Source organism: Mesoplodon mirus (genome assembly GCF_964341445.2).
Source record: "Mesoplodon mirus genome assembly, chromosome: 11".
Lineage (NCBI taxonomy): Eukaryota > Metazoa > Chordata > Mammalia > Artiodactyla > Ziphiidae > Mesoplodon > Mesoplodon mirus.
This window is the reverse complement of record NC_138987.1, coordinates 67,619,847-67,764,025: the sequence shown is the minus strand read 5'-3', so window position 1 is coordinate 67,764,025 and position 144,179 is coordinate 67,619,847. Positions and strand designations below refer to the sequence as shown.

The window sequence follows — 144,179 nt, the reverse complement described above, 5'->3', positions numbered from 1 at the left end:
TTCCTATAGGAGGGCACATTTTTATTTTTAATGCCTACCCCCACCCACTCCAGGAGTCACACAGGGACTAGCATTCAGTAGGCATTTTTCATGTGGAATAAATAAGAACCATCAGGATACCTGGCTATCCAGATGTCCTCTGATGGGGTTAGAATCAGGATGAGGTTGCTTTAGGGCTCATGTCCTTGGGATTCCTTGGTGGGGATGGGAGTGGGGTGGTATGTGTGTGTACCCACTCCTTTTCACTCCTTAAGGAATTTTTAAGTCTCCAAGCCAACAAATTTTTCCCCAGGGAATAAACACTGAAATCTCTTGGTCTAGTCATAGGGTGGGGCTTTGGAAAAATTAGAGAGAGAACTCAGAGCCCCTAACTGTTCTTAGTAATTCTCAGTGGTCTCTGCACTCTGCCCTCAAAGATCTTCTTTGAGGAGTTATGATTTTATAATCTGACCATGAAAGGTTGTAAATGAGATTGTGTCATGATGCTACATATCCACCCAGAAGTGATGAGACCAGGGCTATCGGGAAATATGCATGAGATTAACACCCAAATGCTCACAGAGGAGTCTTGTAGAATTTGTATTCAGTCGCGGTGACAGAAAAAATAGGTTTTACATTTGCACACACACATTCTCACAAGACTAGTTGGTCTCTCAAACCTTATGGAGACAAGGAAACCAGGTGATACTTGAATTGTAAGGCCTGGGATTCTCGTGCTGCCTCCAGGTGGCCAACAGGGACTTGGATGTAAAGCAACTGTCAGACTGAAAGAATGTCTTCTACTGATTCAGTTCAGCCCCAAATTACTCAGGTGGGTTGTTTTTAATAACTACAGTGCTGAAATGACACTGAGAAAACAACTGTACCCACTGTAGGCTGATGGTCTCATCTTGGCAGTCACAGCTATTCCTTACCAAATCAGAGGAATCTCCATTTTTCCCATCTATTTACTATTTAGCTTGGACTTGTCAGATAGGTATGGTGTCCAATGTTTACTTCTTTTCTTGCCTTTTTAAAATCCTTTCTTTTCTAGAACTTGATAAATTTCATTCTCTTCCCCTTTAAAATTGCTTTGGGGTTCATTTTGGTTGGTGTGTGAAAGGAAGAAAGAGAGAGAGAGAACACTGACTCTCTGAGAACATTCAACCCAGTGTCACTGAGGCTGAGTGGATCCCTGGGACTGGCCGACTGGCATGTAGGTTCTGAGTTGACTCCAAGTTCAAGAAGCACCTGTGTTAGGCCAGAGGGAGGCACGTTCTCCCAAGGAGACTGCTGTGTGCTGGGGTGCATGGGAAGGGACAACACAGGAGTGGGATTGGGTTAGAAAGTCCTTTGTGATGTCCACTTATCCTTTAAGAAAACTCCACTAGTGTCACTCAGAAGGATTTTTCTTAACCGTTTTAAAATCAGAGAACTTCAATGATACTTTCTTTAAAACAAAAAAGTTTTCTCGGGCTTCCCTGGTGGCGCAGTGGTTGAGAGTCCGCCTGCCGATGCAGGGGACACGGGTTCGTGCCCCTGTCTGGGAAGATCCCACATGCCGTGGAGCGGCTGGGCCCGTGAGCCATGGCCACTGAGCCTGCGCGTCCGGAGCCTGTGCTCCACAACGGGAGATACCACAACAGTGAGAGGCCCGCGTACAGCAAAAAAAAAAAAAAAGTTTTCTCCACCCCTGTTCCCATCCACATACACAAACCTAAAGCAAGAATTACGGTGTAAACACACACACACACACACACACACTTTAATAAGATACCTTGGTAATGAAAGAGTTCCGGTATGTGGTTTTAGCAGTTATCTCTATACCCCAGCAACTGACATGATTCCAAATACATAGCAACAGTCCAATAAATGCATGTTGAATTAAATTGAAAAAAATTCCACCTGTGTAAGATATCAAACAAGGGACAAAGAGAACTTTAAATCTGTTCAATTTTCTTAATAAAAAAAAAATTGTGTTTGCTTCCAAATATCTCTTAAGAATTGAAGCCATGCTACAATTTGACAGAATCTTCAAGTAAATAAATGAGTGATTAATTGCCTTCTATTTGTGAGTCCAAAACTTAGGTATGTAAGTATACATTTGGAAACGCGATTTTCTTCTCTTGTATTCTTAAGGAAATATGCTATGCTTTTGAGAAATGAATGTATTTACTTTTATTCACATGTCAGTAGTTCTGCTTTCCACTTTTCACTCAGTTCTATTAAAAAGAGAAAAGATATCTTATTCTGCTTGCTCCAGCTGGTGTAAATCCCTTGTCCGATAAATTGTCTCTGCTGTAATTGCTGCCAGGCTGGCAGAGGGCACGGGGCATGAACTAGCTCTGTTGCTGTGGTCAAGGAAAGCAGCTTATGGAGATGAGCACCTACTGCATGGTGGGCCTGGACTGCTTTCCTCTTCTCCCAGCTTCTGCTCACCTGATACTCTGCCACGCAATGTGCTCATCTATGCCAGTCAGGGCTAAGATGAATGTGACCTTGAGTTAAGGCTCTTTCAATTATTTTCAAATATTCTTAGTCTCTTCATATGCAATGCAACTGATCAAAGTTCAATTTAAGAATAATCTTTGCCAACCGATTTCTATAGAAAATGATTTTTCTCTAAAATCCTCCATAAAATGCTGGCTGCCTGCCTTACGTGTTAGCCAAGGAATGGATTTTGTCTCTAATCTGAGTATTCTGGGTCTGCCTTCTTTGCTGCTGTGACCTGGACATGGGAAAGAAGAATCGGAGAAGAGTGCCTACAGAAGAGTTGTTTTCTGATTGGAGTCTGAGCTAAAACAGTTTTCCTTTTGTACATCTCATGGCCTGTGTCACACCATTAGACATTCTTCTGTGTCCCGTAGCTCAAGTACAATCACCACCTAACCCATTCTTAACCCAATAGCAAACAAGAAATAGTGTTGACAATTTTAGGAAGTCACACCTTGTCATCAGCCCACTGACCCTGCAAAGCATAGATACAAAATTGCTCTAGTGGTTTCTGTTACAGAAACCATGGGAGTTGTATTCAAAATATTTAACAATGCATGAGTTATAGGTACTGACCGTTCAGAACAGATACCTACAGTAATTAACTGGCATAGACTGACTGAATGTTGCTTATTGGAAATTGTTATTTTTTTGGAGAAATTTTTTCATTATTTTCCCCAATACTTATGGTACAATTAAAATTTGTCCTGTGTTGACAAAATAGTAGGACTGCATTGGCTCCAATGTAGGAAGCAGTGACCTACAGTGCATGTGACAAGAATAGCATAAGGGCCACCACCCTTTTCAGAGTATGTAACCCACTTGCCCATACTACATCCCTGCCTGCTATTTGCAGATGTCGCCAAAGCCACCACTGCCCTCAGGAATGCCAAGTAGCAGGAGTGGGCAATTTGCCATGCATCTTTGGATGATTGCCAATCCACAGCCCTGCCCGAAGCCTTCTGTTTTCAGCTTTCCCACCCAGACAGGCCATCTCTGTGGCCTTACTTGCTCAGAACAGTTTTCTCTTCTGATTTTGTTGGAAGTTTTTATGGAAGAAGCAAGGGATCATGGAGTAAGTGACTGATTTTTTTTTTTAAGTTTGAGAACTACCTCTCTAGGGGCACAGGATTCAGCGAAAGGATTCAAGGTTACCATAGGCAAAGTCGAGCTGCAATTTTACCTGCAAGTGATCCTGTCCTGACAAGGGGCCCTGGTTTGCTTTTCCAAATTATTCTGGTAAATCAAATCATGAGTGCAAATCATCCAGGCAAGGGAAGTTACTAACAACTGCTCATCATTTTCAGCAAAAGTTCTAAATCTATACTTAAGAGACTCTTCATCAGTTGTTCGGGAACCAGTGCCAACTGGTGTGTACAAATGACAATGAGGCAAGTCTTATTGGTCATTTAAGGAGGGGACCCAGTCATTTTAAGGCAAATGAGGGTGTCACTTGACCTGAACCTTCACTGCCTTTGTTAATTCCCCAAGCATCTGCTGAGTCCTCTGTGCACAAGGCAGCATGTGCGATGAATAATAAGACAGAGGGCTGGGCTTAAAGATACACAAAAAATCCTACCCCTTTCACTCACATCCTCAGAATAATTGCTTACTTTTCTCAGATGTGTTACCTATATAGATAGATATGCCCTGTGAGTGAGTAACTAGAGGAAAGGACCTAATAATCTTGGCATCTTCTGCCCACAGGGACTCACGGGAACCACTCTAACAAAGAAGCCAAGAGCCTCGTGGGGAGGAGGCCTTGGTTTGAATGCTCAGCTCTGCCACTTACTAGCTGCGGGTTTGTGTGCAAGTTATTTATCCTCATCTGTTAAAGAGGAAGAATATCCAGTGTTATACATGCTGTAAAAATTCTCTCACACTGTGCCATTCACATAGCAAATGTTCAGTATCAGTGCAACCCTCAGGATATGTAAACAAGTGGTAATGTGAAGTTAATACAGGAGACGCTCAGTTCACAAGGCATAAGTCCTCAAACAGGCCCTGTATTGTCTGAGGAGCCCACAAAAGGAGTTAGGGAGAAAGGTCTCACATCATTGGAGCGAGTGAGTACCATGGACCAGCCATCTTGGTCACTTCATTCCATTTCACCCTCACAACAGTCCTGTGAGTGAGGTGAAAATTGTCACCATTTTGCAAGTGAGGAAACTGAGGCTACTCAAAGTGGACCTGACCAAGGTCACACAGCAAGACAGGAGTCCAGCTTTATCTGACTCCAATGTGAGTGCTTTTTCCTCGAAGCCAACTGGCTCTCAAAGTTCGGTCTCAGATGAGCAGTATCAGCAGCACTTGGGAACTTGTTAGACATGCACATTGTCAGCCCCTCCGTCAACTCCAGAAGTGGGACCGAGGCATCTGTGTTTCAACAAGCCCTCCAGGTGATTCTGATGCATGCACAAGTTCCAGAACCACTGCTCTATGCCATGGGTTCCCTCTTCAATCAGGATCCAACTCTTTATCCTGTATTTAACATAAAGCATGGAAGAAAGCCCTTGGGCTCTGAATGTGAGCTTACACTGAATTCTTAGCAATGATGAATCAAGGTATCAAGCTCCTACTGTGTGCCAGACACTGAGAGAACAGTGGGGAACAAAACCAGCAAATCGTCCCCTCAAGGAGCATATGATCTGATTTCTCCCAGCACTGGACACCACTGACCTCTCCTAGAATCCCTGAACTCCCAAGGCAGGGGGACAAGTGAGGAATCCCCTGCTCTTCCAACCACCCATCACCAGCAGCCACCTACATTTAGAATGGGAATACCTATGACTCCTAAGCAGAGATGTTATCAGGAGAAACAAAGCAATTTACTCAAATTGCCCCTGGACCATACACAGCATATCCACGCAAAGTAGTGTAGCTGGCCAAATGAGCAAGGGTCAGAGAGAAGCCAGTCACGCTTGGAAAAACAGTCCCAAGCACCCACTGACCAGAAGCCCAAGACTTTGGAATCACACTGGCCATTAGGCTGTGTACCTATGGACCTCAGCGTGGGTCTGAAGAATCAAGTCTGCCAAGCCAGGACCCATGTCCATCAGTATTTCAGTACAATGTTTTTTGAGCTCTATGGGTGATGGATGCCAGAGTCATCACAAATCATCAGCCGCTCTGGCTAAAAGGCAAACACCCTGAATTTGCTCTTTATTGACTGCATAAGAACCATATTGCTTCCCACTGAAAATAAGTACTACTTGAACAATAAAAGAACCCCTAATGCATATTCCACCTGCTGCTAGCCAGGGCTTTGAAAGGCATTGCCTTCCCTGAATGATTCCAGCTGGTACTCTGCTTTGTGCTGGCTTTTACAGGTTGTAAGGACAGATATATAAGGTGTAGGTCAGTTTTTTAGAGAATGTAGAAGTCTTGCCCTCTCAACTCGACACATGCTTCTCTTTTCTTCCTCCCCTCCCTCCTGGAATTAATGGGGATCGAGATTGCTAAAGCATCTAATTAAAAGGTTTTAGATCATTCTGGCCTGTACACAGACTGACTAGAAAACTGACTTCATCTAAAAGAGGAGAATCAATATATGGGGGAAGGAAGGGAGATGTGTTTATAATATTTTTGTTTTCCTGACCCTTGTCTAACTCACAGGCAATTTCCAGAATAAAATTCTCACATGTTTTTCTTCCATCAAATGGAGAACTTGAATCAATATTAATGGCAGAGTTTTTGCTTATTTAAATTTCCCTCCCACCTCACAATGTGTCTACTACAAGTTTGTGTCATAAATCCCAGCATAAAATTCCCTGTTGCTTAACTTGCCCATAAACTTGGAGCATGTAGTCATGTTATATGATTCCTGACCTGAACATAAAGTTCCTGTAGTCTAGAGGCACCTTAAGGAGGAGCTAATATGTTCACCTGCTTGTTTTCCAGGCAATAAACCCAGAACAGGTGAAATGAGGAGGAAATTTTTAAAAGATCAAAAGACAGGTTCAAACGAATAAAAGTCATCTGGAAAGCCTCAGGGCTGCCAATCTCAAATACGAGACCGGGAGGAAGTTTAAGTGGAATTTCTAGTTTTCCCTTCTCTCCAACCTCAACTTTTCTTTAGAAGGAAGCTCATTGTCCAAGAGGTTGGGTCAGACACTGGCAAGAGAAAAAAAGATGAATTTCTTCTAAGCCCGTTGTTGAAAACCTCTTTCTTCTCTTCATTCGCCTGGCCTCCACCCCATTGCTTCAGTACGTGTTTAGCTGTCGCTAGCATTTTACATTGCAGAATGAGGTTGGGTTGTGAGGAAGGTATTTGCCGAGTTAGTATAAGGGGAGCGTTTAACTCTGGATTTCAAATTACTATGCAGACAACACTCTACTGCTGAAAAGAATTTGCTGAACAAGAAACAATTGCACAGGTAGGAGTATAAATTGGTACAGCCTTCAATACAATTTGGCAATATGTATCAAAATTCTTAAAATTATGAGCACTATTTGACCCAGTAATCCCACTTTTATTAATTCATCCTAAAGAGATAATTGTACAAAGGCAAGAAGCTATAAGGACAAGGATGTTCATTGGGGCATAGGAAAAGTTGGTAATAATCTAAATGCCCAGTAATGAGATTGGTTAAACAAATTCTCGTGTATTGAAAATTAAGAATATTATATAGGCATTAAAATGATGATGGAGATCAAAGGTTTTGACAAGGAAGAACATCTACTTATAGTAAGTTTTAAAAAAAGCAAGTTACAAGACAATGTATATAGTTATTATCTCTCTAAAATTATGTATACACATATATATGATTTATGAAATGTCTCCTATGAAATTCTTTTTAACAGACCACACATACTGAAGTTCAATAAATACAAATCAAGCAACTGTCAAGCAAAAATACCATTATGTTTTCTCTTCCAATTATAGTGAGGTAAAATCAACAAATATTTCCCATGAAGATTTGGGCCTTTAAAGCCTCTTCAATGTTGGGCTCATTATCCTCATGCTATTTTGGTCAAATGACATACATTCTTCTTCCACTTTGAAATGTTTTTCATTGAAAAAACAGGTTTTATTTGTGGGAATTGTTAGGAGCCCTGACATAAATAAAGACACACACATCAAGGACAGCTATTTCCACATAGTGTCAGAAAATATTTCATTGTAGTGGCTTCTCTTGATTGGAGGCCAAATCCTGAATTGGAATTGAGTAAAAAAGAAAAAAAAAAGAAAAAAAAAAGACTGACAAGTAATTTTCTCTAAAACAGATTTAGTACACATTTCTATGAAAGAGCTTTACACACATTTCCATTCTAATTAAAAACATAATTGGTCACATACGTCTTTATGCTAGGAATATTTTGGTAAAGGAGGTTCAAAGACTAGCAGTTACATCCATCTCTCAGAAGGCTAATTGTTCACTTTAAGGAGTAACAGAAAATTTTCAACAAACAACAGCAAAAGCAATTTGCGATATTCACTTTTGACATCTAATTCTCTGACTTAGGTGACTTGCTATAAAGGATGCCGTAAGCTGGAAATCAAAGACAAGATTCTTACTTTAGCCACTAGTGTAACCCTCAACCCTGGCTGCCCCATAAAATCACCACCCCACTAGCGATTCTGATTTAACATGTCTGGGTGGGAACTGGACATCAGGATTTTTAAAAATTTCTTAGGGACTGTAATATGTAACCATAATTTAGAAGACCTGTACCTTGATAATTGATTTCCTCCATTAGCAATTATTCAGGAGACTGAAATGGATGAAGTGTTACAGTCTGAAAGGGACTTAAAACATCATCTAGGGTCTTCCCTGGTGGCGCAGTGGTTGGGAGTCCGCCTGCCGATGCAGGGGACGTGGGTTCGTGCCCCGGTCTGGGAGGATCCCACATGCCGCGGAGTGGCTGGGCCCGTGAGCCATGGCCGCTGAGCCTGCGTGTCCGGAGCCTGTGCTCCACAACGGGAGAGGCCACAACAGTGAGAGGCCCGCGTAACGCAAAAAAAAAAAAACCAAAACATCATCTAAACCAACCCTTATTTTGGAGAGGGGGACACTGAGGTCTGACAAATTCCTTGTAACCGCTTCTTTATTTCCTTATTTTGGTGACAAATAGAGGAAATGAGACCAGGGGATCTCCTTCTTCCCCTCTCACATGCACTCAGTTCTCAACCATTTTTTGCCACATAAGCACAAAGTTCTACAGCCACCATCTCCCTATTCAGTGAGTGGGATTTTACATTCTTAATGAGGATTAAGACAAAAGTTACCATTTGATGAATGCTTTTGCTACATGGGGCATTGCCTCACCTCACCATAACTCTATAACATAGGTATTATTCTATTCCCAATTTTATAGATAAGGAAACTGAGCCTCAAATAACTTGCCCAAGGGTAGGCAGCTAGAAATGGTAGAACTGGGCTATGAACCTACATCTACTCAACTCCAAGGTGTTCTACCCTGAGCAAACCCACAGTGCAAAATCCTGATTGTTATTACTTTAGAGATGAGATCTCAGAAGAGCTGGCCCAAACATCTTCATTTCCTTAAGTGCTGCCAAGACAGCAGGAAGGGGAAGAACGGCAATTCAATGGGGAAATGAGAAAAATCAAGCTCTTGATACCAAGGGTAAAGGCTTTGCTGAACAAATACCATAAGCAAACTACATGGGCCTTTACTTGTAGAACAAAAGTACAGTTGGGGGCACTCAGCCTTCATGGGAAGAGCCTTTGCTGTGATCCCAAGCAAGCCACTCGAGCATGGCTAGGACTGATGTTCTTTGACGTGTGCTAAAGGTCTCACTTATCCATTTGCACATGCTCCTCAATCTTCTTGGAACTCCCTTCCCCTCCTCCTTCACCTGGCTCACTCCTGCTCATCTTTCAAGACTGCACCATCATTCAGGGTACCTGGGCCTCTCTGACCTCTGAAGGATGGATTACATAGTCCTCTTTTGTGCATCTATAACATCCAGTGACACTGCACTCAAAACACACAAGGTTGACCTGTCTGTCTGTTTTTCTGCCTGTCACCAAAACAGTGGTTCCTTGAGGTAAGGCCTGTGTAGACCAGTGCTTAGCCCATTCCCCAGCACAGAGCAAGCACTTAAGAAACAGGTGTGGAAGGAATACACAAATAAACAATAAATGTGTACTCCTTACACATAGGTGGATGGAATAAAGCATCCAAATGTATAGAACAGAAAATATGTTATAATTTGCACAGCTGGCATGAGAATCTTGGAAAGGGAAATAGTTTGGTCGGAAAAATAATTTTACCAAAGACTGGAGTACACAGTGAGACCCTCTCCTCTCTCCCCATTTTACCCCTCTTCCATGGTGCAATGGACTGAATGTTTATGTCCCTCACCAAGTTCATACGTTGCAACCTATTCCCTCAACACAATGGTATTTGGAGGTGGTGCCTGTGGGAGATGACTAGGTCATGAGGGTGGTGCCCTTATGAATGGGAGTAGTACCCTTATAATAGAGACCCCAAAGAGATCCCTCACCCCTTCTACCATGGGATGTTATAGCAAAAAGATGGCTCTTCATGAACCAGGAAGCAGTTCTCACCAGACACTGAATCTGCCAACAACTTAATCTTGGACTTGCCAGCTTCCAAAACTTTGAGAAATAAATGTCTGTTTCTTATAAGCCATCCAATCTATGGCACTTTGTTATAGCAGCCTGAACGGATTAATACACCTGGTTAGGTCCTATGTGTTGGCTAGAACCAAAGTTAATGAGAACTGGATTATTGTGTATTTAAAGAGGAATGCATTTTTGAAGTTTCACAGGCAATCCAGGAGGAAGGAGTGAAGAGGAGATGAGAGAAACAAGTGAGATGATGGAAGTCTACATACTATGCAACGTGGTAACTCCTATTGACACTCTGAAATTATTTTAAAAAACACTAAATTCATGGATTCTTAATGCAAGTGGTTTTAACATTTTATAGATTTAAAGTCTAGGCCAAGTTTCACATTGGAGTAGATGTGAAGTGAGATGGAGATAGCCCATCAGGACAAAAGAGCCAAATACAGTGATTCATCAGCTTCCTCTAATGGTCTCATCTGAAAATCAGAGCAGTGAATAAACTGCTGACTTAAGCACCGACAACACCAACACCCAGAAGGTGACAAGCAACAAAGCAGCTGCTGAAGTGAACCAACAAATGAGATGTGGCTACAGTTAACTACACCAGTACAAATATTAGGTTTACAGCTTATGTTATAGGTCCAATACAGTTAAATCTGGCCATTCAGATGCTCCAATGTACTATAATGCCCTGGGGCAGCCTAGCACTCACAACCAGGTCTTCCCCATTTCCTAAGTCACTGTGCCATCAAGATGGCCTTCGGACTTCCGGGTAAGATGGCAGAAGAGTAAGACGTGGAGATCACCTTCCTCCCCACGGATACACCAGAAATACAGCTACATGTGGAACAACTCCTACAGAACACCTACTGAACGCTGGCAGAAGACCCCAGACCTCCCAAAAGGCAAGAAACCCCCCACATACCTGGGTAGGGCAAAGCGGAGAGATCCCCGCACAGAGGATCGGTGCCGAGCGGCACTCACCAGCCCGAGAGGCTTGTCTGCTCGCCCGCCGGGGCGGGCGGCGCTGGAAGCTGAGGCTCGGGCTTCGGTCAGAGCGCAGGGAGAGGACTGGGGCTGGCGGCGAGAACTCAGCCTGAAGGGGACTAATGTGCCACAGCTAGCCAGGAGGGAGTCCGGGAAAACTCTGGAGCTGCCGAAGAGGCAAGAGACTTTTTCTTCCCTCTTGGTTTCCTGGTGCACGACGAGAGGGGATTAAGAGCGCTGCTTAAAGGGGCTCCACAGACGGGCGCGAGTCGCGACTTAAAGCGCGGAGCCCAGTGACGGGCGTGGGACGCTGGGGCTGCTGCTGCCGCCGCCAAGAAGCCTGTGTGCGAGCACAGGACACTATCCCCACCTCCCCTCCCAGGAGCCTGTGCAGCCCGCCACTGCCGGGGTCCCGGGATCCAGGGGCGGCTTCCCTGGGAGAACGCAAGGCGCGCCTCGGGCTGGTGCAACGTCACGCCGGCCTCTGCCGCTGCAGGCTCGCCCCGCACTCCGTGCCCCTCCCTCCTGCCCGGCCTGAGTGAGCCAGAGTCCCCGAAGAGGCTGCTCCTTTAACCCTGTCCTGTCTGAGCGAAGAACAGACGCCCTCCGGCGACCTACACGCAGAGGCGGGGCCAAATCCAAAGCTGAGACACAGGAGCTGTGAGAACAAAGAAGAGAAAGGGAAACCTCTCCCAGCAGCCTCAGAAGCAGCGGATTAAAGCTCCACAATCAACTTGATGTACCCTGCATCTGTGGAATACATGAATAGACAACAAATCATCCCAAATTGAGGAGCCAGGAGTCAGTGCTGTGCCTCTGAGGTGGGAGAGCCAACTTCAGGACACTGGTCCACAAGAGACCTCCCAGCTCCACATAATATCAAACGGCGAAAATCTTCCAGAGATCTCCATCTCAACACCAGCACCCAGCTTCACTCAACGACCAGCAAGCTACAGTGCTGGACACCCTATGCCAAACAACTAGCAAGACAGGAACACAATCCCACCCATTAGCAGAGAGGTGGCCTAAAATCATAAAAAGGCCGCAGACACCCCAAAACACACCACCAGATGTGGACCTGCCCACCAGAAAGACAAGATCCAGCCTCATCCACCAGAACACAGGCACTGGTCCCCTCCACCAGGAAGCCTACACAACCCACTAAACCAACCTTAGCCACTGGGGACAGACACCAAAAACAACAGGAACTACGAACCTGCAGCCTGCAAAAAGGAGACCCCAAACACAGTAACATAAGCAAAATGAGAAGACAGAAAAACGCACAGCAGGAGAAGGAGCAAGATAAAAACCCACCAGACCTAACAAATGAAGAGGTAATAGGCAGTCTACCTGAAAAAGAATTCAGAATAATGATGGTAAAGATGATCCAAGATTCTATTTCCAAGATCCAAAATCTTGGAAATAGAATAGACAAAATGCAAGAAACAGTTAACAAGGACCTAGAAGAACTGAAGATGAATCAAGCATTGATTAAAAACACAATACATGAAATAAAAAATACTCTAGATGGGATCAATAGCAGAATAACTGAGGCAGAACGGATAAGTGAGGTGGAAGATAAAATAGTGGAAATAACTGCTGCAGAGCAAAATAAAGAAAAAAGAATGAAAAGAACAGAGGACAGTCTCAGAGACCTCTGGGACAACATTAAACGCACCAACATTCGAATTATAGGGGTTCCAGAAGAAGAAGAGAAAAAGAAAGGGACTGAGAAAATATTTGAAGAGATTATAGTTGAAAACTTCCCTAATATGGGAAAGGAAATAGTGAATCAAGTCCAGGAGGCACAGAGAGTCCCATACAGAATAAATCCAAGGAGAAATACGCCAAGACACATATTAATCAAACTGTCAAAAATTAAACACAAAGAAATCATATTAAAAGCAGCAAGGCAAAAACAACAAATAACACACAAGGGAATCCCCATCAGGATAACAGCTGATCTCTCAGCAGAAACTCTACAAGCCAGAAGGGAGTGGCAGGACATAATTAAAGTGATGAAGGAGAAAAACCTGCAACCAAGATTACTCTACCCAGCAAGGATCTCATTCAGATATGATGGAGAAATTAAAACGTTTACAGACAAGCAAAAGCTGAGAGAGTTCAGCACCACCAAACCAGCTTTACAACAAATGCTAAAGGAACTTCTCTAGGCAAGAAACACAACAGAAGGAAAAGACCTACAATAATGAACCCAAAACAATTAAGAAAATGGGAATAGGAACACACATATCGATAATTACCTTAAATGTAAATGGACTAAATGCTCCCACCAAAAGACACAGATTGGCTGAATGGATACAAAAACAAGACCCATCTATATGCTGTCTACAAGAGACCCACTTCAGACCTAGAGACACATACAGACTGAAAGTAAGGGGATGGAAAAAGATATTCCATGCAAATGGAAACCAAAAGAAAGCTGGAGTAGCAATTCTCATATCAGACAAAATAGACTTTAAAATAAAGACTACTAGAAGAGACAAAGAAGGACACTACATAATGATCAAGGGATCGATCCAAGAAGAAGATATAACAATTGTAAATATTTATGCACCCAACATAGGAGCACCTCAATACATAAGGCAAATACTAACAGCCATAAAAGGAGAAATTGACAGTAACACAATCATAGTAGGGGACTTTAACACCCCACTTTCACCAATGGACAGATCATCCAAAATGAAAATAAATAAGGAAACACAAGCTTTAAATGATACATTAAACAAGATGGACTTAATTGATATTTATAGGACATTCCATCCAAAAACAACAGAATACACATTTTTCTCAAGTGCTCATGGAACATTCTCCAGGATAGATCATATCTTGGGTCACAAATCAAGCCTTGGTAAATTTAAGAAAATTGAAATTGTATCAAGTATCTTTTCTGACCACAATGCTATGAGACTAGATATCAATTACAGGAAAAGAGCTGTAAAAAATACAAACACATGGAGGCTAAACAATACACTACTTAATAATGAAGTGATCACTGAAGAAATCAAAGAGGAAATTAAAAAATACCTAGAAACAAATGACAATGGAGACACGACGACCCAAAACCTATGGGATGCAGCAAAAGCAGTTCTAAGAGGGAAGTTTATAGCAATACAATCCCACCTTAAGAAACAGGAAACATCTCGAATAAACAACCTAACCTTGCACCTAAAGCAATTAGAGAAAGAAGAACAAAAACATCCCAAAGTTAGCAGAAGGAAAGAAATCATAAAAATCAGATCAGAAATAAATGAAAAAGAAATGAAGGAAACGATAGCAAAGATCAATAAAACTAAAAGCTGGTTCTTTGAGAAGATAAACAAAATTGACAAACCATTAGCCAGATTCATCAAGAAAAAAAGGGAGAAGACTCAAATCAATAGAATTAGAAATGAAAAAGGAGAAGTAACAACTGACACTGCAGAAATACAAAAGATCATGAGAGATTACTATAAGCAACTCTATGCCAATAAAATGGACAACCTGGAAGAAATGGACAAATTCTTAGAAATGCACAACCTGCCAAGACTGAATCAGGAAGAAATAGAAAATATGAACAGACCAATCACAAGCACTGAAATTGAAACTGTGATTAAAAATCTTCCAACAAACAAAAGCCCAGGACCAGATGGCTTCACAGGCAAATTCTATCAAACATTTAGAGAAGAGCTAACACCTATCCTTCTCAAACTCTTCAAAAATATAGCAGAGGGAGGAACACTCCCAAACTCATTCTACGAGGCCACCATCACCTTGATACCAAAACCAGACAAGGATGTCACAAAGAAAGAAAACTACAGGCCAATATCACTGATGAACATAGATGCAAAAATCCTCAACAAAATACTAGCAAACAGAATCCAACAGCCCATTAAAAGGATCATACACCATGATCAAGTGGGGTTTATTCCAGGAATGCAAGGATTCTTCAATATACGCAAATCAATCAACGTGATACACCATATTAACAAATTGAAGGAGAAAAACCATATGATCATCTCAATAGATGCAGAGAAAGCTTTCGACAAAATTCAACACCCATTTATGATAAAAACCCTGCAGAAAGTAGGCATAGAGGGAACCTTCCTCAACATCATAAAGGCCATATATGACAAACCCACAGCCAGCATCGTCCTCAATGGTGAAAAACTGAAACCATTTCCACAAAGATCAGGAACAAGACAAGGTTGCCCACTCTCCCCACTCTTATTCAACATAGTTTTGGAAGGTTTAGCCACAGCAATCAGAGAAGAAAAGGAAATAAAAGGAATCCAAATCGGAAAAGAAGAAGTAAAGCTGTCACTGTTTGCAGATGACATGATACTATACATAGAGAATCCTAAAGATGCTACCAGAAAACTACTAGAGCTAATCAATGAATTTGGTAAAGTAGCAGGATACAAAATTAATGCACAGAAATCTCTGGCATTCCTATATACTAATGATGAAAAATCTGAAAGTGAAATCAAGGAAACACTCCCATTTACCATTGCAACAAAAAGAATAAAATATCTAGAAATAAACCTACCTAAGGAGACAAAAGACCTGTATGCAGAAAATTATAAGACACTGATGAAAGAAATTAAAGATGATACAAATAGATGGAGAGATGTACCATGTTCTTGGATTGGAAGAATCAACATTGTGAAAATGACTCTACTACCCAAAGCAATCTACAGATTCAATGCAATCCCTATCAAACTACCACTGGCATTTTTCACAGAACTAGAACAAAAAATTTCACAATTTGTATGGAAACACAAAAGACCCCGAATAGCCAAAGCAATCTTGAGAACGAAAAATGGAGCTGGAGGAATCAGGCTCCCTGACTTCAGACTATACTACAAAGCTACAGTGATCAAGACAGTATGGTACTGGCACAAAAACAGAAAGATAGATCAATGGAACAGGATAGAAAGCCCAGAGATAAACCCACGGACATATGGTCACCTTATCTTTGATAAAGGAGGCAGGAATGTACAGTGGAGAAAGGACAGTCTCTTCAATAAGTGGTGCTGGGAAAACTGGATAGGGACATGTAAAAGTATGAGATTAGATCACTCCCTAACACCATACACAAAAATAAGCTCAAAATGGATTAAAGACCTAAATGTAAGGCCAGACACTATCAAACTCTTAGAGGAAAACATAGGCAGAACACTCTATGACATAAATCACAGCAAGATCCTTTTTGACCCACCTCCTAGAGACATGGAAATAAAGACAAAAATAAACACATGGGACCTAATGAAACTTCAAAGCTTTTGCACAGCAAAGGAAACCATAAACAAGACCAAAAGACAACCCTCAGAATGGGAGAAAATATTTGCAAATGAAGCAACTGACAAAGGATTAATCTCCAAAATTTATAAGCAGCTCATGCAGCTCAATAACAAAAAAACAAACAACCCAATCCAAAAATGGGCAGAAGACCTAAATAGACATTTCTCCACAGAAGATATACAGACTGCCAACAAACACATGAAAGGATGCTCAACATCTTTGCTCATTAGAGAAATGCAAATCAAAACTACAATGAGATATCATCTCACACCAGTCAGAATGGCCATCATCAAAAAATCTAGAAACAATAAATGCTGGAGAGGGTGTGGAAAAAAGGGAACCCTCTTGCACTGCTGGTGGGAATGTAAACTGATACAGCCACTATGGAGAACGGTATGGAGGTTCCTTAAAAAACTACAAATAGAACTACCATATGACCCAGCAATCCCACTACTGGGCATATACCCTGAGAAAACCATAATTCAAAAAGAGACATGTACCAAAATGTTCATAGCAGCCCTATTCACAATAGCCCGGAGATGGAAACAACCTAAGTGTCCATCATCGAATGAATGGGTAAAGAAGATGTGGCACATATATACAATGGAATATTACTCAGCCATAAAAATAAATGAAATTGAGCTATTTGTAATGAGGTGGATGGACCTAGAGTCTGTCATACAGAGTGAAGTAAGTCAGAAAGAGAAAGACAAATACTGTATGCTGACACATATATATGGAAGTTAAGAAAAAAAAATGTCATGAAGAACATAGGGGTAAGACAGGAATAAAGACACAGACCTACTAGAGAATGGACTTGAGGATATGGGGGGGGAAGGGTAAGCTGTGACAAAGTGAAAGAGCGGCATGGACATATATACACTACCAAACGTAAGGTAGATAGCTAGTGGGAAGCAGCCGCACAGCACAGGGAGATCAGCTCGGTGCTTTGTGACCGCCTGGAGGGGTGGGATAGGGAGGGTGGGAGGGAGACGCAAAAGGGAGGGGATATGGGAACATATGTATATGTATAACTGATTAAATTTGTTATAAAGCAAAAAATTAAAAAAAATTAAAAAAAAAAAAAGATGGCCTTCGCTACCACATGGAACACAACAGTCCAAGTCCTTCTACACGGGTGACTACAAATGCCCACTGGTTGGAGGTGAGAAGAGGAAAGGCAGGACAGCTCAGACACGTCCTGCTATGCAGGATGGATTCAGAACTGGGGTGGGGTCCCAGACACAGGAAAATGAGAATGACTGTGGACAGTCAGGCAGCTACTGAACTCTGGCTAAAAAACCAGTTCTTTGAATAGATGACTAAGTAACATCTAAAATCTGCTATTCTTGGAAACTGCCTACTTCCCAGAGGTCTGCAACCTGACCACAACCAATACATAAAATCAATCGTGAGACCAGATGCCCTCCCTCTCCATTGACTCCTTAGGCCTATAATTAAATAATGAGGACAGAGGTATGAGCTATGTTAGACAGAGGGCTTAAAGAAATGAAATGTGGCAGCATTTATTTTCTAGAGAACAAATGCCTTGAAGCTAGTGCCTGATCATATTAATATTTCATTTTTATGTTTCTCTTGCAAATGATCCCCCGGCCCTTTCCTGTATCACAGAATTCTCAGGCTTCAGAAGTCATGCGTCAAAAAATGTTTTTAAATGCACATTCTTATAAAAACCTATTTCTCCTCTGCAAGAGGGGAGGGTTAAAACACCCAGCATCCAAAAAAAAAAAAATTACCAACAAGCCTTTAATTCGGCACATGTCCGTCCTATGATTTAAACTCATCAAACCACAGCCATCTCTGGATAAATTTAGAATCAGACATAACAAAAACAAGACATATAGAAGACTACTGGGGACAATCTTCAGAGAAGATAAAACATAATGTAATAATAAATGTATATAGAAACTGTGCAACTGTACATATACCTAGGGCAATCTATTAATGCAAATACTGGGAAGAGATATGGCATAAAAGTTGGATAATGTTTTCTTGAAACAAGGCAGTGTTTTCACAAAGCACCTTTCATCAAGCAATCGCACAGCTTCAGAAAGCACTGGAGAGAGAATGGGAAATACTCCCCAAATCCAATAAAGTTCACTTGTAGCACTAAAAATCGCCACCAAGAAATGGGACATTCAGGGACAGAATTTTGGATCAAACTACTATGTTATTATATCACTACTTAGAAATGGAAAACTCAGTTGTGCCTCTGAATGGTCTGCCTGTTCGTGAATTACTAAAAGGCTTTGAAAGAATACATGAAAACTTTCTTCTCAGATCCCCTCTCACTCGGATAAGGTGCTCTCTGTACTTTGCACTCAGATACACGTCCTTCCGATGCAGATTGTTCTGTCTAGAAATGCCTGTGCAAATGTACTTTCTGGCAAGGCACAGGATTACAGCGTTTACTTTCAGCTTAGCACAATAGTGATTTTTATATGGTGATAAGAATTTCCAGAAGTGGGTCTCAGGGGGAGACTTCGTGTTCTTGGTGGTGTTGACTTAAATTGCACACTCTTTGTGTTTTTCAAAAGCCAACTCTCATTCACCTGTAAATATGCTAGAAAGTGAGGTGACGTATTAGTGAAATCATGCCCCACCTCCTGGCTGATACTAACCAGTACACACTCTAAAAGAGCACAGCAAAAAGAGACCCTCAGGCTTGAGGAAATTAAGTGGTAGGAGACATTAGGATGCACGGAAGGATCCAGTCAACTATCTCTGGCCCCAGTCGGGGTTTTTTTGTTTTGTTTTGTTTTGTTTTGTTTTGTGGTACGCGGGCCTCTCACTGTTGTGGCCTCTCCCGCTGCGGAGCACAGGCTCCGGACGCGCAGGCTCAGTGGCCATGACTCACGGGCCCAGCCGCTCCGCAGCACGTGGGATCCTCCCGGACTGGGGCACAAACCCGTGTCCCCTTCATCGGCAGGCGGACTCTCAACCACTGCGCCACCAGGGAAGCCCAACCCCAGTCGGGTTTTGAAAGGAGCTGATAAAGGTAAGTTTTACCTCCCTTCTGGAATTAAGAAACTGAAAACTCCTTCTGGTCTTGGAGGTTTCTTTTGAACAGAGTTAGGAATTTAACCATGATCCAGGTCCCATCTGGGGTTACTGCCTCCAGGATCAAGTTCTTCTGTATCAGGAACACCATATAAATGTCTTCAGCACAACCTACCAGGCAGATGGAAATCAGAAGGCATCCACCACCTGTATCCTACATCCTCTTGTGTACACCTATCCCTTGGGTGGGACAGGTTGGGCAGCAACTCTGGACCCCGCATTTAAGGGGTGGGTGGGCAGGAAGCTTTGGGGCACTGCACCATATCCTCTTTTCTGAATATCACTAACATCCTTTGCAAATTTTTGGTCCCAGGAGGGCTTTGGAAAATGGTGACAGAGTGGACTCCTTTCGGGTGAGATTCTTCAGGGTGAACTCCACGCAGGTTTTGTTACTCCAAGCCCAGAACCCTCCTCCAAGGTATGACCCTGCTTTAGTCTATATTCCAGTGGCAGCTTCCTCTGGAGTCCTGGGAACCCAGAAGGAAGCTGTGGGAGACCCTGCCGTACCAGGGGGAATCTCTCCACCTCCAGGAATGGGTCTTGTGAGTCCTCGAGAGGGAGTGACACTCCAGAAATGCACAGGATATAGGTAAGTGTTTTGTCTTTCATGGGAAGCAGTTTTAATGTGTCCTCAGAGACTTTATCTCTGAACATATTTCTAAATCTAACATTAAACAAATTGATGCCTCAAGCCATCTACTACTTAGATTTATTTTTGTCCAGGGAGTCACTCTCAGTAGAATTCACCGGTGCCAATAATCAGTGAGCAACTGGATATAAGCCCAGGGATGAAAATGTTAGAGAAACTTTTATTCTGTGTCTTCCTCCTCCTCCCTTAGCTCTAGGCTCATTGAGGTTGTGTTTCTATAATGCAGGATGCTGCCTTTGATTTTTCTTTTGGAAACTGCAAATTAAAATTTTTGAGGGCCAGTGTAACTTCTTGGGAAGAACAAGAAAAAAAAGACAGAATCCCAGTGGTGCCAGAAAGGCCTGGGGGCACAAAAACCTCCAGGCCGGTATTGCCCAGAAGCTAAAAGAAATCATAATAAGACTTAGTGTCCTTTCATCTTCAAAGTCCTTCTAAATCATTCATCCTCACCATGCTACTGTAATCATGCGATTTGGCAGATGAAATAGACCTTTCATCTCTGGATCCCAAAGCCCTCTATAAATGCCAATTAATCCTTACAACTGGTCTGTGAGGCAATGGAATATCAGCTAACCTACTCGGTACAGAGAAAGGTTAAGAGATTTGGGTTGCTAAACTGCCTTGGACCCTTGGGTTTCCATTCACTCATTCTCCAACCAGAACACCCACTATAGTAGAGGCCCCTTCTAAGCTTTGGAGATAGTGGGAATGAGACAGGCAGCGACCTTTTCTCAAGGAATTTACATCCAGAGGAAATGAGGCATATAATCACCAAGAAGACAAATAATATTAGAGACAGTAAGTGGGGTGAGGTGACAGGAAATAAAAACCAATCACTGAAGACCAAAGGCTCATCCAGTTGCCACTGTAGGTGCATGGCAAGAACTTTATGCCAGGGCCTAGGACACTATAAGAATTTTGCAACTTAGAGAATGAAATTCTGCTTTGCTTCTATTCCCCTACAATTGACAGCAAAACACTTAAGTCAAAAAAAAAAGCCCAATCATTTGCCTTCAGGGTTGATGAGGAAGAGGCAAGCTCATGGTTTTGTGTTTCAAGGAGTCCAGGAATAGAGTGGGTGATGGCAGCTTCCCTGCCTGGGGCAGGGGACAAGGCTGGTCCCCAGAGGCAGCCTGCACCTGAGTGGTAACCCAGGGCATAACATTAGAAAGATCCCTGTGTCCCAACACAGACAGGCCACCTCATTTATTTCACTTGTCTATTTCATTCATTTTATACTTATTGAGTATCTATTATGTGTCATGTTCCAGGCTCACCTCTCCTCTTGGTGACCCCACCAGAACCCAGGCCAGCAATGACCCATCCCTCTAAGCTTTTTTAAAAACATATTATATTTTTCATCATTATTATGAAATGATTTTTAGCTCAGTAACAATGAAAAAGGGGGCAAATACAGATAAATGATTGGTAATTTTCAAAGTGAACTACTCAACACTGACTGTGTTTTCTTCCTTTTCTTTAACAGATTTTTTAGAGCAGTTTTAAGGTTACAAAAAAATTGATCAGAAAATAACAGAGTTCCCACATACTCACTTTTCTCCCTCTCTCTCTACCCTTGGTCACTCCTGGAAATGCGCCTGCCTGCTTCCATAAAGAACTAGAGAGACCACTAAGTGCATTAACCCCGTGCTTTTTCCATTCCTCCAACTGCACGAAAAACACTTAAATGTTGAAAGAACTCGGGTTACAGAAAATCTAGCTCTTGCTTTTCTGCCTCAGACTTTAGAGCCAGTTGCATCCAAATAAATGTCAATTCATGCTTCTTGGACCTAAGGTGGCATTACTACAGAAGCACACCTCAACAGCCCTCGCAGGGCTGTGGATTTCATCATAAACTACTTCTCCCCCATCCTGAGTTTGACTTAGTGAGATGGAAGAAGAGAAGGGGAGGACTGGCTCTCAGAGTTGGCCCTCCTGCAGTAGTCCCAGCAGTACCTAGAGGTCTGCAGGGATGGTGGACTCAAAAGTGTTTTCATTTATCTCAAAGCACATGAGAACACCCCAAGGCCCTTGGCAGCTCTGTAAAGAGGAATTCTTTAGTCCTGTGTTCTCTATCTTCCTATTGCTTCTCCAGGTCATTGTAGTTTCTTCTCTGAACATACCCAAGTGGGTTTAAATTCCAGCAAACTCATGTACTGTAATTCTGATTTAGCTAAAGGCAGCAGAGATTTTCCTCACTGCTATACATAGGGTGTTCACTTCTTTTTATTTCCACTGAATCGTGGAAATACCAGTGCAGAGTAAGCCCAAAAGTAGACAGTAGAAGGAAAAGGTGAATTTAAAGGCTGAGAAGATCCTCAAATTAAATACTTTTTCTCTATAAGTGAGGGTTCATGGAACAGATTCTCCTGAACTCACCTTTCTAAGAATACAGTGGTCAGCTCCAAGACCTTTAAGAAAATCAGCAACCATTTAGGCACTCCAGTAAGGTATTCATAGATCAGCTGAAAACACTGAAGGGTCCATCCTTAGACAGCATTTAATCCAGTCTCCTGAGGGACTTGCAGATGAAGCAATTAAGGCCCCAAACAGTGAAGGGGCCAAGCCTCTGTCAGTCACAGAGTCAGGATGAGCTAGAATCTGAATGTCCATACTCTTCCCAAGGTGATGAGCTACACTCATCACGCACAGATATTGGTCCCTACACACATATTTAAAATCTACTGTTTAGAGTTTAAGGTCACCTTAATCATCTACAGATGGAAAATGAAAAGGGATCCTTTGGTGAGCCAGATAAGGTCATGTCCAAAACCTCAAAACCAAGCTGGAGAGAAGATGGCACGGCCAGTCCCAGGAAACTGAGTGTGGCCCTTCCTCCCAGACACTTTCATGCACTCCAAGCAAAATCCTCAGTTGCACACATGTGGCCAGTGAGACAATGAGCTATTCAGCAGAGATCCTCAGGGCAACCAGTTGAGGTTAAAAAAAAAAAAACCTCAATGGCTGAGCAACTGAAGCTTTCTTCTATATTCTCTGGGCTTTCCCCATCCTGTTCTATCCACGGCTGAATTTAAATAATGGTGATAGCTACAATTTGTTGGGTGCAAGGGGCTGGACTACGTGATTTACTTTTTTTTTTTAACAGCTTTATTGGAGTATAATTGCTTTACAATGGTATGTTAGTGTCTGCTTTATAACAAAGTGAATCAGCTACGCATATACATATATCCCCATATCTCCTCCCTCTTGAGTCTCCCTCCCACCCTCCCTATCCCACCCCTCTAGGTGGTCACAAAGCACCGAGCTGATCTCCCTGTGCTATGCGGCAGTTTCCCACTGGCTAACTATTTTACATTTGGTAGTGTATATATGTCCATGCCACTCTCTCACTTCGTCCCAGCTTACCCTTTCCCCTCCCCGTGATTTTCTTACATCCTCAAAATTATCCCTATTTTTCTGATGAGATTGCTGAGTCTCAGCAAGATTGGTCCATTGGTCTCCCTCCAAAACCTGCTGCTGCCCTCCTGGCCATGCATTAGTCAACCAGGAGTCTGTGCTCTGTGTGCTCTCCAGGAGGGGAGGAGGAGCTGTTCAGACCCGTGGGACAGCAGGTCCAGAGGCTGAGGCAAGTGCATCTGTGGGTTTCCTGCCCCAGGCATGTGAGGAGAGGTGCCTGACCTCCTGGAATAAAGATTCACATTATACGACATCAGGATGGCCAGTCACAGCAGGAACACTGCAATTCCTGCTTGAGCTTCAAGTCCCAATATTAGATACTTTATACAATTGCTTCCGCCCCTCCCTATGACAGTCTCAGATGGGGCACTGTCCTGTCTCCTTCCCTGAAAAACCTCTTCTGCCACTGCCATTCCCTGGTGAGTAACTGGCCCCTGTTGATTCTGTGTTCATTGTACAGAAGTTGTCCTCTGCACAATCTCTTTGCTTCGTGGTGGCACAGTCAGGGGACGTCTTCGCAGCCACGTAACCTGAGGAACACTTCCGCTGCCCCAGTGAGTGCACTGCCCAGAGTCTGCACAGGAGAGTGTAAATCCACTCCTGTGCACGTAGGTTGTGTGTTGTGCTGTGGATGTGGTTGAAGAGATGTTGGTGCTTGAGTTGAGTCCGTGTCTCAAGGGATTTCACATAAATATTTCTCTAACTCTCATACATTTGTGATGGCCTCTAGGCTCTAAAGTCACAGCCCAGGTGACTGAGCTGGCCTCTGAATCAAATCAGCCTAGCTCACAGCTCATAATTAACCTCTACCAGATGCTGCCTCCTCTTTCTAGAACTTTCTCCTTCTTTCAGGTACTCCTGGGACTTTCCCACATAGGCCCGCCCATCTTCCCCATCCTTACCTGCCATGGTGTTTATTTAGTATAGCTAAGCTTTTCTCAAACTTGAGAAACATACAGAAAGAGTGATGAACTCATACCCCAGTTTAAGAGAAAGTTTAAAGCTGTCACTTTCTGTCATCACTAGTTACGAACCCAGAAGCAAATGTGGGCACTAAAATTAAATGGCAGTGCTTGGATATGAGGTGATCACAGATATGATCCAAAATTCCACTTTTTAAAATATGGAAACATTAAATATATTTAATATTCAAGCACTGAAATAAAGAAATAAAACTTTATAACTTCTCACTGCATCTCCTGGGAATTCATGGCTGCAGCTTCAGAAATACCTTCAGAGGTGAAGCTCACTTTCCCTTTCTCACAGGTGGGCCCAGAGAGGCCCCTGTGGACTCTGTGACAGGAAGTGCCATGTGTGTGTCTGTGTGTCTGTGTGTCTGTGTGTGTGTGTCTGTGTGTCTGTGTGTGTGCACGTGCATGCAGGAGGAGAGCAGGGATGTTTTGGCTGACATTTATTGAGTGCTGTCTTTGTACAAGCCTGGTTAAGCACATTGTATGTTTTATTTACTTAACCCTCCTCCCAAATCCTATGAGCTGGGTGCTGCTCTTAGCTCTGCTTTTCCTGATGAAAAAATGGAGACTGAGCGAGGTTAAATCATTTGACCCAGGTCACAATTGGTAAGCAGCGAAGCACTTGTCTAGGGTCAAAGCCGGAGCTCCTAACATGAACACCTCGGAGACTGGCTTGCTCGCTCGCTCTCTCTCCCTCTCTCTCCCTCTCTCTTCTTCTCTCTCTCTCTCATGAGAGGTGGCAGCACAGTCTGCCTTTGTCCTCCTCACTTTCTTTTGCCACTTCTAGCTGTCCCAGCACTGATTCTACAGAAAGCAGCTTCAGCTTTACTCACAGGGCTATGCCAGCATCAAGCACATGAAAAGTGCTTACGAAACACTTGTTGGTTTGTCATGGGGGGCAAAATGCTTTAAACGATGGGCTCTGTGTCTGTGTGTTCTTGTGTTTTTCAATGAACCTTATAGTTCTGGTCCCCATGTTATGAATAATTGAGTACTGGCTGGAGTAAATCCAAGCAAATTAACTTTCTATTATTGACAGCAGAGCTAGGAGACCAAAATCAGGACCACATCCCAATAGGTCCTCACACGCTTTCTCCTCCTCCCCTGGGACCAGCTAGTCTGTCAGTATCTTGAAGAGACAAAGCCCCTACATTTCTGTTATGAGGGTAAGTTTTGGGACAAAAATGATGAGGCCTCACTGGTGAGAGACATCCTTTCTGGTTTGGGGAGGGTGGGCTCCATGCCTGACTGTTGGGCTCTTTCCCTTGTCCTCCTTCAGGATTTCAAACAGGCAGGGAAGGACAGAGGGCTAGTGCCACTGTCTTCCTGAACAATAGCTTCAGCTCCCCACCTCTGTCACTAAGGCTCCCTGTGGAGAGACTTGATGGAAGCAGCATATGTTCAGACATGATTAAACCTGCTCACTCAAAGAGGCATTAAAGGCAGGAAATGAAAAAGAGATGAGCCATATTACTCTACCTTTGGGGCCCCAGGTAGTATATTTACGGTCACCATGAGGTAACAGCGTGGAAGGGCTCCAAAGATTGGCATGATCTAACCTGCAAGTCTATTTTCCTGCTTTCCGGTCTAGAAACCTCTCTTTGAGGGGGCTAAGTGCTGTCTGGGGCTAAATGTTTCCAGTCAGGGAACTTCTAACCTCTCTCTCGAGACACTCCTGAGTAAATTAGTGGGTCCAAGTCTTCTCTTTCATTTCACTTCATTGCCATTGCTTATGCTTTGGGTATCAAGCTAAATAAGTCTTCACTTTGGTGGGTTATACCTTTCAAGTATTTGCTGTCTGTTATCATGTTCCCTGAAGTCGTTTCTGGGTCCCAGCTCTGTGTTTTCGGGGTCTTTAAGTTCTCCTCATAAATCAGCTCCCCGCCATTTGCTTCATCATTTTTATTGCTTTTCTGTGAACTCTCTCCATCTGTCTACATATTTCTCATGCCGGGTGTCTAAATATAATTTGCCAGACTAAAAGCCATCTTTGGAAGGACCTCACAAATTAATCTCCTGTCCTGAATCCTTTCAAAGCGTCTTGGGTATAGTTCTAAATACCACTGACCTGTTTACCCCACAAATGCATAATAAATATCCCCTAGAACAACATGATAATGTTTGTCATGGGGGTGCATGTCACAAGACTTCCTTACAGGAGAGGCTATACACTTTCCTAGGGAAATTGTGCTATTTGTGGTTAAGGCTGGAGACCAGTCCACAAAATATAGCTAATCAAGTTTTTAAACTTTCATAAACCCCAGTGTGAGCAAAAGAGAGGTAAAAGAGGAACCCTTACAAACTGATAATGTTTGTGTGAATTGACATAACCTTACTGTAGGGTAATTCCGCAATGTGCATCCAAAATCTTTACAAAGTACACGCCCTTTGACCAAATGCTAAGCAATGAGGTTCCTTATAATAAGTTATCCTAAGAAAATAATTGAAAAGAGGACAAAGATGTATGTACAAGGAGGTTTATCCAAGTATTATTTATAGTATATATTATTTATAGTAGTAGGAAAATATTAGAAATACCTAAAATGTTTTAAAAACAGTGATTAGGTAACTATAACTGAAAAAAGGCACAAAGATGTAGATACAAGGATATTTAGCCCAGTATTATTTATAGTAGTGGGAAAAACTGGAAAAAGCCTAAAATTCCAATGTACAGTGATTGGTTAAATAAATGATTGTCCAGCTCCATATTTATTCACACAGAAAGATGCCTCCAGCACACTAAGCCAAAAGATCCTCTTACAAAGAAGGAATCATAGTGTGATCCCAATTTTATTTAGAAAAATTTCTACCTCTATGTTCCTGTAAACATAGCAAAAGGTCTGGAGAAAAATATTCTAAAGTATTCATAGTGGCTATCTCTAAGTGGTGGGCTGAGGGTGTATGATTCCATCCCAATGAGCCTGGTTACTTGTAAAATGAGCAAAAACAGTAAAGCTTTTTCTTTTACCTTTTAAAATTTCAATTATAACCTAATCGGGGTTTACTGAGCTTCTACTACATGCTAGGGCACAAAGATAAATCAGGTGGCTTTCCCTGCCTCAGGTAAATGTGCAGCTGCATGCAGTGCCATGAGGGCATGAGGAAGACTGGCCACACTGAGGAAGGGATCACAGTGGGGCCTGGGAGGATGGGAGAGGCTTTAGAGAGGAGGATATTTCAGTCAAACCTTAAAGGATGATCAGACAAAATAAAGAGGAGAATTCCAAGTCCAGGCAACAGAATCAGTCAAGCACCCAAAAACACACAGAGGGCAGCAAAGGGTCTCGCTTGGCTGGAGTGGCAGGTACTGGAAAGAGGTCTGGAAGAAAATAAGGCTGGAAATGTGGGCAGGGCCTTGAATGCACACTCAGCATTATCCGCTTAATCCTGTAAGCAGATAGAAGCTGTCAATTTTTAAGTTGGGGTCAAATGTGGACAGATGTGTGTTTTAGAAAGACAACTCTGGGGCAGCAAGGAGAATTGACTGGAGTAATAAGGCTGGAAACAGGCCAGTCCGAAAGCTATGACAATAATCTAAGTTAGAGCATTGAAGGGAGAGGGATGGACCAAAACAAAAGACATTTTTTCAGAGACAGAATCGAAAGAACTTGGTAGCTGAGCATAGATGTTGGAGCCTGACTGTTCAGGTTCAAACCCTGGTCCTACCACTTACTGGCTATGTGATCTTGGGCAAGTTACTTGACCTCTCTCTACCTTAGTTTCCTCATCTGCAAAAAATATGTGGGTAATAATAGTATCCATCTTAAAAGATTGTTATAAAAATTAAATTAGTAAATATATGTGACATGCATGTAAATGGTTCCTAGCATCTAGGAAGAGCTCATGTGTAGCTGTTCTTAAGCTTTAGCCCTTATTCAATAATAATTGCTAACATGTATGGAGGCTCAATTCTGAGCCTGCTGCTGAGCTCCATGCTTTACATACATTTTCTCTACCCACAATGGCAAGTGCTTTTAACAGAAGAGGAAACAGACTTGGAGACATATGTGATGTGACCAAGGTCACAGAGCTCTCCATGTCTGCAGAAAAGCTGGGTCTCCCCGAGCCTGTCTGGGGTCCAAACCTGGCTCTTTCCTCTAAACTTGCTTAGATTGCCAGGAGGTGAGGACGGGAAACAACTCAAGGAGGGCTCCATAATTTCTATTTAGGGAACTAGACAGATGGTGATGACATTGACCCAACCAAGAAAAAGAAAAGGAGGCTTTCAAGAATCCTAGAGAAAGAAGACCTCTTTCAAGGTATCTAGTTCAACCTACATTTATAATTTCAAATTTTCCAAATCTTGGGCTTTAGCCCTCTCTTCATAACATGCTGCCTCCTGAGTATCAAATCTACCTTTTAACTTAAAAAAATACTTCCTAACATATACACACTACTATATATAAAATAGATAACTAACAAGGACCTACTGTAGAGCACAGGGAACTATACTCAATATTTTGTAATAACCCATATTACAAAGGGAGGAGAATCTGAAAAAGATTCTTTTTCAGATATATATATATATATATATATATATATATATATATATATATATAACTGAATCACTGTGCTCTACACCTGAAACTAACACAACATTGTAAATCAGCTATACTTCAAAAAACAAAAAAAGTTCTATGGAAAAAATGAAAAAGAAATCCTTCCTTCCCGACATTCTGTTGGTCTTGAACTATCCCTTTAGTCTAAATATTGTTACGATTAATTGGTTATCTCTGGAGCACACAAGTATTTAATGCTTGTGTTTTTTATTATCTATAAAGTGATTAGTCAATGTATATGACTAGCATTTGGTTGATTTTCCCAGCAATCTATTAAAAATAACAAAAGAGGGACGTTCCTGGCAGTCTAGTGGTGAAGACTCCTCGCTTACACTGCAGTGGGTGCAGGTTCAATATCTGGTCGGGAAACTAAGATCCCACATGCCACGTGACACAGCCAAAAAAAAAAAAAATTAGAAGAACAAAGCAAACAGTTGCTTTAAAATCGGGTTCAATCAGACTCTCACTAAGGAAACACCCAGCTTAGAGTTGGCAAGAACATGTGCCCAGCACTGAGCTAGGCATCGCCACAGTCTCCTGCAACCCCATCCCAGCCTCTTCCTCACCACACCCTCACACACATCCAGTTTTCATCATCGTGCCATTAAGCTGTGAACCAAGTGTTGATAAGTTCTCTTCGGTGCCATTGTAAAAGACCGAATCACGGGCCTCCCTGGTGGCGCAGTGGTTGAGAGTCCGCCTGCCGATGCAGGGGATACGGGTTCGTGCCCCGGTCTGGGAGGATCCCATATGCCGCGGAGCGGCTGGGCCCGTGAGCCATGGCCGCTGGGCCTGCGCATCCGGAGCCTGTGCTCCGCAACGGGAGAGGCCACAACAGTGAGAGGCCCGCATACCGCAAAAAAAAAAAAAAAAAAAAAGACCGAATCACATCTGAAGTTCTCACCCACTTTCCAGATTCCTGGCTCTAAGACAGAGAAGAGTTGATTAAATTCCAGATGCCAAGATGCAAGCATCATCAAACAGAAGGATGATTCCCTGTTGAGAGGCAGTATTTCTCTCCCTGCAGGTGACCCGAGAAAGCAAGGATATTCTTTTTGTGGACACTGGCTCACACCTTGTGGGGCTCTGGTTCTTTGCACAGGCTACCAAAAGCCTTTTGCATTCTAAGTCCATGGTTTACCTGCAGAACATTTTGCTGACCTGCCTCCCAAATAAAGGTCTTCACCCTCATCAAAGTAAACACCTACATTCTGAAGCAGCCCAAAAGGATAAAAATGGAGAAACCACTAGAATCCATATTGTTGCACTCTCCTCCAAATGTAGATTCACATACACACACATACACACACACACTTACACATACAACATTTGGAACCAAAGAAATGATCTAGAAATGCCAGAAGGGCATTTTCTTGAATTAAAGGAAGACCAACGTCTGCAGGTAGAAAGAACTCAAAAGTGCCAGGAAAGGACAACAATGTGAATGTTCTTAACATCACAGAACTGTACGCTGAAAAATGATTAAAATGGTAAATTGTATGTGATGTGTATTTCACCACAATAATAATTTTTAAAAAGTACCAGGGAAAAATGTACGTAAAGTTGATCCTGATTATATAGAATAGGCAGATAACACATATAATTCATCTGCATATGCATAGGAAATAAACTGGAAAATATTCTATAATATGAACAGGTCTTATCACTGGACGTTGACATTTCTGGGAATTATTTTCCTTTATTATAATTTCCTATACTTTTCAAATTTTGTACAATGAGTGTGTATTTCTTCTACAATCAGCAGAATGCAGTAAAAAAATAATATAATACTTCTCAAATCTTCCCCTTCTTCACCATAGCCTTTAGCAAGGCCCCCCTCCACCAATCAGGTTTCACAGGAACTATTTCCATAACTCCCTCACTAGTGAATAAGACCCTCTCCACTTTCACCTCTACACCACCACCAGACATAGAAAGAGTTCTTCAGAAGTAGAAGGCAGAGGAGACATGCCATGTAATACCACATAACATCTGCAGTAGTCATCCCCACCCTATTCCTGGTACTTACTCATCCCAAAGCCCCATTCCTCCCCTAAGCCTTGCCTTGTCCTTCAACTCCACTCTTTCCTCTTCCTTCTCTTTGGATGAGCATAAGGATGACGCTGGTTTGTAGGTATCAGGGATGGGGATGAAATAGAGGGGTGGGTTGGGTGAGGGTTATAGGGTAGTGACACCTCCAGAAGTCTCTATAGGAGGGGATTCAGGTAGAAATCTAGTTAAAATTGGGGAACTTGTATTCTATATTAATTTTGGATAACTTGGGGTAGGGTGATGCAGATTAGGGGTGTTGTAATAAAATAGTGTCTGCCCACCAAGCACAATGGTTTTAATTTGATTGTGTATTCCCTTGGGTGGTATGAATTAGGGTTGATGGAAATTATGGGGCATTCTAGTCCCATCAGGCCACCTCTGGTTTACCTCCACTTTAGCTTCCTGCTAACTCCTCATGACTCAGTCTCTCATCACTCAGTTCAAGCATCACTTTCTCTGGAGGTTATTCCCTGACACCCTAGTCTTGATCACATGCCCCTCTCCTGGACTCTCATAACACTTTGGGTAAACCTTGATCCAAGCCCTTACCACACTCCAGTCTGTTGCTTCTCTTGCCTACCCTCACTAGACTACAGCTCCTTCTTTCATTCTGCATCCTGAGCACCAAGCACTGTGCCTGACAAATGACAAGTGCTCAATAATTACTTTTTAACAAATAATCATATGAATGAGCAGAGAAGAATTAAAGCTATAGGTAATTCATCTCAAGAAAATATGCGATTACAGAGTGATAATTGGTCTGCTATTCTATACCTCCACAACCCTAATGATTAAGCCAAAAGAAACAGGCTTTTTGTATAGGAAGTTATAGTGAACTAGCATGTGAATCAAACAGTCACTGATGAATTAATGAACTAATGAATTCATCTAAAACAAGGCTCAGGACAAATCTTAAAACAAAATGAAACAAAAATGGATGACTATTTGATCCCCTAGAGCTGAAGGCAGATAACAGAGAGCAACAATACCATAGACTCAGAATCTAAGAAAGTCCAGGTAGGGATTTGCCAGTCCCAGTTAGGTGATAGTTATTTCAAGATAACTATCTTGAAATAGTTGTGGGAGCATCTGATATTCTTCTCCATGGACCTCTATAGCCTTGTCTTCCTTATCTTCCCACTCCAGAGCAGAAGGAAAGCCACTCTTATTTTTAGTTGCTTGCGACCAAACATAATTCGAATTAATACAGCTTCCTAAAGGAAATGAATCTTGAACAATGAACAAAGGTTGGCCAAAGCGCAGAAAAATAGATAGGATGTTTCAGAAAGACATACAGCATGAGCATAGGTATGGAGGTGTGAAACTGCATGGTGTGTGGAGAAGCAGACAGTAAGAACTCCAGTACACATTACAGGGCAGAGAAAAGCAGGACGTGAGGCTGGAAAACAGGTAGGAACTAAATCCAGGATAACACTGTATGCCACACCAGGGAGCCTAAATTTTTATCTTGACTATGGTGAGAAGCTATAAACAGTTTTTAGACAGGGGACTGATACAGTTGGATTAGCATCTAGAAAGATCACACTGGAAGTAGAGAAGGGAGCAAAGGGGAGAAAGCTGGAGGTGGATAAAGGGCTGCCACAATAGTCTAGACATCCACTGCCCTGAAATTTACCTCCACATTCAAAGCAATAGAAAATAAGTCCACCCCAAGAAGTCAGAGATAACAGGGAATTTTGGGTGGAGTAATTGTGAAAAATTCATGTAGCCAACTCCAGTCCTTTATTTGAAAGGACAGCAAGCATAGAACTGACTAGTATGGCTTAGCCCAAGTCAGCAGGTCTGCCTCTGACCCATGAAGCCAACAACTCAAAATAATTGGGGCTTCCCTGGTGGCGCAGTGGTTGAGAGTCCGCCTGCCGATGCAGGGGACATGGGTTCGTGCCCCAGTCTGGGAAGATCCCACATGCCGCGGAGTGGCTGGGCCCGTGAACCATGGCAGCTGAGTCTGCGTGTCCGGAGCCTGTGCTCCGCAACAGGAGAGGCCACAGCAGTGAGAGGCCCGCGTACCGCAAAAAAAATAAAAATAAAAAATAATAATAATAATAATTGATCCCTAGACTTTTGCCTCATTCTTGACTTATGTCCTGAATCAGTTCAACTTGGATCTGCCTTGGATCTGCCTTGGCCTTTGTTCTGGGGCTCCTGCCTCATTTCCTGCTTATGGTCTTATAGTTAGCTCTCAAAACTCATGCCCAATTCTCTGATACATCCTCTGGTCAGCCACTGCCGCATTTCTTTGCTCCCTTTGCAGCAAACTCCTCAAACCCTTCTCAGTACTGATTGTCTCCAAAACCTTTCCTTCCGTTCTATCTCAAACCCACCCACCACAGGCACTGAAATTTTTGTCAAGATCACCAAAGATATGCATATTGCTAAACACAATGATTGATTTTCGGTCCTCACCTTTGAATTATCAGATGCATTTGACCTCCTCCTCCTTCTTGATAAATGTTCTTCACCTTTAGTTTTGTCCTAGTTGCCTGACTGTCCCTTCTCAGTCTCCTGTGCTGTCTCCCTCTTCCACCTCACTCTTTATTTATTTATTTATTTTTTTTGTGGTACGCGGACCTCTCACTGTTGTGGCCTCTCCCGTTGCGGAGCACAGGTTCCGGACGCGCAGGCTCAGCGGCCATGGCTCACGGGCCCAGCCACTCCACGGCATGTGGGATCTTCCCAGACTGGGGCACGAACCCATGTCCCCTGCATCGGCAGGCGGACTCTCAACCACTGCGCCACCAGGGAAGCCCCCCACCTCACCTTTTAAATGTTGTGGGGTGTCCCAGGCTTGGTCCTCGGTCTTCTCTTTTCCATCTACACAACACTTTCTCAACTTGACACTACTGATGCTCAGAGCCAGATAACTCTTTGTGGTAGGGGGCCATCCTATGCACTGTAGGATATACAGCAGCGTCTCTGGCCTCTATCCACTAGATTCCAGTAGCAACCCTTCCCCCCAATTGTGACAATGAAAAATGTTTCCAAATATTCCCTGGGTGGAGTGGGGAATCACCTCTGGTTGAGAACCTAGGTCTATAGGAAATTCTCCTTTAGATATTTTAGTTTATTTTTTAAAGTGATATTTTTCTATTTATTTATTTTTTGGCTGCATTGGGTCTTCGTTGCTGTGCACGGGCTTTCTCTAGTTGCAGTGAGCGGGGTCTACTCTTCATTGCGGTGCACAGACTTCTCATTGCGGTGGCTTCTCTTGCTGCAGAGCACAGGCTCTAGGCGTGCGGGCTTCAGTAGTTGTTGCACATGGGCTCAGTAGTTGTGGCTCGTGGGCTCTAGAGTACAGGCTTGGTAATTGTGGCACATGAGCTTAGTTGCTCCAAGGCACATGGGATCTTCCCAGACCAGGGCTCGAACTCGTGTCCCCTGCATTGGCAGGCAGATTCTTAACGACTGCGCCACCAGGGAAGTCCCTCTTTTAAATATTTTAGACTTTAGTGATCTCTTCCAGTCTTTAGGCTTTAAATGCTATCTGTGTGCCAATGATTCCCAAATTTATATACCCAGTCCAGACCTCCCTCCTGAGCTCCAGACTATTCATTTTTGCGTTCAAATATTTCACTTCCATGTCTAATGCATATTGCAAACTCAATACACAGTCTTCCCATCTCAATTGAAGGTAATTCCATCCTTCCCCTTGTTCAGACTAAACATCTTGGATCCATCCTTGACTTCTCTCTTTTTTCCACACCCTGTATCCTGCCAAGAAATCCTATTAACTCCACCTTCAAAATACATCCAGCACCCAACCACTTCTCATCACCTCCACTGCTCCCCCCAATCCAGGTCACCATGATCTCACACCTGGGTCATTGCAAAGGCCTCCTAACTAGTCTCCCTGGTCACATCCTTGCACCCCTACTGTCTGTTCTCAGCAAAGCAGCCGGAATGAGTCTTTTAAAATATTAGGTCTGATCATTTCATCCCTTGCTTAGAACCCTCCACTGTCCTCTCACCTTACTCAGAGGAAACTCAAAGTCCTTACAAGTTCTTACGAGATCTGGCTGCTTGTTACCTCGCTGATCTTATAAACTGCTACCTTCAGTTATCACCATCTGAGATGAGAAAGCTGAGGGGAGCAGGTTTGGAAGGGACAACCAGGAGTTCACGTTTGGATGTTCTTAGACAAAGATGTTGTGTAGCAGTTGATCTATAAATCTGGAATTCGGAGGGATTCTTGACTGGAGGTATAAATTTGGGAATTGTTAGCACACGGATGGCATTTAAAGACATGAGCCTGGAGCAGATCACCAAGGAAGTAGATATAGATAAAGAAAACTGGGCTTCCCTGATGGCACAGTGGTTGAGAGTCTGCCTGCCGATGCAGGGGATGCGGGTTCGTGCCCCGGTCTGGGAAGATCCCACATGCCACGGAGCGGCTGGGCCCGTGAGCCATGGCCACTGAGCCTGCGCGTCCGGAGCCTGTGCTCTGCATTGGGAGAGGCCACGACAGTGAGAGGCCCGCGTACCGCAAAAAAAAAAAAAAAAGAGAACCAAGGACTGAGCCCCGGGGCACCCCAATATTAAATGAGTGGAAAGAAGGGGAGGAACCAGGAAAGGAGACGGAAAACAGCAATAAGTGAGGCAGGAGGGAAGCCAAGAGAGCATCGTGTCCTGCGAGCTAAGTGAAAACAGTCTATCAGTGAACTAGAATCTGTCAGTCAAAGGTTTCTTTCCAAACCTAGACTCATCTCAGGGACTTCTCTAGGAAATTATAGTCTACTTGCCTAACAAAATGCAGTGGGCAATGTAAATATTTCTTTCATCACTATGCTTAATTGCTCAATAAGTTATTACATACAGTTCTTACGGTTCAGAGTCTTGTCTCCATTTAATTTCCATCTGTTTTCCTATTTATGACAGTATCACAGTCTAATTAAATAAACTGAAAGCTTAGGTGTTACGTGAATAGGGCATATTTATGTAGAAATACCGAATCAACATGTATGAGTAACATCTGAAATTGCAACATTACCTAATTATTAATCGTGTCATTTATCAAAATGAGTAGCTAAGGACCAAAACTGGGAGAAAGGGCTGTTCCTAACTCTAAACTTCATCCTAACGAAACCCTCTAAACACAAAATGGCTAATATTTAATAGTCAATGTAGTATTTGTTCAGATAATATATTCATTAGTCAGTTAATTTCAAGGGTGTAGCCCAACACTTAGTGAGTGTTGGAACACTTAGGAACCACTTTGACTTGGTTATTTCTTCCAGCAATAGAGATGAGTACTGATCTGGCCAGTGTGGCATTAGTACCTTATGATAGCAAGGCACAAATGAAACGAGAATTAGAACTCAGGTCAATGTCTTTGCAAGAAAAGAGATGCCTGATGTCATTTCTAGATGGCTTCCTGGAAACATTTACTCCCCCGTAAAGTGGAGGCTGCCTGTTCTTAGCTTCTGATCACGCTTCGAAATCAGAAGCTCTTGTGGTTATACTAAAAAGGGCCTTCAAGGTCTTAAAATGTGAAATTAAGTAACCATTTGAAATTTTTTAAAGCACCGTTTTTACAACACAAGGATAAATCCCAAACCCAAGCTAGGTTTCATTCACATTCCTTGACGAATCAGACTTCATAAAAATAATTCAGGTCCTTCTAAAGTTCCTGTAGAGTAAACAAGCACAAACAGTCACGTTTTAGCAGTTAGGATGAAGTCAGAGCAGACCTACATTCTGAATCTGAGAATGGCACAGTCCTGGGAGGGTCAGCTATGCTAGATGAAAGAAAAGGTAGAATAGCTGTCACATCTCCTAGCCAAGTGACATGCACAACTGTGAGGCCCCCAGTACCCACTAGTTGAATGAGTGGATGAATAAAAACCTGGGTTTTAGTGAAAATGTCTATGAAAAAAAGTCCAGGATGGAAAAAACTGCCCTGACACAGATTCTGGGAAAAGAGCTCTGGGGAGTGAAATCCAACTCAAAATCAAATGATCCAGCATTGTTATAATACATAATAAGTTAATACAATCTTATTAGATGGAAGCTTTCAGATCAAGTGAAGTAATTGTCCCTATACTTGACATGAATTAGACCTCACCTGGAATGTTATGTTTCATTCCAGGAAAGACATAGTAAGAAGGACATTGGCAACCCCAGTATTCTCCAGAGGATGCCCTAGATTGCTTAGCACAGGGCCTTGGACCTAAAGCTGCTCAATAAGTAAGTACTGTATTACCCTGAGCTAATATTGTAGAGTCTGGAAATCACATGAGAAATGATTAAGGGAAGTCGAAAGGAGGTGGGCTTTATTTAGCTTAACACAATGCACTTTCTAACAGAGCTGCCCCACAATGAAACAAGACACCCAACAAAGTAAGGATCTTAGTATGGAGAGTATTTCAGCAGGTATTCCAGCTCATCTACCAGGGGTGCTACCAAAGAATCACTTGTACTAAGTGGGAGATTGAAATGAATGATTCCAAGAGCTCTTTCAGCTCTGGGGTCTCTGGAACAGAGGCCAGGGCCTACAGAGGGTATGGCCATGGCTGGTCTGCTCCCCTCCCCACCGTGAGCCTCCACTCTGCATCCTCTTCTTCAGAGAGGGATGCTGTTGGGCTCCAGGCTGCAACTTTACCCTTCGCACAGCCAAGGACAGCCGCCCTGTGGGGCATCTTGTTGTGACAGAGTCACCAGCACTGGACACTGGGTACTGCCCTAGGCCTAAATCGGCCATACCACTTGCTTTCCCTTGCCGTGCTTCACACTCTACTTGAAGCTGATTTTGAAGTCATTCTGCAAGAAATAATGATCTTTGGCTGGGAACTTTGTACCTGAGCTCTCCTTATTCAATAGCCAATTGTACATACTTAAAAAAATTAATAAGATGGTGGGCTTCCCTGGTGACGCAGTGGTTGAGAGTCCGCCTGCCGATGCAGGGGACGCGGGTTCGTGCCCCGGGCCAGGAAGATCCCACATGCCGCGGAGCGGCTGGGCCCGTGAGCCAGGGCCGCTGAGCCTGCGCGTCCGGGGCCTGTGCTCCGCAACGGGAGAGGCCACAGCAGTGAGAGGCCCGCGTACCGCAAAAAAAAAAAAAAAAAAATTAATAAGATGGGAGTATGGGGACGGGGCGGGGGCAGGTGCGCAGCAGTAGGAGCCATCCTGGTCCCTCCCTCACACAAACACCCTGAACGCTTTCGAGTAAAATTCCCAGCATATCACTAGACTCAAGCATCTGGCGATATTGCATGAGGCAACAGTGGCATCTAGTGGTTACATAAATTAGTCACACCCATGCTCAGTTGAAGCAAGAAAAAAACAACAAAAACCCAATCTTTCTCCTCCTCCCTTTGTACCTCTTACCCACCCAGACCTGCTGGGAAGTTAGTTGGAAAATAGAAAGTCAGTAAAACAGAGAATCATTAAAACGATGCATGAAGAGCTTCCTAAACACTTAATATAGCTAACTATACCTTCGTTTAGCCATTGATGTATAGCCAAGGTTTCTTTCCCAAAGGTAGGTCCACTAAGTCATCGCTATTCTATGTTGCATAAATCAAACATCATATATCATCTATAATATCCAGTTTTTGTTTATTTAAATAGTTGAGAATCTTAAGACACTTGTGAAATAAGATTCCCTCCACTGATTTTTGTGGGGGTTTTTCTCTTAGAGTTGTCTCTCATTACTTTTTTTTTTATAATCATGACCCTTCAATTCCAAAACTAACTTAAGAAGGGAGAGACACCGGGGTGGATTTCAGTATCTGGGGAGCTAGTTGCCCATGTGGCATCCCACACACCATGGGAGGCCAGCCCCTGTTCCAGTCGACCCTGACTCAGAGGTGGGGAGATCTTGTCAGTGTCCATAGTACACTTCTCCATTGCCTCCTAGATCTGCCTCTTTCATCATATCCAATTTTTAACTGGGGGGAGGGGCGCAAGAGGGCAGATGAAGGCACAGGCTTCTAGAAGCACTATCACTTCTGTTAGTTTAGGGTGTGAGAGCTGGAACCACACTCTGGGTTCAACTCAACTCTCTGCCACTTTCGAACTCTATGACCATGAGAAAGTTCCTTATCCTTTCTAAGCCCAGGTTCCTTCCTCATCTGTAACCTAAGAAGGAATACTAGTACCCGCTCTTCAGGTGGCTATGAGAGTTGAATGAGGTAATCCATGTTAGGCCCTTAACACAGAACCTGTCAAACAGGAAGCACTCAATAAATAATTATTGTTATCTTGTGTTTATCTCCTTTCACTATCCCGTGGATCAACAGTTCTCAAACTTTTTGGTCTTAGGATCCCTTTAACTTCTTAAAAATTTTAAATTCTTAAAAATTATAAGGACCCTAAAGAGCTTAAAGTTTATATATATATTTTGGTATTTACTGTATTATAAGTTAATTTGAAATCTTTGAATTCTTTTTTAAATGATAATAAATCCATTAACATAAATAACATTTTACAAAAAATAGCTTCATTTTCCAAAACAAAAATATTTGGTAAGAGAGTGGCATTGCTTTACACTTCTGCTAATTTCTTTCACGTCTGGTTATTAAGATAGCTGGTTACCCATATCTGCTTCTGCATTCAATCTGTTCTAATATCACACATCATGTAGCCTCTGAAAAACTCCTTGTACACCCATGAGAAAATGAGAGTGAAACAGACAAATAACGTCTCAGTGTTGTTATAAACATAGTTTTGACCTCAGGGACCCCATGAAAGGACCTCAGGGACCCACAGGGTTCCCAGACCACACTTTGAGGTTTGCAGTTGTAGCCCATAGCACCAGTCCAGATTTTCTGCTGTCAAGATCAGTATGGCAGGGGCTTCCCTGGTGGTGCAGTGGTTAAGAATCCACCTGCCAATGCAGGGGACACGGGTTCGAGCCCTGGTCCAGGAAGATCCCACATGCCGTGGAGCAACTAAGCCCATGTGCCACAACTACTGAGTCTGCGCTCTAGAGCCTGCGAGCCACAACTACTGAAGTCTGCGTGCCTAAAGCCCGTCCTCCACAACAGGAGAAGCCACCACAATGAGAAGCCCGCATACCACAACAAAGAGTAGCCCCCGCTCGCCACAACGAGAGAAAGCCTGTGCGCAGCAATGAAGGCCCAATGCAGCCAAAGATAAATTAATTAATTTTTTTAAAAAAAGATCAGTATGGCAGGATCACTGGTCACAAGTCAGCTCACTGTCAGAATCTGGGAGGATTTTTGTAGACTACAAGGCCAATGGACCTGGACATGAAAACACAATCACTGACACAGCCATGACCTTGCCCTGCTGAGAGGAGGCAGGAAGGCCTTTCATCCCAAGCCTAACTCATACCATCTGGTTCAGAAGCTCAGACCCAGGCCATGCAGAAGGCCAGATCCCCACTTCTCTACTGCACAGATGAAGCTGGGTTCTGACTACTAATATTATTACAGGAATCCATCCATTTCTCTGGGTTAAGATATGCAGTTGTTTTTTGTTATTTGTTTCTTGTTTGTGTTAGTTTTTTTTTTTTTGGAAGAGAGTGATTTCAAGGTAAGTAAGATATACACTTGGTATAATTCCTTTTTTAGAAAATATCTCTTTTAAAATCTGGAAATCCAGTGGTTGGGTGCGACCTAATCATTAATTTGTTATTTTTACATCATTACAGTTTGAATTGTTATTTGTGGCAAGCCTTTATACAAATTTTGATGCTGAGTGAGACCTTTTCAAAAGTGTTTTATTTATTCTTTCCTTTCCTGACCTTTCAAGCTACTTCAGTGTAACTACGAGGTGACATCATATTTACTATGTCCCTCTGTGATACCCAAAATCCCATATGAGGCAAACTCAAGCAATGGTTTATTCTCTGCACCCAGTGGGGATGGTTCCTCTCTGAGAGGCTTCCTTCCAGAGATTATCTCGAAGAGAGTTTTCAAAAGGAGGGCAGAACCAGGCTGGGACTGACTCTGGGTGCAGAGCTTACATTTCACCCTCCTCAAGGCTCTAAAACACAGGTTATCTCCCCCCACCCCAGCCCCACTAGTTGTAGAAACTTGAAAAGTTACCTTATCTGTCATCACCTTGAGCTGCTGATAGCAAAACCCAAATCAAAGGGGCTCAAGTGGAGAGGGATTTCTGAAGGAGATGCTCATTTACTGAAAGCACTTGCAGTGTTTCCACTCAGTTCAGGAGAGCTATGAAAATAAAAACAATACGATGTTTCAATTGTTGGCTGTGAGATTTTTAACATAGGAACATATTTGTATTACTATAAATAGGACACTAAGTGAAAATTTTCCGACTCTTAGGTGAAGCATATTCTAATCTCTAGATCTATCACCATCTCTGTCTCCTATATTATCTATCTTGTGCCTATTCCTATTTTTATGCCTATGTCTCTACCTTCACACATGTATCCCAGTAACTTTGCCTTTGCTGTTCCTTCTACCTGGGACATGTTTCCCCCAAACACCGACATGATCACCTGTGACAATGGAGTGGTCCACAACATGAGCCCTCTGACTGGCCTCCTGTGACTCCCTCCAGCTCCGCTGCCAATGGTACATTCCATGCAAATGGGGAGGGAAGGGACATACAGTGGTGTTCTGGTAATGGTACAATGGTACCGTTGTCATCCGTGAAAAAGACTGGGCCAGATCAGTGGTTTTCAAACTCTGCTCTCCAGAACCCCAAAGCCTCCACAGAGCAGCTTGGGGGTGACCTCAGGCAACAACAGGGGAAGCGAGTCAGGAGGGCTTTGGCCTCTCCACCTCTCAACCCCCAACCAGAGTAGCTCTGTTATTGCTCAGGAGATTTGCTTTGAATACAAGGTTCTGTTGTGGATCTGAAAGTCCAGAAATATAGCGTAAAACATACAGGAATTTAGGATGGGATAAAAATGGCATTTCAAATCAGTAAAGGGAAGATGAATTATTTAATAAATAATTCACTGGGTAACCATTTAGAAAAAAATGTTAAAAATCAGTTCACCAATATCAAAAACAAAGTGAAAATAAAGGCAAACAAAACTGGTCTTCTAGCACAGATGGATTAAGAAGCACTGATGCATTTAGATTTGTGACCTCAACATGACAGCCTTCTATACTTTGTATACTCCCTGTGCCTGATGGTTAAGGTGATTATTTCTGGAGATCTGAATGGCGGACTTGTTTGTGACAACACCTGAGATTTGCCCATATAGTGTAGGATCATGAAGGCTTTTCTTCCTCCTCAATGAGTCCATTGTCTAGCAATGGTTATGTGACTTCAAGAAGAAAGCACCTGGTTGAATTCATTAAAACACGAATTTAACGTCAAACAACTGAAGAATCTTACAGCTGGTTCCCTGGGAAGAAGTTTGTACACAGCTACCTGGTGCTAATCCTTTCTCACCTCTAGGGCGAGTGCCTCAGAAAGAACCAAACCAGTCCACACTGTGATCTTGGACTCCCAACCTCCAGAACTGGGAGAAAATTAAGTTCTAGTAGATAAGCCACCCAGTCTGTTATACTTTGTTAAGGTGGCCCCATACTGTAATACACTCAATATGCCCTAGATGTAGCCACATAGGAAGACTTTTATAATGAACTTGAATTTTGTCGTCAAAAAAAAAATGTTAAGAGGGAAACTAATGCATACCTTACACAAAAGAAAATACCAGTTGGATCAAAGATTTAAGCATGAATGGAGAGAGTGTGGAGAAAAGCGAACCCTCTTACCCTGTTTGTGGGAATATAAATTGGTACAGCCACTGTGGAGAACAGTACGGAGGTCCCTTAAAAAACTAAAAATAGAACTACCATATGACCCAGCAAACCCACTCCTGAGCATACATCCAGACAAAACTCTAACTGGAAAAGATACATGCACCCCAATGTTCATTGCACCACTAATTACAATAGCCAAGCAACCTAAATGGAAGCAACCAAAATGTCCATCAGGAGATGAATGGATAAAGAAGATGTGGTACATATATACAACGGAATATTACTCAGCCATAAAAAAGGAATGAAATAATGCCATTTGCAGCAACATGGATGAACCTAGAGATTATCATACTAAGTGAAGCAAGCCAAAGACAAATATTACATGATATCACTTACATGTGGAATCTAAAAAGTGATACAAATGAACTTATATACAAAACAGAAATAGACTCACAGACATAGAAAACAAACTTATGGTTACCAAAGGAGAAAGGAGTTGGAGAAAGATAAATTAGGAGTTTGGGATTAGCAGATACAAATTATTATATATAAAACAAACAATAAGGTCCTGTATAGCCTTGTACTATACAGCACAGGGAACTATGTTTAATATCCTGTAATAAAACATAATGGAAAAGAATATGAAAAATAATATGTATATTATATACACATACATACATATGTATAACTGAATCACTTTGCCGTATACCCAAAACTAACACAACGTTGTAAATAAACTACATTTCAATTTTCCAAAAAATATTTAAGCATGAAAACACAACATATAAAAGTAGAAGAAAAACATTAGAGAATTTTCAAAGAATTACAAAGATGTGGGGAAGCGCTTCCTAAATATCACACAAAACCCAGACACTATAAAATAAAAGGCTGATGAATTTGAAAAGATAAAAATTGTTTTAAAATATATATGTGTGTCAAAAAATTAGCATAATCATTAGAATTAGAAATGAAAAAGGAGAAGTAGCAACTGACACTGCAGAAATACAAAGGATCATGAGAGATTACTACAAACAACTATATGCCAAGAAAATGGACAATCTGGAAGAAATGGAAAAATTCTTAGAAAAGCACAATCTTCTGAGACTGAACCAGGAAGAAATAGAAAATATAAACAGAACAATCACAAGCACTGAAATTGAGAATGTGACTAAAAATCTTCCAACAAACAAAAATCCAAGACCAGATGGCTTCACAGGCGAATTCTATCAAACATTTAGAGAAGAGCTAACACCTATCCTTCTCAGACTCTTCCAAAATGTAGCAGGGGGAGGAACACTCCCAAACTCATTCTGCAAGGCCACCATCACCCTGATACCAAAACCAGACAAAGATGTCACAAAGGAAGAAAACTACAGGCCAATATCACTGATGAACATAGATGCAAAAACCCTCAACAAAATACTAGCAAACAGAATCCAAGAGCACATTACAAGGATCATAAACCATGATCAAGTGGGGTTTATCCCAGGATTGCAAGGATTCTTCAATATACACAAATCAATCAGTGTGGTAAGCCAGATTAACAAATTGAAGGAGAAAAACCATATGATCATCGCAATACATGCAGAAAAAGCTTCTGACAAAATTCGGCACCCATTTATGACAAAAACCCTCCAGAAAGTAGGCATAGAGGGAACTTACCTCAACATAATAAAGGCCATATATGACAAACCCAGAGCCAACATCGTCCTCAATGGTGAAAAGCTGCAACCATTTCTTCTAGGATCAGGAACAAGACAAGGTTGTCCACTCTCACCACTATTATTCAACATCGCTTTGGAAGTTTTAGCCACAGCAATCAGAGAAGAAAAAGAAATAAAAGGAATCCAAGGGCTTCCCTGGTGGCGCAGTGGTTGAGAGTCCGCCTGCCGATGCAGGGGACGCGGGTTCGTGCCCCGATCCCGGAAGATCCCACATGCCGCGGAGCGGCTGGGCCCGCGAGCCATGGCCGCGGAGCCTGTGTGTCCGGAGCCTGTGCTCCGCAACGGGAGAGGCCACGGCAGTGAGAGGCCCGCGTACAGCAAAAAAAATAAAAAATAAAAAATAAAAAATAAAATAAAAGGAATCCAAATCGGAAAAGAAGAAGTAAAGCTGTCACTGTTTGCAGATGACATGATACTATAAATAGAGAATCTTAAAGATGCTACCAGAAAACTACTAGAGCTAATCAAAGAATTTGGTAAAGTAGCAGGATACAAAATTAATGCACAGAAATCTCTTGCATTCCTATACACTAATGATGAAAAATCTGAAAGAGAAATTAAGGAAACACTCCCGTTTACCACTGCATCAAAAAGAATAAAATACCTAGGAATAAACCTACCTAAGGAGACAAAAGACCTGTATGCAGAAAACTATAAGACACAGATGAAAGAAATTAAAGATGATACAAACGGATGGAGAGATATACCATGTTCTTGCATTCGAAGAATCAACATTGTGAAAATGACTCTACTACCCAAAGCAATCTACAGATTCAATGCAATCCCTATCAAACTACCACTGGCATTTTTCACAGAACTAGAAAAAAAATTTCACAATTTGCATGGAAACACAAAAGACCCCGAATAGCCAAAGCAATCTTGAGAACGAAAAATGGAGCTGGAGGAATCAGGCTCCCTGACTTCAGACTATACTACAAAGCTACAGTAATCAAGACAGTATGGTACTGGCACAAAAACAGAAATATAGATCAACGGAAGAGGATAGAAAGCCCAGAGATAAACCCATGCACATATGGTCACCTTCTTTTTGATAAAGGAGGCAAGAATATACAATGGAGAAACGACAGCCTCTTCAGTAAGTGGTGCTGGGAAAACTGGACAGCTACATGTAAAAGAATGAAATTAGAACACTCCCTAACACCATACACAAAAATAAACTCAAAATGGATTAAAGACCTGAATGTAAGGCCAGACACTATCAAACTCTTAGAGGAAAACATAGGCAGAACACTCTATGACATAAATCACAGCAAGATCCTTTTTGACCCACCTCCTACATAAATGGAAATAAAAACAAAAATAAACAAATGGGACCTAATGAAACTTAAAAGCTTTTGCACAGGAAACGAAACCATAAACAAGATCAAAAGACCACCCTCAGAATGGGAGAATATATTTGCAAATGAAGCAACTGACAAAGAATTAATCTCCAAAATTTACAAGCAGCTCATGCAGCTCAATATCAAAAAACAAACAACCCAATCCAAAAAAGGGCAGAAGACCTAAATAGACATTTCTCCAAAGAAGATATACAGGTTGTCAACAAAGACATGAAAGGATGCTCAACATCACTAATCATTAGAAAAATGCAAATCAAAACTACAATGAGGTATCACCGCACACGAGTCAGAATGGCCATCATCAAAAAATCTACAAACAATAAATGCTGGAGAGGGTGTGGAGAAAAGGGAACCCTCTTGCGCTGTTGGTGGGAATGTAAATTGATACAGCCACTATGGAGAACAGTATGGAGGTTCCTTAAAAAACTAAAAATAGAGCTACCATATGACCCAGCAATCCCATTACTGGGCATATACCCTGAGAAAACCATAATTCAAAAAGACACATGCACCCCAATGTTCACTGCAGCACTATTTACAATAGCCAGGACATGGAAGCAACCTAAGTGTCCATCGACAGATGAATGGATAAAGAAGATGTGGCACATGTATACAATGGAATATTACTCAGCCATAAAAGGAAACGAAATTGAACTATTTGTAGTGAGGTGGATGGACCTAGACTCTGTCATATAGAGTGAAGTAAGTCAGAAAGACAAAAACAAATACCATATGCTAACATATATATATGGAATCCAAAAAAAAAATGGTTCTGAAGAACCTAGGGGCAGGACAGAAATAAAGACGTAGACGTAGAGAATGGACTTGAAGACACGAGGAAGGGGGAAGGGTAAGCTGGAACAAAGTGAGAGAGTGGCATGGACATATATACAGTACCAAATGTAAAACAGATAGCTAGTGGGAAGCAGCCACATAGCACTGGGAGATCAGCTCCGTGCTTTGTGACCACCTAGAGGGGTGGGATAGGGAGGGTGGGAGGGAGACACAAGATATGGGGATATATGTATATGTATAGCTGATTCACTTTGTTATAAAGCAGAAACCAACACACCATTGTAAAGCAATTATACTCCAATAAAGTTGTTAAAAAATAAAATAAAAACAAAGTAGCATAAACAAATTTAAAGATAATCAGCAATGAAAAAAATATCACAACTCATATTACAGACAAGGACATTTTTCTTAGTGTATAAAGAACTGGTATCAATAAGGATAAAAAAAATAGGAAAGAACAAAAATGAGCAACGTCTATGAACAAAGGACACATAAAGAATTTTTAAATAAATGTTAACTTCATGAATATTTTTTAAATGTACATTAACTACCTGATCAAAAGGTTTGGTAAGATACTGAATAACGTGAGGGTAGAAGGAATTGGGCATTTTCATACAGCACCAATGGAAGTCAAAATTTATATACAGAACATCTGTAGATAGTAATTTGGCAACTTTATCAAAATCTAAAATGCACATTGTTAACAGGTAATTCCATATCTAGGAATTTATCCTATACCAAAACTTGCTCGTTTGCAACATAACAACACATGTACAAGGATATGCATATTCCATATTGGAAGCAACCAAATTATCTAACAATGTACAAGAGGGCAAATCCACTGTGTAGAGTAAAATGAAATGCAGCAGTAAAAACAGACTGAGGTTGACACCTGCACTGTTATGGAATGACCTCCATGATACGTTAAGTATAAAAGAAAGGTTCGCGCTTCCCTGGTGGCCCAGTGGTTGAGAGTCCACCTGCCGATGCAGGAGACACGGGTTCGTGCCCCGGTGCGGGAAGATCCCACATGCCACGGAGCGGCTGGGCCCGTGAGCCATGACCGCTGAGCCTGCGCGTCCGGAGCCTGTGCTCCGCAATGGGAGAGGCCACAACAGTGAGAGGCCCGTGTACCCAAAAAAAAAAAAAAAGAAAGGTTCAAGACTTCCCTGGTGGCACAGTGGTTAAGAACCCGCCTGCCAATGCAGGGGACATGGGTTTGATCCCTGGTCCAGGAAGATCCCACATGCCATGGAGCAACTAAGCCCATGCACCACAACTACTAAGCCTGCGCTCTAGAGCCCACGAGCCACAAATACTGAGCCTGCACACCACAACTACTGAAGCCCGCACGCCTAGAGCTGGTGCTCCGCAACAAGAGAAGCCACCACAATGAGAAGCCCACGCACCACAAGGAAGAGTAGCCCCCACTCACCGCAACTAGAGAAAACCCGCGCACAGCAAGGAAGACGCAATGCAGCCATAATTAAATTTTTTTTTAAAGAAGGTTCAGAAGGTTATTATGCTGCTACTTATAAATATGTGTGTGTGAAAGTGCTTGAATATGCATAAAATCTTCCTGGAAGGGTATGCAAGAAAATAGTAGCAGTGGTTTCCAGTGGGTAGAGAAATTGGTTGGCTAAGAGACAAGGCATGGAGGGAGACCTAGTTTTTACCATGTGCTTTTTTGTACATTTTGAATTTTCACCATGTGCAAATATGTGCAAAGTGAAAGTTTAAATAATTTTGTAAATGTCCTGTTGCTTAAAGATATTGAAAACCACTGAGCTCCATGATCTCTAGGTCTGATATTTAGTAATTCCATTATTCCAATACACTTTTGTTAAATAATTCTATGATTCTGTGATTTGTTTCCCACTTAAAAAATGCACTAGAAACTCCAGTCCATAGTTCCACGTGCAAAAAAAAAAAAAATATTTAAGCTTTTCACCATCTGCTAGTTTGGTTGCATATACATATGTGGAGTTCATCAGGTGACAGTTATATGTAACCTGACTTTTCACAGACCTCAGCAAATTTTTCATCCAGGTAGGGTCCCTGTAACAGCAACAACTCAAACCACTGTTCTCACATACATCTTTTGAGGTAGGGCCTATAAAGTCTTCCTATCCTCTTAACAACACAGGGCAAGGTTTTCTTGAAATCCTGAAGAGGTGCTTCTCTTGTTTTCCCAAACAGGTGTGCTCCCCAGCGGGTGCTCCTACAACTCTGCTGGACGCCTCAGCTCCCCAAGAGGCCCACTCCCCTACCCAGCCCTGCTGCTTCCCGGCAGATGCCACCAGAGCTGCTCCAGAGCCTTCTCTGTCAGAGAGCTGCATGAGCACCTGAGGGAGGGAAGGGAAATGCCCTCCATTTCCATTATAGCCAGTGACAGCAATTCCAGAAATATGCTGCTTGGACTCCCAAATTTTGTGGAATTCGGTTAAAACAACCCTTCCATGTTTTGCATATAGTTTCTCTGCTCTCCACAGGACTCAGCTGTGAATGCAGATGGGGCTGGAACAATAGGTAAGATTGGTGGAAAATCGTTTCATACTCAGAATCACTTGTCCTTCTGCCACAAGGAGATACAAGGCCAAAGAAGATCCAAAGGCTGGAGGAAAGAACCCTCTTCGTAAAACAAGAACCACTCTCCCTGACTCTCACCAGCTTACCCTATCTATTATTATGATGGGGAGGACAGAGCCCCCCCAAAATAATAGAGCTCAAGAGAGGTTTGACTCACTAAACTAAACATATTAGCTACTTTTTACTGACTAAACTATTAGCTACTTTGTACTGACTGTACCACTATTTTGCCTTTTTAACCTGTAATCTTCATAAAATGCCTGTTCCAACTGACAGGTTTTTAATATGAATGATAGAAAACTCAACCAAACAGGCTAAAACCAAAAACTGGAATGTTGGCTGATGTAATAAATGGTGTAGAGAGATTAATTTAACTTCAGGTATGGCCTGATCCAGGGGTCATCTGATATGAAAAGGGCCTGGTTTCTGTTTCTGAGCTCTGCTTGTTCAGTGTTGACTCACTTCTTCAAGAAACTCTCCTCTCATGGGGAGATGTTACAAGATGGCTGCCAGCAGCAACTCCTGGGCTTTTTCCTTGAGGTTCAAATCCACTAAAAAACGAGCAAATCAGCTTCCCCAAGAGTTCAAAACAAGAGCCCAGGAATTGAGTTTCTTTGCCCATGTGCTTGACCATGAGTCAGACACCACAGCAGGGAAGAGGGAGAGTGTTGAATGGCTTAGCTTGGTCCCTGTGCTCCTGGGGCATCAACTTCACCAGACTACATGGAGAGAGTTAGAGGAGAACAAAGCTCTCCAGGGCATTGTTGCCAAAGGAAGGTAGTTAATTCTAGGCAGCAAAAATAGCAGAAGCCCACAACAAACCTTATGAGGTTGAAATTATTATCCTCCTTGTACAGATGTGGAGATAGAAGGTCCCAGATGTTAAGAAACTTACACATCATACTATTGGAAAGTGGCAGGGATTGGATCTGACCCCATTGATGTGTGTGATATGACTAAAAGGATGGGTGGGTGTTTCCCAGGCAGACTGGAGCAAGGAGGGTGCTCTAGGTAGAGGTTAATGAATACACAGTTACGAGGGTGTTGGGAGAGCAAGGAGCTTTCAGGGAATTTCAGGTTGCTGTATGCAAAGTTCTCAGACGGTGCAGATAGTGCAAGGCAAAGAGCTTAAGCTCTCGTGTCAGAGGGATCAGGACCCTGCTATTTACCATGAGGTAAACGTGGTCAAGGACATAACAAGTCACCCCACTTTTATCATCTCTAATACAGGAATAATATGCTTTGTGGGGTTCTTGGGAGGAATATGCCAACGAGATAACATATATAAAGGAGCTAGTATAGTGCCTAACAGATAGGATCTCAACAAATGGTTGATGTTATTCTGCTGATGATGATAGATTGCAGAAGGCAATGAATGGAAAAGATGGTGGGAAAATAAGCTGGAAAAATAACCACAGGCCAGATCAAACTAAGACAAGGGTTTTAGCCTTTATACTCCAGAAGATGGGAACCGATTGAAGGATTTTGTCCAGAGGAATGGTCTGATCAGTTTTTCATTTTAGAAGAATCACTCCGGCAGCAATATGTAGCCACGGCAACAGAGAGAGGTGGGGTAGGATGGGAGAGACTAGTTGAAGGACATTTAAAATAGGTTGACCAGTGGTTGTCAAATCTAGTTCAGTATCAAAATTTCTAGGGGAGGTTTTTTTGTTTTGTTGTTGCTTTATTTTGTTTTAATACAGATTTCTAAACTCTCCAGGGGTTGGGAGACACCTGGGTTGAAATATCAGCTAAGTCCCACCCAGAAAACTGTTGGCCCCTTAGGGAAATTGATCCACCTCCTTCCCAAGGATCAACATCACCTAAAGAAAAACTAGAAGTGTTACAGGAATGTATAAAAGGAATGCAAATATTAAGAAACAGTCAACTTTCTGGGTTTTTAACCTTAAAAAGAAGTCTCTTGAGGCCCCTGGGATGCAGGGTGTAGCAGTCAGATAAGGCTTACCGGTGCTGGAAGGAATGAAGAGAATTGGATAGAGAGTGACTTTGAAAAAGGTCAGTGGGTTTGATCAGAGCTGAGCACCAGGAAAGAAGTAGACTCAGATTCAGGACATAGGCAGCAAGGAAATTCCAACCCCAAGAGTCTATGGGTCCCCATTTGGTCCCCATTTAATTGAGCCCAGGCTGCCTTTGTGGAAGAGCTACACTGCACGGCTCTGCTTTAGCCATCATCCAGTAAGGGCTTCCCATCCGTAATTGTATCCTAGTGATTCTATGACTCCAGACTTCACTGAAACTTTCATCTGAACTGCCTCATGTGGATAAGAGATAACTGCCATTTCAATGGCCCAAACACTCATGGGCCATTGTACTTCCATCCTGTAGATCAAATAATTCATGTAACCATTACCCCTATTCTCAGATGTTTACATTGTTTATACTGTTTCCAAATTTCCTCTAGTAAATTTAACAATGCAGTGAAAATCTGCACATAAAACTTTCACTGCTATCACTTGCAACTCTAAAATATCTTAATATGCTTCGATGAAACCCTGTAATGGCTATTTTCTCAAGTTCAAAGATACCAAATCTCAAGCACCACTTCCTTCTCAAAGGATGCAATTAGGCATCATTTGATAAAGTTAAATATTTGTTGATTTTTTAAAAATCTCTTAGTGAGCAAATAAAAGGTACTTTCCTTAACCTGATAAAAGATACCTACCAGGAATCTCAGGAAACATCTGACTTAATGGTTTTCTTAAAAGTCAGGAATGAGATATGAATGCCCATTATCACTGCTTCTATCAATGATGGAGGTCCTAGGGAAAAAAAAGAAAGAAACGACTGCCTCATCCAGAGGTGTAGAGAAACAGGCATTCTGCTTGTATATATAGTAAGTTCAGTCTTCAAGGATGGCAATTTGGCGATACATATATATAAGTTTTAAAAATGCACATACTTTCTGACCCTGCAACTCCACCTGGATGAACATACCCTAAGAAACTTCTTAGGGCTGTGTACAAAGTTATAAGTATTAGGATGTTCTCTCCAGTACTACCTACAATCAAAAAATACCTGTTTGAGATACACATTACCATATATAAAATAGATAAACAACAAGGATTTACTGTACAGCACAGGGAGCTATATTCAATATCTCGTAATAATCTATAATGGAAAAGAATCCAAAAAATAATATATACATATATATAACCAAATTACTTTACTATATACCTGAAACTAACACAATATTGAAAATCAACTACACTTCAGTTAAAAAAAAAAAACACCTCGTGGACGAGACACTGGTTATGTGAATTCTGGCATAAACACATGATGAAATAATAGTTACTGAAAATGATACTGTAAAAGAGCATTTACTGGAAAGAAAGCTTAAACCAGTTTTCTCAATATACCTTTTTGTAGATAGTGGTGTGTATATACACGAACACACATAAAAAAACATAGTGGAGAGACCCATACCAGAATACCAATGATTCCTTGTGCTCTTTCTGTTTTCCAGATTTTCTTAACACATGTCATTTTTCTAATTAGGAAACTTATTTAAAATGCTGCCTCAAATGATGGCTGTAGGTAGCAAAAGAAAAGTGGCTCAGCAGCACTATTTACAATAGCCAGGACATGGAAGCAACCTAAGTGTCCATTGACAGATGAATGGATAAAGAAGATGTGGCACATATATACAATGGAATACTACTCAGACATAAAAAGAAACGAAATTGAGTTATTTGTAGTGAGGTGGATGGACTTAGAATCTGTCATATAGAGTGAAGTAAGTCAGAAAGAGAAAAACAAATACTGTATGCTAACACACATATATGGAATCTAAAAAAAAAAATGGTCTGAACAACCTAGGGGCAGGACAGGAATAAAGACGCAGACGTAGAGAATGGACTTGAGGACACGGGGAGGAGGAAGGGTATGCTGAGACAAAGTGACAGAGTGGCATGGACATATATACACTACCAAATGTAAAACCGCTAGCTGGTGAGAAGCAGCCGCATAGCACAGGGAGATCAGCTCAGTGCTTTGTGACCACCTAGAGGGGTGGGATAGGGAGGGTGGGAGGGAGGGAGACGCCAGAGGGAAGAGATATGGGGATTTATGTATATGTATAGCTGATTCACTTTGTTATACAGCAGAAAGTAACACACCATTGTAAAGCAATTATACTCCAATAAAGATGTTAAAAAAAAAAAAGTGGCTCAGAAAGAGTAAAGGGAGATTTTATGAGGGGAGATGGCAGGCTGTACACTTGACCACGACTCTCTGTTATCTAGAATCCATAAGACCAGGAAGCTAAATGGCATTCTTATTGTTCTATTTTATTAAAACAAAGAAAAAGGACAGATCCACAGGTTATTTTTATACACACACATACATTCACACACACATACACACATTCCTGAATAAACTCGTTTACTCATATTCGGGAACTCGCCATTCTGCCAAGTTCTTGGCAGGTCACAGGCCACCCAGCAACCCAGTGATTAGACCGGCGGAGATGGAGTTTATTGGGCTGTTCTCTTGGTTCACGTGATGAAGGTGGGGTAAAGTTGACAGGGTAAGGAAAGGGGGTGGGGAAAGTCACAACAGCGTTCTATGCAGGCGCTCAGATAAACAACGTCACAATAGCTACAACAATGAGAATCTTTATGCATATATCTTTGTAATCAGTACAGTTCTTCAGAACAAGAGAGACTGAAAAAGGGAATACAATATTCCAAACAGTTACAGCCCCATAGGTTGACATTACAAACTAGGTTTAAAGTATCTGGAGGCTTTTGTAAGAGAACTGAGGTGCAGACATCAGGAGTCGGCTCCAGCCTAAGTGCTGACGGGGTACAGACATATCTAAAAATGAAAAAACCACTACTTGGTAAGTACTTCTGGTGCTGGCATACAGTGTCCAATACAACGAAGATAAAAGTCCATACTGGTCTCTTCGTACATGCTGTGTGCTACAGGCTACTGCAGATCCTTTATTTTCTAAAGTAGGCAAAGCTCACAAGTTGACCGATACACATGGTGATTACATGGTACAATGCATGCACTTTAACAGGACAGAGTGCTTTAACAGGAATCTGTCAGGTTTTGAAACCCTGATGAGGTCATTTTTACCTCAAAGGACTATTATCCTTTCAGTAGTTTATTTATTCATTCAACAAATACTTATCCCAAACCGTGTGCCATCACTTCCATTCTTTTCTCAGGAAGACCAACCCCAGGAAACAGATACAGCATGTGCTACTAACCCTAAGACAGGTGGCAGACAGCGATGGCACAAGCCTAAGAACTGCAGTAAGTGCCCTCCACCCCCTTACCCACCTCCCCAAACCCAGACCCTCTGGGAGCTGGGAGCTGACTCAAGAGAGAAAAGAAAAATTCTCTATTCAAGTCAGACATCCCTCAAGGGGAACATGACTATTCTGACTCACTTGGGAAGGGGGAGGAGAAAAGAATACAAGGTGGAATGTAAAGTTCAGCAGATGGAAGAAAATAGTATCACTGGCTTAACTTTGGAAAATGCAGAGGGTCTCGTCCTGGGGGTGGTATGCAAAGTAATCCCGACTCTCCACCTACACCCTTCCCAAGACACAGGCTGTGGGAGTGGCTGCTTTTTAAGAAGCTGCATGCTAACTGCAGATGGCACAGAATTCTCCTGCAAGACCAAAACTGCAATAACATATTAGTCATGTTTTCCATCTTCAGTTCTTTGGAGGGTAAAAATACCACAAAAGGGATAACTCTTCTCATTGTATATATCATTCTTGTGTTTTCTGTGCAAAAAAGCCCACACAACAACATTCTCTATTTTATTATAAAAATTAGTGCCTCTCATAGTAGAAACTCTTTCTAAAACTATAGCTCTGGTTTCAGAATTAGCAATCCAATTAGCTCAAATGAATACTGACTGCATCATCAAAATGCCGGCAAGCCTAGCCGCGGTCTTCCAGGGAACGAGGATAAAAATGCCAAGTCTATCTTCTAATGTTGGCTGGAGAAGGGGTTTGAGGAGTGAGCCTTTTGTCCAGCCAAAATGACAGTTGCATGAAGCATTTTTTAAATGAACTACGTTTTCGGATAAGAAGGTCAAAGCTGGTTTTATGAAACGCCATCACAGGACTCTGTACCATCTGGAGAAAGGTCCTTTGAGTCAGGAGGGAGTGCAGGGAATAGCTTCCCAGTCTTGGTTTCTAGAACCTATGTAGCCAATGCACCTGGGTACAAGGAGCATAAAACCCACCTATTGCACGGGAGGCAATGTGGCTGAGTCACACTGAGTACCGGGAGTATTTACCTTGAGTATCTGAAGTACTCCTTCACCTCTGTGTGGCTCAGAGTTCCCATGTGCATGGTGGAAATAACAGGTGCTGTCTCTGGGGAGGAATGGGAGAGACAGCGCTAGACAGCACTGGGGCCTTCTCCAGGGAGAGGCAGTGGTCAAGTAAGAAAGTACTCAACAAAGTACTCCCACCCCAAAGAAAAGCACAAAATTCAAGTAACAGAGTTGCAGGTGCTATGTTCTGGCTTTTGAGCAGAGGCTTCTCGCATCTGCAGTGGAGAACTGGTAGGTAAATGAGCTGCATGGTGGAGGCCAGACAAGCTCTGTATAGAGCCCATTGGTCATCCCACCACTGAGGACCAAAACTCTCCTTAAGAGGTGAACATGAAGCTCGAGGAAAGCTCAGTGGAATCAGCAAGCTGTTGAGAGCAACTGCTTCATGCATAACCCATTTGTGTCCTCTTCATAAGATCTTCCAGCTGATGATCAAGCTACATTTCAACAGATAAAGGTTTTCTTCCTTTTGCAGGTAGAAATAGAAAGTGAAAGAAAGGCTATCTAGATTTTTCTCCTGCCCTTTAGCACAAGAATAAAAACCAGTTTTGAGACTGGCTGAAAGAAACTACTGAAGGAAAACTCACACATACAAACATTCCCCCCAGCAGGGCATGAAGAGGGAAATTGGGAAGTTCTTTGCAACTTACTTTCTTTTTACAGTTTCTGTTCTAACAAGCTAGTGTGTGCATGCTTGAGTGTTAATAACACCCAGAGAACTGGAAGGTTGGGTGGGGGGTTGTCACAGGCACCCTGAAGGCCCTCAGAACAGGAGGAAGGAAGAGGGGTTAACAGCCTAGATACAAAGTCTTTTCTAAACAGCTCACAATGAAAAGCTGGGAAAACTTCACACTTTAAAACCACAATATTTATTTTGCCATAAGAACCCACTGTATCGATGATCGCAAGACATCCCTATTCTAGCACCCATTGTAAAATGTCCAATTCCCATTTTTATGGACCGTTGCTCATCTCTGAACCCATCTCTTCATTTTCAATGGACAGCTGAGGCTCTCTTGGAGCCATCCGGCTGGAACCCTTCTGCCACCATGAAGAGGTGAATGTGAATACACAGTTGCTGAAAGATGTCACCGTTTCTTAGTACTACTGTTTCCACCGCTGGACTTGCTGAAGCTCCTGCTCATGTAAGGAAAGTGCACGGTTGGGGTTCTTTCTGTAGGACCATATAATCCCAAATTCCTGGCAGTGGCTGACTTCCGCAGTGGCTTGACGCTGGGAAAGGGGCTAAAGATGGGAGTTTTCGGGTGGCTGCCTTGGGGAGACTTGCCAGGGGCCTTGTTTCCTCCGGGTGCATCTGGCGGCTCCGGGAGGTGCTGCTGGCAGGGCAGGTGCACCTTGGGATCAGTTTCAGCAGCAGCAGCCCTTGGGTTCAGTTCCAAGGCTTCTAACTTCACCTGGACCACAGACACATTGGCATCAGCATCCCCAAAGAGCGGCTCTGGAGATTGCCCTTCGATGGTCCTCCCAGGGCCGCCGTCGGAGCTGCCACCTTCCCTTTGAGCTGCCCCCGCACAATCGGAGGAAAATGCCTGCACTGCCCCCAGACTGTGAGTCTTGCAGCCCTCATTCTGCTCGTCTATCAGCCCGACGGTGTCCCCACAGCCCAGCTGACTCTTGGTCCTCGCCGTGTTCTTTTTGTGGACCCGGATGTGAGTTCGCCATGGAGAATTGAGCTTGGTCCTAAGGTCTTCATAGGGCACAGGAGACATTTTGCCTCCTGTGTGACCAGGGATGTGGATGACAGCATTCTTGGCAGCTCTGTTTGACATTTTCATCTTCTTTCCTAAAAGAAGGTGGTTTATAACTGGAGAGTTGTTTACCTGAGATGGGAGAATGCTGGTCACTGGCCCTTTGTCTGAAAGAAATGTTGAAAGGTTGTGTGAAAGGTACCACAGAGAAAGACAGCCATCACAGAACAGGAGTCACACACAGGTTGTCCCCGGACCCTGCCCACATATTTCCCAGGTCTTGGCAGAGTCATGTAACTGAAGGCAGCAGAAACTGAATTCGATCCTAGAGCCTGGGGTACGGATTCCCTCCTCTTCAAAGAGGAGGAGACAAGGGGCTGAGGATACAAAAAGAAACAGACTCTGACCCCTTGTTACTAATTAGAGCCCAGCCTCCCTAGTGTTTTTTACAGAGAGCCTTGTGTCTGAGAAGCAACCTCGGAGGTCTTGTATCTAGGAAATCTTTGAAGATTTTTTTTTTTAAATAATAGGTCAGACACTATGACCATATAGATTACCAGCTGTCAGCTTCTGAGAGGTAGAAAAACAACACACTGCATATTATTGAGAGACAGCAGAATGAGAGAAGTGATAAGAAGGTGGTAAAAATGCAGTGACATCACAGCTATCCAGTGCCTGGCCCTAGTTCCACTCCTGTGTCCTCAATTGACTTTGAAAGCAAATTGAAAACAGGAAAGCACCGAAAGCTGTGTTCTCCTGGAAGGCACTGTTAACAGTATTACTGTCCTCATCCTGTGGCTATGACCAAGCCCCTGTTTTCCAATGAAGCTTCAACATTCATGGCCCCAGGGACGACAGCTGCAGGCAGAAGTATCAAGAGAAGACCCCGCCGTCTTTGTGTGAACAGCCTTCCTCCTGATATCTAGGTCACGTGGCTGAACTCCCGCCTGTGCTTCTCGACTGCTCCTATCTATCTACCTCTGGTCACAGTCCAATCTTCACTGAAATTTTGACACCTGTTTCCTCTTCACTCTATGTCCTCTTACCTACCACGGTTACTTTACTGCCTCGGTGACTGACCCAACCTCCACCTGCCCAGTTCCATCCTAAACCTCATCACTCGGATCTGCCTCATGTGAAAAGTATTTAACTCTCATATTCCTCTCTTTGACTCTTCCAGCTCTCAGACTCTCGATGTAACTATACCTGGTACTAAACCATAAAGATTTCCATTCCTTGATCCCTCAATCTTCTCATAACCTCTCACTGTCTCCTCGGCTCACTTACACCCCTACCCTGCTAGATGCACGGTGGATCCCTGGACCACACCTCACCAATAACCACACATCCAGGCATCCCTATGGCTTTATCACACATGCCTGGCAAAACTCCACTCTAGATCCACAGTTCACATTCTCCTTTCCAAAACAGGAGGTGCTAATCGCTGCTGGGGGGTGGGGATGCGGATGGGGAGAAATCACACAGCCAGGTGGATTGATATCCCTTAAATTCATAACTTCCTATTTCTGTTAGGTCCACAATGCCGCTGAACAAACTTTCTTTCCCTCTCGCATTGCTTCCGATGGCCGATCCAAATCTTCATTATTTTCTTTAAGCTCCCACCCAACCTTCAACTTACTCCCAAGCAAACAACTTTTCCTCCTATTTCTTCATAAAAACAGAAGCTATCAGGACTGAAAAGCCTTAACTTCCTGTCCTCCCTAACCTAGGAAGCTGGTACCTCAACCACCATCCTTATCACCTTCCTTTAAATCTCAGAAGCTGAGGACTTTTGCCTCTGGCTCAAATTCAATCTCTCCGCCTGTGCTGCTGGTCCTATCCTACACCACCTCCTCTAAAACCCCCGCTACTCAAAGTGCAATCTCCATCCAGCAGCAGTGGCATCGCCTGGAGGCTGATTGGAAATGCATAATCTCAGTCCCACCCACAGCTACTGAAGCAGATTCCTCATTTTGACACATCCCCAAGTGATGCGTATTCACACTAAAGTGTGAGAAACAATGCTCTCAAACTTTGCCCTTAAGCAGCGATCTCTCCGTAAAAATAACCACATAAACCCTGTTCTAGAGTAGGGGTCAGCAAACTTTTCCTGTAAAGGACCAGACTATAAATATTTTAGCCACTGTGGTGCAAAAGCAGTCATAGACAATATGTAGACAAATGGGCATGCCTGTGTTTCAATAAAACTTTATTTATAAAAACAGGCAGTGAGCAGAATTTGACCTACAGACCATAGTTTGCTGACCCCTGACTACAGTACAGACACTGGGCTGATTTAGTACCCAATGACAATTGTTCACCATTCCACCTAAAGCTTCTGAAAGTGGTTGGAAAAGAACTACATAAAGAATCAAGGGCTTCCCTGGTGGCGCAGTGGTTGAGAGTCTGCCTGACGATGCGGGGAACACGGGTTCGTGCCCCGGTCCGGAAGGATCCCACATGTCGCGGGGCGGATAGGTCCGTGAGCCATGGCCGCTGAGCCTGCACGTCCGGAGGCTATGCTCCGCAACGGGAGAGGCCACAACAGTGAGAGGCCCGAGTACCGCAAAAAAAAAAAAAAAGAAGAAGAATCAGAACATGGGGGCTTTAGCCCTGGCCTGATCACTCACTATAGTTATATAATCCTAGACAGTTGCTAAGCCTTCCTGAATTACCATTTCCTCATTTTTTAAAAGGATATAAGAATATCTGTCCTTGCCTTGCTCATAGATTTAAGGACAAATGAGGATATGTATGTGCCAATGTTTTGAAAATTAACGTGTTATAGTTGTTAGTTCCTTTTGTGATTGCTTTTTTAATGATTCAGGATAAAGTAAGAATCTTTAAGAAGTTGCCTACTGCTCCCCAACAAGTGAAAGGTAAATTCAGTTTTTATGCAAGATCAGTCACATGCTCACAAGCCTCTTAAAAACATGTCAAATTTATATCTTGGTTAATCCTGGATCGGCATCACTTTCATTAGGATATCATTTAAAATAAGACAAACCAATTCCCAAATCAGCATATATTAAACAACAAATCAGATTGTTCATTGGGATTTTGGGAATTTAAAGGAAAAAGAAGCTTGACAATCCTTGGAAAAGAGCATTTCCAACTGCAGTACAATTGTGTTCTTCTCAGCAGACTCCCAAGACACTGCTAACCCACAGTTAGCAGGCACAGTAACGGCTTTTTCCTTTTCCTCTGATCACAACATCTGTTATATTACTACCTAAATGACTGGTAGTAATATTATTTACCAGTATACAGATGACTAAATTCTACTCCCAAATGCCTGATATTTAGGAGGCAATAGCTCCAAAATGTCTCAAATCCAAGGAATGCATGGCTTTGCAACATTCTAATCATTTGTAAAGTCTTCTCCACAAGCATACAGAGTAAAGAAGTATTGAATACCATCAACTGCCTGGTCCTTGGGACCTTTCTCTTATTTAGAGCCTGATAAGATAAAATAAAAAGTGAGAAGATAAAGATGTTATTGTCTCCTGCCAGCTGTGTTGGTGGATGCTGAGCCAGAGTGAGCAGTAATTCTCAGGCCATCCTGGGAATACTCAGTCTTCCTTTCACAAGTTGACACGGAGCTGAAATTGACTCAAACAAAGAAGTACATTACCTGCCCTGATATACACCTGATGAACCTGCTGCTGCTGCTTCTTTTTAATCCGAGAATATTGCTGCTTCAGCGCGTTGATATCTGTGGTCATGCGTTCCATCATCATACTGTTAAAAGCTGCGTGGTATTCACTTCGGCAGGAATTGATCGCTCCTGGACTCAGCTCTGCAATGTTATTGGATCTCAGATTCTGGTCCCCATTTGGTTCTATATTCCAAGGAATAGAGAAAAGGAGACACTATCACAGGAGGAGAACAGGACTAACTGGGAATTGCTTACACTATATAACCTCGGGTAGTATCTTAACCTCCAGGAAATTCTGAACCACAAAAAACATGTACACTAGAATTTGTCCAGTACTTGTTTTTATTTGGTCCTGAAAAATATTTCTGCATTTTATTATTAGGCTAACTGTGAGTCTGAAATGAGCTGTGTGGGTTCATTGTTTGATTTTATTACCCCTTTGTTCATTATATGGACATAAGATCCGCTGTTTCCAGATAAAAATCACTGCCATTTTCTAAAATTCCCTTAGAAAAATATAACTCTAGCTGTCTAAAGTCAGGGTACAGATTTCCATATAACTACATGAGGATTTACAAGGTTCCATATAACTAACTGCATGAGGACTCACAACTATAAACTTGTAAATTTTACACTGTAGGGTTTAGTCAGTCATTAAAAGTGAGCTTTTCTTAAGTTAAAAACTGCAAGACATTCTATAAGATTATCAAGACTTTAGATCATGGTATCACTAGAAATGGAATGTTTTTATTCATTTAACAAGTATTTCCTGACTGTCTACTACGTGTGTTATGTCTGATGTGGTTTCTGCTCCTGTTAACACCAACAACTAGTAGATTTATCCCTTAAATAAATTTGAGATTACCTCCAAGAAACAGAAATAAGTACTGTGTGAAAATACACTCACATGCCACACAGGTAAACAGGGGATAAAATGAGGCTTTTCTAATACGATATGTAAAACTTGCCTGGGGACAAGCTTAAAAAAAAAGATTATAGGGGATTTCAAGTATCCTAACATCTGCTGAAAGTGTTATTCAGATAAAGACTGAACATCTGGTAAACTTCCTTTTTTATTGAAAATACTTCTCTAAGGAGAAGAAAATTAAAAGAGGACATCTAATCTAACTCAAGTAAAACCAATAAGAAAGACTAAGGATGAAATTTAGGAGAAAATGACCATGTCATCCCAGAGCCTATAATTGCACAGAAAGAATAACAGGGGGGAAAAATGGAACATAGACCCAGAGGACAGAAAGCAGATTCAAAAACGTTAGAGTTAAAATACTTATTGATCGCATGGCCAGAAACCAAAAGCTAAAATTCAGGCAACTAAAGAGGAGATAGAAACCATTACAAAACCAATAGAACTCTTGTTGAGTTCAGATTTTTTTGTCATTTAAAAAGATGACAGGGGGGTGCATACCAAGAACACACACACAAAATGACATGAATCAAACATTAAGCAAGTTAAAACTCAAAACAAGCTAAGGCTTGCAGAACATACTCAAAACTACCAGGACCAAAACAACAACAGCAAAACAAACAAACAAACAAAAAGGAAGCCTTCTAAGCAAGAGGAACAAAAACAAGAAAATAGCCCCATGACTTTGAGAACGCAGTATAAAGCTAGCAGATGGCAAAGAGAATGCAGAGGTGCCTGACATCTTTTGTTTCTGTACTCTTTCAGCAAGGAGAATGGTCTTCAAACTAGAATAAATGTCATAAAGGAAGAGCTGCCACCAAAGATAGGAAAGATCACAGTGGGGGAACCGCGAACTGCTTCAAAAGAGTTCATTACACGAATAATGTCCAACCTATTTTCTGCAAGAAAAAACAAACATAGCATGACATTCAATTCAGAGCACCACTTTTTAAGAGGGATACTATCAAACTTCAGGACATTTAGAGGTGAATTTATAGAACATTAAAAGTTCTGGAGGACATATCTTTGAGAAATTCTGAATTTGGACCATGAAGCCACTTTTGGGGGACGTGATGACTGTCCTCAAGATTCAAAGGAGACATCTAGCAGAAGAGGGAGCAGACTTGTTCTGTTTTGTTCTGAAGAGAAGAACTATTAATAGAACTAGTAAGTGGAGTTTATCTCTTCAAAACTAGAAACCCTGGGCTAAGCAGAGGAATTAGCAGAATGTCTTATGAGATAATGAGTTTCTGGTCACTGAAATTCAAGTAGAGGTACCATAATATTTTGGCTTTAGAGAGTATTTCTATAGTGGAAAAGAAGCCAGTCTATAATGAATTCAGTTTAACTCAAACAGAATGTAGTAAGCCTCTGTTATATGCCAGGCTTGGTGCTAAGGAACTGAGCACACAAAGTTAAATCAGACGAGTGGGAGGCAAAACGAATCATAAAGAAAAAGAAATATGTATTATGCGTGTAACACATAACAGAGAGAGCCTCCTAAATGATAAAGTAACAGAGAAGTTACTTTTAATAAAGACCTTTAATAGTGGTAATCAGTTCAGGAAACAACAGACATTTATAGGACACAATAATACTACCCTTGCTACAGTGAACCAACACATTGTGAGTATCTAATAGATGCCACCTCTTTACCTTTAACTTGCTTTTGGTACTTCTGCAGTTCAGGTGCCAGGAGCCCACTAAAAGGTCCGAGACACCCCACTGCATTAGCAATAGCATCTTCATCATCTGGGTCATTCTCTTCATCGCTGTCTCTGACCTTACCACGTCGTCTTGGAAAACATAAAAGAAAAAGGAATATTTTTTCAAAAAGTGGTATTATTTTTAAATAAGTAATATAGCCACATGACTTAAATGATATATATATATAAATTATATAAATTATTATAATTTCTATAACGTATTTATATTATATTTATATAATTATATATTATACTTATATAATTTATACATATATATATATATAAAGTCCATCTCCCATCCCTGGCCAACTTCTACCCTGTTCTTACCCCACTTAATCCCCACAGGTGACCACTGTTACTAGTTTCTGATGTATTCTTCAGCTTCCTTATCAGTTAAATAAGCAAATATGACTATACAGTCTTATTTTCTCCTCTTTTTCATAAGTATTAGCATGCTATATATAAGTACACTCTTCTGCACCTTGCTTTTATTCACCTAAAAAAAACCTCTCCATATTCACACAGAGCTTCCTCCTCATCCTTTTCTTAATGGCTGCACTGTACTGTATGTATACATTATTGTTTGTATGTATGTACTGTATTGTATGTATGTAGCCCATGTTATGGAACCAGGCTGCTAAATGATGCACACTCAAGTGTGCATTGAGGAATTAGCAGAATGTCTTATGAGATAATGAGTTTCTGGTCACTGAAATTCAAGTAGAGGTACCATAATATTTTGGCTTTAGAGAGTATTTCTATAGTGGAAAAGAAGCCAGTCTATAATGAATTCAGTTTAACTCAAACAGAATGTAGTAAGCCTCTGTTATATGCCAGGCTTGGTGCTAAGGAACTGAGCACACAAAGTTAAATCAGACGAGTGGGAGGTTTCCAATATTAAACTATTATAAACAACACTGCAATAAGTAACCTTATACATACTGTGTTTTGCATGTGTACAAATATATTTGTTGGATAATTCAGAAAGGTAGAATTGCTGGGTCAAAGGATATATGCAATAGTAATTTGGGAAAATACGGTCAAATTGCCTGCCCCAAATCCCATGGTAATTAACCTCTCATGAGCAAAGTGTAAGACTGCCTGTTTCCCTATAGCCTTATCAACAGAGAGCACATCAACCTTTTGAATTTTTGTCAACCTGATAGGTGAAAAAAACAGAATCTCAATCTTGCTTTAAGCTGCATTTCTCTTAGTCCAAGTGAAGTTGCCTTTTATGTAAACTGCCTATTCCCATACTTTCATCATTTTTCAGATGGTGGTCATTTTCTTATTGACTTCTAAGAACTTTATATATGAGAGGAATCAGTTACAAATATTTTTTCACAAATATTTTTGTGTCTGCTTATGGAGGTTTTCTTTTGCTCTGTTTTGGTTTTAGTTATGCAGAAAATTATTTTTAAAGTACTTAATTTTTTTTCCTTTATTGTTTTTTTTGAGCAGTTATTAAGGCCTTCCCAATTCCAAAGAACTAAAGACATCCTTCCACATTTTCTTCTGCTTATTATTTCAGTTTTTTCCATTTAACTGTCTCATCTCCATGGAGTTTATCCTGATGTATGGTGTAAAGTATGACTCTAACTTTATTTCTTTCCAGATTCTCATTGGCCCAGCACCATTTACTAAATAGTATATCTTTTCAGTGTTGATTTATGTTTTCATATATTAAATTCCTGTGTGTGTGTGTGTGTGTGTGTGTGTGTGTGTGTGTATTTGTCAATTTCTGGTCTCCACAGTATTTTAAACTAGCTCATCTGTCTACACTTTTTTGATTCTACCCTTTTTTAATTACTGAGATTTTTAATATTTGATATTTTTAAATAAGTTGTGGGGTTGCTAAATATCCCTTCAGTTTATGTTCCAACCTTCTTTGGAAAGTACACTTTCAAAAATCTCCCTCTTGAATTTAAATCAAAACCTTTGGGAAAGAGCTATTCAGAGTTTAAGCACCAAACTACTTCAAATGTATTTCTGGGGTTTAACAAATATTAATAACAAATTAAGGTATTAAGTCTTCCATCATGAAAACAAGAAGGAAAAAAAAGGACCTTACCCAGAAACTGAGGTGGGCTTAATTGTGGCTGGGAATGGTGTAATGTTGTAGGTGTACTTTTCCCTCAGCTCTGCCAACTGTGGAAAAGGGAATGGAGCCATAGAATACACAGTCTGGAAAACAAGAACAAAAATGCCAAGTCTGAAATGGTGGCCTTAAACAATTCTTATCAATCCTGCAAAGACATTAAAGTTCTATGATTTGGGTGTGAGGAGATAGATACTGCTCCTTACACAGCAGGTGGAGAGAATATACTTCAATATCATTTTAGAGAAAGACAAAAGCATACTGATAAAACAACAGTTAGTCCCCACATCAACCCAGCTGGGACTGGGCACTCCAACTGGTGAACATGGGTGGGCAAATGGGGACAGTCTGACGTTCTCTTGCTCATTTGATAGATGGGTTAATTCAGAAATTCACAGCTCCCTATTACTTCTTTCACAGTGAACCCATCAATCTTCTTCATGTGTACCACTCGTTTTTCAAACCTTTGCTTGATGATCGTTATAGGCATTAAATGTCAGCCTTCCGGCTACAGTTATGTCCAGGGGACAATCTTGTGATCGCCTGCAAGCTTTCTCCAAAGATACCACCTTTTCAAATGTCTGTGAATCAGTTCTAGGTGAAAATTGTTAACTGTTATTTTGAAAGAAAAAAAAGAAAGAAAGAAAAAAAGTGACAGGGTGTAAAGCACAGGCTGTTAAAAATCTATAAATAAAAATGGGAAAAGCACCTGTGCTTCCTCCAGGCTTTTAAGATTATATATCATTCTACCAGCAGGAGGAAAATCACCTTGTTTGTTCTGTTAATTTTATGAAAATTTAACTGCTCCAAACATATTTCTTCAGTCTTTCAGGTTCTTATTCACCAGAAAATGTATATGAATCACATTAACTTTCATTTCTTCCAGGAAGCCATTCAAATGTCCTGTAACACTTTTCTAGGACAATATTTTGAAGTGGTATTTTTCATTTCAACAGTACTGTTTTCCTGAAGGCTTAGGAGATGTCTAATATCTGCATAGGTAGGAAAAGGAGGGCTCTGAAAGGGGCTTCCTAGCATTGTAGCCTCACCCCACAGCTCAGAGCCACCACCGGGACAGAATTTCGATTCTAAACAGTCTGTACATCTGACTGTTGCCAAACTTCTAGGGTATCTGCTTATACCTTAGTGTAACATCCCAAGATTCCAAACAAGGAAGTGTTGACTAAAATTCCTTCCCTTTGATTCCCCATTGCTTATTATGCAAAGTTACACAGTTTATTGGGACCACAAAAGTCATCTCCAAGTCGTATTATCTCACACATACTTGATTACAGACAGTCTCTGACTTACAATGGTTCAACTTAAATGATTTTTCCACTTTACGAAGGTGCGAAAGTGATACATATTCAGTAGAAACCCTTCTTCGAATTTAGAATTTGGAACTTTTCCTGGGTTTACGATACGCCATAGGTCCTCTCTCGTGATGCTGGGCAAGGCAGCTCCCCATCAGCCACGTGATCACAAGGGGAAACAACCAATACATTTACAACCATTCTGGACCCAGACAACCGTTCTGTTTTTCACTTGCAGTTCAGTATGCAATAAATTATATGAATTATTCAACTCTTCATTATAAAGTAGGCTTCGTGTCAGATGATTTTGCCCAACTGTAGGCTAATGTAAGTGTTCTGGGCATGTTTAAGGCAGGCCAGGCTGAGCTGTGATGTTTGGGTGGTTAGGTGTATTAAATGCATTTTCAACTTATGAAGGGTTTATCTGGATGTAACCCCATCATAAGTCCAGGAAGATCTGTGTACCCAAAAGGCTGAGAAGCAGTACAAATTTACTAACAGTGAACTGTTCCCCAACGGGAAGAAGCAGAAGGCACCCTGTGGTTCCCTCTAGTCTGGAGTGTGAGACTAAGCTGGTTCCCAACCTCTCCAGGCCTCCTTTTTCTCATGTGAAAAAATGAAGGCATGAAACTCAGGATGCTGGTTACCTCTGAGAGGAGAGGGGGTGGTGGGATCAGAGAGAAGGGTATGAGGGTGTTCACCTGTGTTGTGAATGTTTTATTTAAGCTGGGTCGTAGGTGTGTAAGTTTTATTATTTTAATACATTCTGTATGCCTGAAATACTTCATATAATTTCATTAATAACATGGTCAGAATACACTCTCACATTTTTTTTTTTTTTCGGTATGCGGGCCTCTCACTGTTGTGGTCTCTCCCGTTGCAGAGCACAGGCTCTGGACACGCAGGCTCAGCGGCCATGGCTCACGGGCCCAGCCGCTCCGCGGCATGTGGGATCTTCCCGGACCGGGCACGAACCCGCATCCCCTGTATCACAGGCGGACTCTCAACCACTGCGCCACCAGGGAAGCCCCTACATGGTCAGAGTACACTCTCACATTTTTTGATCCCACAAAGTTTACCAGCAGCTCATCGCCCGAGAAGCTGCTTTACTGCCAGTATGGAAATCTTCCCTCCTTGCTCCTGTGACCTGTCTTAACTCCACATACCCTTTTGAGGGAAACGGAGAGATGTGAAAACCTCAGCACCCCAACTGTAAGTCCAGAGCACGGCACCTCTGCTTGGGCCTCAGTACAGCAGCATCAGTCTCTGACACATCAAATGTTGGTCCCACTACTGGGCCAAAAGTCAGCCTGTCCCTCACTCATGAGACATTTCTTCCTTAACAATTTAGAAATCTGGTTCAGATTTCAAGAAACCCATACCATGCAATGAATAGCATGGTGACTATAGTTAATGATACTATATTGCGTATTTGAAAGTTGCTAAGAGAGTAGATCTTAAAAGTTCTCATCACAAGAAAAAAAATTTGTAACTGTGTGTGGTGATGGGTGTTGACGGGACTTATTGTGATCATTTCACAATATATACAAATATCGAATCATTATGTTGTATACCTGAAACTAATGTAATGTTATATGCCAATCATATCTCAATAAAAGAGAAACCCACACCATCTGGATTCAAGTTTAAAAGATGAAATGATTAATGCTAGGAACTTCAAAATTCTCTACAAACAAAGTAAGATGTCTCATTGGACACAATTAGTGGGATGTCTAGCTGAAGACTCATTTGTTTTATTTTTGCCAGTTTTATTAAAAGTTATCAGAAAACTCCTTTGTCCAGCCTCATGAAGGAAGTGTATAAGAAAAGAAAGGGCTAATAAGGACCTACTGTATAGCATGGGAAACTCTACTCAATACTCTGTAATGGCTTATATGGGAAAAGAATCTAAAAAAGAGTGGATATATGTATATGTATAACAGATTCACTTTGCTGTACACCTGAAACGAACACAACATTGTAAATAAACTATACTCCAATAAGTATTAAAAGAAAAAAAAGAAAGAAAGGGAAGTTCATCTTGCCCCTACTCTGTCCCATCCTGCTCCAGGGTAAATAGTCTGGGGTCTTACCAAGCTCCTTCAAGGGCGACTCAGCTAAAAGACACTGGACCAAAAAGAACACTGGCTCCATTGAGCTGCATTCTCTATTCCTGGTCTTCCTTTCTCTATAATTTACTTTTAGTTAGCCCTTCAAAGCATACATCGGTGTTCCTGAAACAAATGTGCTTAGAGTACTTTGCATATATTCCCTCACTTATTTAAAGGTCTCACATGTCGGCAGGCATGTTTATCCCATGAAGGTACACCACACACACCACCAGTCCTCAGGATACCTGAGAAGCTGTAGATTTCCAACTGTGTAAATCAGAGATTTACAACAGATTTCAAGAAGGGAATTTTACTAATCATCTTAGAGCCAAAGTGTAGTACATGAATAGGGTCTTAGGGTTAGAAAGAAATTTAAACATAATTAGTTCAACCTCCCTCCCAAGCAGCAGTTCCCTCTAAAGCATCTCCAACAGATGGTCATAAAGGCACCGCTTAAACACTTGCAGTTACGGGCACACACAATTCTGCAAGGCAGACGGTTTCATTTTTGACAGCACTAATTAATCAAACAGTAACCTTCTACTGGACAAGCATTCACATCCATGTAATTTCTACTTCATCACTGATAGAAAAAAGGGAACAGTCCAAGGGCAGGTCCTGCCTCATGGCACATGAAAGCTCCCCACAGGTAACAGTAAATTACTGACAACCACTTTGGGCTAGGTTTTCCTAAGCACCTAAAACCCATCTGGTAAACAGCATCTAACTAACTTTTCTCTATATTACTCTTAAAGAATTCATGAGAGACTTTGTCAAAAGTCTTACTGAAATCCATATACACTCTTTCATCAGCGTTCTCCCAATATCTTTTTCTGACATTGTTGTTTTTTTTAATGGCCATTACTAGTAAAATAAAAGAGTGATGCAATTTGCAGGGGGAAAGAACCCAGTAGATTATTTTGCGTATGGCACCTAGAACTGAAAAAAATATGGAAGACCAAACAGGGAGAACGTTTCCATCTCTTCAGCTCGAAAATAAAGATCTGTATGCAATCCAAATTTTTCATCTGGAGTCATTTCAGGTTTGCTGACAGACTTAAAGTCTACCATAATTGGATCACAGCCATTGAATTAATTTTTTTTAAGAGTACAGAAAAGAGAGTGCTTGAAATGACATTCAGCATTTCTCTCCTTAATACTCTACGATGTCAAGGAAAACCAACAAGTCTATTTACTGCCCAAACTACCAACACACATTTAAATAGACATTTATATTTAGGCACTGCTGAAGAGGAACTATATTTCTCTTTTTCATTATTGACATGCTTTAAAAGAAACATGAAAACATAAATTGTACAAAATTAGGCTCAATTCATCTTCACCAGATGTTTTCCTTGGCAGGAGAAATGCTGCTAAAATGGAATTCTAATCAATCAAGCCACAGCCTACATTTTTCCTTCCAGGATTCTCTTAAAGCAGAGTAAAGAAGGGGTGCTCTTTTCTCTTAATACTTAAGACTGGAAATTCCTGAAGGACAAAAATGGAGTACCTCAACATATCTATCATTCCTTCTGGCAATGTTTAAACTTTAGGTGAGATAAAACGTTGCTCATTCTTCTGAAAGGGATTTCAGCTTTTAGAAAGTCATATTTTCAATAAGGTGGAAGCCCTGTGTTGGGTGGTGAGGAGAAGCACTTGGCCAGGTGTCGAGCTTGGGCCCCAGTTCTGGGTCTGCCACTAGATAACCTAAGAATATGGCAAGATGCTCACTCTCCATGTCTTAGTTTCTTCTCTGTAAAATGACAGAATTAGGTTAGTGGACCATTAAGCTTCTTTCAAATCAGTGTTTGTCTAAGTGTTAGCTCAAAGCCACTTGCATCAGAACCACCCACAGGCCGAATATCTGCCTTTTAATACACTCTTGACATGCTGCTTATACACAGTCAAGTTCAAAAACCACCGCCTCGAGTTCTAATGTTCTATAATTCTGTGTATGCACTGAGCAACCAGGTGGATTCTTAGCACTACATTAGATGTTATGGGGATACAGAGTAATACAAGGCCCTTATCATTAAGGAACTTGCTAGATAATATTAACATATTTGAAAAAATACCAAACAATATAAAATAATTTGTAATGAGCATTAAGTCAATTGCTGACAATCTTAAGTACTGAAGGGGTAGGGAAGAGGTATCGTCAACGAGGGCTGAGACGACAGAGCCTGAGGGGAGGGGAGAACAGACTGAGTAGGATCCGGGAGACAGAAAGGATTTGCCCAGATAGGGTGTCAGAGGGAACCACAAGCCCTGTCATGGGGATGAGCAGGGCCCACAGAGGACTGGGTGGGGACAGGGCTATGGCCAGTGCAATAGGTCCCAGCTGTGGAGTAGTGGGGAGCGCCTCTGGATAGGTAACAAATGGGGCAACCACAGAATACCTCCAATGCAACCAGTGTGAAGACAAATCCACCTGCCTCCCCCGTGAACTTTTCCTCTTCTTCCTAAGCCAGAAACCTGGGGGCTGTCCTTGGCTCTCCCTGTCTTTCTCCCTCACCCCATGTCCACTTCCCACGGCCAAGTCCTGTCAACTTCATCTTCTAAGTACTGCCTCTGTTCCATTCTTGCGTCGACCCTTCACTGCCTCCCCACGGTGACCCCTTCAAGTCCACCCTTCACAGAGCTGCCCCTGTAGTCGACATCAGACGCAACTGAGACCATTTCCCTCTTCTCCCTAAAACCTCTCCAGCCCACAGCTCTTCTTCTTCCCTTTCCAAAGGTCCCACAGAGGCCCAAGAACTCCAGCAAGCACAACCTCCAGGATCAAGTCCACACTCCGTACCATGGGTTGTGGTCTCCCACGAGCCATCCCTGTATACCAAACCCCTGTAGCTTCCTTCCCACACCATAAAGGTTTTCATTGCCAATGCCATGGCTCACGCTGTTCCCTCAGCCATGAACTGCCTCTCCGCTCTGCACCACTGCCTCAAACATATACACCCACACACCCCACACATGCATGCACCCATGTGCACACACACACAGACATACACACACACACACAGCCCGACCTACTCCTATCCATCTTTAAAGGTAAAACCAGGGCTTCCCTGGTGGCGCAGTGGTTGAGGGTCCGCCTGCCGATGCAGGGGACGCAGGTTCGGGCCCCGGTCTGGGAAGATCCCACATGCCGCGGAGTGGCTGGGCCCGTGAGCCATGGCCGCTGAGCCTGTGCTCCGCAACGGGAGAGGCCACAACAGTGACAGGCCCGCGTACCGCAAAAAACAAAAAAAAGCGGGAGGAGACTGCAGAAAACTCATGTTATAGAGCCGAATGGAAGAGAGCATGTTAACAAATCCGCTACCTCTTCTATACTCACTGCCAATTTTAATGATTTGGCGAATGTAATCTTGAGATACAGCAACATACCAGAAAAATGACAAAACCCTTCAAGTCTTCCATTTTGAAATTTATGATTCATATGTAATAACATAAGTCACAAATGTGGGCAAAACAAATAAACCAATGCTGATTAGAATAATCTCCTTTTTATCCTCAATAATCCCTTCCCAGAAATACTTATTTCTCCCCACAAGTCTCCCTTTACAGCTAAGAATCAGATTCAGAACAAATACCTGGTGATTTGAGGGGCGAGGGAGGAGGTGTTCTGGTGGTTTTTTGGTTTGTTTTTGTATTGCACGTTATGATTTTTAAGCAACACAGTTGGAACGAAAGCCGTAACAAATATCCATTTCTTCCTTCCTCTTGTGACACAGTTAGATTCTTAACAAATTATATATAGACTCTTGGTCATTTGAAAAACTACATCTGAGGGCTGGGCAAATACATTTCCCAAGACCGCTGCTCTGGCACTGCTTATTCCCATGGTACCAGGGTCCCCCGAGCCAAGGGGGGTGGCACTGCCCACTCACCTGCATGAGTTCATGGCTTTCCAGAAGATCATTCTCCAGCATCTCCTGGGTAAGGCGCCCCATGGTGCTATAGAATTCATCTGCTGTTTCACAACATTCTATCTGCCTAGATAAAGGACAGAAAAAGGAACTGTTTAGGACACCCATGCTATCAGGTACATGCTGCAGGCACAACAAGACATGTTTTCTCTTGCCATCAAATCGACCAAGTTAGCAACCAACAAAAATCAAAATCCTATGATACACTCACAGGACAGCCTGTTTTAGGCAGAGAAAAGATTTAAAAAAATTCGAAGGGCGATGTAAAGGTAGTTATTCTAGGATGAGTTCCCATCTTTGCTATGCTGCTCCCCTGACTCACAGCCCCACCTGTGGCATCTTTATTGTTTCCATGTGACACATTCTACACATCAGAATACCCATCACTGATCAGAAATTATAACCAGGAAATTGGGTGCCCAAGTACAATTGTTCCCTAGAGGGAATCTGTTTCTCTGGATCTGCAAACTGCAGTGGCATTGACAGACCGAAACCAAACCACAGGAGAAGTGAAAGATGAAATATACAAAAACTTTATCTGCATATTTCATCAGTCCACAGGATATTTTCACAGGTAGTCTTTTCAGCCCTTCTCAGGACACTGCTGCTAGTTGGAAATTACATCCTGTTTCTTGTGTTTGGTTAGACATGTAAATAAAGAATCTGTCAGGGCTTCCCTGGTGGCGCAGTGGTTGAGAGTCCGCCTGCCAATGCAGGGGACATGGGTTCGTGCCCCGGTCCGGGAAGATCCCATATGCCGCGGAGCGGCTGGGCCCGTGAGCCATGACCGCTGAGCCTGCGCGTCTGGAGCCTTGCTCCGCAACGGGAGAGGCCACAACAGGGAGAGGCCAGCATACCGCAAAAAAAAAAAAAAAAAAAAAGAATCTGTCACCTCCCATCCTGTGAGACAGGTGAGACTTTAATCCTTCTTCTAGAGGGGGAAGGAATAACCCAAAGCAAAGAGACCTGTGTATTTGTTTTATCTATTATGACAGTCTTTGTATCGCAGGATAACTCTATTTGCCCACCAATCATGAGACATGCTCTTTGGCATACACTAAGGTTAGGGGATTTCCGTAGAGCCATCCAAAAACAATATGATGATGGGAAAATTCCATGCTCTGGAGTGCTGTTCAAATCCCACTGCCACAATCATGTAAATAAATAAATGAAATAAATGGCTGATGTGTTAATGAAAAATACCGAGTAGCATGTGGGCATAAATAAAGTGGTTAAGTTTATCCTGTGAGTGGCAGGAGAGTGAGGAAGAGAAGTATGTCTAAGATGAGTTTTGAAAAATGTTCTGCAGGTTGACAAGGTGGAAAAAGCATCCCAAAGATGTGGATACAGGAGACAGAAGGCACTACTTGGGGGAAATGCATGTAGGTCCCACCACCAGCATGGGAGCGGCTGCACAGCTGGGGGTGCCAGGGAGAGATGAGGGCAGAGAGGTGCAGAGAGCAGATCGCAATGGCCTCCCCTGCCTGCTGAGCCCCCTCAGGACAAGAGTTACTGAAAGGCCTTTAATATGGAGTGTGGGAGCAGACATGCCCTTGGCAAGGTTGCCGGGGAGGTGGCATGGCGAGTTCGGGGTACGATGGGGAGGCCAGGGAGGACAGTGCCAGGCATGAGGCAACGAGGGAGTGAATCAAGGCAGTCAGATCAGAAAAGAAAGGACGTGAAAGAGATGCCAGTGGGGCTAAGTAGATGGTCTACGGCTTACACATTCCAAAAGTACCGCTGGTATGAGCAAGGAGGAAATTTCACATAGCAGAAGCAGGGTGATGGGAAGGGTCCCATGGATAACCACACACAAGGCACATTATGTTACTCAGGTACACGTAAGCTGGAGATCACCTGCATACTGTTTACGATTTTTCCAATGGAAAATTTGTGGACAAGATTACAGGCCCTGGAGTCTGACTGATTACAGTCAGAAAGATCCAGGATTAAGTCCCAGCACCACTACTCATTAGCTATGGGACAATGAACTAGTTAATTAGCCTTCCTGGGGTAGTTTTCTCACTTGAACAGACAGGGAGAATAATCCTACCTACTTCACAGGGTTGTGGGGATAATCGAATGAGATGATGTGTGTAAACTTCCAAACACAATGACGGCACGGCAGGTACTTGATGTTGTATACATGTTGGTTGCCTTTCCTTTTGTTTAACAAGCTGCACGTTCAAAACATGTATAATTATAATAAGCAAAGACTATGAAACATTTAAAATTCTACCAGTCTGATTCATAGATCCCTGAACTTCATAAACAGGAGCCATTTATAAGCAATAGATTCACATTATTAAAAGCACAGATTATAGAGCCAAGGTACCTAGGTTCAAAATCAGGCCTTTCCACTTACTAACTCGGTGATTTGGGGCAATTTACTTAACTTCTCTGTGCCTCAGTGCCCACATCTATAAAATGGGGATGATAACAGTACCTACCTCATAGGATGATGGTGAGGACTAAATGAGTTAATTTTACATCTAGAGTGCTTAGAACCATGCCTGTCCACTGCAAGCACTCCATGAATATTGGATTTTAAGTGTAGCTATTATTATTTCAACAGTGTGCCATCCTTGGGATGACCATATGAATAAATTCTGATCCTACAGGTAATGGATAGATGGGAATAAAAATGGGAACCACCTCTTTTCCTCCTGCCCCATAATTAAGAACTAACAAAAAGGGGACCATAACTGACTCAGCATACAGTAAAGTGCTTTAGCATTTTAATCCCATAAGCTAATTACTCAGTAACTACCACACCAGTTAGAGTGTGGTAGTGTTTGATAGAGAAATTATCAAAGCTCAAAGAGTTTACGAGGTGTAGAGTGAATGGGAAATATGTGACTGCAGAAAGAGGTAGACATCGGAAGAAAGTAATCAGATAAGTAAATAGCACAACAAACCCCGCACAGATGAATTTATTTGCCTAGCTGAAAAGCTATGTACAATAAAACAAAGGCAAAGGAGATAGCTATATGATATTTAAAAATACTTCCACACAACAATGATTTTTTTTAATCCCTGAATTGAGAGTCAGTGGATCTTTCTTACAAAAAGTAAAAAATACTGCAAGTCTCTGAGGAAACAACTTGTCTTAGATAAAAAGGCTACTGAAAAAGTTTTTGATCCATGTCGTCTATGGGTACCCACTCAAGTCATTTACAGCTCTAGGAAAGAAACATTAAAAACTTCTCTGCATCTTCAAGTGGCACATATATACAATGGAATATTACTCAGCCATAAAAAGAAATGAAATTGAGTTATTTGTAGTGAGGTGGACGGACCTAGAGTCTGTCATACAGAGTGAAGTAAGTCAGAAAGAGAAAGACAAATACCGTATGCTAACGCATATATATGGAAACTTAAAAAATAATGGTACTGATGAACCTAGGGGCAGGGCAGGAATAAAGACGTAGACATAGAGAATGGACTTGAGGACATGGTGGGGGGAGGGGGAAGCTGGGACAAAGTGAGAGTGGCATGGACTTATATACACTACCAAATGTAAAATAGATAGCTAGTGGGAAGCAGCAGCATAGCCCAGGGAGATCAGCTCCGTGCTTTGTGACCACCTAGAGGGGTGGGATAGGGAGGGTGGGAGGGAGGCTCAAGAGGGAGGGGATATGGGGATATATGTATGCATATGGCTGATTCACTTTGTTGTACAACAGAAGCTAGCACAGCATTGTGAAGCAATTATACTCCAATAAAGATGTTTTTAGAAATCCTCTGCATCTTCAGTTAACTACAACTTCATCCTGACGTCTCTTCCATTACCCCAAAGGCCGAATTTTAATGTAATAGTCATAATATATTAGAGATAGGTGAAAATACCCTAGTTTTTCCAGCTCTGCTACTAGACAAGAATGTAAGTAAAATCTGTTTAGTAGTAATAGATTTCAACATAGAATTAACTCTTTTTTTTTTTTGCGGTATGCAGGACTCCCACTGCCGTGGCCTCTCCGGATGCGGAGCACAGGCTCCGGACGCGCAGGCCCAGCAGCCATGGCTCACAGGCCCAGCCGCTCCGTGGCACGTGGGATCTTCCCGGACCAGGGCATGAACCCATGTCCCCTGCATTGGCAGACGGACATTGGCAGGCGGACTCTCAACCACTGCGCCACCAGGGAAGTCCCTAGAATTAACTCTTGATGAAATGAAATAAGTTCTACTGTTGACTAGATACCAAGCACCATGCTAGATACCCTTATACATATTATCTCATTTCATTTTATCACAGCTCACAAAATAAATTATAAAGATTCAAACATAAGCCAAATTGCAGTCTTAACCAACAAACCCACCCAGTCCTCTCCAGATCTGCCTGTTCCTCTTCCACCTACCTCCCTTCCCCTCTCCCCAACCAGTGTCAGGAAAGATGCCGACAGCTCGGACCAGGCAGGACACCAGCACTGAGGAGGAGGAGACCTACAGGCCTGCAACAGCTTGGCTCCTTCAGTAAAATGGATTCTCTCTGCCCCCAACATTCACAGAAGAGCCAGCTGAGTTCAGAAGGCAGAAGCAATTGCACCGAGTTCACAACTTTCTCTCCTCCTCAAACCTAAATACCAATCCTTTGTTAGAGCACAAAAATGGTGTAAGGCCCTCAACACCACAGAAGAGAACAGCAGTGGGAAATCACTTACTCTCCCAGTTTTGCCCAGATAGCCAGCGACACCCTTAGGATGATTTCCGAACCTTCAAAGAAGACTGAATCCCAAATCTTTAAAACCGTATGGTTAGGGAGGCACGTAGCGAAGAGAGTCAGAAACCACTGCATCGTGAAGACATTCGTAAGTGGGGGCTCATATCCACCTGAAATAAAACAAACACTCTACATCTCTCCAGAATCAACAACTTGTAAGATATAAAAATACCCTCTTTCAGTCTCCCATGTCCACCCAAAAATGTTATTTCCTGACTGATTTCTTTCTTTTTTTTCTTTCTTTTTTTTGCAGTACGCGGGCCTCTCATTGTTGTGGCCTCTCCCGTTGCGGAGCACAGGCTCCGGACGCACAGGCCCAGCGGCCATGGCTCACGGGCCCAGCCGCTCTGCGGCACGTGGGATCCTCCCGGACCAGGGCACGAACCCGCGTCCCCTGCATCAGCATCCCAACCACTGCGCCACCAGGGAAGCCCTGACTGATTTCTTTATATCTCTAAATTCTGGTTCCTTCCTCCTTTTGTCCTTCATTTTTTTTTTTTTTGGAAGAACATAGGTGTGTTTAATAAAAATCTCAATAATATGAACTTCACAGATTCTTTGTGATATTTCAGAAATCTTAACGTAAAATTTAATTTGGCTCGACCTATTGTGGGTGCTGAATATTAAGGAGGATGTTTTCCTCACCGAAAACAGGATAAAAAGAAAGGATTTTAACCTCTCAAAAGTAAAAGCTGATTTTCAAAACCTCCTAAAGCCTACCTTTATTCAAATGCTGCCAATAAAAAGAAAATTGCTCATTAGCAGTTACTTGTCTACTTCGTAATTTATACATAGTTCTCAGACCACAATGGAATTAAACCAGAAATCAGTTAACAGAAATAAAGCTGGAAAATCCCAAAATACTCCGAGATCAAGCAAAGTGAAATTTTACAATATTTTTAACTAAAGTATACCCAGTTTTAAAGACCCGGGATCCAGCTCACTTTGAAGTTTCTGGATTTACTAAAAAAAGAGTCCCCTCCAACTTCCTGTGATCACATAAGCGTGTATTTTAATGAAATATAAAAATTTAGATATTTGGACTAATCCTCCCTCCAAATTACAGTCAGAAGGTGCATTTACCCAAGTACAAGCAAAACAAGATCTGTTCTCCTGCACTCATTTTCTTGCTTCTTACCTATGAACAAAGGAAAATCTTTGTTCAGAGACTAGAATCTGAGGTCACCACTTAAGCAAGTACAGGGCATTTGGGGGAAACGTGGAGCCCAGTAAAAGAGTGTCTGACTCCGGGACAGAAAAGTTTGGTCTCTCTGGAAGCTTTATGAAATCCCCATCGGTTCACAAGTATACTGCACAGCCAAATTAAGTAAGATTGCTCAAACGACTTAGAAGAAAATGCTTAGAGATGTTCAGGTGTCACTAAAATTTCCAGTGTATTTTATTTGTTTGTTTGTTTGTTTGTTTGTTTCGTGGTACGCGGGCCTCTCATCATTGTGGCCTCTCCCGCTGCAGAGCACAGGCTCCGGATGCACAGGCTCAGCGGCCATGGCTTACGGGTCCAGCTGCTCCGCGGCATGTGGGATCTTCCCGGACCGGGGCACAAACCCGTGTCCCCTGCATCGGCAGGCGGACTCTCAACCACTGCGCCACCAGGGAAGCCCACCAGTGTATTTTAATCGTAGATAGGGTCCTCAAAATCCTTTCGTATTTTCCCAGATTTAAATGCATGGATCAGGAACTGGCAACCATCTAAAGGAAACATAGCAAACTTCTGACTATTCTATTTCTGGTATCCTGAGCACAGCCAGGGAAGTGCAAGCAGTGGGTATAATGACAGCTACGAGCTCAGGTACTTGGGAAGCTGGACGAAGCCGGCTAGATGGAGGAGACTCAGAGCTGCTTGCAGAGCTGTCTCCATCACCACCCCACTCAGCCCAGTCCATTCCTACAGGGCTCAGGTTCTAAACAGAGGTCCAGAAGAGCCCTTCTCCAGCAAGAACAGGCCCATTCATCTCAAGTAAATCTAAATACCCTTCGCATGAATGAATAAAAAGAGCTCAGTCCAAAGGACTGCTTTTATCTCCTACAACTTTATGAAAATACATATTCCACTCTCCATAACATCAATGGTTGAGGCAAAACCACAGTCTGTGCTAAGTTGTACCTGCAGCTCAGTTTTACAGAACTCCTATAGTTCTGGTGCCAACTTAAAGCAGTTTAACTAGATGGCAAGACACGGATACCCTTCTTTACCTAGAGTACAATATATACTTGGTGATCTGGCACTGGTGAAGTATTAGGTTCTTGTCTGAGTTCCTAACCATAACCAGTTAGAAGTTCAACATTTGGCCCTCTGTTTTTTGTTCTTGGTTTTGTTTTTAGTTTTGTTTTTGTTCTCTAGAAATCTATTCCATTGCACTAAACTCTCACCAATAGAAGTATCTGAAAACACATATTTCCATTCAAGGTTTAGGCTCTTATGTACAGTGGAACCAGAGAAGTAAACTATTTTCAAAGGTAAAATAGCATTGAATCATCACTACCTCCACTTTCCTTGTTTGCAGTTTTCTGAAGAGTATCCAGGTGCTGAGATAATTCAGGGAGCTTCAGTCTCAAGAGGTCTCGGAAGACGGCCATATCCACAGACAGTGCCCGGAGATTGTTGACAAAATAGCTTTCAGGAAGTACCTTGTCAATAAGGTAAATCATAATCTGAAGAAAAAGATAAAGAATAAGATTGCTTCATACAGGCCGCGGGGCAACCAAGCCCGTGCGCCACAAAAACTGAGCCTGCGCTCTAGAGCCTGTGAGCCACAGCTACTGAAGCCCACGTGCCACAACTACTGAAGCCTGTGCGCCTAGAGCCTATGCTCCGCAACAAGAGAAGCCATCGCATTGAGAAGCCCGTGCACCACAACAAAGAGTAGCCCCTGCTAGCCACAACTAGAGAAAGCCTGCATGCAGCAATGAAGACCCAATGCAGCCAAAAAAAACAAACAAATAAATAAACAAAATAAATCTATTAAAAAAAAAGATTGCTTCATAAAAACTGGTATATTAACATATCCTAAATAGAACATATTCAAACAGATAAAATGCAGTTAGCCAAAGCACACTGTCCTTTACATATGTCAGAACCAAATGCTCTGGATTTTCAAGGCTCCTCTCCCCCTGGGTAAGGAGAGGGCGGCATAATTTTCTAAGTACCTCAGACCCCACATCTGCCAATGTCTAAAATTTCTAGCTGGGCCGCTAGACCTGAGTTCATCCTATAAGTAGCTGTGATGATAAATACACCCCTCAGCCTCCCTCTGAGAAGCCACGGAGCACATGCTTTCTCAGCAGCAGGCAGGAATCTCAATGTCGGCTCCCTGATAGCAGCACAGTGTTACAACCTTAACCTGAAAACCAAGAGCTGGCCTGTCATGAAACATCACAACTGCAGCCCATCTCAAGATTCACTGACCATCAACCTGGGTTATTCGGACAACTGATGTCGGCTTTTTGTCCACTTCCTCTCCTGGGAGAGTGCAACAAGGTGTTGTTTAAGCAAATGGTACTTTTAAATTGGGATTTCTTTCATGAGATTGTCTCATGCTCTTCAAATTACTATTTTCATTCTGACTTTTCTATCTGATTTTTCTATATCTTTTCTAAGATGTCAAGAACCACCAGAATGACCCAGCAAAACACACATGAGTTCTATATGTCAGCTTGCATGCTCTGTTTATGCCCTCCTCCTTAGAAGATCTTCTCTTTCCCTAGAGCACAGAAAAAGCAAAATTAAGAGCAAAATCATAGGACTTCCCTGGTGGTGCAGTGGTTAAGAATCCGCCTGCCAATGCAGGGGACACGGGTTCAAGCCCTGGTCCAGTAAGATCCCACATGACGCGGAGCGACTAAGCCCATGCGCCACAACTACTGAGCCTGTGCTCTAGAGCTCACGAGCCACAACTGCTGAAGCCCGCCACCTAGAGCCCGTGCTCCACCACAAGAGAAGCCACTGCAATGAGAAGCCTGCGCACCACAACAAGGAGTAGCCCCCGCTCGCCACAACTAGAGAAAGCCCGCGCGCAGCAACAAAGACCCAATGCAGCCAAAAATAAATTAATTAATTTAAAAAATAAAAGAACAAAATCATAGTGGGTCCTATACGTTGGTGGAGAAGTAGCTGTCTCATATTTTGATTTTCAGCATATCACAAAACACTATTTTCCAAAAAAAAAAAAATTATCTCCCAGACCTGCCAAGGGCCCATTTCCCCCTCATCCTTGGCTTATAACTTCTACTTTTAGGGTCATAGTTGTTTTGTTTTGTTTTTTATAAATTTATTTATTTATTTTTGGCTGTGTTGGGTCTTCGTTGCTGCACGCAGGCTTTCTCTAGTTGCAGCAAGCAAGGGCTACTGTTCATTGCGATGCGCAGACTTCTCATTGCAGTGGCTTCTCTTGTTGCAGAGCATGGGCTCTAGGTGCACGGGTTTCAGTAGTTGTGGTACACAGGCTCAGTAGTTGTGGCTCACAGGCTTAGTTGCTCTGTGGCGTGTGGGATCCTCCCAGACCAGGGCTCAAACCCGTGTCCCCTGCATTGTCAGGCGGATTCTTAACCACTGTGCCACCAGGGAAGCCCTAGGGTCATAGTTTTGACTAAGTCAGTAAGACTGCGGACATACTCTCAAGAAGGCCCCCCACGGCTTTTACTATAGGAGTGAACAGGCCCAGGGAACCGCCTTAGCCTTCTGACACAGGGTCAGAATTTACCAGGTAAATGCAGCATCACCCTGGAAATAGGAGTTTAGCAGTAAAAGCAGTCCCTCCCTGTAGAGGGAGGAAGCCCTCACACAGGCCAGCAGAGGGGAGAGCAGATTGTCAGCAGAGCAGAGGGCACTGTCAGGGACCTCGCACTCTACAGGTAAGGAGAAGATTTATGGGATCTGAAGGCAAAATTTAAAGGTAACAGTCTATTACTGCACTTTTCATCTAGAATAAGCTATATAATACCAAGAAAGATTTTTAAATGAATTTATAAGTATTTATGAAGTAATTACAATCCCTCAAAATTACATGAAAACAAGAAAAAGAATTCTGATTATCACAGTAATTCTTTTGACACAATGAAATTCTCTGTCCAAACACATCTCAAAATCTGACATAAGACATAAGAGCCAGCTATGTACTGTGTCAGCTATGTTACTTCACCTACTACTGTATTCCAAAGACCAAACATTAGATCTTTAAAAAAAATAGGATACGTAATGGCAATAGAACAGACAGTCTCTTCAACAAATGGCGTTGGAACAACCCTACACTCTGCACAAAAAGTAACTCAAAAGGGATCATAGACCTATGATCTAAAACGCAATACCATAAAAACTCCTAGGAGATAACAGAGCCTAGATGACCTTGAGTATGACTTTTAAATGACTTTTTAGATACAACACCAAAGGCACAATCCATGAAAGAAAAAATATTTGGTAGGCTAGACTTCATTAAAATTTAAACCTTCTGCTCTGTGAAAGATACTGCCAAGAGGATTAGAAGAAAAGCCACAGACTGGGAGAAAATATTTGAAAAGACAGATCTGAAAAAAGGACTGTCAGCCAAAATGTACAACAATTCTTCAAACTCAACAATAAGGGCTTCCCTGGTGGCGCAGTGGTTGAGAGTCCGCCTGCAGATGCAGGGGACACGGGTTTGTGCCCCGGTCCGGGAAGATCCCACATGCCGCAAAGCGGCTGGGCCCGTGAGCCATGGCCGCTGAGGCTGTACGTCTGGAGCCTGTGCTCAGCATCGGGAGAGGCCACAGCAGTGAGAGGCCCGCGTACCGCAAAAAAAAAAAAAAAAAAAAAAGTTTTAAACTCACGTATTTGATTTGTCACTACCTCCTCCCCTTCACCCCTGCCTATTTGATGAACAAGTACCTTCAAAGCTGTTTCCTTAAATACATGAATGGAAAAATCGAGAGGGTGAATACAGATTTAGATAATGTCATGCTGGATTTATAATTAATTCCACCACGATGTGTATAAAACCAAGAGGAAAATGTGTTTCTTTTTCCGTATGACATTTAGTGAGTGATTAAGAATATCACTAAGTTATTTGCCACAATCAAACACAGAATTGGGAGGGGGGGATCTTGAATACAAAGACTAAGTATTCATCCTATCCATCACACAACATTGCAGTCAAAAACAGCTTCAGGGTTCAAATATGCATAAGCAACCCCATACTACGCCAAGCAAATAAGGCAGTGGCCATCCTCTACATCTGAAATGCTTCATTTCTCATAAAGACTATTTGTGATGACTCACTGAGTCACATTCAGACCTATAAGTTTAACTTGCTAGCAACCCATCTCAAAGTGTTTCCAGAATTTTTTTACTAAAAAAGGCCCTAGACATCAAAGATTAAAAGATAAGAAACATAATTCACTTCCATAACCTTTCTCCACGCAAACACCTTCCATCACAGACATTCACCCTCAGCCTACCTCATTCATACCTTGCTCCAGATGTGAAAGCAACCTATTAACAAGATCCAACCAGAATTAAGCATAACAAATAAGGCAGTTTACAGCGTGACGTCTCAGGAACTACACCTCTTGGTAGTCACACCCTTGTATATGCCCTTCCCCTTGAATACGAGCTGGACTTAGTGACTGGCTTCTAATAAATAAAACATATACTAACAGCCATAAAAGGGGAAATCAACAGTAACACAATCATAGTAGGGGACTTTAACACCCCACTTTCACCAATGGACAGATCATCCAAAATGAAAATAAATAAGGAAACACAAGCTTTAAATGATACATTAAACAAGATAGACTCAATAGATATTTATAGGACATTCCATCCAAACACAACAGAATACACTTTCTTCTCAAGTGCTCATGGAACGTTCTCCAGGAGAGATTATATCTTGGGTCATAAATCAAGCCTTGGTAAATTTAAGAAAATCGAAATAGTATCAAGCATCTTTTCTGACCACAACGCTATGAGACTAGATATCAATTACAGGAAAAAATCTGTAAAAATACAAACACATGGAGGCTAAACAATACACTACTTAATAACCAAGAGATCACTGAAGAAATCAAAGAGGAAATCAAAAAACACCTAGAAACAAATGACAATGAAAACACAATGACCCAAAACCTATGGGATGCAGCAAAAGCAGTTCTAAGACAGAAGTTTATAGCAATACAATCCTACCTTAAAAAACAAGAAACATCTCAAATAAACAACCTAACCTTACACCTAAAGCAATTAGAGAAAGAAGAACAAAAAAACCCCAAAGTTAGCAGAAGGAAAGAAATCATAAAGATAAGATCAGAAATAAATGAAAAAGAAATGAAGGAAACGATAGCAAAGATCAATAAAACTAAAGGCTGGTTCTTTGAGGAGATAAACAAAATTGATAAACCATTAGCCAGACTCATCAAGAAAAAAAGGGAGAAGACTCAAATCAATAGAATTAGAAATGAAAAAGGAGAAGTAACAACTGACACTGCAGAAATCCAAAGGATCATAAGAGATTACTACAAGCAACTCTTTGCCAATAAAATGCACAACCTGAAAGAAATGGACAAATTCTTAGAAAAGCACAACCTTCCAAGACTGAATCAGGAAGAAGGAGAAAATATAAACAGACCAATCACAAGCACTGAGATTGAAACTGTGATTAAAAATCTTCCAAGAAACAAAAGCCCAGGACCAGATGGCTTCACAGGTGAATTCTATCAAACATTTAGAGAAGAGCTAACACCTATCCTTCTCAAACTCTTCCAAAATACAGAACAAGGAGGAACACTCCCAAACTCATTCTGCGAGGCCCCCTCAACCTGATACCAAAACAAGACAAAGATGTCACAAAAAAAGAAAACTACAGACCAATATCACTGATGAACATAGATGCAAAAATCCTCAACAAAATACTAGCAAACAGAATCCAACAGCACATTAAAAGGATCATACACCATGATCAAGTGGGGTTTATCCCAGGAATGCAAGGATTCTTCAATATATGCAAATCAATCAATGTGATACACCACATTAACAAACTGAAGGAGAAAAACCATATGATCATCTCAATAGATGCAGAGAAAGCTTTCAATAAAATTCAACACCCATTTATGATAAACACCCTGCAGAAAGTAGGCAAAGGGGGAACTTACCTCAACATAATAAAGGCCATATATGACAAACCCACAGCCAACATGTCCTCAATGGTGAAAAACTGAAACCATTTCCACTAAGATCACGAACAAGGCAAGGTTGCCCACTCTCACCACTATTATTCAACATAATTTTGGAAGTTTTACCACAGCAGTCAGAGCAGAAAAAGAAATAAAAGGAATCCAAATCAGAAAAGAAGAAGTAAAGCTGTCACTGTTTGCAGATGACATGATACTATACATAGAGAATCCTAAAGATGCTACCAGAAAACTACTAGAGCTAATCAAAGAATTTGATAAAGTAGCAGGATACAAAATTAATGCACAGAAATCTCTTGCATTCCTATACACTAATGATGAAAATTCTGAAAGTGGAATTAAGAAAACACTCCAATTTACCATTGCAACAAAAAGAAAAAATACCTAGGAATAAACCTACCTAAGGAGACAAAAGACCTGTATGCATACAATTATAAGACACTGATGAAAGAAATTAAAGATGAAACAAATAGATGGAGAGATATACCGTGTTCTTGGATTGGAAGAATCAACATTGTGAAAATGACTATACTACCCAAAGCAATCTACAGATTCAATGCAATCCCTATCAAACTACCACTGGCATTTTTCACAGAACTAGAACAAAAAATTGCACAATTTGCATGGAAACACAAAAGACCCTGAACAGCCAAAGTAATCTTGAGAAAGAAGAACGGAGCTGGAGGAATCAGGCTCCTGGACTTCAGACTATACTACAAAGCTACAGTAATCAAGAGAGTATGGTACTGGCACAAAAACAGAAATACAGATCAATGGAACAGGATAGAAAGCCCAGAGATAAACCCACGCACATATGGTCGCCTTATCTTTGATAAAGGAGGCAAGAATATACAATGGAGAAAAGACAGTCTCTTCAATAAGTGGTGCTGGGAAAACTGGACAGCTACATGTAAAAGAATGAAATTAGAACACTCCCTAACACCATACACAAAAATAAACTCAAAATGGATTAAAGACCTAAATATAAGGCCAGACACTATCAAACTCTTAGAGGAAAACATAGGCAGAACACTCTATGACATAAATCACAGCAAGATCCTTTTTGACCCACCTCCTAGAGAAATGGAAATAAAAACAAAAATAAATAAATGGGACCTAATGAGACTTAAAAGCTTTTGCACAGAAAAGGAAACCATAAACAAGATCAAAAGACAACCCTCAGAATGGGAGAATATATTTGCAAATGAAGCAACTGACAAAGGATTAATCTCCAAAATTTACAAGCAGCTCATGCAGCTCAATATCAAAAAAACAAACAACCCAATCCAAAATAGGGCAGAAGACCTAAATAGACATTTCTCCAAAGAAGATATACAGACTGCCAATAAACACATGAAAGAATGCTCAACATCATTAATCATTAGAGAAATGCAAATCAAAACTACAATGTGATATCATCTCACACCGGTCAGAATGGCCATCATCAAAAAATCCACAAACAGTAAATGCTGGAGAGGGTGTGGAGAAAAGGGAACCCTCTTGCACTGTTGGTGGGAATGTAAATTGATACAACCACTATGGAGAACGGTATGGAGGTTCCTTAAAAAACTAAAAATAGAACTACCATATGACCCAGCAATCCCATTACTGGCCATATACCCTGAGAAAACCATAATTCAAAAAGAGTCATGTACCACAATGTTCATTGCAGCTCTATTTACAATAGCCAGGACTTGGAAGCAACCTAAGTGTCCATCGACAGATGAATAGATAAAGAAGATGTGGCACATATATACAATGGAATACTACTCAGACATAAAATGAAACAAAATCGAGTTATTTGTAGTGAGGTGGATGGACCTAGAGTCTGTCATACAGAGTGAAGTAAGTCAGAAAGAGAAAAACAAATACCATATGCTAACACATATATATGGAATCTAAAAAAAAATGGTCATGAAGAACCTAGGGGCAAGACGGGAATAAAGACATAGGCCTACTAGAGAATGGACTTGAGGACATGCGGAGAGGGAAGGGTATGCTGGGACAAAGTGAGAGAGTGGTAGCGTATATATGGACATATATACACTACCAAATGTAAAATAGCTAGCTAGTGGGAAGCAGTCGCATAGCACAGGGAGATAAGCTCAACGCTTTGTGACCAGCTAGAAGGGTGGGATAGGGAGGGTGGGAGGGAGGGAGACACAAAAGGGAAGAGATATGGGGATATATGTATATGTATAACTGACTCACTTCGTTATAAAGCAGAAAATAACACACCATTGTAAAGCAATTATACTCCAATAAAAATGTTAAAAAAAAAAAAACCAAAGCAGCCTAAATAAATAAATAAATACATACATACATACATACATAAATAAAATATGGTGGGTGGGAGGGAGACACAAGAGGGAGGAGATATGGGGATATATGTATATGTATAGCCGATTCACTTTGTTATAAAGAAGAAACTAACACACCACTGTAAAGCAATTATACTCCAATAAAGATGTTAAAAAAAGAAAAACATCACAAAAATAATGGAATGTCACTTCTGATATTAGGCTACAGATCTGTAATGTAATCTCTTCTGACTTGCCATTCCCTTTTACTCTCTTGTTCACTCTGAGGGATGCCAGCCACCACGCTGTACAATGGAGAGGCCCACACAGCAAAGAACAACAGCCAGCAGAAAAACTGAGGCTCTCAGTCCAACAATCTGTGATGAATGAAATCCTACCAACAACCACATGAATGAACTTGAAAGTGCATGCTCTCCCTACTCAATCGAGCCTTCGGATGAGACTAAAGCCCCAGCCGAGAGTTTGAGTGCCACAATGATGTGACTCTGAGCCAGCTAAGCCGCACCCAGATTCCTGACTCAAAGAAACTGTGAGGTAATACACATTGGCTGTTTGAAGCAACTAATTTGTTAGGCATCACTGGATAATCAATACAGTTAGTATTCAGCTTGCTTTAAATATGATGTCTCTAAAAGGAAATGAAATTGAGTTATTGTAGTGAGGTGGATGGACCTAGAGTCTGTCATACAGAGTGAAGTAAGGCAGAAAGAGAAAAACAAATACTGTATGCTAACACATATACGTGGAATTAAAAAAAAAATGGTTCTGTAGAACCTAGGAGCAGGAAAGGAATAAAGACGCAGATGTAGAGAATGGACTTGAGGACACGGGGAGGGGGAAGGGTGAGCTGGGACAAAGTGAGAGAGTGGCATGGACATGTATACACTACCAAACGTAAAATAGATAGCTAGTGGGAAGCAGCCACATAGCACAGGGAGATCAGCTCGGTGCTTTGTGACCACCTAGAGGTGTGGGATAGGGAGGGTGGGAGGGAGATACAAGAGGGAGGAGATATGGGGATATATGTATATGTATAGCTGATTCACTTTGTTATAAAGCAGAAACTAACACACCATTGTAAAGCAATTATACTCCAATAAAGATGTTAAAAGAATAAAATAAAATAAAATTTGAAAAAATATGATGTCTCATAAGTGAGACTAAAAACATAATCATTCTCCTCAAATTTGGCAGCTACATAAGTCTGTCATGTGACTAGGCTTTAACCTGGGAGAAATGGTATCATGGATAATAAGAAAGGTGTAGTCAATACCCTGGAAGGAGGTGGAGCACCAGGGAAGAGAAATTATAGTTCCAGTATTTCACTCTCTGAAGAATTTTAGTTGCCTTCTTCAGAGCCTGATACTCACTTTCAGAGCATCGCCTTCGTTGCCTTCCACCACTTCCAGAATTAGTGCAGCCAGGATGTTAAAGCCTTGGCAATACCCGACATTCTTGTTCCATCGGGCATAGGCCAGCAGAACCCGCTTCAACACAACCCTGTCCTGCTCAGCCTCCTGGCCACAGTAAGAACTGCAGCCTGTGCGGTGAAGATCCTAAAATGAAAGGGAAACAACATTTTTTAAACTACCTCCTTAAGCTCTCTAAAAAAAAAAAAACTTTAGTTTTTTCTCTGCCTCAGCATTAAGTAGAGTCAGAGTATCAACATGGATTTTAGTTTTCAAAAATGTATATGCAGGGCTTCCCTGGTGGCGCAGTGGTTGAGAGTCCACCTGCCGATGCAGGGGACACGGGTTCGTGCCCCAGTCCGGGAAGATCCCACATGCCGCAGAGTGGCTGGGCCCGTGAGCCATGGCTGCTGAGCCTGCGTGTCCAGAGCCTGTGCTCCTCAACGGGAGAGGCCACAACAGTGAGAGGCCCATGTACCGCCAAAAAAAAAAAAAAAAAATGTATATGCAACTTAAACATATGGACCAAAACTTTTTTTTTTTTAGTTTTCTAATATGCTGAGGCATTTTCAAGAGGAATTTCAGTCAGGCAAACTTTCTACCACAGGTATTTCCAGAGTTAACACAAAAAGGGACTCAGGGGCCTCCCTGGTGGCGCAGTGGTTGAGAGTCCGCCTGCCGATGCAGGGGATACGGGTTCGTGCCCCGGTCTGGGAGGATCCCATATGCCGCGGAGCGGCTGGGCCCGTGAGCCATGGCCGCTGGGCCTGCGCGTCCGGAGCCTGTGCTCCGCAACGGGGGAGGCCACAACAGTGAGAGGCCCGCATACCGCAAAAAAAAAAAAAAAAAAAAAAAAAGGGACTCAGAATTAATACTGCATTATAATTCCAAATAAATTGACAGTTTATTTTAATCATACATCTCAAATAAAACAAGTCATTTTAACACATGTATGATAGATGCTAACATTATTTCTTTCTACAAAAAAGGATATAATATTTAGCTATCAAAACTCCAAATAGTATTAAGGAGCAAAATGAAAAGAATAAAAAAATGTAACCGGTACTACAAAGAGACAGAAAGACCATTTTCTCCAAGTTGTTTTATAAATTTGTATAAAAGAGGCAGAAACATTTACTGTACTTTAATATTTAATGAGGGTAATATCTATAATTTAATTACCAAACAGAGAGTATGATTTTCAGGAGCTGAAGTCATTTTACTGGCATATCATTCATTTCAATGAGAAAAAAAATTCTCTTAATAACATGATTGTTATAAAATGTGCATTGCCTTAATTCACAACTTAAATAGAAAGAAAATATTTCAAATATGGAATACTTCATCTCCGGGAAACATATACCTAAATTCCAAATAAACAGCTCAAATGTGGACAATGCAAAGGCTTTTCAAGAATACAATATAAAAGTTCCTTTTTTATATTATATGCTTGAAACAGACCAAGTTAGATGAGAAAATAGCTCCTTTTAGTTAGGACCTCCTCCTGAAAAACATATCTTCAAATCTGCCAAAACATTAGCCAACTTCTGGTGACCGAAATTTAGATGAAACAACTTTCCTTTTAAAACCTCAGTTTAGCATCACACGTAATGTACTCATATAAAGTAAAAAGCATGTGCTAGAGGCTTATGTAAGAGAATAATAATGGGATTAAATCAAATCAGCATCCTTGGCTTTCGGTGCCAGGCTCTAATCAACTGTAATAATCCAGGTAGGTGAACCACAGCTGGCTTGAGCATTTGACCATCTGGTTTAAAGTAAACTTATCAGTCAATCTAACTATCTTCGTAAAATGACAGTTAAGAAATTATCAAAATCCTAATAAGTGCCCAATTATTCTAATATGAAATAGATTTAACTTTAAATTTCTCAGTGACTTTTACATTAAAATCCAGTTAAAAGCACTGACCCATGCTAAAGAAAAAAGGAATTTCGATTTCCTATCATGTGAGCAAAATAAATAAGTTGAATATGAATGGAAACATTTTCTTCTTACTAGCAACATACAAATTTATGAGGAAAAGGCATCATCAAGTTCCCTGTTAAAAAGCTGTTAACTGGGCTTCCCTGGTGGCGCAGTGGTTGGGAGTCCGCCTGCCGATGCAGGGGACGCGAGTTCGTGCCCTGGTCCGGGAGGATCCCGCGTGCCGCAGAGCGGCTGGGCCCGTGGGCTGTGGCCGCTGGGCCTGCGCGTCCAGAGGCTGTGCTCCGCGACGGGAGGGACCACAACAGTAAGAGGCCCGCGTACCGCAAAAAAAAAAAAAAAAAAAAAAAAAGCTGTTAACTAATGAAATTAGGAAGCAGGAAATACACGGACATTCAATCCATAAGGCTTGATCCTCTGTCCAGGAAACATCTGGCTCTTAGAATCTTTCTTCTAAGTTAGGACAATAAGCCAAACTTAGGGACATTACCTTGACTATCTGAATTCCCATCGAGTCATCATCAGGATTACTCCTTTCATTGAAAGTGAAGCGCATGGTTTTGTCCCAATCAATGGCTATACTGTGCAAATACTGATCTGCCAAGGTCAACCAAACCTAAAATATTAATAAAAAAGAATGCTAATGTAAAATACATAATTTCATCTTTCTTTATCAGGAAATAATGATTGCATCCAATAAGAAAATGAGAGCTGTTACTAGAACAGATATAGCCTACATGTAGAAAACTCTAAGAACCTCACTGAAAAGTCTGCTGTACTAAACTGTACCAATTAGGGGCTTTCATTTATTCTTTCAATTAATATTGTTGAGATCCTACAAGCAATGATCCAGCCATTAGGGATACTGTTAAGAAAACGAAAACATTTCAAATTTTATTTCAGTTCATTGGAATAGCTAAATTAGCTTATGAGCTTGTTATACTTGGCTCTGGATGGCGCTATATGCTTGGGTAAGAGCTCCCTGGTCATCCGTGGAGTATGGGCCTGTTTTTACCATAAAGTGGCTTCTGCCTTTAAATCATCCCTCTCTCACACACACAAAAAACTGACAGATGGGTTCCTATAATGAATAACTTTTTAAAGGAATCACTGGATATTTTTAGGCCTTTCATTACCTTATCTGGAAAAGCAGTTTCATAATGCTATTTTTAATGTGCATTTTGAGGAACCAAAATGTTCAAATTCTAGGAGTATTAAGACCTGGTTTATAATACAAATGAACTTATTTACAAAACAGAAAGAGACTCCCAAACTTCGAAAACAAACTTACAGTTACCAAAGGGGAAATGTGGGGTGGGGGGATAAATTAGGAGTTTGGGATTAACATATACACACTACTATATAAAAAATAGATAATCAATAAGGATCTACTGTATAGCACAAAGAACTCTACTGAATATTCTGTGGCGACCTATATGGGAAGAGAATCTGAAATGGAATGGCTATATGTATATGTATAACAGAATCACTTTGCTGTACACCTGAAGCTAACACAGCATTGTAAATTAACTATACCCCAATATATAATAAAAATTAAATTTAAAAAAAGGAATGGGAATTGTGGCTGCCACAAAGGAAGGGGGTGGGGGAAGGATAGATTAGGAGTTTGGGATTAGTAGATGCAAGCTATTATATATAGAACGGATAAACAACAAGGTCCTACTGTATAGCACAGGGAACTATATTCAATATTCTGTGATAAAGCATAATGGAAAAGAATATAAAAAAGAATGTATATATATGTATAACTGAATCACTTTGCAGTACAGCAGTAAAAACACAACATTGAAAATCAACTATACTTCAATAAAATTTTTTTAAAAAGGAAACAAAGACTACGTTTATGAATTAATAAGATGGCAATTCAAGTTTTGGTATTTGAACATAATTTAGCAGGAATAACACTGATTAATATCTCCAGCCATACTTCTCTCTTAAGCATCAGGATCATATGTCAAAATGCTCACTTGACATCTTCAACTTGGACATCTAATAGGCATCTCAACCTTAACATATCCAAAACCAACTGTCTAATCCACCGCCACCCCAACTATACAGACATACACACAAACACACACACCTGCTTGTCCCCTCTCTGGGAAAATAGTAACTCTACCCTTCCAGTAGCTCAAGTCAATCTTGAAGTCACTGATATCCCTCTTACACTTTTTATTCAATCCAGTAGGAATTCAAGTCAACCCAGCCTTCAAAATATATCTAGAATCTGACCCCTTCTCTCCAGCTACACTATCACAACCCTGATCCATCTCTTGCCTGAATTATCTCACGTCTCCTACTGGTCTCTCCGCTGCTGTCCTTGTCCTTCATATTCTCAGGTTAGTAGCCAGAGTGGTCCATTTCAAATGTAAGTCATATCATGTTATTCTCCTCCTCAAAACTTCCCAATGCTTCTCATCGCACACTGGGCAAAAGTCCTACTATGACCTGTAAGGTCCTATATGATCTGCCATTCCCCTAAGGTCATCACATTACCTCTATGACCCCCATTGCTTTCCCTTTTATTCACTGTGCTTCAGCCACCCTGACCTCTTGCTTTTGCTTGCATACTCCTCACTGATGCTCTCACCTGAGGGTGTTTCCTGTTTGGAGTACTCTCCCACCAGGTAGCTACGTGGTCAATGGCTCATCTCTTTAAGGGCCCTATTCAAATGTCACCTTGCCATTTAAAATGCTACCTCCTTACCTCCACTCCCCTCTCTCTTTATTCCTTTCTCTGCTTTATTTTTATGCATGGCACTTAGCATCATCTGAAATACTCTATATTATATGCATTGTAAAGTCCATGAGGACAAAAATTTTGGTCTGCTGTTTTTTTTTCCACTGCTGTATCCCCATTACCCTGCAGAACAGTACCTGGCAGAGAATAATCATTAAATACTTACTGAATTAATGAATAATGAAGAGAGACAGATTTCAAATGACTAAATCTAGAATATCCTTTTTGACATTCCAGACACTTTCAAGAGGGACAAAGTGATGGTCCTTTTGTATTTTAGCCATACAAATCCACCTCACCTTTCTCCTCCATTCCTTTGGTATTCCTGTTGATAGTCTGGCAACTGCTTTGAGCGCATCATACCACTAGAAACAAAGAAGGAAAGCTGTCAAAGTGATAATATTGACCTGATTAAGCACTTTTCAACTTTTCCCCATCCTGACGTTCGTAGAGCATGATAAAATTTATACAGAACACTGGGGTAAACCTTCAGAGCTTCCTTCAGCCGGATATGACTGGTCTAAGGGCTATGACTGCCCCAAGGTCCCCCACTTAGGTATCCTTAACAGACCCGTGATCCAATTGCAGTACACACACAAAGGCTGGGAACTCTGAAATCAAAGCATGCGTTACAGGGCTTCCCTGGTGGCGCAGTGGTTGAGAGTCCGCCTGCCGATGCAGGGGACATGGGTTCGTGCCCCGGTCCAGGAAGATCCCACATGCCGCGGAGCGGCTGGGCCCGTGAGCCATGGCCGCTGAGCCTGCGCGTCCAGAGCCTGTGCTCCGCAACGGGAGAGGCCACAGCAGTGAGAGGCCCGCGTACCGCAAAAAAAATAAATAAATAAAACATGCATTACAGATTTGGAATAACAGCATTTGGTTTTTAATTTTTTTTCACACTTGAACCATTAAAAGAAAGTGCAAAATTTTTCCCTGCAAGTATAACTCCAAGTCACTTATAGCTTCACAAGTTATTTTATCTATAATTTTTAAAACTGACTCATCTTCTTAGGCATATCCAAGCACATGTTAATCTTCCCACTTTGAGAATATACCTCAGTGTACCCTGTAGGTACCCCAAAATAAAGGTATTTTCAAAACCAAAAATAAAATTACCTGCTGAAAACCATTTTGACCTAAAGATGGCTCAAGAGTGAACTTCAACTTTGTGTCAACTCCTAAAAGAAAAATACATAAATAACTGTTATTTGGGGAAAAAATACGTTACATCAAAAATAAAAAGTAAAAATTAACCTGATTCTACTGAGTCATCATAAAATTTTTAAAACATTTATTTTTACTAAATCGTAGTCAATTTTGTTAAAAGAAAAAGAATACTGATTATTAAGAGAGAAAAATGTCCTATGGTAATAGAATGAAGCTTATCACATAGAATGGTGGTTCTACCGCTGTCTGGAGTAGTGCAAAAACAAAACAATGACACCACAGGCTTGGAGTCATGCACACTTTAATTCACCTTTGGTTCCTAGAGTCAAACAAATTATTTAACCTGTCTCAGTCTCAATTCTTTATCCTTAAAATGAGGATAACGTCTATCTCAGTTAGTTGTTGCAATAATTAACTGTAAATCACTTAGCACAGTATAATTAATATTTATGAAACTTAGGAAGAGAATTCTCTACTTACAAAATTTGTTTTCTAGGACACTTGCATGGACTAAGTCTATTAAGGAAACTTCAGTGAAATATCAAAAGTTATAAAAATAATGTCACTGCCTTCCCACTTGTGGAATAATCCATTTTAACAAGACTATTTAGCGATTTTCATGTATTTTTAAATTCTGTCATGATAGACTTATTCATTAAAGATAAGTTTATACGTTTAATTATAGGCTCCAAGCTAAAAATGTAACTGAATTCTAATTCCAAGTTATCTACAACTTTAAACTTCTTTGACTCAAATCCCAAATCTATGGAATAGAAGTAAATAAATAGGAGAATATATAAAGATTATACGCTATATTCATATTGGGCTTTTTTATTATTGAGGTGAAATTCCATGACAATTTTTTAACATCTTTACAGGAGTATAATTGCTTTACAATGTTGTGTTAGTTTCTGCTGTATAACAAAGTGAATCAGCTATACATATACATATATCCTCATATCTCTTCCCTCTTGCATCTCCCTCCCTCCCACCCACCCCCATCCCACCCCTCTAGGTGGTCACAAAGCACCAAGCTGATCTCCCTGTGCTATGCGGGTGTCTTTTTAAAAACATATATGGAGTCAAGAAGCTGAAAAGAGATGTGTCTGATTTGCCCAAGCCCGTGACAGTATGAAGATGTCCTTCTTGGAGTCCTAGAAGAATACTGTGTATACATGAGTTGGGTCCTAGATTTCTAAAGTCAAGCTGTGTGTGATAGAGAATCCCAGGCATCCAATCAATGCCCTGATCATTCTCTTCAGAGCTTCAGGGCCAAAACCATACTCTGCCTAGATTGGTAAGATTTCCTTCTTCGAAGGTATATTAAGTACCCCGACGGATTCCCAATTCTCTGAGATGGTTTAAATTAAGTCCTGCCTCAGTGCAGCGCAATGATACAAAGACCACAAGAGTGCCTCCACCTGGCGCGCATGATTTAAGACACGATAAAACGGACCTCTTTGTGAGGTTGCTGTCCAGACACAGGGTGCTGAATGGAGGAGCGTATAGTCATGACGTTTGCTTTATTATAACAAAGACCAGGAAATTCGGTCCCACGCTCCTATTTCAACCGACCTAAAAGCCTTGGATTCCTTGCATGTATGACCGAATACGCTCCCTTGACTTTTTCAGAAGTACCTGCTGGGCACGATGCCAATCGCCTTGCCGAGCTGTAACCCGGCTGGGGTTAGTCAAAATCACAACTATTTTCTCACTATCAAAAATGAGTCACAGGATTTAACTGGAATTGATCATTCGCTGCCTGCAGGCAAAAGCTGAAATCAGGTCATTTCCACCTCTTTTCTTCTAATTGAATAAGGGAGGGGAGAAGGGTTATGTTTCATCTGGTAATCATTGGCTGTTCCGGATTCAGAAATACAAAACACTGTTAACGTGGGAAGGAGGTTTCTTTTTTTTTAAGGCTAAAGGAAGACGGTGAATAACTACTACAGTCTCTGCAACTAGACACTTCCTTGGGGAGAAAAACAAAGAAACCACGAGGTTCGGAAAGGCAGCGACGCGTTCCACCCTTTGGGGCTCAGTGCCTCGACAGATTCTCCCCTTCAGCCTCAGGACAGCAGGTCCCCAAAGGCGCTGGGAGGCGGGATGGGGTGGGGTTGGGGGAGGGCAAACCCACCTGGAAGCCAGCTGGTGCCACTCCGGGGACAAGTGTGCGCTACGCACGGGTACGAGTACAGCCGGCTCCCTCTGCGGCCACCCCTAGCCAGAAAGCCTTATGCCCAGGGGCCCGCGCGCCAGGGCGGGCTCATAAAACCCTGCGGAGGGATGCCGGATGGTGGAGCAAGCGCGGAGTTATGCAGCCTGGAGAAGCAGGGATGTGTAAACACAGGCTGACAGCAGAAAGGGCCTAGCCTAGCACAGCCAGGAGAACTCTCAGTCTTTACCTATAGAAAGAATCTCTACTTTGCAGGAGTGTTTCCTGCCCGCTCTCCACCCGGACACACAAATTATAGAGGCTCCAGGTGAGACGATCCCGGCACTCACGAAGCAGGGACCGTCAAGAAAATGCACCCGATTTTTTCTTTCGCGGTCACTGCCTCCTTCTCTGACGCCAAGCATCAGACCTGTGCCTTTCTCCTGCCTCACACACCTCTTTCAAGGTGTGGCTTCTTGTGGGTCCGAAGCACAACTGGTTGCTCGGCCTCTGATAGCCCGGGTAGCCGCCAACACTTTCCCACCACTCGGAGAAGACCGAGCGCATCGCTCGCCAGCAGCTCCCGGCACATGCAGGGCTGGACCGCGTACAGGCCGTGGGATGGGGGCGCGCGGGCAGCCGGCGGGAACAGCCGGTCCTCCGCGCCGTGGGAGGCCGCTGCCCCCGCCCAGGCCTCGGTCCGCGCTATTCCCTCCCAGGCCGACCCAGCCCCGCCTGCGCCCAGCAGCGGTACCCAGCACCGGGCGGCCGGCGGGTGTTCCCTGGCCTACGCGGAGTTCGGCTGAGGCAGAGGCACCAGCTCCGGGGGCGCCACGCTACTTTCCAGTGCCCCATCTGCCGCCCCGGTTCCTCACCCGGCTCCAGGGTGCAGAGCAGCCGGGGCGCGGTCCGGGAAATGCAGCTGCGTTTCTTGAGCACATTGCTCAGGATGGTGCCCACGCCGCCGCCGCCGCCGCCGCTGCCGCCGCCGCTGCCACCGCCCTGCCGCTTCAGGCATCTCCCTCCGCGCCTAAGGGAACCGGTCAGCTTGTCCTGCCGCATCCGAGAGCGCCCTGGGCTCCCGTGCGGCCGCCGTCCGCCTGGGTCCTCGCTGTCCCGCCGGAGCAGCGGCTTCGCGCGCGTGGGGCTCGGCAAGACCGGTTAGTCAAGGGTCTCTCGAAAGCAGCAAGAGTGCTCGGGGGTCAAGGGACGCTGCGGAGCACCGCGGGAACCACCAAGCGCGGGGCGGCCGGCAGGGATCTGCAGTGCGGAGCCTGCAAGGCTGAGGCAGGAGAGGACTTGGGGCGGGGAGGAGGGCGGGAGCGAGAGAGCGCGCGGAGACGGAGGCGACGCTCCCGCCCCCAATCCCGGCATCACCGTGCGCAGGCGGGGCTGCCTTAGCTCCCAAGCGCCCCACCCGCTCGCGACACCTGCGCTGGGCAGCCGCAGAGACCCGGAGCCCGGGAGAGGGCGGCTGAGCAACTGCGCCTGGGGACCAGAAGCAGTGACAGAGATTTCCGTGCTTCTCCCAAGATCTGGGAGGTGCAGGAGGGAGCACCAAAGGGAGGGAGTCTCAGGTGCAGAACGCCAGCGAGATGCAAGTGCCCACCTCATCGGAGCAGCCTTGCAAGAGTCGGTCAACAGACCGCAGGAAGAATCTAGCAGCGCGGCGGGAACATTGGTGGAAGGTGAAGCACCAGCTTCATTCCAAATTGTGTTAAACTCTTTTTCTTGGCATCTTAGGCATAGGAAGCACGTTAAAATTATTATTATTATATATTACTATTAATATATACTTTGTACATTAATTAATTCTATAATATAATTATTATTATAATAATGGTTGTTTCTTTTGGAAGAGCAGACTTCAAGATAAAAGTGTTTCATTAAAAGCAGGGTTGGTTTTTTTTTAAGTGCTTCCCCCGTCTCTCCAGCCAGAGACTTCAGTAGGCAGAATGGTTAGTGATAATTACTTTTTTTAAAATCATTCTTAAACTACGACATTACGACATTCACCAATGGATATTAATCATAAAGATGAATAAGTCATAAGAAAGGAAAGCATATGGAGGGAAATACAAAGATATTTGTATATGCTAATATTTAGAGAAGGAACACCAGATGGATTAAAAAAACTAAAAAGTATGTGGAAGGGAACAGTGTAGAAGAGAGAGGAATAGAAAACAGATTTCTCTAGATGTGCCTTATGTAGTTTTGACTCTGGAATAACATCTTATATTAATAATATTAATAAATCAAGCAAAAAGAAAACCCTAAAATTTGAAAATGAATGGAAACAAATGAACCTAACTAGAAATCCTGTTGATGGCATAATAACACAGAAAAAATGAGTAAGTTGTTTTAGAGTGTAGTGTTATGCCTGTATATCAATGGTGGTATAGACTCCAAGGGCAAAAAGAGCTGCAAAGAAATCTTAAATGTCATTCAGTAGCATTACTGTTATTAATAATATTGCTGTTGGGCTTCCCTGGTGGCGCGGTGGTTGAGAGTCTGCCTGCCTGCCGATGCAGGGGACACGGGTTCACGCCCCGGTCTGGGAAGATCCCACATGCTGCGGAGCGGCTGGGCCCGTGAGCTGTGGCCACTGGGCCTGCGCATCCAGAGCCTGTGCTCCGCAGCAGGAGAGGCCATAACAGTGAGAGGCCCACGTACCGCAAAAAAATAAAAAATAAAATAAATAAAAAAATAATATTGGTGTTATTTCTTAATTATGTACACTATAGGATAACCTAAATAAATAACTATGTTAACATCATAATCAGTCTGCTAATTTGGGGTGATTCTAAATGTTTCACTAAGTAATGTTGTGATGGATATCTTTGTTGACTAAGCTTTACTAGATTTTTGAACACCTAAAATGAATTTCCACAGTGGGGTTATTGGATCTAAAGGCATAATCATCTATATGACATATATTGCTAAATTAAATCTTAAAGGATTGTACCAGTTTAGTCTCTGATTGACACCTTTTCATCCTCCATCTTCAACAGCTCTCAGTAATATCATTTAAACACTTGCTGCTTTGATAAAGAAAACTGTCATTTTGTTGTTGTTGTTTTTTTTTTTTTTTTTGCGGTATGCGGGCCTCTCACTGTTGTGGCCTCCCCCGTTGCGGAGCACAGGCTCCGGACGCGCAGGCCCAGCGGCCATGGCTCACGGGCCCAGCCGCTCCGCGGCATATGGGATCCTCCCAGACCGGGGCACGAAACCGTATCCCCTGCATCGGCAGGCGGACTCTCAACCACTGCGCCACCAGGGAGGCCCCATTTTGTTGTTTTTATTGGCCTTTTTTATTAGTACTGCAGTTGAACTTTTTTTGGTATGTTAACTAAGCAGTTATATGATATTTTCTGGGAATTTCTTACTTACTCGAATATTAAAGTCTACGTGTTTTCTTAATGAAAAAATAAATAAATATGTTAAGGTCAAAAGAAACCAAGATGTTTTCAGTGTAACAGAAAATATAAGTGTGCAACCAAAGAAATTAAGTTTTTTTAATCCTGCAATAGTATATTTTAAATGGAAATAATAGTATGAACTCATCTTTTTTCTTTTCAAAAATACATATAAAGCCACTGAATAGGTTTAGAACTAAGGACAACCCAGCAGCAGTGAACACCCCCAGCACTCAGGATGTGGTCTCTAAAAACCGTTCCCCACTAAAAGGAACCAGGGCTCCTTTGAGGTGCAACTGATTCTATTTCTGGGCCAGAAAAAGTACAAGATGAGCCTGAAATATATTGATGAATTCAGGAAGGAAGGATGTGCTCCAAGACTACTAGGGTCATGTCAAAAAGACATGAGAGCCACACAAATAGGATCCTATTGGCCAAAGATGGAACACTTTGAGCATCAAAAACAATGACTGCTAATCGACAGATGAATGGATAAAGAAGATGTGACATATATACAATGGAATACTATTCACCCATAAAAAAGAATGAAATTTTTGCCACTTGCAGCAACATGGATGGACCTACAGATTATCATACTAAGTGAAATAAGTCAGAAAGAGAAAGACAAATATCATATGATATCATTTATATGTGGAATCTAACATGACACAAATGAACTTATGAACTTATTTATGAAACAGAAACAGACTCACAGACACAGAAAACAAACTTATGGTTACCAAAGGGAAAAGGAGGTGGGGAGGGATAAATTAGGAGTTTGGGATTAGCAGATACAAACTATTATATATAAAACAGATAAACAATAAGGTCCTACTGTATAGCACAGGGAACTATAATCAATATCCTGTAATAAACCATAATAGAAAAGAATATGAAAAAGAATATGTATATATATATATATAACTGAATTACTTTGTTGTACACCAGAAACTAATACAACATTGTAAATCAACTATACTTACATATAAATAAATAAATTTTTAAAAAACAATGGCTGCTATTGATTGGAAGTATTAACTTTTTTTTTTTTTTTTTTTAATTTTTTTTTTTTTCTTTTTGCGGTATGCGGGCCTCTCACTGTTGTGGCCTCTCCCGTTGCGGAGCACAGGCTCCGGATGCGCAGGCCCAGCGGCCATGGCTCACGGGCCCAGCCGCTCCGCGGCATATGGGATCCTCCCAGACCGGGGCACGAACCCGTATCCCCTGCATCGGCAGGCGGACTCTCAACCACTGCGCCACCAGGGAGGCCCGGAAGTATTAACTTTTTTAAAAATGCATTTCTAATGATATTCTGAAAGAACTAAAAAAGAAGTCCTTCACATGACTCTGGCACACTTATTTTGTAATCAGCACATTCTGGACTCTGGCACACTTATTTTGTAATCAGCACATTCTGGACTTTGTGAATTGCCCTCAGAATTTGAGGACAATGTCAGAAATGATAAAACACTAAGCATGAAATACACATTTCACATATAAAAATCTGTTAAAATGACATTTGTCATCTGCAAAAGTAAAGCCAGCTGATAGGGATATAGAAGCTGTTCAGTTATGCCCACCTGACTGAGATAAAGATGCCTTGAAACAGGCAGTAGTCTGCCTCATCACTTTAGAAGATAAAATCATTATTGAACCTGGTTGTGATGAACTGTTTGGCTTAGATTTCCCAACATTTCACACCAATTTCAGGTACAGAAATCTACACTTATTCAGCCTGATGCTTATAGTTCCAGTACATGTTTGTTCTCCTTCAGCTTTCTCTTAATTTTAATAAGATGTCCCTTGACTGCTCTGGCCTGAGAACGATAATTGAAAGATATCTGATGTTTGGCTTTGGACAGTTTTTTAGAGGGCCACACAGACCCCTGGGTGAAGATGGTGATGAACACCCATAGTTAAAGGAAGAAAACTGGAAGGAGAGGGAAAATCCAGACCAAGGTGGTAAGTGCATGCACAGTATCGTCTTCCAGAGCTCTCATCTTCTCAAACCATAGAGGGTTCATGTTCTCTTTTAACAAGAAAGGCTGTTCATGCTCAGTTTTAGCAGTGGGCCAGCAGGAAAGACAGCCTCGCCGGCCAAGAGGAGGAGCAATGGGCTCTGCTTTACAACACTGCCTCTGGGGTAGAACGGAGGACGCACAGGCCTGGCTGACATTCACCACTCCGACCATCCCACACCCTTTGGCTCAGGCTCCCTGCTCACCAAGCAAACTTTTGATTGTCATTTGGCTTCCCACAGAGACTTTGCCACTGAGGAGAGGACATGCTGACCAGTTAACAGTGGTCAATATCCCTGAGTTTGCTCAACTCTCAGTGAGCTGAAGAAGTCAAATTTCTGGGCTGCCAAAGCTGAAGTGTAGACCCTAGATTGCCAACCCACCCAGATGTGTCATGGCTGACAAAAAGGCCTGTCTCTGAAATTCTTCAGTTACAGCATTTTTCTTACTATTAGTGACAGGGGCTTGTTTACTTTCAAGATAAAAATTCTATTTCACTCAGAGTTATTACAAGGAAAAACTGACTTAAAAAAAAAAAGCTTTCTTGAAAACTTCCCATGCTAAACTACATAGAAGTTGAAACAAAAAAAAAAATTAAGTTTCTACTATTAAAGCAATACATAACGAAGGAATTAAATAATATTATTTTGTTTACATTGGAGAGGAAAGCCAAGACTGCCAACTTTCGTAGCAAACAGATAATTAAGCACTAAAATACAATGCTCTAAAAACAGCCATGGCACAAGCCTAGCATTATATTTATTGTATGACTCATAGTTTCTTGTTCGTGTCTGGAATATTGTTTTCCAAAAGCAAAAGAAGTCATCTGAAGTCAACCTGCAGAGGCAACAATGCCAGCATGAGCTCTGCTTGAGGATCTCAGCTGGTGAGATTTCCAGCCAAAGCCAACTTACCATCACTCTTCACTGAGTGATTTTTACTAATCAAATTAATATCAATGAATTCACAATGAATTTGGGCAAATCGTACCTTGGCATGGTCCAGAGCAGTTATGATTTAAGCTGAATTTGGGAAAAGGAAAACTTCACATCGGATGAGAATCTGTTACTGGCTTGCTAAAGAAAATGGGTGCTTTGAGGAAATACTCTGAATGTCTCAGAGAGTCCAATACCCATGGTACGTCCCCAGAGATGTAAGCTCCCAGGCCCAAACAAGGAAGTAGGGATCATTCAGCTACCCCTGCATTTTCAGGCTTATGTGCTGGCAGTGAGGCTTCCTTGAGAGCAAACTATTCCTTTAATGGAGAAAGGGGACAAGCCAGAAGAAAAAGCAAGTCCAGCATAAATAAAAGCTATGTCCCACGGGGCTTCCAGAAGGGAATCAGGTCTGGGATTCCTGTGGTTTCCTAATGATGTTACTTTCGTTTAACAGTAAAACCTTAAAATACAAAGGGCCTGTGTGTTTATCTTCAGGGACTGAACAGAGCCAGTGGTGACAGTTACCAAGAGAAAAAGCTCCGGAAACCTGCAGCAAAGAGAGAGAAAACACAGGGAGCTGGTCTGCTCTGAGGAGGTGAGCCTGGAACTCATCCTCACGGCTTCAGAGGCCCCTGGCAGCTGTCCTCCAACCCCCAAATCTCAAAGGGTCAGAAGAGATTGTACCGAACATCAGGCCCAGCACTGTCTCCCATCGGGCAGGAGATGGTACGTCTTTGCACTTGTGCTAATGAAAAGGGTGGTGGTCTGGTGGCATAAAAGTCACTCTTCTCCTCTCCCCACAATTTCTGAAGGTCTGTGAGCAACTCCTAAATAGGAAAAGTAATATCTCCTAAACGGATGGTAACTGTGATCAGTCACATAAGAAGCTAACACTCTCCTCAGAACTACTTAAGAGTAGGGCCTTAATAAGCAGTTCCTTCAACTCATTATCCAGGACGAAGCCCACAAAACTATGAGCTCATGAAGACGAGCATCATAAGCACTTCCCCTCATGAAAGAGACAGAAGCGGGACAGCAGGAAGAAACCAAGGCGAAAGGAAAAACCTTACAATTATCTGACACATCACATGACGTACATGGGACATTTTGTTTTCTTTTGGTATGGTTTCCCTTCTTAGTCATAAAAACCTATTTCTCTACTTAAATACAGGCATCCTTGAAGACAATCAGGTGTAGCTTTTGTATTTTGTTTATCACAGAGAAAGGATTCTGTCCAGCGTGGAACAGAGAAGCTTTGACATTCCAACACCAAATCACACTCAGCACCGTCTTCTACCTCCCAATAGTCCCTGCTTATGTTTTCTCAGGACCATTCATTTTAATCAGATATTTTCAAAACCAAAACCACTCTTAACATTCCCCCCAAGCACACTCAAATATTTTGGACGAAGTATTTTAAGAATAACCAGTTTTATTTACAGGCCAGAAAGTTTCAAATTCAAAACTTATCTAATATAAAAATTTACTTCCTAGCTGGAGTGAAGTCCCATTTCACGGTACCATAGTGGAAATACACGTAAAACCCTGCATCCAGGTCCATGTAACTTCAGATGCATAGCTAACCCAAGATTTTCTATTTTCTAGGAAGTATTTTCTTGCTTCAGAATAACTGAAACTGATTCAGCACCACTTGAGGTAGGTTTATGTTGCCCATATAAGACATTTTCCTATTTCTTTTATTCATTCATTCATTAGTGAAATAAACATTTATTCCTCAACTGCTGTGGGAAAGGCATTGTGCTATGGCCTGTGGGGAATAAAATTATGAATTCAGTATGTTCTCTACCCTCAAGAAGCTTATAGTTTACTGAGGGACAGACAAAGTGGGTAGTGATAGGACAGTGTGAAAGGTTCATTTAAAATACTATGCAAAATCAAAACTACAATGCGACATCACCTCACACCAGTCAGAATGGCCATCATCAAAAAATGTACAAACAATAAATGCTGGAGAGGGTGTGAAGAAAAGAGAACCCTCAAACACTGTTGGTGGGAATGTAAATTGATACAGTCACTATGGAGAACAGTATGGAGGTTCCTTAAAACACTAAAAAATAGAACTACCATATGACACAGCAATCCCACTACCGGGCATATACCCTGAGAAAACCATAATTCAAAAAGACCCATGGGGCTTCCCTGGTGGCTCAGTGGTTGAGAGTCCGCCTGCCGATGCAGGTGACACGGGTTCATGCCCCAGTCCAGGAGGATCCCACATGCCGTGGAGTGGCTGGGCCCGTGAGCCATGGCCACTGAGCCTGCACGTCCGGAGCCTGTGCTCCGCAATGGGAAAGGCCACAACAGTGAGAGGCCCGTGTATGAAAAAAAAAAAAAGAAAAGAGTCATGTACCACAATGTTCATTGCAGCTCTATTTACAATAGCCAGGACATATAAGCAACCTAAGTGTCCATCAACAGATGAAAGGATAAAGAAGATGTGGCACATATATATACAATGGAATATTACTCAGCCATAAAAAGAACGAAATTGAGTTATTTGTAGTGAGGATGGACCTAGAGTCTGTCATACAGAGTGAAGTAAGTCAGAAAGAGAAAAACAAATACCATATGCTAACACATATATATGGAATCTAAAAAAGAAAAAAAATGGTCATGAAGAACCTAGGGGCAAGATGGGAATAAAGACGCAGACCTACTGGAGAATGGACTTGAGGACACAGGGAAGGGGAAGGGTAAACTAGGACAAAGTGAGAGAGTGGTAGTGTATATATGGACATATATACACTACCAAATGTGAAATAGATAGCTAGTGGGAAGCAGCCACATAGCACAGGGAGATCAGCTCGGTGCTTTGTGACCAGCTAGAAGGGTGGGATAAGGAGGGTGGGAGGGAGGGAGATGCAAGAGGGAAGAGATATGGGGATTTATGTATATGTATAACTGATTCACTCTGTTATAAAGCAGAAACTAACACATCATTGTAAAGCAATTATACTCCAATAAAAACGTTAAAAATATTAAAAAAATAAAAAATAAAATACTATGCAAAAAAAATATTGCTACGATTTTTGTCAAAGAGTGTTTTACCTAAGTTTTCCCCTAGGAGATTTATGGTATCCAGTCTTACATTTAGGCTTTATTTATTTTTGTACATGTTAGAGAATGTTCTAATTTCATTGTTTTACATGTAGCTGTCCAGTTTTCCCAGCACCATACTGTTTTGTTTACTGTAGCTTTATAGTACAGTCTGAAGTCAGGGAGTGTGATTATAGCAAACACAATAATTATAAATGGAGTATAACCTTTAAAAATTGTGAACCACTATATTGTACATCTGTAACTTATAAACATTGTACATCAACGATAATTCAATTAAAAATTAATTAATTAAATACTATGCAAGTACTTGGAGGGATACCATTATCTCTACCTCCTCCTAGGTATCATACATTCCAATGTTTTCCCAGGGCTTCATTTTATTGCACTATTAAACTTCACCTGAAAGCAGGCCAAAGAACAAGCTCATCTGTGTTCTTCTCATAATTATGATATTCAACCCTTTATTTGCACATCAGGAGTGGATCTCAGTCTGGAAGACTGAGACCCATCACTTTAGAAGATGAAATCATTGTTCAACCTGGTCACAAATGACTATTTAGCTCAGATTTCCCAACCTTTACACTAAGCCATTCTGAGATCCTTTATGACCCAGTTGAGGAATATGAAAGGAGAGGTTTCTCATACTTATTGATGCAGATCAGTTTGGCTTAGAAATATATGTTCCTAGAGAGAAAAAAAGGTGATACCTTTGAAAATAATATGCTTAACTTTGATGGTAAGACTAGAGAGGTATCAGGAAGAGGAGAGGGATTCGAATTAACATGAATGTTGGCTTGGCTGGCCTGGGAGCCTTAGATCTCCCAGATGGATTCATTCAGAAGAGAAGATTGTAGAACATGTGAACTGATGAGGGAGCTTGTAAAAGCTGCACCTGATAAGGCCTCAGGAGGCAATGTGGTGTATCAGAAAGGGTCTGCCCACATGGCGGGGAGACCGAGATTAGAATGCCAACGTCCATACTTACTAGCTCTATGCCCTTGGGCAAGTTACTTAAAATTTCTGCGCTTCAGTTTCCTCATCTTGAGAATTAACAATACTTACCTGAGTACTTGTGAGAATTAGGTGGCATAATGAAAGTCAAGATTCTAACACAGTAGTGATACAAAGCAGGCACTCAATACATTTGCACTGGGGTGTCCTCCTTAGTGTTTGTTGATAATCGTACAAGATAAAGGTTAAAATGACCCTGCTCGCAGTCCATCCAGAAGTCTGCCCAGCACAGGATCAGGACCTGACCCACAGGGAAAGTCTGCCTGGCCAGAACACCCCCACTGAGGTCCTCACCAGATGCTCCTCTTTTGCGGTCTTACCCTGGTGCCCTCACTCAATGGGAGGAAAACTGAGGTTAGCTTCATGTTCACACCAAAGTGCAAAACCAGAACTGCTAAATGGGGTTACAGAGAGGCAGACATCAAAATTTAAGGACACTGTAACTGTAGTAAAACTGCCTCAGGAGATCATAAATGTCCTTTCTTTGGAGTTCTCAGGCAAAGACTGCAAGCCCAGCAGTCAGGACTGCTGTGAAAGGGCATTTAAAATGAGGTGAGGTTCAAGCATCAGTATCAGTAAAACAGCTTCCAACACTATGATTCTCTGAAAGCAACTGAACTGATATTCAGGTCTCTTACTCTCTAAGATTTCCTCAATCCAATACAAATCCTGACCAACTATAATGCTGGGAGAACACAGTTTGGATTGTTATAGTTTCAGGTAAACTGAAGTTTAAGCAGAAGAGATCCAGCTTCAGTCCTTATTAAGGATATTTTTTTAAATGTACCATTATACTTTCTTTACTTAAAAAGAGAATTCTGGGGCTTCCCTGGTGGCGCAGAGGTTGAGAGTCCGCCTGCCGATGCAGGGGACACGAGTTCATGCCCCGGTCCAGGAAGATCCCACATGCCGCGGAGCGGCTGGGCCCGTGAGCCATGGCCGCTGAGCCTGCGCGTCCGGAGCCTGTGCTCTGCAACAGGAGAGGCCACAACAGTGAGGCCAGCGTACCACAAAAACAAAAAAAAGAGAGAGAGAGAATTCTGAACAAACTGAATTTTTATGTATTTACTAAAAATCTTACATTATATTATTATTCTCATTGTCTGAGAGTCCAGGACAGGTGTTAGAAAGGAACTGCAAATCATCTTAGGAACTACATTAAAAGGAAAATGCATGTCTCCTGAATTATACGGGTGACAGATACTTGGAGGTAAGAGAAATTTTATGGTATGTCAGTCAATACAGGCCTCAGCATTTCAAAGGGTAGCACATCGGGTGACTTACATCCACTTTTATCTTTACCTCCATAGATACAGGAATTCACCAGTGTAGTCTTAAAAATGGTCATATATGTGTTCTAGTTTTTGCAAGTCAACTTAAAGTTTTGGTACTAGAGAAAAACTCCTAAGAAAGCAGATGCTTTTAATAAATATACTTCCGATGTACTCCTTCTCTTCGAGAAACAATACGAGTGTGGCCTATTATATATTCATGTACTTAAAATAGCAGCGCTGGCACCTTGAATTACCACCATCTTTAGTCCCAGCTTACCACAGAGTGTCACTTGGCAGTATGTCACTCTGGCCTAACACCAGCATCAATCAGATACACCAGCTCCTAAAGAGGGAATAGATTATGGCTAAATAAAGTTAACCTTGGTTTCTCTAAACTTTAAACCTTCCTAATACTTGAAAACTAAGTACCACAGTATATTTTAGGAAAACACACAATAATTTTCTTTCACAGGGCCTGAAATACAGTAGGGACTCAGTAAAATTTTTTAATTGCATCTATGACACAAGAGTATCAGGGTGGGATCTTGCTGACTGGACATTTTTAAATGGTACCCACATTAACACCTGTATTTCAAATGCCACACTTGTCCCACTCCCATGTCTGATTCATCCATGCCCTTGAATTGTTTATAGGCTTCTCAATAGATCATAAACTGCTTTGAGCACCAGGACTAAGACTTCTTCATTGTTGGATCTCTCCCCTTCCCTGCCTGCAGCCAGCATGGGGCTCATACACTTTCGACACTCAGTACATGAACATAAACAATAATATCATAAACTTATCACATCAAGAAGAGAGCTAGGGGCTTCCCTGGTGGTGCAGTGGTTGAGAGTCCACCTGCTGATGCAGGGGACATGGGTTCGTGCCCCGGTCTGGGAAGATCCCACATGCCGCGGAGCGGCTAGGCCCGTGAGCCATGGCCGCTGAGCCTGCGTGTCCGGAGCCTGTGCTCCACAACAGGAGAGGCCACAACAGTGAGAGGCCCACATAACGCAGAAAAAAAAAAAAGGGCTTTTTATTCAACTACAAGAGAAATAAGCAGATGTGTTTATGAAAAGTTATTTTGACTGACATTTATGCAATGTACCCCAAAAAAATCCACAATCACTATTCTTAGTTTCCCTGACAAGTTTCCAAAATATAAGATGCTCAAATATCACATAGTTGCTCTACTCATCAGGTGAAAGATGCTCCTGAAATTCTAGATATAATGGCAGTCAGCATAGTATAGCAGCTAAAATCAGACTCCAGAACCAGCTACCTGGATTTGAAACCTGGTTCCACCACTCAGTAACTATCTAAACTTGGGTAAGTTAATTATCTCAGTTTCCTCATCCATAAAATGGGAAAACTATCTACTTCATAAGGGTTATTCTAAGGATCGAATGATACAGAGAAAGCACTTATGCTGTCTGTCTTATTGTAAGTTCTTATAGTAAATGACTTATTGTGCCATTAATATATAGTATTAAAGGCACTCAGAATATTTTTTAAAGGAAAAATATTTTAAGCTTATACATCAACATTGTTGTAGATTATAAATGATGCCACCTGGTCACTCAAGCATCTTTGCTCTTTAATTATGTTACCTTCCATTTGGGCAGAGATTTTAGTGCGAAACCAGTCTAGGAAGCCCATAAAAGGAAACGTCCATTTAAATTGACAAACTGTTCACATTTCTCATCATCTTGATTTTTTTTAAAACATGTTACTTGGGGAGAATTCACTTCAGTGCAGACAAGCTAATCCTTCCCTGCTCTTCATAAATTAATAAAGCCCCAGCATCAATTACCCAACAGCCTCTTGCTTTGCAAGATCACTACAGGGAAGAAATCAATCTTTCACCGCAGAGTTTAAGTAAGCAATTTTCTTCTCAATCTTTCTATTCCTCCAATATTAAAGTTTTTTTAAATAATACATGCAGTTTTCTAAAATTTGGTTCAATCATTTTGTTTTAAAGGGTTTCCCAAATGTAGTCCATCATTCATCAGAAAGTCCTGGTCTTTCTATGTATTTTTATTATTTGCCATATAAATAAGTTGTATGGTGTATTCTATCCATTTCTACATGTATCAACATCAATTCCTCGAGTTGGGGTTGGGGGGTTACAAATACACCCTAGAAGGAGAAAGAGTTTGTCAAAAAAATAATTTTTCTAAGTTTGTCAATTTTCCAGTACTAAATTTTCTAATGGAGATGTACCAAGAGAAAAGTAAGCATGGGAGGAGAAAAATAAGTAACAACTACCATGTACCAGCTGTCTGCTATGGATCAGGCACTGGACTAGGTGTTTAATTATCTTATCTCATTTTAACCCAACAAGGTAAACATTATTCCCCAAGAAATGGGGAGTAAAAGGAGTGTGTACACATATATTATCAGGGTAATTTTTTCCTAAGCATTGGGGGGGGGGCGGGAATGACTACAAGAAGATATATTCAAATATAAATAGTTAATTCTGAGTGGTGGGAGTATGGGAATTTATTGTATTTTTCCTTGTACTTTTCTGATTTTTTTTTTATTCCTGAAGGAAGGAAGGAAAAAAAGAAGGAAAAAACAAAGAGGTTAAATAAGTTTCCAACTAATAAGTGGTGGAGTTGGGATTTGAACCCAGGTCTATCTCACTGGAAAGCCACACCAAGCCTATAAAATATAGCCAGCTATTTTTGATCTGAGGAGGATCAAAAACACTTTGGAAGTTCTGAAAGGAGACTTGTTCACAGCCTCATTTATGTTACCAAGTGAATGAAACATCCATAATTTCCTCAAACTCCCCATTTATTATTTACCTACTAAAACAAACAAGATACTGGTAGAGATGGTAGAGAAGCAGCATCAACAAGGTCAGCCCAGCACTGCCAGGTAAACAGGAAGATTCCATGATGCCAGAGCAAATGAGTGAAGCTCTTAGGTAAGGATTACAGAAGACCAGCTGTGTCCTATAGGATACATGGCAGGGCATGCGGGAGTTCATTAGAACTCACGGCGAGATGGGGCTTGGTGGAGACCTCATGGGGCAATTCTTTCTGCATCAACCCACCCTATATCTCATCCAGGAAAAATCTGGGCCACCTTGAAGTTCCCCCAAGAAACTGCAGATATGATTTGTCTCTGAAAATAATTTGTCAAATGTGAAACAGGAGACAGGAAGCTGGTTCATTAGCTGAGAAAGCAACAAACCAAAGACCCTCTCCATAGAGAGAAAATGTTAAATGATGAGGACTTGGGGTATAATCAGTCTCGAGTAATTTTTGTGCCATTGTTGTATTCCCTCTTGTGCAGGGGCCAGCTGTCACAATCACTGTGTCTCAGAGTTAGGATAACATTCGAGATGATTCAAACTAAGTTGCCCAGACTTTTAAAAATGTGTTTGAAAACTCTTGCACAATATCAGACAGTAGAAAAATCTCATTAACCACTCACTGATGTTAAAGATTTGATGCAGTGAGTCAACGCTTCAGATGCTTCCTTTCTGTATGTCCAACAGTTGCACTACAAAATTTGGTGTACAACTGGTCAGAATGGCTATCATCAAAAAGAACACAAATAACAAATGTTGGCAAGGATTTGGAGAAAAGGGAACCCTCGTACACTGTTGGTGGTAATGTAAGCTGGTGCAGCCACTGTGAAGGATTCTCAAAAAACTAAAAATAGAACTACCATATGACTCAGCAATTCCACTCCTGGGTATATATCTGAATAAAACAAAAACACTAATTCGCAAAAAGTATATGCACTCCAATGGAAGTAACCTAAGTGTCCAGGTTTAGAGTGAAAAAACAGTGCTTATGTGTCAGTCCCAATCCCCCAATTTATCCCTCCCCCCCTTATCCCCTGGTAACCATAAGTTTGTTTTCTACATCCGCGACTCTACTTCTGTTTTGTAAATAAGTTCACTTGTACCCTTTTTTTAGATTCCACATATAAGTGATATCATATGATATTTGTCTTTCTGTGTCTGACTTACTTCACTCAGTATGACAATCTCTAGGTCCATCCACATTACTATATATAAAATAGATAACTAATAAGAACCTGCTGTATAGCACAAGGAACTCTACTCAACACTGTGTAATGGCCCTTATGGGAAAAGAATCTAAAAAAGAGTGGCTATATGTATAACTAATTCATTTTGCTGTACACCTGAAACTAACACAGCATTGCAAATCAACTATACTCCAACAAAAATTAAAAAAAAAAAAAAGACAGCGCTGCAGGGACAGACAGCACATGACAGGGGAGAAGTAGGATGGCCCCAGTCAGGACAGACGTGAAACTAGCCACTCTCCCACCCAATCTACTAACAAGGGCTGTTGGGAGTGGCGGCTATATTTTGCAATTGCCTCTAGTTCAAGAGGTCACTTTTCATTTCTCCAGGGCCTTGCAATCATGGGAAATGGGGGAAGGGGGAGCAGTAGGGGCCAAGGGTAAGGAAGGGGGGCTTCACGCTGCACAGAGCATGGGAGGGCTGCTGCCAGTGGAGCCTCCCTTCTTCAGTGGGAATAGCTGGCAAACGGAAGAGAAAAGCCTGGTGGGGTGGAGAAAGTAGATGGGGGAGAAGGAGGGGGAGACATTCTGTCAAGAGATCCCAAACTCCACGAGGTAGAGAAGCAAGTCTTCCGACTGGACCTGTAACATGACTGATCCGAAACCACAGACAAGGGGTTGTGTGTGAACCCAGACAGAAACCACAGACGCAGTTCTAAGTGAAGAAAACAAGTCACAAGATCAACGATGGGGAGACTGGAAGAGGACAGAAAGCAGATGGATGGAGAAAAATGGTTCAGGATGGAGGCTGTAAGAAGTCAGGGTCTAAAAGGTGTTTTTTATGTGGTGCTGTATGGACGGCACAAGGACAGACCTGTCATGCTTAAGAAGTCAGAGCTACCCCATGTTCACAGCAGCATTATTCACAGTAGCCAAGGGGTGGAAGCAACCCAAGTGTCCATCAGTGGATGAATGCATAAATGTGGTACATACATATGGTGGCATATTATTCAGCCTTAAAAATGAAGGCAATTCTGACACATGCTACTACTACATAGATGAACCTTGAGGACATTATGCTGAATGAAGTAAGCACGTTACAAAAGGACACATACCCAATGGTGGTTGCCAGGGACTGAGGAGAGAGAGGAATGGGGAGTCGTTGTTTAAGGGGTGCAGAGTTTCAGTTTTGCAAGATGAAGAGTTCTGGAGATGGATGGTGGTGACGGTTGCACAGCAATATGACTCTACTTATTACCAATGAACTATGCTCTTAAACATGGTTAAGATGGCAAAGTTTATGTTGCATGTATTTTATCACAATGATTCAAAATGAACTTTAAGTAAAAGCCAGAGAGTTGCAGATCAGCGATTGGTGTTGGGCAGTTTTGAATATGTCTCTCTTACAGCAGTATCTCCCAAGACACAGTTCATCTTCCGGCAAAGGTTTTTGAGCCCCTACCCTGTGCAAGCGGTATGCTAGACACTGGGAACATCGAGTAAGTAAGGCACAGTCCAGCGTGAGATGCAGACTGGGAAACAGAGCAGGACAATTCCACGTGGCCAGGACGAGCCTGACCAGAGGAAGCACCAGATTCAGACTCTGGGGTCAAAGGTACTTTCCAGGGGCTTCCCCGGTGGCGCAGTGGTTGAGAATCTGCCTGTCGATGTGGGGGACGCGGGTTTGTGCCCCGGTCCAGGAGGATCCCACATGCCGCGGAGCAGCTGGGCCCGTGAGCCATGGCCACTGAGCCTGCGCATCCGGAGTCTGTGCTCCGCAACGGGAGAGGCCGCAACAGTGAGAGGCCCGCGTACCGCAAAAAAAAAAAAAAAAAAAAGTACTTTCCAGAAGGAATGATGCCTCAGCTGAATCCTAAAACTAGCAGTTATCATATAGAGGTAGCAGAGAAAAGAGTACCAAAGCAAAGAGCATGTGGCAAGAGAGAATGTGGTGAACTTTAAGTACCACCTGTAATGCATCCTGCCTGGAGCACAGAGTGGGAAGGTGTGATTTGAAGAGAGGAGGATGGAGAGTCAAACAGCATCCACACATCAACAGTGAAAATTATTTTTCTGGGCAGTGACAAACCAGTTGGGGGAAGGATGTTTAGCTTCTGATGCATGATTAAGTTTGTGGAAAGAATATCATTAATGGCATATTAGGACAAGCATAGAATAGTTGAGAGTAAATGAAACACCAACTATCCATGTGGACATAAGCTCTTTTGGTGAGGGGCGGGGGGGGGCGGGTGGTAAAATACACGTATCATAAAATTTACCATCTTAACCATTTTTAGTGTGTAGTTCAGTAGTGTTGAACTGTTGTGCAACCGATCTCCAGAACTCTTCATCTTCCCAAACTGAAACTCTGTAATCCATTAAACAATTCCCCATCCTCCCTCCTCCAAGCCCCTGGCAACCACCATTCTACTTTCTGTCTCTATGAATTTCATGATTCTAGGTGCCTCATATAAGGGGTACCTATCTGTCTTTTTGTGACTGGATTATTTCACTTAGCATAATGTCCTCAAGGTTCATCCATGTTGTAGCATGTCAGAATTTCCTTCCTTTTCGAGGAGGAAAAAGATTCTACCATATGTCAAGAATATACAATGGAGAAAAGATAGTCTCTTCAATAAGTGGTTCTGGGAAAACTGGATGGTTACATGTAACAGATTGAAATTAGAATACTCCTTAACACCACACACAAAAATAAACTCAAAATGGATTAAAGACCTAAATGTAAGGCCAGACACTATAATACTCTTAGAGGAAAACATAGGCAGAAACCCTTTGACATAAATTGCAGCAAGATCTTTTCTGACCCACCTCCTAGAGTAATGGAAATAAAAACAAAAATAAACAAATGGGACCTAATGAAACTTAAAAGCTTTTGCACAGCAAAGGAACCCATAAACAAGACGAAAAGACAACCCTGAGAATGGGAGAAAATATGTGCAAACGAAGCAACTGACAAGGGATTCATCTCCAAAATATACAAGCAGCTCGTGCAGCTCAATATCAAAAAAACAAACAACCCAATCCAAAAATGGGCATAAGACCTAAATAGACATTTCTCCAAAGAGGACATACAGGTGGCCAACAAACACATGAAAAGATGCTCAACATCACTAATTATTAGAGAAATGAAAATCAAAACTACAATGAGGCAACCATAATCCAATAAAAATTAATTTAAAAAAACACTAGTCCTAAATGTTGAGAAATGGGTGAGGCCAAATAAAATAAATGTGAACAATCAAAAAAAGAAACTTACAGTGAGGTATCACCTCACACCAGTCAGAATGGCCATCATCAAAAAATCTACAAACAATAGATGCTGGAGAGGGTGTGGAGAAATGGGAACACTCTTACACTATTGGTGGGAATGTAAACTGATACAGCCACTACGGAGAACAGTATGGAGGTTTCTTAAAAATCTAAAAATAGGGCTTCCCTGGTGGCGCAGTGGTTGAGAGTCCGCCTGCCGATGCAGGGGACACAGGTTCGTGCCCCAGTCCAGGAAGATCCCACATGCTGCGGAGCGGCTGGGCCCGTGAGCCATGGCCACTGAGCCTGCGCGTCCAGAGCCTGTGCTCCGCAAGGGGAGAGGCCACAACAGTGAGAGGCCCGCGGACCGCAAAAAAAAAAAAAATCTAAAAATAGAACTACCATATGACCCAGCAAGCCCACTCCTGGGCATATACCCTGAGAAAACCATAATTCAAAAAGATACATGCACACCAATGTTCACTGCAGCACTATTTACAATAGCCAGGACATGGAAGCAACCTAAGTGTCCATCAATGGATGAATGGGTAAAGAAGTTGTGGTACATATATGCAAAGGAATACTACTCAGCCATAAAAAGGAATGAAATGTATCATTTGCAGAGACATGGATGGACCTAGAGACTGTCATACAGAGTGAAGTAAGTCAGAAAGAGAAAAAAATGTATATTAACGCATATATGTGGAATCTATAAAAATGGTATAGATGTACTTATTTGCAAAGCAGAAATAGAGACACAGACATAGAGAACAAATGTATGGATACCACTCTCAAACGTATGGATCAATTGGGAGATTGGGATTGACATATATACACTACTATGTATAAAAGAGATAACTAATGAGAACCTACTGTACAGCAGAGGGAACTCTACTCGGTGCTCTATGGTGACCTAAATGGGAAGGAAATCCAAAAAAAGAGGGGATATATGTATACGTATGGCTGATTCACTTTGCTGTACCGGAGAAACTGACACAGCAGTGTAAAGCAGCTATACTCCAGCAAAAAATAAATAAATTTTTTTAAAAAGATTCCACCCTGTGTATAAACCACATTTTGTTTATCCATTCATCCATCAATGGACACTTGGGGTGCTTCCACCTTTTGGCTATTGCGAATAATGTTGGTATAAACGTGGACGTACAGATACCTTTTCCAGACCCTATTTTCTATTCTTTTGGGTATACAGTTGACCCCTGAACAACACAGGTTTGAACTGTGCTAGTCCACTTATATGCAGATTTTTTCAATAAATACTACAGTTCTACACGATCTGCAGTTGATTGATTCCACAGATGTGAAGCTGTAGATACAGAGAAACTTGAGCATCTGTGGATTTTGGTATCCACAGCTGGTCCTGGAACCATATGCTGCAGACACCTAGAGACGACTGTATACCCAGAAGAACTGCTGGATCTCATGGTAATTCTAATTTTAATTTGGGGGGGAACAGTCATACCATTTTCCATAGCAGCAGCACCATTTTACTTTCCCTCCAAAAGTGTACAAGGGTTTCAATTTTTCACACATTCTTGCCAACACTTATTTTCTGGTTTTTTTTTTTTAATAGCAGCCATCCTAATGGATGTGAGGTAGTTACAACCATCTTATTAGCGCTTCTGAGCCTCCAATTTCCTCATCTGTAAAATGAGCATGTTGGACTACGTGATCCCGAAGGAGCTCAAATTTCATGATTCTATGAATTGAGAGGAGAATTAGGTTGATTTACTGGGAAAACTCAGGTCATTTACTCATTCTGAGGCTCACATTCCCTAACTATAGTCACAGCACTGACACCCACTCTGGATATGGTTTCAAGTAAAACACAGACTGAAATTCAAGTGCAAAGAGCATTAACTTAATGAGAAAGTTTAAGAGAGCCTGGTCCCAGCCTTCCATGGCAAGGACATGGATACCACTGGATGCTGAAGGTAACTGGTCGACACAAGTGGAGCGAATTTCACATGCCACTCATCTTCCCACAGGTGGGTTAATTATTAGCAACGACTATAATGAGGACACCTACTCACTGTTCAACTTTCACTCGTAGAAAGGGATAAATTGATTGCAACTAATTTTTTTTTTAATGGTCAGGCTGGGAGGGCAGAGAGAGATGGTCACTTCCCTGGGAAATTTGTTATGTTTTTCTGATGTGGGGTGAATCCTCCCCACTCTCAAATACAGTGGCTAAAACTTGAAAGAGAAAATGTATTTTCTTCAATGAGACACCCTGAAGAAAAGTCAGCACTAAGTCCCCAAGAAGAATACTGTTTTTACAAACAGGTGAACAAAGGCAAGCAGGATGATTTGCAGAAAATCCAGAAACATCAAAAACAGAATCCAGGACTCCTGAACTCACAGCACAAATACTGTTTGCAAATTTAGTTCCTCCTCTAAAAAGGAGAATTATTATTATCACATCTTTCCACGAATAACAACAAAAAATCTATTAATATGGATGTGTACAGACTTTAGCTCCATGTAAATCTGTGCCTTTTTGTAGGAACACTGAAACATTGTGGACCTCGATGTGGGAATCAAACTTGAGAAGCCTCCTTAACGACCTATTAAGAATCCTCGGGCTTCCCTGGTGGCGCAGTGGTTGAGAGTCCACCTGCCGACGCAGGGGACACAGGTTCGTGCCCCAGTCCGGGAAGATTCCATATGCCATGTAGTGGCTGGGCCCGTGCGTGAGCCATGGCCGCTGAGCCTGTGCATCCGGAGCCTGTGCTCCACAACGGGAGAGGCCACAACAGTGAGAGGCCCGTGTACCGCAAAAAAAAAAAAAAGAATCCTCCTCCAACATGAAGACCACAACCTCCTCACAGCGTTGAGGGTTGAGTCCCTTATACCTTCCGTGGGTCATCCTGGGATAATATGGGCAGAAAAAGCTCAGAGAGGGCCACCAACGTGGGCTAAAAGACATCTGCCCCAAAGAATCAAGATGTATGGAGAAAACAAGAATGACTTTTGTGTCCCTTTCCCACTAGTTTTTAATTATATTATAACTGATTCTAGAAACTGTGTGATCTGACAAATCAGAAAACTGCTGGATATCAGAGGCGACAGACTGGGCCGGAAGAAGGCAGTGCAGGTCCCAGATCAGGGAAAGGAGCAAGCCTGCCCTCTGCTGGCAATCCTGGGTAGTGGCAGTAAGATGTGAGGAGAAGATCTCCACCTTGAGCTGGAGGAACTAGACACACAAAAAAACCAAGACACCCAGCTACAGCAACTTTCATACACAGCAGAAACCTTATGGAAGAGATTGCAGGCCAAAGAGCAAACTTTGATGTTGCCTTAGTGACCATGTCCTGGAACACTCCTTTTTGCAAATGGTGTTGAGAAGGCAATACTGGATGAGACCGAAAAAGAGCTCCATCTGAAAGACTAGGCATGGGCAACGATGAGCATTCATTAGAAACAATTCTCTTCCAACATAAGATATTAAAATATATTTCTATACAGAGTCCATTATAAACATCTACTTGTTCATGCCCTCCCCAGAAAAAAATATTACATTATTGTTCAATGACATTGAAAGTAAAATCATGACAGAAATGCCAAGAAGCAAGTAGGGAAAAAAAGGTCCTGCGGTCTGGGGAGGGAGATAGGTCAGATCCATATTTAGAACTGAGTAGGTAAAATTTTACAATGCTGTTAAGGACATATTCTATAAAGACAACACAGCTGAATTATCTGTCTTTGCTATTTTCCTGCTGCCTGGTATATACATTTTCAAATTTTCTTTCTAACAAGAGTGATATCCTCTAATCCTCCCTACTCACTTCATCCTCACATAGAGATAAGATTGCACTCTCATTATCAGTTAGTATTATGTACTAAATGTTCACTTATCAAGTAGTTATTGTCAAATAGCCATATCCTCAAACAGCTTTCAATCTAGTTGAGAAGGCAGTTCACAGACACTAGTGTTCTATGTTCAAGAGGCAGTTACACTAGATGAATTTTGAGGTTCCCTTTAGCTCTAATTTTATATCCAGAAATACTAGATTACTAAAACTATCTTAAGTACCTGATGTCCTCGCAGCCTCTGCGCCATTCTCTCTGCCTGGAATATTTCCCCAGCCCACCTACCCTTGGCTACATAACACATTTCTGTCCTTCTTCTCATTCTAGTTCTTTTTTGAAGTGCTTCAAGGAGGATTTGGGTGATTCTCACCTTGGACCCTACTGTCCTTGTACACACAGGCAGTTGCCTACTTTCAGATATAATGTGTTTACTTATCATCTTTTCAACTGAAACACATAAAAGAGGAGCAATCTCCTCGCATGTTATTGGACAAGAGTAAGCCATCCTTTCCCAAAGAGCTAAAGAAGTCTAAAATCCCTAATTATGATCATCTAATATCTCCTCCTCAAACAATCCCATCCCATCAATTTTTTTAAATGTGAGGAACCCCAACTCCAAGCTTCTCAATTGCCTTCAAAAGGCAGGTATCCAAATGCTGGTAGAAAGGGCAGCCTCTAAACCTCCCCACAGCAGAAATAATGGCAATAATAGTAAGTAATATGGCCAGACACTGTTCTATAAGCATTTTATATAATTTCACTCAGTTCTCATAACCACCCTATGAAGTGGGTATTATCTTCATGTCCCTTCTTTAACTGATGAGAAAAATGAAGCACAGGGATGTCAAGGAACTTACATGAGACTGCACCTTGAGGAAGTGGCAGAACCAGGATTCAAGCTGTGACAGTACAGAGAACGTAAATTTAACACGGTTCTTAGGAAAGCTTAAAAGAGAAAGAGAACTCCCCCTGCTGGCTGTATATACAGTTTTCTTTTGTCACAACTGATAGCAAGGGCACCACCAAGCAGGGGAGCCCTGACTGAGTCACCAACCAGTAGAGTGAGTTCCTGCAATGTCTTCTTTTTAACTGAAGTATAGTTGATTTACAATACTGGGTTAGATTTAGGTGCACATCATAGTGATTCGGTTTTTTGTTTTGTTTTTTTGTTTTGCAGATTATATTCGGCAACACTCTTAACTCTTCCAACCTCACTTTGCCCAGCCCTAAGGTTGGGAGTAAACAGAAATCAGATTTAAGTTCTCTTCTAGCTCTAAATTACTAAGACTTTGAGATTCAGATGTTTTTCTCTAAAAACCAGTTCTCTCTGTAATGTGCACAAGAAACAGCTACAAACAGTTTTGTTTTTTTCCAAAGCCACAGGAATATCTCAGGGGCTTCCCTGGTGGCGCAGTGTTTAAGAATCCACCTGCCGGGCTTCCCTGGTGGCGCGGTGGTTGGGAGTCCGCCTGCCGATGCAGGGGACACGGGTTCGTGCCCCGATCCCGGAGGATCCCACATGCCGCGGAGCGGCTGGGCCCGCGAGCCATGGCCGCGGAGCCTGTGTGTCCGGAGCCTGTGCTCCGCAACGGGAGAGGCCACAGCAGTGGGAGGCCCGCGTACAGCAAAAAAAAAAAAAAAAAAGAATCCACCTGCCAATGCAGGGGACACGGGTTCCAGCCCTGGTCCGGGAAGATCCCACATGCCGCGGAGCAACTAAGACCCAAGTGCCACAACTACTGAGTCTGCGCTCTAGAGCCCGCAAGCCACAGCTACTGAGCCCACGTGCCACAACTACTGAAGCCTGTGCGCCTAGAACCCATGCTCCGCAACAAGAGAAGCCACCACAATGAGAAGCCTGCACACTGCAACAAAGAGTAGCCCCACTCGCCGCAACTAGAGAAAGCCAGTGCGCAGCAACGAAGACCCAACGCAGCCAAAAATAAATAAATAAATTTATTTTTTAAAAAAAAGAATCTCTCAGAAGTTAGAGGTTCAAAAGCTATACAGTACTTTCAAATATTTCACAAATTTGCAGTAAGGATAAGAATAAGTAAATTATGACAAAAAAATTCAGCTGCAAGACACTAAGAGTTTAAAGGAAATGAGAGGAAACTGTTGCTAAAATATGTTGTAAGCAATAATAATCCAATTTCTTTCACCTAGTCATAGTCTTACTTTAGGGCAGACCACGCTGCTAATTATATATCAAAACAAACCTAAATCTGTTATCAATATTAACAAATTTATACCAAAAGTCACAACTCTGCAACCAAGTTCCAAAGTTAAGGGACATCCACCTTAATCTAAATGCTAACTTGGTTATATGTCAATTATATCTCAATAAAGCTGAAAAAATACTAATTTCTTTCCATCCAGCAAAACAAATGAGTTTATGAAAAAGGAATACATACATGTGGGTTAAGAAGGAAGATTCAAAAAAAATTCCATCTAATTTTGGTCCCCACCAAAATCCCACTAAAAATAAAGCTAAGAGATTTTTGTTTATCATAACCCACAAGGACCAAGAAGTAAAAAAAAAAAAAAAAAAAAAAGCATCAGAGACAATAGCAGTAGAATTTTGAAGATGAAAAAACATGGACAAGTAGAAATTGACTTAGCAGATCCTAGAAAGCCAAATCCCAAAATCGCACGAGAAAGTGGAAATCCAACCTCTATTACACCACATATTCCACAAAAGACTCAGAGACAGGCAGCCAGGCTTCATAAGGAGAATTGGGAGAAAGCTGTTGAGAAGCCGTTGGATCCCTATATCCTCTCCTCTACATCATGAGGCTGGACAATTACTCCTCTTCCATCCCCGCAAAAGACTGAAGGTTTCATTTCTGAAAAGGGGTAAAACAGAGAGTTGCTGGACAACCAGCTGAGGGTGGGAACCTTACCTAAAACAAAGGGAATCCAGTGACCATATGCACACTGAATGCTGAATGCAGAGACCCAGCTCTTAGCTCCACAGACCTTCACCATCTGGGCAGGAAGTCAGAGGACTCTTCCCTGAGGACTCTGACCAGCTCCACAAGAAAAACCTGGAGACACGGACCTGGGGGGCCCTATAAGAAAGGGCCCATCCAGATGACACTCCAGTAAAGCTCAAAGTCCACAAGCTCTACTGGGTGAGCTCAGAGTTCAACTCATTCTTTTAGATTCTCACACTTATGAGCAGACAGTCAGGGATCACTGGATATCCGGGGAAAGACCTGAATTATAACAGCATTTTGAAGGTTTCTTTCCTCCCTGGATAATCTATTTCCTCCAAATTGTTATTTTCTGTTTGTCTGTTTTAGTCTCTATCGTTAATATCCTTAGAGCAATAAGAAAATAGATTGCATCTATGAAATAAGAACAGAATACCATATATATACATGAAACATTCAACTAACAACTTAAAAAAGAGGTCTCAATAACAGGAGGGGCAAATAAAGTTGCAATAATCTCTGAGTAAGTAAAGCAAAAAAAAAGAAAAGAAACAACAGATATAGAAAATAAGACAAGAGTATTACAAAACTAGTCCAGACATTCCGACAGCCAAACAATAGAATTCCAGAAAGAGGAAAAAGGAAAAAATAAAAAGAGAGAGGAAAAGCATCAAAGAATTAATTCACATAAATTTTTAGAACTGAAAGACATAGTTGCCTGATCAAAAGAGGCCGTCTAGACCCAGGCACAGTGGGTGAAAATAGACCCACACCAAGCAACATGATCGTGAATTCCAGAAGACCAAGAACAAAGAAAGATCCCACAAGCTTTCAAAGAGGAAAAACAAACAGTCCAGTACAAAGGATAAGGAATCAGAAAGGCTCTAGACTTCTCTAGACCAACGATGAAAGCAATAAAACAATAAAGGCAATAAAACAGGTATAGAAATGTCAACTAAAGCAAGGATATAATAAAGGTATCTTCATTCCTGCACAATTTCCAAAAATTTACCTCACAGGCACCCTTCCTCAAGGAGATATGGGCAATGATATTTTTTTAAAAAAGAAAGAAAGAAAGAAAGAAGAAAACACAGGACACAGGGAGTAACAGATCCAACACAGGAGAAAAAGAGAGCCTCCAGGCTGACAGTGAAGAGAGATCCCAAGATCATGGGTGTGCATCAGACAGGGCACGGCTGGCAACAGTTGTGTTGACTGCAGTCAACACAAGATGCTTCCTGCTATTGGACCCTCTTTCTAACTCGAAGAGAGAATGCCCAGGTGAGCTGGTCCACATTCTCATCTGTGCTTGTTTATCTCACAGTGTGCTGATAAAGTGCCTGTTCTCCACTCCCCTCCATGCCCACAAAAGTGTTCTGCTTGGACCTACTTCTGAGAGCAAGAGCAAGGCCATGTTGGCGAGTTTCAAATAAAAAATAAGCAGCAGTCCCCTCCTCCAGCTTAGCTGATCATTCATCAACTAGCCCATAACACAGCCCTGGCAGATGCCACAGGACTTGCCTTCTGACTCCCCCAGAAGGGGCTCCTGTGAATTCTCTGAGGAACCCAACATCAGACTGTGACCCAGAAACGGTTTGGTTTACCTTTTGAGAGCTTTTCTCTAACAGAGGCAGCAACATTACCCTTTCTACACAACTAGGCATGGGCTTGCTACTCAGCTTTTCAAAACTATATGTTGTTTAGGAATATGTACAAGAGGCAGAAAAACTATAAGGAGAAGCAAGGGAATAATTAACACAAACGCAGGGGAGAAAGGAGATTTCAGCCAGGGAGGAACACACAAGGGCTTCTAATGTGCCAGTAATATTTATTACTCAATCTTCATAGGTAGATATCATGCATAGATTTTGCTTATTTTTTTAATATATATACATGTATTAGAATACTCTTCTTTATGGTGATGCATTCTATAATAGATATCTTAAATAGTAAGTGAATTTCTATTTAAATCAGTGATATTGTTTTAATATTGTAGAACACTAAAGGAACCAAAAAAAATTCTTAAAATTTTTATGCCTATAAATGTGAAAATTTACATGAAATGGGCAAATTGTATGTAATTTACCAAAGCTGATATAAAAAGAAATAGAAAATACAAATAATCTTATAATTTTTTTAAGTTGTCATAATTTAAAACCTTCCTATGAAGGAAACTTCAGGCCCAAATATTTTACCAGTGAATTCTACCAAACGTTTATGAAAGAAATAATTCCAGTCTTATATAATCTCTTCCAAAGAATGGAAAAAGAGGGTACTCTGGGGCCTCCCTGGTGGCGCAGTGGTTGAGAGTCCGCCTGCCGATGCAGGGGATACGGGTTCGTGCCCCGGTCCGGGAGGATCCCATATGCCGCGGAGCGGCTGGGCCCGTGAGCCATGGCCGCTGAGCCTGCGCATCCGGAGCCTGTGCTCCGCAACGGGAGAGGCCACAACAGTGAGAGGCCCGCATACCGCAAAAAAAAAAAAAAAAAAAAAAAAAAAAAGAGGGTACTCTGTAACTTCTTTTATGAGACTGCCAAAACTTGACAAGAGCATTACAAGAAAGGAAAATTATAAGCTAATCTCACTCATGAACATAGCTATAAAAAATCATAAACAAAATATTAGCAAACCAAATCTAGCAATGTATATATGTATGTATGTACATATACATATTGTGTGTGTATATATATGTGTATATATGCGTGTGTATATTATATGTGTGTGTGTGTGTATATATATATATATATATATATATATCATGACCTAGGCAGGATTTTTTCAAGAATACGAAGTTGTTTTAACATTCAACAAAAATATAAAATTCAACATATTATCTCAATACAGCAATAAAGTATGTGATAAAATTCAGCATCTTAGCAAACTGTACAAGAGAATTTTCTTAATTTGATAAAGGATTTCTACAGAAAACTTTCAGCAAACATTGTACTTAATGGTGAAATGATAAAAAGAAAACTTTCCTTCTGAGGTTGTACATGACACAAAAATTCTCTTATTTTCACTACTTCCATTCAAGATTAAACCAGAGGTCCTAGCCAGTACACAAGATGAGAAAAATAAATGAAAGGATGGTAAAGAAATCCATAAAACTGACAGTATTCACAGATGATAAAGATTATGCACTTAGAAAAAACAAATGATTTTACAGATAAAGTATTAGAATCAACAGAAGAAAAAGTAAGATTACTGGATACAGTACCAATATGCAGATAACAATCATACTTCTATGTACTAGAAACAAATAGAAAATAAATTTCTTAAAAGATACCAATTTAAAATAGCATCAAGAAAACTCAATTACCTAAGAATAAATATACTAAAAGATATGTAAGACCTCCACATGGAAAGCTGTAAAATATTATTCAAATAAATTTGAATAAAAAATTTAAATACCATAGTTATGGGTTGGAGGACCCAACATTGTAAAGATGTCAATTCTCCCCTAAAAACCAATAATAAGCAAAACAGTCCTGAAGAAGAACAAGGTGTAAGAACCTACACTATCAGAGAGTAAGAGTTATTATAAAAGCGCAGTAATTAAGACAGTGTTGCATTGGCTCAAGGATAGACAAATAAAACAACAAAATAGGATAAGAGACCCCAAATAGACCCACACACATATAGAAATTTATATAAAAATCACACCACAGAGCAGTGGTAAAAGGATGGTCTCTGATAAACCGTGCTGAGTCAATTAGATGTCCACATGGACAAAAATGATTTTTTTTTCTGGACAAAAATGAAATTTGACTCCTTTCTCATTTCATGTGAACAAAATGAATCAATTCTAGGTGGCTCTTGATCTGAAAACAAAATAATAAAGCTTCCTGAAAATATAATGGGAGAACAGAAAGCACCAGCTATAATAAAGGCAGGACTGGTTACCTAACCTGTGGGACCCCTTGTTCAAAAATCACTAAGAAAAGCAACAGAAGAGCATTAAACCAAGTGTAGGGCCCTAATGAGCATGGGCCCCATGTGACTGCACAGATCACATGCCCGTGAAGCTGGCCCTGCAAGAAGCTAACAGACTAGTAAATTGGACTACATAAAAACTAAGAATTCTTGTTCATCAAACGACACTCTTTTTTTTTTAAACTGTTCCATCTCCTTTTATTACAATCCTGTCGTTGTGTTCCAGAATGAATAGCTATTTAATACACACACCACTCCTAAAATTGATCTTAACAGCCCCATTTCTTTCTCAGTATATTAAATCAAAAGGAAAAATCAAAAAAAAAAAATCACCTGGTTTAGTACATCCTAGGAACAGCACCTTTACTAAACAACAGGAAACGAAACATGCCAGAAATCTGACCAAATACACAAAGCAGCAGGTGAGATGCCTGATAGGAAAGAATGACTCCCGATGGAATGTTCATAGATGCCCTCTAGATGACACTCTTAAGAGAGTGAAAATGCAAGCCAAAAAAGTGGGAGAAGTATTTGCATCACATGTATCTGACAACGACTCATATTCAGAATTCATAAAGAATTCCTACAAATCTATAAGAAAAGGGAGACAATCCTTTTCTTAGGAGACAATTAGCCAGTAAACATATGAAGAGGTGCTGAACCACGTTAGTAATCAGCAAAATGAAAATGAAAATCATGCAGCCACTAAAACATTCACTAGAAGAGTTAAAATTTAAAGGACTGACAACACGAACACCAATTGTTGGCCACTCCAAATCTGCCTTTTCCTGTTGGTTTTTTTTCCCCTATGGCACTTATCACCTTAACCCCTTCTTACATACATTAAAAAAAGGGTTGAGTCTTAGTAAGCATGTGACCCAACTAGGTCAAGGAAAGTAAATTATGGGACTTTCTGGAGCTCCGGAAAAAGATGTTCTTTTTGGTAAGTTTGCTGATTTGGAGCTGCTGTTGGCCATTTTGGTGTTGTCCAATACAGAGGAAAGTACAGCTAAGAGATGAAGTCATATTCTTAAAGATACTCTCTGAGCACCTGTATTTACCTGATTTAGCTACACCTGAAGGCACATCCTTGGACTTTTAATTATGTAAGCCCATCAATTTCCTTTATTGCTTAAATCAGTTTGAATTGTGTTTCTGTACTCACAACTGAAAGGAGATTCGTCACTATTACAATGTGGTGACAAAATAAAATGGTAGACTGAAAAATAGTGCATTAATCATTCAAAATTATGTTTATGATAATTTATGCCAATGGCACCAGCTTATAATATGTTACATGAAAAAGGCAGGATACAGAAATATTATACAGTACACCAACTTTGGAAAAACTTCTTATTAAAAAACCACTTGATTAAAAATTCAAAAACATTAAGAGACTGTCTTTAGAAAATGGTTTTTCCTCTTCTTTTTACACGTATTTTCCAAAGTTTCCTTATTATTATATTTTAACACTTTTTGTTGAGATATAATTCACATACCATAAAATTCACCCCTTTAAACTGTACAATTTAGTGTTTTTTAGTATATTCACAGAAGTGTGCAACCATCACCACTATCTGACAGCACAACATTTTTATCACCCCAGCAAGAAACCCATGCCATTAGCAGTCATTTCCTATTCTCCCTACCCGCAAGCCCTGGCAATGACTAATTTACTTTCTATTTCTATGGATTTGTCTATTCTGAACATTTCAAATAGAATCATAAAGTATGTGGACTTCTGTGCCTGCTTCTTTCACTTAGCATCATGTTTTCAAGGGTCATCCATGTTGTAACATGAATTAGTAACTTCATTCTTGTTTATGGCTGAATAATATTCCATCATATGGATGTACCACATTTGTTTATCCATTCATCCATTGACAGACATTTGGGTTGTTACCATTTTTTGGCTATTATAAAAAAAACTGCTATGAACATTCATGTACCAATTTTTGTGGGAATATACATCTCCAATTCTCTTGGGTAAATACCTAGGAGTAGATGGCTGGTTAGGTGCATTACTTTTTATAATTTTTTAAAAAACAATGAGAATTGTTTCTTAGTGGAAAATGTTGAATGTCAGTGATACCAAACTCAGGGTCACACAAATTCCTTCTTCTGCTGCAGAGGACAAGGTACTACTGTAGAGAAGAAACCCACAGAAAAAGAAGAACAAAGACCACTCACTATCTAACAAAGTATCAGTCTCTACCAGGCATTTATGATAGCAAGATTTAATTACATTTTCAGGATGCCAGGGTGGACACATTAATAAAATGAGTCTATAAGCTGCCTAAAATTCCTGTACTTATAGACCAGGCTAAAATAAAGATAATACTTCCATTTACATTCACGTTTTTTTCATGCTTTTCTCTTTTCACAGTTTTCCAATCACCGCTAGATTGGAATCATCTAGATCAATCACTTGATCTATAACACCTTTCACAAACTCAACCAGCATAACAAACATTTAATATACCAATGCAGAAAACTGTAGAACTAGGCAATGCTGATCACTAAGATGGTCTCCCTTCTGTTTTCAGGAAAAATAGTTAAACCACGGGATAAGCAAACTACTTAAAAATCTTAACATCAGAATCAAACTCCCGGCCAAATATTCACCTTATTCTTCCCATCATCTTAATGTCTTTGGGTAGATTTTCCTGCACACCACACTACATTTGTTCCATAATCCAGCTGGCCAAGTAAACATAAAGTATTTACTTCACATGCAAACTATGCTAAAGCAGTATATTCTAATAAACCTGAAACTCTGTATTATATCCTTCGTATGTTACAAATTTCTTATTGCTCCAACAGTAATCCAGTATTATAGAAGTATCAATCTAATTGCTAAGAAAAAGCAGACCCCTCTTATGTTTACGGTACAAAGAGTGAAGTTTTGAGATACCTATCTTCAAATTCCTTCTCAACCACTAGGCAGATTACCTAAACTTTTTGAATCTCAATTTCCCAATAAAATGTGCCTAAAGACAATATACTTTTGGAATTGCTATGAGAGATAAAACCAACACTTTCGCATAAAGCACATACTTAGTGAACAGTAGCTGCTGATACTATTCTTATTATTAATTTTAAGATTAATATTGAAGTGGTTATACTATGATTACCCTTAGATAAACTGTAAAATTTAGGGGAAAAATCTGCCATGCTATAAGGCAAATATTGATCCTGCTCTTATTCTCACCCGTTTGAAAATAAAGGGATTCTACCATAAGGCTTGGTGTAGAAAATCAAAAAGTCTAAGCAGTTACATGACCTGTGTTAGAAATAAAAATGATCTAGTCATTTTGGTTCATAATCCACACTTTCTGAATCATCATCCACTTATGATTCTTATTTCAAAATTAATATATCCCCTTCGGCGTATCAACAGGAAATAATCCATTTTAATAAAAGATTAAAACTGTTTAATTCTATAATATGACCCTGTTTTTGTAAAACTAACAACAATAAAAATATTTCATGTATATGTAAAAAAAAATGTTTAATTCTACAGCATGTTATAAAAGGGGAAAAGTCACTTATAGAAAGAATCATAAGCACTGAATCCATGTGGAGGGGAAAATAGGGGTTATCTGCCTTTTGCACATTAAATGCAAACAATTCAACATGTATGCTGTATTTCAATGCATCACTGACAGTCACTACTAAACTGAAAGTTCAGTGACTAATCTAATTAAACATATTTGTTATTAGTTGACTTTGAGGAAAAAGGACAAATGGGTAAGTACTGGAATCAGGCATTTAGTCACTAAACATCTAACCTCTGGGGCTTCTCTGGTGGTGCAGTGGTTAAGAATCCACCTGCCAATGCAGGGGACACGGGTTCGAGACCTGGTCCGGGAAGGTCTCACATGCCGTGGAGCAACTAAGCCCGTGAGCCACAACTACTGAGCCCGCGTGCTAGAGCCTGCGAGCCACAACTACTGAGCCCATGTGCCACAACTGCTGAAGCCCACGCACCTAGAGCCCGTGCTCTGCAACAAGAGAAGCCACGGCAATGAGAAGCCCGCACACCACATCGAAGAGTAGCCCCAGCTTGCCACAACTAGAGAAAGCCCGCGCGCAGCAACAAAGACCCAATGTAGCCGAAAATTAATTAATTAATTAATTTTTTAGAAAATCTAACCTCTGGAGTTCTCAAATGGATAAATAACCATTTAGTCAAATTTCTAACAATGTCTACATCATAATACTTTATCATATGATGAGAATGATAATTCTAATACACTGTTATTTCTTAATTCAACAAAAAAGAATTCTGTTCCATTTAATAGAGTCTTATTACCCAGGTGAGAACTGAAATCCAAGGAAAGGAGCCATTAACCCCACATTCTCTGACATGCAAAACTCTGGACTTAAAGAGACAAAAATCTAAAATACATAGGAATGCTGCACCCACAAATCCACAAATTAAATTGGGGGCGTGTGGACACATTTTTCGAAAAAGACATAAAAGCCAGTCCTTTCATCAGTCAAGCAAAGTGAAATTCTAAATGATTATCAGTCTCTGGTACTTACCAGCCTGTGATCCTGTGCTAGCCTGACATTCCTCTCTGTCTCCTGACACTGGCTCCAACGCCCCCCCTTATACTTTCCCACACATCCAAATCCATGCATGTACCACTTTGTGCTTTTAACTTCTGGTACAAACAATAATAATGGGAAGATGAAAACACAGTTGAGAAGAGAAAAATCAAAATCAAAACATTTCAAAATAAAAAGGGAATATAGGGCTTCCCTGGTGGCGCAGTGGTTGGGAGTCCGCCTGCCGATGCAGGGGACACGGGTTCGTGCCCCGGTCTGGGGGGATCCCACGTGCCGCGGAGCGGTTGGGCCCGTGAGCCATGGCCGTTGAGCCTGCGCGTCTGGAGCCTGTGCTCTGCAATGGGAGAGGCCACAACAGTGAGAGGCCCACATACCGCAAAAAAAAAAAATAAAAATAAAAAAAAATAAATAAAAAGGGAATATAATACCATTTTTACTGGACACTAGTGAATCAACCAGAATCCATGGAAAAATATCAAATACTTATAACACATGACAACTTTTTGTATACATACACATATATAGATATACATGTACTATATGGTATACATGTATATCTATATATGTACACGTATATCTATATATCTCTACCCTCCTTCTCTACCTATTTCAGACAAGTGTCTGGCTCTGGGGAAAACCCTATTCAAAACCAGTCTACTCAATTATATTCCTGCTTCTTGTATGGACTATTACATCATTATAACAATAAAGAAGTATTCCGTTTAATACACATTAGGTTGAAACCTTCCTCAGTAAACAGCATAATAATAATTTGGGGATAACAGTGATATAATAAAAGGAGAGGAAGAAAACAGTATTTTCTTTTAATAATAAACATAAGAATGGAATTTAAGTCATTAATTTTATTATCTGAAGCTAATCAAGCCCTAAAAATTGTTTTATGAAAACAGACACATCTTCATTTGGAATTAAAAAAAAAAAAAAACTCTAGGAAGTGTCACTTTACATACAAAATGTGACAGGGTAAAGGAAAAAGAAAAGGCGACTTTCACATGCACCTAAAAAGCTGCCACGGGCATTCTGTCAAAACACATTATCGTGCCTCTGTTTACCATACCTGAACATACTGTTCTGCCACGCTGCATGTTAATAAAAAATAAAAAACAAAAATAGGGAAACATTAGCAGAATAAAACATAAAACTCTTGCATGGAGAATTTAAAAATCAATTCACAAGCTTTTATATCCAGTATCTAACATGGATTAGTAAGTTAATATTTTGTTTTTAACTCAGTTAATAAACCATGCATCTCCTACTTATGAATGGATTACCCACGAGACAGGTTTAATTTGTTAAAATATTTTGTCCTTTTCAGATTTCAGAGCAAGTTGTAAGATCCTGTTCCAAGAGTCTCCTTCTTTTAAATCAATTGTTCAATTCACTTATTAGAGCAACACAGCATAAGAAAGTAGAGACATGCCTTTTAGGTTGTGTCTCTTTGCTGCTGTTTTAAAAATAAAAGATTTTAGTCATTAAGTAGCATCGGCAAAAATAACCATTGTCAAAGTGAAGTGCTACCTCGAATCAAGAATAATAAAATTAACTACATTGTAACATCAGACACGTAATATACATTTTAACTGAAAAATATCGGAAGCTGTCTGAGTTGTTCACTATTCTTAGTTCTGAAGGTATTAAAACTTCTCAATACATATATTTAAAAGCATAATGACTACTGACGTGGCTTCACTAACATTCCGGTCCCATGTGGCAAAAGGGCTTACCCCAATCTAGCACTTACTTCTCTTCTGAGACACAGCCTGCAGGCACGCCGTCACAACATCGCAGTTCCTCTGTACTTTGTGCACAAGCCTATCTTTCTGCTTCAGCTGCCGAAGTAATTTCGCTGATTGAATGCCAATCCTGTACTTTAGCTCTCGAAGGATCATCTTCAGTTCATTTGTGTCTATCAGTAAAGAAAAAGGAAAATAGAACAATAAATACCCTGAGAGGAATACAAATTCCAATGTGATACCAATCATGAGATAAATCTCTGGAACATCCATTTAAACCAAGTAATCCTGGATTCTCACCCAGGATTACATGTAAACATTCAGCTAAAAGATTCTGATGAAATAAGTCACTCATCTATTAATATTTCTTGCCCTGTCCATGCAAAGACTGTAAGATAATTTTATTCTTGAGGCTACTTGTAACATGTAAGCAAAGACTCTTATGATATCCAGCTCTGGTTTCAAATTTATGTTTCATTGCCTTAAAATTGGCATGTATTTTTTCTATCATTAAAGTGCTCAGATGGTAAGCTTACAGGAAAAGAATATTTAGTTTGTTAAATCAATGATAAGTCTAACAGCTGATAACAAATGTTTTTTAAAAGCACTCACTTTTGTAAATGATCAAAGTAAGTAATATTACCACATTTTCTAATATAGATAAATGTAGTGATAATGGTTTTGTTTTAAATATACAGTCTTCCCATAGCTTGACAATGAGTACAACATTTCATCTTCAAATATGGTAGAAAATATGTCCTTCAAACAGATAAATAAAAGACAGTTCGTATCTCTAAAACTAATATTCTCAACAGCAGTTTTTCTACAAATGAAAGAAGACTTGGGAATCAGAAGTGACCACAACATTTATATGAATAATCATTACAATTGGGGAGTTTCATTTGTCATACTGCGTATTAGTATGACTAATGGCGTACTTCATTAGTCACCATACTGTGACCTGCCAGGCAGGCAACGCCTTCCACTTGGCGTGGCACAGGCTAGGCCCTCATTAGAGGTCCTGTGTGGGGTTTGGATCTACTCATTTTGAAAGGGATTTGGAGAAACTAGAGAGGATCAGAAGAGAACAGAAGAAGTGTGCAAAAGTAAGAAAAACATTCCAGAGATCACAGGAAGTGAACTGTCGGGGTCTGTGTCAGAGAAGTGGGTGAGGGTTGCTTTAACAGCCGTCATACTGGATTGACCTCATTATGGAAAATGCATTTGACCTTGAGTTAAAAAGAATTGCCTTTGGATCAATCCACTTATCTGTGTGATCTCAGGCAAGGCAGTGCTCCAAGTCTCAAATTCTACAAGATTATTCTGAAAAACAGATGTGAATAGCCTTTATAAACATTAATATAAAGAGCACTAAAGTAAGAATAAGGAATTACTGTTAAGAAGAAAACAACAGCCAGCTATTTCTCTCACCTTGAGTTCAAATGTGTGAGATATAATGAGAAGTAAGAACACACTTAGGTTAATTGAAAACATTTGGGTTCTGAGGATGATTAAATGTAGAATCGAGCAACAAGAAGACACCTGAGACTCTTCAATCCCAGATTCCTTCAAATAGAGCAAATTCGAATGTTTAAAGTTGTTCCCTATATTAACAGAAACAAAAGGGATAAGGATATCATCATCTTATATTCAAATTACACTTTCCTTCCACAAAAGAGTCATTTTCGGTGACTCTTCAGATACCTAGAGCTCTATGATTTTCTGAATGATATGTACTGTCCAATGGAAAAATCTTGAACTTGAAAATGTCTTTTACAGCAACATCTGCTGGTATATAAATATCTGGAAGACAGAAATAAGGTCTCCTTTATCTTTATTATGTCCTACAGCTTCAGCCATAGCGCCTAACACAGTGTTCAATAAATGAGGAAAAATGAGGAGATCATCAACTGACAAACTGAATAATTTCCTCTTTAAGGAATTCCAGTGTATATAATAATAAAAACAATATCTAACATTTATTGAGCACTTCACACCCATTAACTTAGATAACTCTCACTACAGCCCTATGAAGTAGTACCATTTCCTTTTACTGAAGTATAGCTGATTTACAATATTGTATTGTAATTGTAATATTGTATTGTATTGTAATACAATATTGTATGTTTCAGGTATACAGCAAAGTGGTTCAGTTATATATATTTTTAGATTCTTTTCCATTATAGGTTATTACAAGATACTGAATATAGTTCCCTGTGCTATAGAGTAAATCCGTGCTGTTTATCTATTTTATATATAGTACTGCGTATCTGTTAATCCCATACTCTTAATTTATCCCTCCCCACCCCCTTTCCCCTTTGGTAACCATCAGTTTGTTTTCTGTGTGTGAGTCTGTTGCTGTTTTGTAAATAAATTTATTTGTATTATTTTTTAGATTCCACATATAAGTGATATAATATTTTTTTTCTCTGCCTGACTATGAAGTAGTAGTATTATTATCCCTATTTGTAGGTGAGGAAATTGAGACTCAGAGAGGTTAAAGAGCTTGCCCAAGGTCACACAACTAGTAAGGAACAGTGGCAGGATATTAACTCAAGCTTTCTAACTCCAAAGTTCACACCCTTAATGACAACAGTGAAAAGAGAGCCTAGATTTCCTGAGAAACCATTTTGGTGCCTCACGTAAATAAATGACCCACGCATGCTAAATATCTAAATAGGCGTTACAACAAAATCCCTATCAGAGGGAAGAGCGAATTAATACACAGGTTATCTACATTATAGAGTCTTAACTACATATTGTTAGGAGGGGTATTTTTTTGACCCTGAAAAAAATCAAATAACCTAATAAGCTGTAAAATTATTTAAGTAGACAGCTGTTTCCATTACCTGATTCCTTATTCTTAGTACTCTAATGATGCTTATCGATGAAGGAAAAGGGGTTTATGTGTGTGTTTGTGTGTGTAGGACTATCATAATATGGCATCACGTACATCCTAATAGGGTCCACTACAAGGAAAGAAGAGATTAGCAGATAGCTAACCATGCAGAAAGACTGAGACTTGGGCAAAACTGACTCTTACAGGTCTTATGAATGATTAGTAGAGTGGTCACTTATTTGAAATCTGTATTTCCAAAGCTGTATTGTGACGTCTTCCTTAAACTTTAGCTTGCCAAATTTCCTCTTCCAAAAGGAAATCACTAATCCACAAAATTCTCTCCGTAATGAAAAGTAACGTTGTAAAAAACAGAAAGCCAAATCATAAGTCTTCAAAATTGATTCTGTTGGATTCTGAAAGAACTACTGCCCTGCAGAACTCTTGGCATAAACACTCTGAGAACAGCCAAATAATTGTATAAAATTAAACAGCACAACTCCAGCTAAAGTCCCGGGGCGGGGGGGGGCGGGGGGAGGAAGGTGGAAGCCATTTGTAATAATCAGCTGGGAAAAAAATCCTCACCAGGAAGCCAAAAGAGGAAGCTGAAAGCTGTTTACAGAGATTTCAGAAAGCAGGGAAATTTATTACTTTTCTAGTTAGGTTCTGCCCCCAGACCCCACCCCATCCCCGCACCAGCTGGACTGACTTTACAAATAGGAGACAGGAGGATCCATCCACAGTATTCTTGTTCCTCCCTTTCCTGGTAATTTAGCACAAGGACATTAACTCAAGAAATGTTGTGGTGGCTTAGCATGGTTTTCCACACCTCACTTCATTTTCTCAATTGAGGTCTTGATATATCTATACAAAAAGACAACTGTAATAACTGTGTCAGTGCCTGAAAGGAAATCTATTATGAACAGTTGAGGAAAAAAAAATCTCAATTAGGAGAGAGCATCAGAGTCTGATAACAAAAGAAACCAAATTAGCCTCTCCCCCCAAAGCCAACGCCATTTTGGGATCGACCTCTCCAACTGAAGGTACTGGCAGTTAAATGCTGTGATAATGACAACGCCCTAGGGCCCTCCACTAATCCTCCACTCAAGGGGGAAAAAAATCCACCTAGTGAGCTTCTTGAAACCAGATGTTCTGAGAAATGGATTTCACACGTTCTGCTTAGAAACTGCATTATTGAATTATTCTGCCTCACTATTTAAACACTCTCCCAGTGGTGTGGCCAAGGAAGGTGGATTTAAAATAAAATTTTTAAAAGGTGGATTTTTTTTTTTTTTTTATTAAACCAGCCCCAAGAGTCGCCTCTATTCTCTCCCAGGGCCCTCTAGGTAACTTCAGATAGACAAATCGGAAACTCCAAACATGTCTTAACAGCTGTTCTGGTGAAATTAGAACCTGGACTGCCTCTCCCCCTGGGCCTCCACAAACACAAGGAGGATGGGGGAGGGGGGAGGCCCGTTGGTACCATTCCGATAACTGATGCTTCACTCGACAACTCGAGAAGGGATGGGGGGACAATAAGAACTTAGTCATGAATCCGTGACACTGGGGCCAGCCGCGCCAGGTCAAAGGAGACGTCCCAAACTTAACATCTGGGCGCACGGCCCATCAGCACAGGTGCGCGCTGGTGAGCCGGAGAGCGCGGACTGTCCCAGCGGGGGCGCGGCTCCGGGAAGCTCCCGGGAACCCCCTCCCCCGGCCCTCACCTTTCTGCCACAGGTACTGCATCTGGTGCCGCTGGCTCGGCCGCTCCTGCAGCTCCTGTAGCACACGGGAGTCGCCGGCGCCGCCGCGGCCGCCCAGGAACACGTCGGAGCCCGAGGCCTCCGTGGAGCTGTCGAGGCTGTCTCGGCGCTGCTGGCGGCCCCCGAGCCCGCGGCCCCCGCCGGCCGCCTCCTCCTCCTCCGTGCAGCTGTACAGCTCGGTGAGCAACCCGCTCACCAGGGACGCCGTGCAGCTGCCCCGAGGCTCGCCGGGCTCCGGGTCCTCCTCGCCTTCCCAGGAGTCCCGGGAGCCCCGCGCTCGCTCCGCCGGGGGCGCCCCTCGCAGGTTTACAACCAGGGGCGCTCTGGGGCCCGCGTCCTCCGGCCTCACCTCAGGCTGCGGGAGCCCCGTCCGGCCCCCGCCGGCGGGCAGGACCTCCATGGCTCCCGCCGTTCCTCCCGCGGCGCCACGCCGCGCCGGCCAGTTCCGGGAGGAGGCGCGGCCTCGGCCCCGCTGAGGGTGTCCTGCCGGGCGCAGCGCCAGTGGCCTCCGGATCCCCCAAGCGCCCGACCTCCCCCCGGGTCTGTACGAGCGCCGCCGCCCCTCGGCCCCGAGCGGGGAGGATAGGGCGGCGGCAACGCCGCTCGATAACTGGGGACACCTGCAGCAGGTGAGGCCAGCCTACGCCCGGGAGCGATCTCTGAATAGCGTCCAGGAGCAGGATGTGGCCAGAACGAATCAGGATGAAGCCTTTAGCCCGGAGGGGGAAGGGCGCTCTGGCTGCTGCCACCTGCACTTTTATGAACGTGATTAACTCAAAAAGAGGGCAGCTCTAGCATCCTATTCAGCCACCAGCTCGAAATAGTGCCCGGTAGAGTTCTAAGCGCCCATCAATAGGCCGAGGCCGGGAGCTCCCTCCTTCACCTACTCCGGGCACAATGCCCAGCCCTTCTCACCTTCCCACCTGATCTGGGCGCCTTTAAAGGCTTTCTTAGTTTAGTTTCTGACAATAACTTTTCTGAAGACCTGGCATATACTTGAGATTTAACGACGCTGTGAACTTTTTTCCTTCGGTGAAAGATCAAGTACTGGATTAAAATCAACTAATACCCTGGCACAAGACCTAACAGAATGAGGATTTAATACGTGTCACGAGAAGGCAAAACTAATAAATTGATGCAGCTGATTCTATCAGTAAAATCAAAAGTTCACCTGATATCCTAAAAGATGTATCTTTACCCTGCACCTCAATGGAAGAACTGGGTGCCCCTCCACTGTAGATATTTTTGTGAATTTAGTAATAATTGTCAATGTTTTTGAACACTTTTTGTGTGCCAGGCACTCTTCTGAGTTCTTTGCATGAATTATCCCATTTAATTCTCACTTTAACCCTATAAAGCAGTAAGCACTATTTTTTTATTGAGGCATAATTGACCTATAACATTATATTAGTCTCAGGAATACAACATAATGATTCGATATTTGTATATGTTGCAAAATGATCACCACAATATGTCTAGCTCACGTATATCACCATACAGTTACAAAGGTAAGTACTATTTTTTCCTCACTTTTCAGATGAGGGGGCTGAAGCACAGAGAGGCTGAATAACTGCCAATTCACAAAGAATAAAGTGAACTTTCTTTAAAGCTTAAAGTGTCTGGCTTTCAGTACAGATGCATATATATTTGTCTATCTCCTAATGCTATTAAATACTTGCCATATTTTTTAAAGGAACAGCAAAGCATCTAGTGAACAATGGTGGTATTTTGTTTGTTCAACACACTTTTTACTTTTCAAGGCACTTTCATAATAGAGCCTGTAGAATCTTGGTGTCCCTTGGCATCACCACCAAAACACATGCAAACATAGAGTGAGAACAATAGGACCCTTTTAGAAACTGGAGTTACTATAAGGGAAGCAGAAGTTTTATAACTTTTCCTTTATGTATCCAGAATTTAAAATTATACTAGAAATAGTATTTTATGGTTTTGTAACTGTGTTAACTACTACTGTATCCATTTAACTTTAAAATGTATGCAGTAGAAGGAATGGAATTATTTGTTATTTTATTGTTGTTTTGTTTTTTGAGGTTTGGTTTTTTTTTTTCTGTTGTCTCCAGCATTGAATACAGTCCTGAAATCCTTCCTTCAGATGTCAAACTTTGCAACAAGCAGGACTTAAACAAAGGGAAATGCTGAAATTGGATCTCTTTTCTTAGTTGACTTCCCAGCTCTTTCTCTCTATCTCCAGTAAGAGATGTGATAACTACTAGTCTTCAGCACAATTCACATCTGGGGTATCACTATCAGGACCTATAAAGAAACTCAAAGTGAGCTGAAGTGGATGGTGAAAGGCCAGGAAAGACAGTAGGTCATTGACAGTCAGCATTTCTAAATTAATCAAACTCCAAAATCATCTCCTGTTACCCATCATTACCAAATCACCTGAGGACAGAAAATTGGCAAAAGAAAAACTAACAAGGAAAGCAGATTCAAAGTCCTTTGCCCTTGTTGGAATGATCTTGGCCCAGATATCCATGTGACTCTTCTCTCACCAGCTGAGGTCTCTGTTTAAATGTCATCTTCAGGGCTTCCCTGGTGGCACAGTGGTTAAGAATCCACCTGCCAATGCAGGGGATGTGGGTTCGAGTCCTGGTCTGGAAGATCCCACATGCCGCGGAGCAACTAAGCCCGTGCGCCACAACTACTGAGCCCACGTGCCACAACTACTGAAGCCCGTGCACCTAGAGCCCATGCTCTACAACAACAGAAGCCACTTCAATGAGAAGCCCACACACTGCAATGAAGAGTAGCTCCCCTTGCTGCAACTAGAGAAAGCCTGCGTGCAGCAACAAAGACCCACCTCAGCCAATAAATAAATAAATTTAAAAATAATAAAATAAAATGTCATCTTCTCAGTGGACACTTCCTAACCGCCCTATTTAAAATTGCAGCTCCCTAACCCCCAGTATTCCCTTCTTCCCCCTCCTTGTTCTCTTTTCTTCCATAACACTCACCACCTTCCAACATATTATACCATCTATGGATTTATTTTATTCTCTGTCTTCTGCCACTAAAATATAAGCTCCTGGAGGCAGGGATTTTTGTCTCCTTTGTTCACCGATGTATGCCCACCACCTAGAACAGATGCTAGCACATTATATGTACTCAATAAATATTTTTGAATTAATTAACTGAATGAATAATATGAAAACTAGAGAAAAGATCAACCAATTACCTACTTTCCTAAGAAAAGTGAGTTCCATTAAACAGTCCTAGAAGAGGTGTTGGCAAAGAACAGCCCATTTTTGTACCCTACATTACTGCTGCCCGATGATGGGATGGTCCCCAATGAAGCCAACTAATTGGATATGAGAGAGAACCAATGGCCTGACAGAATATGATTTCAAACTGATCACGACTAATTAATAGCTTAAATTAAATTTACTATGGTTAACTACGCTACTACTAATAATCAGCATTTTAATTTGTTTGGAACTTTAGTTTTAATATTTAAATAATTATATTAATTATTTGTATCAGATATAAGGCCCAATATTGCATTATATTTACAAGGAGCTAAGAAGCATCTATCTCTAAGTTGAGTACAATTTACTGTAATCTATAGCATATAATTTATATAAATCTGTGTACAAGATACAGACCATGAACATTTCAATTATTTCCAAACCTGTATCAAGGTCTTGCCAATAACCTTCTGTCACCTGTCATTTAAAACTACCTTAACCTATATAAAATGGATTTTGTATATTGTTTTCTTGCTCAACATTTTATTATGAGTATTTTCCCTACTATCCCATTTAATAAATGATATTCTATTTTAAAAAAATAAAACTACCTTAAGACTCTCAACATTATTGATAATTTGATAATTTTTTTCAGCGTGTGCAAACACACATAAAGATGAAATTGCTATGATGAAAGTTTGACTATTCCTGGAATGGCTGATTTGTAAAATCTAGCAGTTAACCTTTTACTCTAATCCTTCAGGGATTACTCATTCTCAAGTCACAGGAGAAATGCACAAGGTCGTTGCTGGGTTTCAGCTTCTCCTCATAGAAGCTCACTCTTTCTCAAAATTAATTGCTGATTACAATTTATTTATATCCTTAGAATGCGATACAATCTCTATTTTCAATTTAATAACTATACATGAAGAATCATATTTCTCAATCCCAAAAGCTGGGAAAAGAGGTAAAAAGGGGATTTTCATACTTTAAAAAGCCACCAAACCTTAGACCTTGGGAAATACATAGTAATCCATAGTAGACAGTCAATAAATAGCTATTAATGTTGAATGACATTTAAGTCATAAAATTTGAGTGCTTAGAGGAACTTTGGAGATCTCATTTGACTACTGCTTAATAATTAATTATTATACTATATTTCAAAGTGACAGATTATAACCTTTCCTTTGCAAGAGTAGAAAAAGTAGTTGTGTTTGCTCAATGCATATCAGCTGGGAACTGAACTTCTGATCTCTCACCCATATTCAAGTGACATTCTTTTTTTTTTTTTTTGCGGTACACGGGCCTCTCACTGTTGTGGCCTCTCCCGTTGTGGAGCACAGGCTCCAGACGCACAGGCTCAGCGGCCATGGCTCACGGGCCCAGCCGCTCCGCGGCATGTGGGATCTTCCCGGACCGGGGCACGAACCCACGTCCCCTGCATTGGCAGGTGGACTCTCAACCACTGCGCCACCAGGGAAGCCCTCAAGTGACATTCTTTAAGAGTAAGTGGGGTGTCTTAGGAAGCCACTGACAAGGGCAGACTAACATCAACGGCCTCAACTGCTTTGTCTAATTCATTGTTTAGTGCCTCTTCCATGTGAATGCTTTCTGGTGAACGTAAACACATCATACAAAGATCTTCACACTTTGTGCCTATTCCTACATGTCTATCCCTGTGCCTCCACACCAGAACTCCCCATCTGCAATCTCCCAGTCATTTTCCTTCCAGGGTCATGACCAGCCAGCAGAGGCCATTCACCACTGCCAGTGAGTCCATATATATTCTAATCTCAGGTCACTTCTTTCTACACAAACTGGATGGTCAGGTGCATCACTCAAAGCTCTGCCCATTAAGATGGTTTTCTCTCGCCACTGTCATTCAAGGCCAAGCCGAGTGAGGCTGTAATGCAACCATCAACCACTTCCACTTTGCACACATGTACCAAGCTGTTCTATCCTTAAACAAAGTTCAGACTTTCTCCTCCTCTTTCAGCTGGTCTATAGTCCCCCAGGTGTGAGCTGAGATAGGAGTATGGGGCAACCATGATGAGTGATATGGGAGTCTGGGCTATCTCTTCATGCACTTGCTTGTGCCCTCTGGTCTTGTTCATGCTTGGTTCCAGATGTACTGTTTCATCTTCTGTAGAACTACTGCTGATCCTGACCAACTTTATGACTTGGGAATCCTAGAGGACCCAACTGGCGGTGGATAATTCAGGTAGCATCATCACTTAGTGCCTCATGGTCAAGAGTCCCATCTCTCTCAGGGCCCAGTACATTAGGAGCTGTTTTTCAAAAGATGTGTGATTCCTGCTATAGGTATCCTGACCTTGCTCCAAAACCACAGGGGTATGTATTGTGATTTTTTTCCTATTGGAGTGTGTTTCACATTGCATCTGTTCCCACCACTGACATCTGGAATGCCATAGGGTCTGCTTGCAGGTATGCCCCAAGCAGAAGGGCTACCTGCATCACAGGTTGGACCTGCCACCAGGATGGACTTCAAGATGTGACCTCTGCACTTGTACAGAGCTGCACTTTCAGAATGTCCCCGCACTTGGCTTAATGCTTTGTTGTCATCATCTTGAAATTATTAACAATATTTTCTTTGAACTTGTGTTTTGTAAGTGAAGTCCAATGGCACAATGGAAGGTATGCAGGAACAGTAGAGATAAACCAGGGCTGGTGGGTAGAGCAGGCAGCAGCCAG

The 144,179-nt window shown here is 41.5% G+C and overlaps 1 protein-coding gene across 2 annotated transcripts; it reads right to left on the bottom strand.

Annotated features, from left to right (window-relative positions):
* Positions 1 to 53,749: 53,749 nt before the first annotated feature.
* Positions 53,750 to 138,663, bottom strand: TBC1D30 (TBC1 domain family member 30). Of its 2 annotated transcripts, XM_082635913.1 has the most exons (13): positions 138,220 to 138,663; positions 133,668 to 133,832; positions 95,408 to 95,469; positions 94,591 to 94,656; positions 92,024 to 92,149; positions 89,550 to 89,735; positions 80,188 to 80,356; positions 77,625 to 77,793; positions 72,925 to 73,030; positions 65,584 to 65,696; positions 63,463 to 63,602; positions 60,858 to 61,064; positions 53,750 to 57,390 (listed from the first exon to the last, which is right to left on the bottom strand). In XM_082635913.1, exons 1-13 carry the CDS (start codon positions 138,656 to 138,658, stop codon positions 56,603 to 56,605), a joined length of 2,736 nt encoding a protein of 911 aa, XP_082492039.1. In that variant the 5' UTR covers positions 138,659 to 138,663; the 3' UTR covers positions 53,750 to 56,602. The 2 variants fall into 2 exon arrangements, with proteins under 2 accessions (XP_082492039.1, XP_082492040.1); XM_082635914.1 differs by lacking the exons at positions 133,668 to 133,832; positions 138,220 to 138,663 and adding an exon at positions 98,489 to 98,911.
* Positions 138,664 to 144,179: the final 5,516 nt, after the last annotated feature.

Excerpts from the sequence above, each read along its gene's own strand:
- TBC1D30 (XM_082635913.1), bottom strand. The coding sequence starts at position 138,658 with ATGGAGGTCCTGCCCGCCGGCGGGGGCCGGACGGGGCTCCCGCAGCCT. Across the intron at positions 94,657-95,407 it reads GTCAAAATGGTTTTCAGCAG|TGGTATGATGCGCTCAAAGC; the intron begins GTAATTTTATTT and ends CTTTGTTTCTAG. Across the intron at positions 61,065-63,462 it reads GTACCAAAAGCAAGTTAAAG|AACCAAATGGGGACCAGAAT; the intron begins GTAAAGAGGTGG and ends CTTGGAATATAG.